Here is a 120,637-nt window from a genome sequence, read left to right as displayed (position 1 = left end):
TCACAGCTCAGACCCACTCACAGCCCAGAGCCACTCACAACCAAGACCCACTCACAGCTCAGACCCACTCTCAGCCCAAAGCCACGACTGTCTCAGACCCACTCATAGCCCAGACCCACTCATAACCCAGACCCATGATTGTCCCAGACCCACTCACAGCCCAGACCCACTCACGGCCTGGACCCACTCACAGCCCAGACCCACTCACAGCCCAAAGCCACGACTGTCCCAGACCCACTCACAGCCCAGACCCATGATTGTCCCAGACCCACTCACAGCCCAGACCCACTCACAACCAAGACCCACTCACAGCCCAGAGCCACTCACAACCGAGACCCACTCACAACCCTGAGCCACGATTGTCCCAGACCCACTCACAGCCCAGACCCACTCACAACCAAGACCCACTCACAAACCCAGAGCCACTCATGAACCCAGAGCCATTTGCAGCCTGGATCCACTCATGGCCTGGTCTTGCTCACAACCCAGACCTATAATTGTCCTGTACCCATTCACAACCCAAACCCACTCACAGACCAGGTCCACTCACAGTCAGGACCCACTCACAACCTGGACCAAATCACAATTCAGACCCACACACAGCCTGGACACAACTCACAGCCCAGATCCACTCACAGCCTGGACCTATTCACAACCCAGACCCACGATTGTCCCAGACCCACTCACGACCTGGACCCACTCACAACCCAGACCCACTCACAAACCTGGAACCATTTGCAGCCTGGACCTGTTCACATACCAAACCCACACGTGTCCTGGACCCACTCACAATCTGGACACACTGTCAACCTGGACCAAACCACAAGCCAGACCCACTCACAAGCCAGACCCACCCACAACTCAGACTCATAACCCAGACCCACTCACAAGCCAGATCCATTCACTTCCTGGACCTCTTCACATACCAGACCCACACATGTCCTGGACCCACTCACAACCCAGACCCACTCACAACCTGGACCACTCAGAACCTGGACCCACTCACAGTTTGAACCTATTCACTTACCAGACCCACACATGTCCTGGACCCACTTGCAAAGCAGACCTTCTCATGGCCCAGATCCCTTTATAGGCTGGACCCACTCACAAATCAGTCTCACACACAATCTGGACCCACTCACTAACCAGACCCACTCACAGCTTGGATCTACTCACCAGACCCACACGTGTCTCCAACTCACAACCAGACCCACTCAGCCTGGACCCACACACAGACCAGACCCACTCACAGCTTGGACCTATTCACTTATCAGACCCACACATGTTCTGAGCCCACTCACAACCCAGACCCACTCACAAACCAGACCCACTCACAGCTTGGACCTATTCACTTATCAGACCCACACATGTTCTGAGCCCACTCACAACCCAGACCCACTCACAGCCCAAATCTGCTCACAACTTGGACCCACACACAGCCTGGATCCACTCACAGCCCAGACTTATTCACGTAGCCTGGACCCACTTAGATCCACTCAGACCCACTCAGAGCCTACACCCATATATGGTGTGGACTCAGTCATAGCCCAGGCCAGCTCACAGTCCAGGCCCTCACACAGCCTGAACCCACTCAAGACCCAGACCCACTCTCAACCTGGATGGATCCATTTGCAGCCTGGACCCACTCACAGCACAGACCCACTCACAACCTGGATCTACTCACATACCAGACCCACAGCTGTCCTGGACTCACTCACATGCCAGACCCACTCACAAACCATACTCACTGACAGCCCAGACCCACCCACAATTCAGTCCCACAGACACTCACTGTCTGCACCCACTCACAGCAACCTGAACCTACTCACAACTGAGATCCACTCAAAACCTGGACTCACTCTCAGCCTAGACCCAACTGCAGTCCAGACCCACTCACAGCACAGACCCACTCACAGCACAGACCCACTCACAGTCTGCACCCACTCACAGCACAAACCCACTTGCAGCACAGACCTGCTCACAGCCCAGACCCACTCACAAACCAGACCCACTCACAGCCCAGGCCCACTTGCAGCACAGACCTGCTCACAGCACAAACCCACTTGCAGCACAGACCTGCTCACAGCCCAGACCCACTCACAAACCAGACCCACTCACAGCACAGACTCACTCACAGTCTGCACCCACTCACAGCACAAACCCACTTTCAGCACAGACCTGCTCACAGCCCAGACCCACTCACAAACCAGACCCACTCACAGCACAGACCCACTTGCAGCCCAGACCTGCTCACAGCCCAGACCCACTCACAAACCAGACCCACTCACAGCCCAGGCCCACTTGCAGCCCAGACCCACTCACAGCACAGACTCACAAACCAGACTCACTCATAAACCAGACCCACTCATAACTGAGACCCACTCACAGCCCAGACCTACTCACAATCTAGACCCGACTGCAGTCCAGACCCACTCACAAACCAGACCCACTCACAACCCAGACCCACTCACAGCCCAGACACACTCGTAACCCAGACCCACTCATAACCTAGACCCACCCACAGCCTGGACCTGCTCACAAGCCAGACCCACTCGAAGCTCAGCCTCACTCAGAACCTGGACCCATGCCCAGCCCAGACCCACTCCCAAACCAAACCCATTTACAACCTGGACCCACTCGTGGCCCACTCCCACTCACAACCCAGACCCACTCCCAAACCAAACCCATTTACAATCTGGACCCACTCGTGGCCCACTCCCACTCACAACCCAGACCCACTCCCAAACCAAACCCATTTACAACCTGGACCCACTCGTGGCCCACTCCCACTCACAACCCAGACCCACTCCCAAACCAAACCCATTTACAACCTGGACCCACTCGTGGCCCACTCCCACTCACAACCCAGACCCACTCCCAAACCAAACCCATTTACAACCTGGACCCACTCGTGGCCCACTCCCACTCACAACCCAGACCCACTCCCAAACCAAACCCATTTACAACCTGGACCCACTCGTGGCCCACTCCCACTCACAACCCAGACCCACTCCGAGCCGGGGTGCCGCTGGTGCACCTTTTAGGTCCAGCACCTGCCCTGCTGCTTTTGCCCTGTCCCCTTCCCCACGGGGGACGGGAAGCAGAAGCAGCTGGAGCGCTGCTGAGGAGGCACCTCGGGAGCGTGGGGAGCTTGCTCCTCGGTGCCAAGCAGAGCTGCTGCTGCCAACCACGGTGCCAAGCAGAGCACCATGAGGAGCCACAGCGGAGCCCAGAGCTCTGCCATCTCTCCCCAGCCTTCCCCGGTGCCCACATGGAGGACACGGCCGTGGGTTCCCCTCGCCCATCTCCGCGCCCTGCAGCGCTGGGTGAAGCAGTGCGGCAAGCCTGGGTGGCACCGGGTGGTGCTGGCTGCCGCAGGGCAATGCAAGCACAGAGGGCACTGGGTTGGAAGGGACCCTCCAAGGGCATCTTCCTTCTGAGGAGAGCCTGCGGGAGCTGGGGCTGGGAGCAGAGGAGCTGAGAGGTGCCCTCAGCAGTGGTGATCAATGTGTGCAGGTGAGTGCCAGGAGCTGCAGCCAGGCTCTGCTGGGGGATGCCAGTGCCAGCACAAGGGGCAGTGGTGGGAGCTGAGGCAGAGGAAGTTCCATGGAGACCTGAGGAGGAATTTTTGCCCTGTGAGGGTGGCAGAGCCCTGGCACAGGCTGCCCAGGGGGGCTGTGGAGTCTCCCTCTCTGGAGATCCTCAGACCCTGCCTGGATGTGTTCTGTGTGACCTGCTCTGGGTGCTGCTGCTGTGGCTGAGCTCTGGAGGTCCCTTCCAGCCCCTGACCTGGGACTCTCTGATTCTATGAGTGCAGCCAGCAGGGGCAGCTCCATCTAGATCAGGTTGCTCAGCACCCCATCGACTTTGATCTTGGATGTCTCCAGGCATGGAGCCTCAGCCACCTGTCTGGGCAACCTGTGCCAGTCTGACCACCCTCACGGTGCAGAACTTCCTCCTGATGTCCAAACTATCTCTGCCCTGGCACAGTTTCAAACCATTGCCTCTCGTCCTGGGGCTCGTCCCACAGCCCATCCTCAGCCCTCCTGTGGGTCCCCTTCAGGCACTGGAAGGCTCCTCTGGAAGTCTCCTCAGAGCCTTCTCCTCTGCAGGCTGCACAGCCCCAGCTGCCTCAGCCTGCCCACGCAGGGGAGCTTCTCCAGCCCTTCGTGGGCTCCTTTGCACCTGCTCCATCAGGTCCACGTCCTTCGTGTGCTGAGGACTCCCGAGCTGGAGGCAGCGGCGCAGGTGGAGCTTCGCCAGCGCAGAGCAGAGGGGCAGGATTCCCTCTCCTGCCCTGCCGCCCGCACTCCCGGCGCAGCCCAGCGCCGCGGCGGCCGCAGCTGTGCTCTCGCAGGGCAAACCGCGGTGGGAAGGCTGCTGCTGGTGCTTTGCGATGCTGAGCAGCACCATCCTGGCGTGAGACCACAGAATCCCTGCGTGGGGAGGGTGGGATGGGAAGAGCCTCCTGAGGAGGTTGGCCAGGATGGTGCCCAGGTGGGTCTGGAAGCTCTCCAGGGAAAGTCTCCGTTTTCCTCCCTTTCTAGGCAGCAGCAGCAGCAGCAGCAGCAGCAGCAGCAGCAGCAGCAGCAGCAGCAGCAGCAGCAGCAGCAGCAGCAGTAGCAGCAGCAGCAGCAGCAGCAGCAGCTGCTGCTCTCTGTGAAGGGATTCCTTCGGCACCAAAAAGGTGGGCTGCAGCTCCGGGGAGCAGAAGTCACACCTCCTGCTGGATGAAACCACCCAGACCTCCCCCTTCTCCCCTCCAAACCAAACTCGGGCCCCACAGCAGACGTGGGCATGGGCTGAGAGCAGCCCTTTGTGCCCAGCCTTTGTTTACCAGCGTGGCCAAGCCGAGGAGGGCAGCCGCAGACAAGGGCAGTTTATTCCTCTCGGCTGATAATGAGACATTCATCCTCCTGAGAAGGCTCCTCCTCAGCTCTGGAGAGCTCAGCAGCAGGCTCTGGAGTTGTCCTGCCTGTGACATCAGCTCTGGGGACAGAGTCTGAGTCAAAAAGGGCAGAACACAAGGGAATGGTAAAGTGTGTAGGGGGTGTGGGGGGCTCAAAGGGGGGGGTTTCATAGAATCACAATCAGTCAGGGTTGGAAGGGACCAAAAGGAGCAGCCAGTGCCAACCCCTGCCATGCCCAGGGACACCCTGCCCTAGAGCAGGCTGCACACAGCCTCAGCCAGCCTGGCCTCAAACACCTCCAGCCATGGGGCCTCAACCCCCTCCCTGGGCAACCCATTCCAGCCTCTCACCACTCTCCTGCTCAACAACTTCCTCCTCACCTCCAGCCTCACTCTCCCCACCTCCAGCTCTGCTCCATTCCCCCCACTCCTGACACTCCCTCACACCCTCAAAAGTCCCTCCCCAGCTTTTTTGGAGCCCCCTTCAGATCCTGGCAGGCTACAAGAAGGTCCCCTGGGAGCCTCCTCTGCTCCAGCCTGCACAGCCCCAACTCTTTCAGTCTGTGCTCACAGCAGAGCTGCTGCAGCCTCTCAGCATCCTCCTGGCCCTGGGTTTCAGCTGCTGCTACCACCTTTGAGTGACCCAGAAATGCTGTGGCGCAGCAGCCAAGCCAAACAAGACTCTCAGATCTCTGAGTCTGGACAGGGTGGAGGTTCTTGCTCATCCTGGACACCCTTGGAGTGGTGCTGCTGTGTTTGAGTTGGGTATGGAATCATGGAATCGTGGAAATGCATCCCGCTTTGGGCTGGAAGGGACCCCCAAAGGCTGTCCTGCCCAAGCCCCTGCAGTGAACAGGGATGGAGAAACACAGAACCAGAGAGGATGGAAGAGACCTCCCAAGATCATCGAGTCCAACCCTGAACCCAGCACCACCAGGACACCACCAACCCATGGCCCTCAGCACCACAACTCTGAGACCCCTCCAGGGATGGAGACTTCAGCACCGCCCAGGGCAGCCTGGGACAGGGATTGACAATCTCCTGGGGGAAGGAATTGTTCCTCATGGCCAACCTAAACCTCTCCTGGTAAAACCTGAGTCTGATTCCTCTCCTTCTGTCACCTGATCCCAGGGGGCAGAGCCCAACTCCCACCTGGCTCCAGCCTCCTTCTGGGGAGCTGTAGAGAGCAGTGAAGTCTCCTCTCAGCCTCCTCATCTCCAGCCTGAACACCCTTAGCTGCTCCTCCCCAGCCCTCTTCTCCAGACCCTTACCCAGCTTTGTTGCCCTTCTCAAGCCCTGCTCCAGCCCCTCAATGTCCTTCTTGGAGTAAGGGCCTCAAAACTGACCCCAGGATTTGAGCTGTGACCTCACCAGTGCCCAACACAGGAGGATGATCCCTGTCCTGCTCCTGCTGCCTATACTCTTGATGGCCCAGGCCAGGATACTGGTGGCCTTGCTGGCCCCCAGCACACCCTGATTCATCTTCAGCTGGATCTGGTTGCTCATCCAACCCGCCCTGGAGTCTTTCCAGGGATGAGTCTTCCACTATAGATGTAGTTCTGGGGTGCAACCCCCTGATTTCCTACAGGCAAGTCAAAGCCAAGCCTGGACCTGACCAAGTCCTTGTGCTGCTGGAAGCTCTTCTGGCTTCTTACAGAATCATAGAATCAGGGAGGCTGGAAGAGAGCTCCAAGCTCAGCCAGCCCAACCTAGCACCCAGCACCTTCTAACTGACTAACCCCTGGCACCAGGTGCCTCATGCAGCCTCCTCTTCAACACCTCCAGCCACACAGACTCCACCACCTCCCTGGGCAGCCCATTCCAGTGCCAATCACTCTCTCTGACAACAACTTCCTAACAACATCCAGCCTAGATCTGCCCTGCCACAGCTCCAGGCTCTGTCCCCTTCTTCTGTCCCTGGCTGCCTGGCAGCAGAGCCCAACCCCACCTGGCTACAGCCTCCCTGCAGGCAGCTGCAGGCAGCAATCAGCTCTGCCCTGAGCCTCCTCTGCTGCAGGCTGCACCCCCCCAGCTCCCTCAGCCTCTCCTCACAGGGCTGTGCTCCAGGCCCCTCCCCAGCCTTGCTGCCCTTCTCCAAACACCTTCCAGCACCTCAACATCTCTCTGCAATTGACCAGCCCAGAACTGGACACAGCACTCCAGGGGTGTCCTGAGCAGTGCTGAGCACAGGGGCAGCAGAACCTCCCTTGTCCTGCTGCCCACACTGCTCCTCAGCCAGCCCAGGATGCCATTGGCTCTGCTGCCCACCTGGGCACTGCTGCCTCCTCTGCAGCTCCTCTCTCCCACCACCCCCAGCTCCCTCTCTGCCTGGCTGCTCTCAGCCACTCTGGCCCCAGCCTGCAGTGCTGCTTGGGGTTGTTGTGGCCAAAGTGCAGAACCCTGCCCTTGGCCTTGTTCAATCTCATGCCCTTGGACTGTGCCCATGCATCCAGCCTGGCCAGGTCCCTCCACAGAGCCTCCTATTCTCTTATTAGCTCCACACTTGCTGCCAACTTCATGTCACCTGCAAACTCACTGATGCAGGACTCAATCCCCTTATCCAGATCAAGGGAGGTTCTCCTTCCTCTCTGCTCTGCCCTGCTGAGACCTCATCTTGATCACTGCCCTCAGTTTTGGGCTCCCCAGTTGAAGAGGGACAGGGATCTGCTGGAAAGGGTCCAGTGAAGGGCTATGAGGATGATGAGGGGACTGCAGCAGTGCCTGATGAGGAGAGGCTGAGGGCCCTGGGGCTGAGAGTCTGGAGAAGACTGAGAGGAGATTTAATCAATGCCTATAACTCTCTGAGGGCTGGGGACAGGAGGGGGGACAGGCTCTGCTCACTGCTCCCTGGGATAAGACAAGCAGCAGTGGATGGAAGCTGCAGCACAGGAGGTTCCAGCTCAGCACAAGGGCAACTTCTTGCCTGGAAGGGTCCCAGAGCCCTGGCACAGGCTGCCCAGAGAGGCTGTGGAGTCTCCTTCTCTGGAGCCTTTCCAGGCCTGTCTGGAACAAGGGGACACAGCCTGGAGCTGTGCCAGGGCAGGTCTAGGCTGGATGTTAGGAGGAAGTTGTTGGCAGAGAGAGTGATTGGCACTGGAATGGGCTGCCCAGGGAGGTGGTGGAGTCTGTGTGGCTGGAGGTGTTGAAGCCAAGCCTGGCTGGGGCACTTAGTGCCATGGGCTGGTTGACTGGACAGGGCTGGGTGCTAGGTTGGGCTGGCTGAGCTTGGAGCTCTCTTCCAACCTGCTTGGTTCTATGATAAGGACAACAAGGACGGGGAAGGGTCTGGAGAACAGGGCTGGGGAAGAGCAGCTGAGAGAGCCGGGGGGTGGTTTGGTCTGGAGAAGAAGAGGCTGAGGGGAGACCTCTCTTCCAGCCTGGCTGATTCTATGATTCTATGTGTTCCTGTGTGACCTGAGCTAGATTATCTGCTCCTGCTCTGGCAGGGGGCTTGGACTCAAGGAGCAATTTGGGTCCTTTCCAACCCCTGACATCCTGTGAGCCTGCGATCCTCCAGATCATCTATCAAGATATTAAACAGGACTTGGCCCAGCACTGATCAACTCCAGCTCCATCAACTCCCCCAGTGAAAACCATCCACCTCCTGCCACCCATCTGAACCATTCCCACAGCCCTCAGCAGCTACTCAGCTCATCCCAACCCCCCCACACCCCTGCAGCTCCGCTGAGCTCCGGCAGCTGCACCTCTACCCCCAGCTGATTTATGGCTGCAAAGGCAGCAGTGCTCCTCACCAGGCAGATCATCTCCTCCCCATCACAGGTCAGGAGATGACATCCATCACCCTCTAAGCTCTTCCAAGCAGCAAGCTGGGTGTAATATTATCCTGTGTGCCTCCAGCCCTGCCTCGGTGGGTTCTGAGACGGCGATTGGCAGCGCAGAGCTCTGCTGCTCGCCAGAGCTGGGTGAAGGTGGAAGGTTCTGAGGTTGGCACAGGTTGCCCAGGGAGGTTGTGGATGCTTTTCCTGCCTGGAGGTGTTCAAGGTGAGGTTAGGTGAGGCCTTGATGGAGTTTTTCCTGTCCAACCTGGTGTTGAACATCTCCAGGCAGGAGGAGATCCATAACCTCCCTGGGCAACCTTTAGGTTGCCCAGGGAGGTTATGGATCTCCTCCTGCCTGGAGATGTTCAACACCAGGTTGGATGAGGCCTTGAGCAACCTGCTCTAGTGGGAGGTGTCCCTGTCTATGGCATGGGCTTGGCACTGGCTGAGCCTTAAGGTCCCTTCCAACCCAACTCATTCTGTGACTCTGCTTTGAGCAGTTCTGGCAGTTGGAGGTTGGCTGCCCAGCACCCAGTGCCCTTCTCCCACCTCTGACTGGCACCTCCTCAGGAGATCCCAGACAGCAGCTGGGCTTGAGGAGCACCACAGAAGGAGGTGGATCTGTTCTGCAGCTGTCCCATTCCTCTGGGATTAAAGACACACCCATACTCCTCCCCCCCCACCAACACCTTCCAAGGTGCCACTTGGGTCATTCCTGCAGCCTGGAATGGATTCTTCTCCTGTTTTCTTGCCTTCCCCATTTAGTACTGCCAGCCCCTGTGCCTTCATGGGGGGAAGGTGGCAGATCCTCTGTGTGTCCTGTGTCCCACTGGCTGCTGGGCTGGAGAGGGGAAGATGTGTGGGTGAGGATGTATGGAGAGGGGAATGTATGGAGAGGAGGATATATGGGTAGGGAATGTATGGAGAGGAGGATTTATGGATAGGAGGATATATGGGTAGGGAATGTATGGTCAGGGGGGTGTATGGAGAGAGGGGAGTGCATGGAGAGGGGGGAATGTATGGAGAGGAGGATATATGGGTAGGGAATGTATGGCCAGGGGGATGCATGGAGAGGAGAGGAGTATGCATGGAGAGGAGGGAATGCATGGATAGGAGGATATATGGATAGGGAATGTATGGCCAGGGGGATGCATGGAGAGGAGAGGAGGATGCATGGAGAGGAGGGAATGCATGGATAGGAGGATATATGGGTAGGGAATGTATGTCCAGGGGGATGCATGAAGAGGAGAGGAGTATGCATGGAGAGGAGGGAACGTATGGAGAGGAGTTTATATGGGTAGGGAATGTGTGTCCAGGGGGATGCATGGAGAGGAGAGGAGTGCGCATGGAGAGGAGGGCATGCATGGATAGGAGGATATATGGATAGGGAATGTATGGCCAGGGGAGTGTATGGAGAGAGGGGAGTGCATGGAGAGGAGGGAATGTATGGAGAGGAGGATATATGGGTAGGGAATGTATGGCCAGGGGGAGGTACTAAGAGTGAGACATCTGCCTACCCTCGAGCCCCACTGCTGCGGTGGCCCCCAAGAAGGTCCTGCCTGCCCCAGAGAGCAGTTGTCCTGGTTTTGGAGCTGAGCTTGTGAAACACAAGCTGAGGAAACCTCTGGCTTCAGGGCTGCCTTCCCCACAGGCTGCAGCAAAGAGCCCTCCCTGCCTGACCCCCTGCTGGGCCACATGGCCTGGCCCTGTCACCCCAACACCTGGAGCCTCTGGCACCCTGGCCCCTTTTCCACCTTGCCCCCCAAAACCTAGAGCCCCTGGCACCCTGGCCCCTTTTCCACCTTGCCCCCAACACCTGGAGCCTCTGGCACCCTGGCCCCTTTTCCACCTTGCCCCCCAACACCTGGAGCCCCTGGCACCCTGGCCCCTTTTCCACCTTGCCCCCCAACACCTGGAGCCCCTGGCACCCTGGCCCCTTTTCCACCTTGCTGCCCCAAGCCTGCCTGTGTGATGCAGCCCAGGGGCAGGCCAAGGGCATCTCTTTACCTCCTGCACTCATCAGCAGTGCTGCCCACCCTACACCCTCCCAGCCTGCCGGGCACTGCAGCTGGAGGCTCCTGACAGCCCTGAGGAAGGACTCCACAACCAAGACCTGAGTGAGCTTGGGGCTGCATCAACTCTCCCAAAACCTCCTCGGAGCCAGGATATGCCTCAGCTGGGGCAGGAGATGATGATGGAGGGACCGTGGCTGATGGGGCAGCCAGCAACGAGCCCATCAGCCTGACGGGAGGGGAACTGCCTTCTCCCTGGCTGCACAGAGCCCCAGTGCTGCGTGCTCAGCCCTGCCCTCTCATCTCAGGCTTCCCAAGCTCTTCCCAAGCCTAGATGAATGCTGCTGCAGCAGCTTCCCCCTTCTTGTGCTGTTTAGCGCCAGCCCTGCCACGCAGCACAGCTGCCCGTGCCCCTCGGGGTGCCCGGCCGGGCTCCCGGCGTGGCTTTCCATGGCAACAGAGTAATTATCCCAGGGACCGTTACTATGATTGGGCACCATCTGGGTACCTCCCACCCTCCTCTGATCTCTAATGCCCACCCGAGCACGGAGGGGCTGAGAACTGCAGCGATGCTCATCCCACGGCACCCTCCGCTCGGGAAATCCTCCCTTCCAGCCCCTTTTCCCGGCTGCTCCCACGCAGGATCTGTGCTGACTGGAAACTGGGGTACCCTGGTTTTGCCGGGATGTCAGCCCTCTCCCCGGGTGCTGGGGTGGGGGTTGGGGCCTGGAGAAGATGCAGAGCACAGCAGGGATGCAGCGGGATGGGGCCGGGCGCCTGCCCAGGGGGCATTAATAATTAAGCAGGCGTCGGGCGGCGCAGGCGGCGGCTCCGAGTGAAGGAGCCGAGAGAGAAGCGGCCCCAGACAGCACTTCTGCGGCACCTAAATAAAGCTCTGCCCGGCCCGGGCCCGCCAGGAGCAGCCCTGAGCTGCGCGGGGCTGCTGGGTCACAGCCAGCCAGGAGCGGGCACCTTCGGCGGTCACCTCTGAGGTGCCCCCCGGCTTCGGCTCTGACAGGTGGCAGGGGCTGGGGGCAATCCTCCGGGCACCCCTGGTGCCTCAGCCTCCCTCTGCAGTGGGGATTTGCCTTGTCCCCACCCCCATCCTGTGCAGAGGCAGCGGCAGGGGTGTTTGGGGTGGGTGCACAGCTCCATGCCCTGTGGTGGTGGTGCTGGATAGGAGCTGGGGGGGATGACACTGCCTCAACCAACCCTGGCCCCCAGTGCCAGGGGAAAGCTGCCCTGAATTCAGCAGCTGCCAGCTGCCTTTTTGTGCTTGTGCTGGCAGTGAATGATCCTCCCCCAAACCCCAGGGTCCCCCCTGGTCATGGCTACCCAAGGACATCGGGTGCCAGTCTTATCAGTGCACCCTCCAGCAGCAGCTGCTGCATCCAGATGTGCTTCGACCCCTCAAAGGAGGGGACCCCCCCCTCAATGTCACCATCACCCATTGTTATGCCAAAGCCCTTCCCAGCCTGCCCCCCAGCCCCCTTCTCCCCGTGCTGGTGGGGATGCACTGGCGTCAGAGACACTCATCCTCCAAGGACACTTCAGTCCCTCCCCACTTCCTACCGAGGGGCCCCCAGGACCCCCACACCCCAGAGCTTCCCCCTCCGTCTTGGAGGGGAAGGAGGATGAGGACCAGGAGCACCGAGACAGCCACGACCTTAGGTGCATCGGGACCACTACCCCCCCCCCGCCCCATGCTGGGCATCAGCCCCACGCCAGCATCCTGGGCCCCCAGGAGCAGGTGAGGAGCCGGAGGCAGAGGCTCGGCGCTGTCGCCTCGTCCCCATGGCAGGCGGGTGGCACCAGCAGCTCGCTGCAGTCCTGCTGCTGGCTCTGCAGCGTGACTCAGCACAGCCTCACCCAGCCCCCAGCCCCACCGCTTCCCACAGCCCCGCCGTGGGGGCACAGGCTCCTCATCGTGCCGCTGCCATCCCCACGGTGCTTGTCACACCCGCAGCCACCCACCCGGACCCTTCTTCCCGCTCAGCCCCATCCATCCCCACCCCAGCACCATCGTCTGCTCCTCCAGCCACAGCGCAGACAGAACCCCCCCACTCCGGGCCAAGTCTGGGGGGGAGGGAGGCGCTGAACGATGGGGAGTGGTGGGTGCCAGACTGCCTGCACCCCAGCATCGCTGCTGGGGCCTCGGGCAGGGAACAGGCATCGCTGGCGCTGGGTCCCCCCCGTGGGGCTCCCAAAGTCCTGACTCAGGGCTCTTTGAGAAGCTGAGCACCAAACCCTGCCGTGGCAGCTCCCCAGGGTCTGGGGCGGGGGCAGGGGGAAGGTTCTTAGGGAGCGGGGCAGAAAGAGGTGCTGGTGTCACACCAACAGGGGCTCAGGGGTCCTGGAGCCCCACAGCTGGCAGCACTTCTGTGCGCAGCTCCTCTGGCCATGACTTGGAGGTTGCAGGGAGGTGAGGAGGTGGCCAGAGAAAGCCTGGGGGAGGGGGGGCTGAGCTCCTGATTGTCCCCTCTAGCTGTCCTCACGTCCCCGTTTGCAGGGCAGGGCCTCCCCGTCCGTGCCCCGGGGACGCGTGTCCCGCTGTTGTTACAGCAGCACCTGGCACTCGCCTATCCCTGGCACAGGTGACAACGGGGCTGGGAGGGGGCAGCAGCCACCCTGCACCCGAGGAGACGAAGAGATGGCACTGACCCAAAGGCGGGGCCGGAGCTCTACCCACGGGGCAGCCCCTTGCCCGCGGGTGGCATCACCACGGGACGCAGGCTGCGGGCATCGCCGCCGGCTGCTGCTTGCCTTCCCTGCTGCTCTCTGGGCACGGGGGACGGCAGCGAGGCGGCATCAGGCTGGCGTTTGCCAGTGCTGGGCAGCCCACGTAGGGTGGCTCCTGCCAGGGGAATGACAGAAAATTAAAAAGGAAAGGGAAAAGCAAAAAAAAAACCCCAAACAAACAAACAAAAAAACCCCACAAAAACAAAACAACAAAAGGGAAAAAATAAAAACTACCAAAAAAAGGAAAAATAAAAAGAAAAAAATTGGGAGAAACATAAAAAAGGAAAATTAAAAAGAAAAAAGAAAAAGAAAAAAGGAAAAATAAAATAAAAAATAAAAACAGAAAAAAAGAAAATTAAAAAGAAAAGGGGAAAAGGGGAAAAAAGGAAAAAAGAAAAAAAAATAAAAAGGGAAAATTAAAAAGAAAAGAGAAAAAGAAAAGAAGGAAAAAATAAAAGAAAAATAAAAAGCAGAAAAAAGGAAAATTAAAAAGAAAAGGGAAAAAAAGGGGAAAAAATGAAAAAAAAAAACCATAAAAAGGGAAAATTAAAAAGAAAAGAGAAAAAGAAAAAAGGAAAAAATAAAAGAAAAATAAAAAACAGAAAAAAATAAAATTAAAAAGAAAAGGGAAAAAGGAAAATAAAAAGGGAAAAAAGAAAAAATAAAAAGGGAAAATTAAAAAGAGAGAAAGAAAAAAAAGGAAAAATAAAAACAAAAAGGATAAAAACACAAAAAATGAAAATGAAAAAGAAAAGGGAAAAATAAAAGCACACACAAAAAAAGAAAATTAAAAAGAAAAGAGAAAAAGGTAAAAAACATAAAACCAAAAAATAAAAAATGAAAAGAAAAGGGAAAAAGGAAAAAAGGAAAAAAAGAAAAAATAAAAACACACCGAAAAAGGAAAATTAAGAAAAAAAAGGGGAAAAAAGGAAAGATAAATATACACAAAAAAGGAAAATTGAAAAGGGAAAAGGGAAAAATAAAAACAGAAAAAGAAAACTAAAAAGAAAAGGGAAAAATAAAAACACACAAAAAAGGGAAAATTAAAAAGAAAAGAGAAAAAGGGAAAAAAAGAAAAATAAAAACAAAAAAGGAAAAATAAAAACAAAAAGGAAAATTAAAAAAGGGAAAAAAAAGAAAAGGGAAAAAGGAAAAAAGGAAAAATAAAAACACAAAAAAAGGAAAATTAAGAAGAAAGAGAAAAAAAAAGAGGAAAGATAAATACACAAAAAAAAGAAAATTGAAAAGGGGAAAATAAAAACACAAAAAGAAAACTAAAAAGAAAAGGGAAAAATGGGGGGAAAAAAAGAGGAAAAACAAAAAAAAAGGAAAATGAAAAAGAAAAGCAAAAAAAGGAACAAAACCGAACCCGAAACCAACCCAAAACCAAAGGAAGAGAGAAAGAAGCCCAAAGCCCAACAGCAAAAGGGAGGCAGAGGCTGCGAACGCCAAAGGCAGGCAGAGGAGAGGAGAGGAGCGGAGGGATGGGAGGGTCTGGCAGCGCGGCCGCGGAGCAGGCAGCCCGCAAGAGGCAGGAGAGGGGCAGCAGGGAGGGTACCCCTGGGCTGCGGCGCGGTGTGGGCACAGGGAGGGGAGCAGCCTGCGCCCCCCTCCCCCCCCCGTCCGTCCCCCTCCCCCCTTTGGCAGAGGACTTCATCGCGGCAGTGACTTTGCACATCCCAAAATAGCTGCGGGCTCCGGCGGGTGACGTCAGCCCGAGCCCTGGCGGCCAGCCCGCGGAGGAGCGCGGAAGGAGGACGCTGCCCAGCGTGGGGTGCCAGCGGGCGGCTCCTGCCCCCCCCCCCCCCCCCCCCCCCCCCCCACACCTCTGGGTGACCTTGGCACCCTGGGCCAGGCTCCCAGGTGGGCTCCCCCGGGGGTTGCTGAGCTTCATCCATCCCATCAGAGGAGGAGAGAGGTTGTCCTTGCCCTGCATCCCCCCCACACCATGTGGGTGCCCACATATCTGCGATCCCCAGCCACAGGGGGTGCCCCAGTGGGGGTAAATCTGTCCCTCGGTGTCTGAGTGGGGGTAAAACTGCATCCTGATGGGGATAAATCTATCCCTTGGTGCCCCACTGGGGTAAATCTGCCCCTTGGTGCCCCACTGGGGGTAAATCTGTGTCCTGATGGGGATAAATCTATCCCTTGGTGCCCCACTGGGGTAAATCTGCCCCTTGGTGCCCCACTGGGGTAAATCTGTCCCTTGGTGCCCCACTGGGGTAAATCTGTGACCTGATGGGGCTAAATGTGCCCCTTGGTGCCCCACTGGGAGTAAATCTGTTACCTGATGGGGCTAAATGTGCCCCTTGGTGCCCCACTGGGAGTAAATCTGTGACCTGATGGGGCTAAATCTGCCCCTTGGTGCCCCACTGGGGGTAAATCTGCATCCTGATGGGGCTAAATCTGCCCCTTGGTGCCCCAGTGAGGGTAAATCTGTGACCTGATGGGGCTAAATGTGCCCCGTGGTGCCCCAGTGGGGGCAAATCTGTGACCTGATGGGGCTAAATGTGCCCCTTGGTGCACCACTGGGAGTAAATCTGTGACCTGATGGAGATAAATCTGCCCCTTGGTGCCCCACTGGGAGTAAATCTGCCCCTTGGTGCCCGATGAAGGGTCAGGGACACCCCAAGGCAGAGCAGCTCCCTGGGAGTGCCAGGCACTGAGCCAAGGGCAGCGTTTCTGTGCCCCTGGGGCAGCTGAGGCACAGGAAGGAGGTGCAGAGGCAATGGGAGCACAGGGAGCCAGTGCGTGGAGAGCAGCTGAAGGTCACCCAGGGGAGCTCTCCAGGCCAGGGCTGCCTCCAGCAGTGACTCACACCCTTGCAGGTGCCCAGTTCCACCAGGTCCAGGCTCAGACTGGGTGGCCTTAATGGAGTAGAGGCCAGGAGGGGCTCTACTCACAGCCCCCTCCAAGTCATCCCCAGGCAAGCAGTGGGTGCGGCACAGCACATCCCAGCCAGCAGCGCTGCGTGGTCCTACTGGTCCCAGAATGGGACTTGTGCCCTCCCAGTGCAGCTAACCAGGAGGCCTCCTCAGCTGCCCCAGTTCCTGGCGAGCAGGGCACCACTGCAGGAGGTGCTGTGAAGCAGGGAACCAGTACAGGGAATGCTCTGGAACAGGGAACCAGTATGGGGAATGCTCTGGAACAGGGAACCAGTAGAGGGGATGCTGTGGGGCAGGGCACCAGTGCAGGGGATGCTGTAGGGCAGGGCACCAGTACAGGAGATGCTGTGGGGCAGGGCACTAGTACAGGGGATGCTGTAGGGCAGGGCACCAGTACAGGAGATGCTGTGGGGCAGGGCACCAGTGCAGGGGATGCTGTGGGGCAGGGCACCAGTGCAGGGGATGCTATAGGGCAGGGCACCAGTACAGGGGATGCTGTAGGGCAGGACACCAGTACAGAGGGGATGCTGTAGGGCAGGGCACCAGTACAGAGGGGATGCTGTAGGGCAGGACACCAGTGCAGGGGATGCTGTGGGGCAGGGCACCAGTACAGGGGATGCTGTAGGGCAGGGCACCAGTACAGGGGATGCTGTAGGGCAGGGCACCAGTACAGAGGGGATGCTGTAGGGCAGGGCACCAGTGCAGGGGATGCTGTGGGGCAGGGCACCAGTACAGGGGACAGCTCTGGAGCATTATTCTGGACCGCGGTGAAACGAGAAGTGTCTCCTGCATCTTTCCTCGTTCGTGCATGCTCCCCCAGCCTGGATTAATGATCCTGCTCTCCTAGCACAGCCTCATCCCTTATTCCTAGCAGCCCATAAATCCCACCCCCAAAATAACCCCAGCTTTGGTCTGGGTCTGCTGAAATATTTATTCGTTCCCCATCAACACCCCCTCCGGGGACGGAGGAGAGGAAACAATCAATGGCATCGACTGGTGCCGAGCTGCAGCTGCTCCAGGCACTGGGAAACAGCTGACGTCGGCAGGAGAGGAGCTGGGCAGACACCTGGCATCTCCCAGCTTCTCCCAGCTCCCACACAGTCGCCGCATCCTGGCTGTGCTCCAAAGGAAAGATGCTGAATGGCACCAGCATCCCCTGCACTGGTGCCCTGCCCCACAGCATCCCCTGCACTGGTGCCCTGCCCCACAGCATCCCCTGCACTGGTGCCCTGCCCCATAGCATCCCCTGCACTGGTGCCCTGCCCCACAGCATCCCCTGCACTGGTGCCCTGCCCCACAGCATCCCCTCTGTACTGGTACTCTGCCCCACAGCATCCCCTGCACTGGTGCCCTGCCCCACAGCATCCCCTCTGTACTGGTACTCTGCCCCACAGCATCCCCTCTGTACTGGTGCCCTGCCCCACAGCATCCCCTCTACTGGTACCCTGCCCCACAGCATCCCCTCTGTACTGGTACCCTGCCCCACAGCATCCCCTCTACTGGTACCCTACCCCACAGCATCCCCTCTACTGGTGCTCTGCCCCACAGCATCCCCTGCACTGGTGCCCTGCCCTACAGCATCCCCTCTACTGGTGCCCTGCCCCACAGCATCCCCTGCACTGGTGCTCTGCCCCACAGCATCCCCTGCACTGGTGCCCTGCCCCACAGCATCCCCTCTGTACTGGTACCCTGCCCCACAGCATCCCCTCTACTGGTACCCTACCCCACAGCATCCCCTCTACTGGTGCTCTGCCCCACAGCATCCCCTGCACTGGTACCCTGCCCCACAGCATCCCCTCTGTACTGGTGCCCTGCCCCACAGCATCCCCTCTACTGGTACCCTACCCCACAGCATCCCCTCTACTGGTACCCTACCCCACAGCATCCCCTCTACTGGTTCCCTGCCCCACAGCATCCTCTGCACTGGTGCCCTGCCCCACAGCATCCCCTCTACTGGTTCCCTGCCCCACAGCATCCTCTGCACTGGTTCCCTGCCCCACAGCATCCCCTCTGTACTGATGCCCTGCCCCACAGCATCCCCCGTGCTGGCTCCCTGCTCGAACCCTGCCTGTCACTCTCTGTTGCCATGGAGGTGATGCCCAGACTGGGCATGTCCTGTTCAGGTGCTCCCAGTGCATCCCGGGCTGGCCGGGGGAGCAGAAGCTGGGGAAGGGAGGGGCTGCTCTCTCTCCCTGCTGGAAACCCTTTCCTTGCCGGACTGCAGCTGCGGAATGGAGAGGCCGGAGGAGAGCAGGATCTGCTTCTTCCCAGCTCCGAGTGACCCTAAAAAGCAGCCCTGCTTTGCCAGCTGAAGGCAGAGTCCTCAGGGAAACCGGGGAAGATCCAGGCAGCCTTCCTCCTCCTCCTCCTCCTCCTCCTCCTCCTCCTCCTCCTCCTCCTCCTCCTCCTCCTCCTCCTCCTCCTCCTCCTCCTCCTCCTCCTCCTCCTCCTCCTCCTCCTCCTCCTCCTCCTCCTCCTCCTCCTCCTCCTCCTTCTTGCTCTCCCATCTCCTCCTCCATCCTCCTCCTCCTCCTCCTCCACCTCCTCCTCCTCCTTCTCCTCCTCCTCCTCCTCCTCCTCCTCCTCCTCCTCCTCCTCCTCCTCCTCCTCCTCCTCCTCCTCCTCCTCCTCCTCCTCCTCCTCCTCCTCGAGACAGCAGTCTCCAGAGCGGCTCCTGGCCACCAGCCCCCTCCCCACCTCCCAGGGCCACGGGGAGGCAGAGCTGGTGGAGCCCACAGCCCCCTCTGACCCATCCCCAGCTGCCGGGAGCTGCCGGGGACAGCTCTGCCCCCAGCCTGCTCCCAGCAGGACTCAGCCATTGCCCAGCTGCCGAGGCAGTGGTGGCAGCAGGGGGTGAGGAGGCAGGCGGCTGAGGGAGCTGGGGACCCGGCGAAGGGGGAGGCTTTGTTCACGTCCCTGACCTCCCGGCGCTGGCAGCGAGCCCACGCCCAGCAGCATCGCTATAGCCTGCACGGAAGATTCTTCCGTGCCTCAGTTTCCCCTGTGGCAGAAATCTGGGCTGGGAGCAGCCTTGCCCGTGGGGGCACTGTCCAGGCTGGACTGATGCTGGTCACCAGGGCACAGGGCCAGGGCCACCCAAGGGGATCTGCACCAGCCTGGGGTCTGGCCAACTGCTGGGTCCTGCCCTTGGCTCACAACCACCCCAGGAGGGCTCCACTCTGGGGGCAGAGTGGCTGGAAACTGCCCCATGGAAAAGTCCCTGGGGGTGCTGGTTGGCAGCAGCTGGAGATGAGCCAGGGTGTGCCCAGGTGGGCAAGAAGGGCACCAGCAGCCTGGCCTGGCTCAGCAGTGGTGTGGCCAGCAGGAGCAGGGCAGGGGTTGTCCCTCAGTCCTTGGGTCAGTTTTGAGTCACTCAATGCAAGGAGGACATTGAGGGACTGGAGCAGGTCCAGAGAAGAGCAAGAAAGGTGGGGAAGGGTCTGGAGAGCAGGGCTGGGGAGGAGCAGCTGAGGGAGCTGGGGGGGTGCAGCCTGCAGAAGAGGAGGCTGAGAGGAGACTTCATTGCTGTCTGCAGCTCCCCCAGAGGAGGCTGCAGCCAGGTGGGGTTGGGCTCTGCTCCCAAGGAACAAGTGACAGGGCAGGAGGCAATGGCCTTAGGCTGTGCCAGGGCAGGTTTAGGTTGGCCATGAGGAACAATTTCTTCCCCTCGAGGGCTGCCAAGGCCTGGCCCAGGCAGCCCAGGGAGGTGCTGCAGTCCCCATCCCTGCAGGGGTCTCAAAGCTGTGTAGCAGTGGTGCTGAGGGCCAGGGGTCAGTGGTGCTCAGAGTCCATGGTTGGGAGCTGATGGTCTTAAAGGCCTCTTCCAACATCAACACCTCCATGAGGCCAAGGCCCCCTGCCTGGCAAAGCAGGGCACCCCTGGGTGCTGCAACTGGGAGCTGGGTGCCTGGCTTGGGCTGGAGCAGCAGCACCTCTGGCATGCCAGCAGCAGGGATGTGTGGATGAGCCTGGTCAAGGGCAAGTCCACGATGTCCTCAGAGGTCCTGCAGCTGGGATGTGCCACCTGGCACCGTGCTGCTGCCCAGGCTGGCAACCTTGGCGAGCCTGGGACCCCTCAGCCCAGGTCCCCAGCCCTGTGGCCACAGCCCGGCAGCAGCTCCCAGGGTGATCTCTTCCCACCTGCTCCTCCACCCTTAGCCAGCAGTGCCCCAAACCCAGCCACTGGCACTGGGGAGCTTGTGTGGTTGGCAAGCTCCACTGGGAGCAAACCTGGAGCCAGCCCCAACCCTCAGCACCCTGAGCCTGGGAGGAGTCAGGCTGGCACCCTGGAGTCTGCTTCCTCATGGGTGGGCATCAGGGGCTGGGTGGGGGTCAGGGAGGGAGTTTGGGCAGCAAGGGCAGAGCCCTTGGCTCTGGGCTCAGGGCACTGAGGGTGCCCAGGAGTTCAGTCCTGCCCAGGCAGAGCAGGGGTGGCCAGGGAGCAGCAGGGTGGGGCTCAGAAGGGTGGGGCTCAGAAGGGTGGGGCTCAGCAGGATGGGTCTCAGCAGGATGTATCTCAGCAGAGCAGGGCTCAGCAGGGTGGATCTTAGCAGGGTGGGACTCAGAAGGGCGGGGCTCAGCAGGGCAGGGCTCAGCAGGGTGGGGCTCAGAAGGGTGAGGCTCAGAAGGGCGGGGCTCAGCAGGGTGGGGCTCATCAGGGTTGGGCTCAGAAGGATGGGACTCAGCAGGGCGGGGCTCAGCAGGGTGGGACTCAGCAGGGTGGGGCTCAGAAGGGTGGGGCTCAGCAGGGTGAGGTTCAGCAGGGTGGAGCTCAGCAGGGTGGATCTCAGCAGGGTGGGGCTCAGCAGGGTGGGGCTCAGCAGGGTGGGGCTCAGCAGGGTGGGGCTCAGGAGACGCTCAAAGGGCTTTTATTTGTTCACAAACCAAAGCCAACCATATCAGGGTGCTCCTCAGGGGAAGCCTCCCCAGACCCAGCCCAGGCACACAGACAATCTGCTGCTAACTACAGAGCTGCAGCAGCAGAGCAGGGGGCAGCCAGGGCCTGCTCTGTGCCACTCTGCAGCCCATGCCCACCCTCACAGCCCAGCCCCCTCACCCCCACACACAAAGGTCACTTTGCTGGTGAGCCCTTAGGAACCAGAAGCAGGCAGAGGTGAAGGCTGCTGGTGCTGCAGGCTGGGTCCTTCCACCTGAGCTGGGAGGGAGGGAAAGAGCCTTTACCCCTGAGGCCCAGCATTGATCTCCTCAGTTCAGCATCACTGGGGTGGGATTTGGGATCTTCCCAATGGTTTTCCATCTGTTTGTGCCCATCTTAGAGTCACAGGACCACAGAATCAGTCAGGGCAGGAAGGGAGCACAAGGAGCAGCCAGTTCCAAGCCCCCTGCCATGCCCAGGGACACCCTACCCTAGAGCAGGCTGCACACAGCCTCAGCCAGCCTGGCCTCAAACACCTCCAGCCATGGGGCCTCAACCACCTCCCTGGGCAACCCATTCCAGCCTCTCACCACTCTCCTGCTCAACAACTTCCTCCTCAACTCCACCTTTGCTCCATTCCCCCCACTCCTGCCACTCCCTCACAGCCTCAAAAGTCCCTCCCCAGCTTTTTTGTAGCCCTCTTCAGATGCTGGCAGGCCACAGGAAGGTCACCTGGGAGCCTCCTCATGTCAGCTCCCTGCCTGCCTTGGGCACCTTGGAGCATCACTGAGCTCCTGGGAGGGAGCAGCCAGAGCTGGCTGGACCATGCAGGATGGACAAGGGTGGGGAGGCTGTGGGGTGGCTGACCCCTTCCTGCTCCCCAGGAGCTTCTTGGGGCAGAGGTGACCCTGCCAGAGCCCCTGGGTAGGGCAAGTCTGGGCTGAGCTCTCCACGAACACAGCAGTGCTGGTAGGAGAAAGAGGAGGTGAATTGCCAAGGGGAGGAAGCCGTGGGCAGGCAGGGAGCAGGACAGGATGAGGCTGGTGAGGACTTGGCGTTTCTCCTGCCAAAGTGGGAAGAAAAACCTGGTTTGGGGTCTTCTGGGGGAGTGCAAAGCCAATTGCAGTGCAGCAGCAACTCTCAGCATGGCCTCTGGTTTGGTCCCAGCCCCTTTTTACCTTTTCCAAGCTCATTGTCACAGCACCAAATCCACTTTTCTCCCTCCCTTCTCAACTGCCATGGCTGAAAACAACCTGGTTCCACACCAAAAAAAGGGATTTGGGTTTCCAAGGGGCAGTTTAGGGGTGGGAAAGCTTCAGCCAGGGTTTGAGGAGCTGAGGAGGGCCCAGCCTTAGAATTATAGAGTCACAGATTGGGCTGGGTTGGAAGGGACCTTCCCAGCCCTTCCACTGCTACCCCTTGCACTCAGCAAGGACAGCCCCAACCAGAGCAGGCTGCTCACAGCCACAGCCAACCTGACCTGCACTGCTGCCAGCCATGGGGCAGCTCCCACCTCTCTGGGCAGCCTGGGCCAGGCTCTGCCCACCCTCAGGGGCAAACATTTCTCCCTTCTCTCCACTCTCAGTCTCCCCTTCTGAGTTCAAACCACCATCCCTTGCCCTGTCCCAACAAAGCCTGCTCCAAAGTCCCAGTCTTGCCTTCACCCAACTCTTCCCACCCTCAGCACTCAAACCCCCACAGAGGGCCCATGCAGGAGGTGAGCAGGGAACTGAAACAAGCAGCATTGTGCCCCTGCCACCAGCCAGCACTCAGCCCCTCTCTGTGGGCACTGCCAGCAGCTGCTTGCCCATTACATTAAGAGGAGAGTGCCCAGCAGATCCAGGGAGCTTCTCCTCTCCCTCTGCTCTGCTCTACTGAGGCCCCACCTGTAATATTGTATTCAGTTTGGGGCTCCCCAGTGTGGGAGGGACAGGGATGTGCTGGAGAGAGCCCAAGGGAGCTCTCTTCTCTCGGGTGGCCAGCACCAGAACGAGAGGACACAGCCTCAGGCTGTGCCAGGGGAGATTTAGGCTGGAGGTGAGGAGAAAGTTCTTCCCTGAGAGAGTCATTGGGCACTGGAATGGGCTGCCCGGGGAGGTGGTGGAGTCGCCGTCCCTGGAGCTGTTCAAGGCAGGACTGGACGTGGCACTTGGTGCCATGGTCTGGCCTTGAGCTCTGTGCTAAAGGGTTGGACTTGATGATCTGTGAGGTCTCTTCCAACCCTGATGATGCTGTGATGCTGTGATACTGTGATACAAGGGAGGGCTAGGAGGATGCTGGAGGCACTGGAGCACTGCTGATGAGGAGAGGCTGAGAGCCCTGGGGGTGTTCAGCCTGCAGAGGAGAAGGCTGAGAGGGTCTGAGCAATGTCTGTCAGTAGCTGAGGGCTGGGGGCAGAAGGGAGGGGACAAACTCTGCTCTGCTGTGCCCTGGCACAGGACAGGAGGTAATGGCACAGGCTACAGCACAGGAGGTTCCACCTCAGGATGAGGAAGAACTCCTTGACTGTGAGGGTGCAGAGCCCTGGCACAGGCTGCCCAGGGGGGTTGTGGAGTCTCCTTCCCTGGAGCCCTTCCAGCCCTGCCTGGATGTGTTCCTGTGTGCCCTGGGCTGTGTTCTGCGGTCCTGCTGTGGCAGAGGGGCAGGACTGGAAGCCGCCCGGCGGTGCCCGGCAAGCCCTGCGCTGCTGTGCCGTTACCTGCGGGGCTCAGAGGCGGCGGCAGACCGCAGCGGCATCCTCCGAGTGGTCGCAGTTGTGGACGTCCCAGCGGATGTGCGAGCAGCGCAGCAGGGCAGGTTCGTGGCCCTTGCACTTGAGGTTGTCCAGGAAGATGTAGCCTCTGCCCTGGCCGTAGCGAGCCTCGCCCCAGGCCGCCAGCGCCTGCCCGCAGCCCAGCTGCCTGCACACCACCTCGGCGTCCCGCAGGTCCCAGGCGTCGTCGCACACTGTGCCCCACTGCGACAGGTAGAACATCTCCACCCGCCCCTCGCAGCGGTGGCTGCCGTTCACCAGGCGCAGGGACCCTGCGGCGGAGTGGGGAGATGCTGGTGGTGAGGCAGCCCCTCCCTGCCCATGCCCACCCCAGCGCTGAGCCCACCCCTCCCTGCCCATGCCCACCCCAGCGCTGAGCCCACCTCTCCCTGCCTGCCACCCCCCTGCCACCGCCGGACTCACAGGGGACCTCCCTAGCCGGGTGGTGCCGAAGTAAGTTGTGTAGGGCTGGGCAGAGGCTTGCTGCTGCCCATAGCTCCCCCATTGAGGCTGGACAGCAGGAGGAGCACTCGGCAGCATCTCCTGCCTGCCCCCACCCCCGCCGCAGGGGATGACCTTGGAAGGGCCATTCCAACCCACAGGAGTCTGGGAGCAGAGCTGGGGCTGACCTCCAAAGCATCGTGGTGGATGCTCAGGCTGAAGGAACAGATGGCAACCTCTGTGCCCAGCTCAGCTCCACTGGTCCATGCCCTCCTCTCACCACCGAGGTCCTTCCCTTCCTCTCACCACCGAGGTCCTTCCCTTCCTCTCACCACTGAGGTCCTTCCCTTCCTCTCACCACCGAGGTCCTTCCCTTCCTCTCACCAATGAGGTCCTTCTCCTCCTCTCACCACCAAGGTCCTTCTCCTCTTCTCACCACCAAGGTCCATCTCCCCACCAAATTCCATCTCTTCTGCCCAGTGAGGTCCATCACAGGTTCCCAGATTGCTCTGGGTTGGCAGTGACCCTCCAAGCTCATCTTGTCCCCCCCCTGCAGGCAGCAGGGACACTTCCAGGCTGCCCAGGGCCAGAGCAGGTCTGATCTTGGATGCAGGAATGTGTGCTTGGGTTGAATTGTGACCTCGAATGTCTCCAGAGATGGGGCCCTGGAGACATCACCACTCGAGGTCCATCACTTGAGGTCTGTTACCTCCCCTGCCTGAACCAGCCTTGGGGCCACTAGGAGAGACCATGGCTTGGTGGTGCCCCCAGTGCAGCTCTTCCCTCTGCTGAGGGCTCTGCCAGGTCCCCAGGAGATCCCCCAGCACCTACCTTCCTTGGGGCGAGTCCAGGCTGCTGTGGTGGTTGTGGCAGTGGCTTCCTGGAAATGCTCCTCAGCATCATCAGTGCCTGGTGGGGTGAGGAATGGATGGGGACAAGTGACTCAGGGGACACCTCTATTCCCCAGAAGCAGGTCACAGCCCCCCCCAGCAGCACTGTGGGGTGGCCCAGGGTGGATTCAGGGATGCTTGTGTGGGATGTGCAGGTAAGTGGAGACCAGAGGTGATGCCCACACCCTGCTGTGCCAGCCTGGGCAGGAGGAACCCAGGGGCCTGGGGGCTCACCTTCACCCATTACCCCAGCTTGGAGACCACATTTCCCACAGCCAGCCTGAGCATGGCCAAAAGCCTCCCTACACCCATCAGCACCTTGGGTTTCCAGGCCACCAAGCCAAGCTTTGGTGGAGCCCTGAGCAGTCACAGCATTGTTGAGGCTGGAATAGATCCCTGAGGTCACCAAGTCCAACCTGTGCCCCAACACCACCACAGCCACCAGACCATGGCCCTGAGTGCCACAGCCAAGCTGGCCTGAAACATCCCTGGGGATGGCAACCTCACCAGCTCCCTGGGCACTGCATTCCAGTGTCTGATGAGCCTTTCCATGAGGAAGGCATTCCTAATGTCCAGCCTAACCCTGGGGAAGTGCTTCCTGACATCCAGGCAGTGCCCTCTTGCCTTGGCACAAGTTGCCTGGCAGAAGAGCCTGGCCCTCATCTTCAGGTAGCTGCAGAGTGTGATAAGGTCCCCCCTGAGCCTCATCTCCTCCAGGCTAAACACCCCCAGCTCCCTCACCCTCTCCTCCCTCCATCTCCCTTCTCAGCCTCTCTTCCATCCACCCTCCTTCTCATTCTCTCCTCCATCCATCTCCTTCTAACCCTCTCCTCCATCTATCCTCCTTCTCACCCTCTTATCCATCCATCCATCCATCCATCCATCCATCCATCCATCCATCCATCCATCCATCCATCCATCTTTCCTTCCATCCCACTTCTCACCCTTTCACCCATTCATCAGCCCATCTTTCCATCCATCCATCCATCCATCACACTTCTCACCCTTTCATCCATCCATCCATCCATCCATCCATCCATCCATCCATCCATCCCACTTCTCACCCTTTCATCCATCCATCCATCCATCCATCCATCCATCCATCCCACTTCTCACCCTTTCATCCATCCATCCATCCATCCATCCATCCATCCATCCATCCCACTTCTCACCCTTTCATCCATCCATCCATCCATCCATCCATCCATCCCACTTCTCACCCTTTCATCCATCCATCCATCCATCCATCCATCCATCCATCCATCCCACTTCTCACCCTTTCATCCATCCATCCATCCATCCATCCATCCCACTTCTCACTCTTTCATCCATCCATCCATCCATCCATCCATCCATCCATCCATCCATCCCACTTCTCACCCTTTCATCCATCCATCCATCCATCCATCCATCCATCCATCCCACTTCTCACCCTTTCATCCATCCATCCATCCATCCATCCATCCATCCATCCATCCATCCCACTTCTCACCCTTTCATCCATCCATCCATCCATCCATCCATCCATCCATCCATCCATCCATCCATCCCACTTCTCACCCTTTCATCCATCCATCCATCCATCCATCCATCCATCCATCCATCCATCCATCCCACTTCTCACTCTTTCATCCATCCATCCATCCATCCATCCATCCATCCATCCATCCATCCATCCATCCATCCATCCATCCACCCCCCCCCCCCCCCATTCCTCATCCCACATCCCCATCGGGGCCCGCCGGGGCGGGCGGGGGCCGGGCGGGGCTTGCGGCGGGGCTGGCTCACCCCTGCAGATGACTCCGGCGTCCTCGTGGTGGCCGCAGTTGTGCTGCCCCCAGCCCAGGTGGAAGCAGTCCGCCAGGCGCGGCTCGGCGCCGCCGCAGCCCACGTTGTCCAGCAGCACGGGGCCGCTGCCGTAGCCGAAGGAGCCCAGGACGGTGGCGGCCAGGGCGGCGCCGCAGCCCAGCTGGCGACAGACCACCTGGGCGTCGGGGAAGTCCCAGTCGTCGTCGCAGACGGTGCCCCAGGTGCCGCCGTGCCGCACCTCCACCCGCCCGCGGCAGCTCCCGTTCCCGTTCGCCAGCCGCAAGGCGCCACCTGCGGTGCGGGGTGCGGGGCAGAGCCTGGCACGGGCAGGGTGCCGGGGAGGGGACCGGGGGCTCCCCTGGGGAGGGGACCGAGAGCTCCGCCGGGGAGGGGACCGGGGGCTCCCCTGGGGAGGGGACCGAGAGCTCCGCCGGCGAGGGGACCGAGAGCTCCGCCGGGGAGGGGACCGGGGGATCCGCCGGGGAGGGGACCGGGAGCTCCGCCGGGGAGGGGACCGAGAGCTCCGCCGGGGAGGGGACCGGGGGATCCGCCGGGGAGGGGACCGGGAGCTCCGCCGGGGAGGGGACCGGGGGCTCCGCCGGGGAGGGGACCGGGGGCTCCGCCGGGGAGGGGACCGAGAGCTCCCCTGGGGAGGGGACCGGGGGCTCCGCCGGGGAGGGGACCGGGAGCTCCGCCGGGGAGGGGACCGGGGGCTCCGCCGGGGAGGGGACCGGGGGCTCCGCCGGGGAGGGGACCGGGAGCTCCCCTGGGGAGGGGACCGGGGGCTCCGCCGAGGAGGGGACCGGGGGCTGATGCAGCCCAAGGACCAGCTATGGGGACATGGGGTGATGCGCCCTGGAGAATGAGGGGGGAGACTTGGGAGTAAGGGGGGAGCCCTGGGGGGGTGGGAGCCCTAAGGGTGTGGGGAGCCCTGGGAATGTGGGGGGAGCCCTGAGGTGTGAGACTTGGGAGCATGGGGGGAGTCCTGGGGTGTGTGGGGAGCCTTGGGGAATATGGAGAGTCCTGGGAATGTGGGAGAAGCATTGGGGATGTGAGGTGAGATCCCTGGAGGTGTGGGGTGAGCCCTGGGGGTGTGAGGTGAGATCCCTGGAGGTGTGGGGTGAGCCCTGGGGGTGTGGGGTGAGCCCTGGGGGTGTGAGGTGAGATCCCTGGAGACATAGAGTGACCTCTGGGGAGCATGGGGTGAGCCCTGAGTGTGGGGTGAGATCCCTGGAGATGTGGGGTGAGACCTCAGGGTCATAGGACGAGCCCTTAGGGGCAGGGGAGGAACATGTTAGGGACATGAGGTGAGCCCTGGGGCAGGGAGTGCCCCCCAGTAGGCATGGATTGAGGGCATGGGGGCATGGGTTGAGCCCCTGGGTTATGGGGTGGCCCTGTGGGACATGGGAGCAGCTCCCTGGGGGGCGTGGGGTGAGCCATGAGGCTATGGGGGGAGCCCTGGGAAGTGTCTCCCTGGGGACAGAGAAGGGCCCTGGGGAGGTGGGGCAGAGCTGCCCCGGGTGTGGGGTGAGTGGCAGGAGTGTGGGGTGAGCCCCGGGGCCGAGGGGTGACCCCCAGGGTCAGGCAGCCTGGGGGCCAGGCACTTACTTTCCTGCTCCACGGTGAGGAGAGCAGCAGTGGCCACCTCGGTGGCCTGGGAGGGCTGGTCCCTGCTGTCTGTCACTGCTGGGACAAGAGTGGGCACAGGTGGGCATGGGGCACCTGCTGCCCCTGCTCCGCTCGGTGCCAGCTGCCGGTAGCACCACGGTGGCCCCTGCCAGCCACAGCAAGCTCCTGCCGTGGGTTCTGGCATCCCCCCAGACTCACCTGTGAGGAGCAGGACCCCAGGCTGACCACCCTGGGGTCAGAGGGGGGGCACAAGACATGGTCCTGCCCCAGCGAGCCCCCAGCACCGGTTGTGGTGCAAGGGTGAGCCAGGTGGGTGGCTGCCAACCTCCTTCCTACCTGTGGCCGTGGCAGTGAGGGTCTCTGTGGAGTCCAGGGCCACCGAGGTGGTGAAGGAGGTGATGGTGGAGGTGTCCAGCCCTGCGGGGACACAGAGGGACAGACGTGGCACACGGGGACGAGATGCTGGCTCCGAGAGGCAGACCCGAGGTGGTCTGCAGGGTGAGGGAGGTGGGGGTGGGCTGTGCCCGGCCGCACGCCCCTGCTGCTGCCATGCCAGAGGTGGGGGCTGGACCTCCAGAGGAGCCTTCCATCCCCCCCCCCGCTCTGTGCTTCCCTGGCTCTCCAGCCTGGCACCCAGCCCCCAGCTGCAGCTCCTCTCGTCCTGTTACTGACCCCGGGGAGCTGAGCCCAACCCCCACCCGGCTGCAGCCTCCTCGCAGGGAGCTCTGCCCTCAGCCTCTGCTGCTCCACACTAACCCCCTCCAGCCCCTCAGCTGCTCCTCCCCTGCCCTCTTCTCCAGACCCTTCCCCAGCATCGTTGCCCTCCTCTGGACCTGCTCCAGCTCCTCAGTGTCCTTCTGGGAGTGAGGGTCCCAAAACTGACCCCAGGATGGCAGCTGCAGCCTCCCCAGTGCCCAGCCCAGGGGCACAATCCCTGCCCTGCTCCTGCTGGTGCCGATCCAGGCCAGGCTGCTCTGAAGCTCCCTCTCTGCCCTGCCCCACGGAGCAAGGGCTGGGTGGGGGTGGCAGTGACTGCATGCCCGGGTGGGGTGCCAGAGGGGACAGGGATCCTCAGGGGGCACAGGAGCAGGCTGTGGGAATTGCAGCCTGCTGCAGAGCACCAGGGTGGCAGGGCACAGGGTGGGTGGAGGATCCCCCAGCACACAGCCAGGGCCCTGCCTGGCCTCGGGCCCATCAGCACCCATCTGAGGACATCTGGGAGAGCAGGATGTGAGAGAATGCCCGCGGGGGGGAGTGGGGTGGGGCAGGAAGGGACCTCTGGGGCTCATCCAGTCCAACCTCCCTGCTCCAGCAGGGCACCCACAGCAGCTGGCCCAGGATAGAGCCAGAGAACCATGGAACCGTGGAGCTTGGCACAGACCTCTGAGATCATCCAGTCCAAGCACTCCACTCACAATCTCACCACTGCCACCACACCAGGTCCCTCAGCACCACATCCAGGAGGCTTTGAAACCCCTCCAGGGATGGTGACTCCAGCAGCTCCCAGGGCAGCCTGGGCCAGACCTTGAGAACCCTTTTCTGCAAGCAATTTTTCCTAACATCCAACCTGAACCTCCCCTGGCACAGTTTGGGGACCTAAATGTCCAGAGGGGGTTGCAATCTCTCTAGAGAAGGAGACTCCACAGCCTCTCTGGGCAGCCTGCTGCAGGGCTCTGGAGCCTCACACAGAACCACAGAGCACATCTGGCTGGAAGCCACCTCAGAGCTCATCCAGCCCAAGCTTCCAGCCAGCACTGCAGGCTCAGCACCACACCAAGTCCCTAAGCTCAGCTCCACAGCTGCTGAACACCCCCAGGCATGCCCTGGGCAGCCTGTGTCAACATCTGAGAACCTTCCAGTGAAGAAATACCTCCTGAGCTCCAGCCTGGAGCAGTTTGGAACCATCTCAGTGTGCCCAGGTGGGCAGCAGAGCCAATGGCATCCTGGGCTGGCTCAGGAGCAGTGTGGGCAGCAGGACAAGGGAGGTTCTTGTGCCCCTGTGCTCAGCACTGCTCAGGCCACCCCTGGAGTGCTGTGTCCAGTTCTGGGCTGGTCAATTGCAGAGAGCTGTTGAGGTGCTGGAAGGTGTTTGGAGAAGGGCAGCAAGGCTGGGGAGGGGCCTGGAGCACAGCCCTGTGAGGAGAGGCTGAGGGAGCTGGGGGGGTGCAGCCTGCAGCAGAGGAGGCTCAGGGCAGAGCTGATTGCTGCCTGCAGCTGCCTGCAGGGAGGCTGTAGCCAGGTGGGGTTGGGCTCTGCTGCCAGGCAGCCAGGGACAGAAGAAGGGGACACAGCCTGGAGCTGTGCCAGGGCAGGTCCAGGCTGGATGTTAGGAGGAAGTTGTGGTCAGAGAGAGTGATTGGCATTGGAATGGGCTGCCCAGGGAGGTGGTGGAGTCTGTGTGGCTGGAGGTGTTGCAGTCAAGCCTGGCTGGGGCACTTAGTGCCATGGTCTGGTTGATTGGGCAGGGCTGGGTGCTAGGTTGGGCTGGCTGAGCTTGGAGCTCTCTTCCAACCTGCCTGACTCTGTGTTTCTATGACTCTGTGTTTCTATGTTTCTATGATTCTATGATCCTGTCATTCCTCTGCTCCTGTCCCTTGCCACCAAGGAGCAGAGGCTGCCCCCTCCTCACTCCTGCTGTCTCTGGATGTCTCCCCCTCCACCAGAGAGCCCCGGGGCATGCTGCCGTGCCCGGGTACCTGTGCAGATGACCCCAGCGTCCTCGTGGTGCCCGCAGTTGTGGATGCCCCAGCCCAGGCTGTAGCAGGCAGCCAGGAAGGGCTCGGTGCCGTCGCAGTGGACGTTGTCCAGCAGGATGTGCCCGGTGCCGTAGCCAAAGTAGGCATTGCTCTTGTAGTCCAGGGCCTGCCCGCAGCCCACCTGCCTGCACACCACGCTGGCATCGCTCAGGCCCCAGTCGTCGTCGCAGACGGTGCCCCAGTTGCCACGGTAGAAGATCTCCACCCGGCCCTGGCAGCCGTCGGCGCCGCTCACCAGCCGGATGCTGCCATCGCCTGCGGGGCACAGCAGGGGCTGGGGACGGAGCTGGCCCCACCGGAGGCTGCCCCAGGCGGTGCCAGCCGAGCGCAGATCTGGCAGTGCCCATGGCGACCCAGAAGGCAGGAGAGAAGCAGCAGGGAAAGGGCAAGGCTCTAGCGTCGGAGGTTTGGTTGGGGTGCAGGAGACTCCCAAGTGGTGCAGGGTGAGGGAGGTGGGGGTGGGCTGTGCCCGGCCGCACGCCCCTGCTGCTGGCATGCCAGAGGTGGGGGCTGGACCTTCAGAGGAGCCTTCCATCCCCCCCCCCCCCCCCCCCCCACTCTGTGCTTCCCTGGCTCCCCAGCCTGGCACCCAGCCCCCAGCTGCAGCACCCAGGGCTGCCCTGCTCTGGCAGGGAGGGGCCTTGGAACCCTGCAAGTGCTGAGGCTAAAAGAGCCCTCGGAGATCATCACCTCCACGCCTGAAGGCAGCACTGGCAGGGCACTGCCGACCCCTGGCCCTCGGCACCACATCTGCGCGGCTGCGGAAGCCCTGCAGGGATGGGGACTGCAGCACTGCCCTGGGCAGCCTGGGCCAGGCTTTGGCAGCCCCCAAGGGGGGGACATTGTTCCTCACCTCCAACCCAGCCCTGCCCCGCCACGGTCCCAGGCCAGCTCCTCTCGTCCTGTCACTGACCCCGGGGAGCTGAGCCCAACCCCCACCTGGCTGCAGCCTCCTCGCAGGGAGCTCTGCCCTCAGCCTCTGCTGCTCCACACTAACCTCCTCCAGCCCCTCAGCTGCTCCTCCCCTGCCCTCTTCTCTAGACCCTTCCCCAGCATCGTTGCCCTCCTCTGGACCTGCTCCAGCTCCTCGGTGTCCTTCTGGGAGTGAGGGTCCCAAAACTGACCCCAGGATTGCAGCTGCAGCCTCCCCAGTGCCCAGCCCAGGGGCACAATCCCTGCCCTGCTCCTGCTGGCCACACCGTTGCTGACCCAGGCCAGGCTGCTGGTGCCCCCCTTGGCTCCCTGGGCAGAGGCTGCCCCACGTTCAGGCAGACAGCCCAGCTGGTGGGCACCTCGCTGAAGCTCTGGGGCAGGCCATTGCCATGGTCAGCACCACAGCAGGGTTCCCAGGGCTCTGCCTCTCACAGCCAGAGCTGGGCTGTGCCAGGGAGGAGCCGCAGGTGCTGCCTGCTGGATGGTGCCCTCCAGCAGCCCTCAGCCATGCCAGGCCTGTGCAGCAGGTGCCCCTGCAGCTTACTTTCCCCGTCCTGGACCGAGGCAGTCAGGGTCCTGCTTGTTGGTCCTTCGCTGGCTTGCGTGGGTGAGAACTCTGAAAGGGAAGCAGAGAGATGCCATCTGCTGCCACCCACCCAGGAGCTGACTGAGCAGTGCCCATGTGCTGCCCACCCTGCCTGGCCACAAACCAGCAACGCTGTGCTTTTCCTCCTGGTTTTACCTCTGCTCCTCTTGCCAGTGACGTTGCTTCAAGCAGCTCTACTGCCCGTCATGGCCCAGCCCAGGGGCGTGCTGCAGGGAGCAGAGCTGGGTGGTCCAGTGCCAGCCCCAAGGGCTGCAGGAAGCATGCCAGGAAAGCCCAGCAGCGTGGTGCAGAGCTGGCTGGCTCCACGCTCCCCTCCACAGCCACGGCCCACAGGAAGCTGATTGAAAGCTTCCATCTGGTGTGGGTGGGCAAGGGGGGCATGGTTCGAGCTCCTGCACCTCAGCTGAGGGCATCCCCAGAGCATCTCCTGGCCTCCTTTGCCAGCCAAGCTGCAAAAGTCTAAGAGCTCCAGTTGCCCCTGTGCCCTCGAACCCATCTCCTCCACCTGCCTCCCCCATCCTTGCCCCTCTCCTCTCTAGCAGGGCCCTGCTGTAAGGCTTTGCTGCTGCCAGCCCAGCGTGCCAGCCGGCCCAGTGCCCCTGCCTCCCCTGGCACCACTCTGGCAGGGCACAGGACACCACCCAGGAGCTGCAGCCACGGCCAAGCTCTGGCTCTCCACAGCCTCACATTTCCCACTCGTGGCTCCACGCCGGCTGAGCAAACCCTGCCCGGCCAGGCAGGGGGGAGGTGCGGGGGGCACAGGGGCCAGCGCGGAGCTGCTCCACTTTGCCTCGCCGAGTTCGAGAGCTTCTCTCAGCTCCAGAACACCTCCTGCTGAAAAGCTCAGCAGTTCCCAGCAGGGGAAGGCAAAAGGGGAAGGAGCAGTTGGGCAGCAGCTGAGTCAGAGCAGCAGTGTGGGTGGCAACCTGCTCCTGCCCCAGGGATGGCGCGGGAGAGGTTGTGAAGTCCCCGAGCTGGGAGTGACAGGGACACGAACCAGGCTGGGCACCGTATGGAGCACCAGCACCGGAGCTGGCAGCTGACCTGGATTGAGGAGGGGGTGCAGAAGAGAGGTGGAGGAGCTGTGGCTGACCTAGACTCAGAGGAGCAGGCTCTGAGATACAGCTCTCGGGCACCGACAGAGCCCAGGGCTGGCAGCAGCTGCTCTGCCTGCCTCCAGGTGCCAAGCCTCATCTCTCAGGCACCTACAGCAGCTGCCCTGCCTGCCCCCAGGAGCCAAGCCTCGTCTCTTGGGCACCTGCAGCAGCTGCCCTGCCTGCTCCCAGGTGCCAAGCCTCGTCTCTCGGGCACCTACAGCATCTGTCCTGCCTGCCCCCAGGTGCCAAGCCTCATCTCTTGGGCACCTGCAGCATCTGCCCTGCCTGTCCCCAAGTGCCAAGCCTCATCTCTTGGGCACTTGCAGCATCTGCCCTGCCTGCCCCCAGGTGCCAAGCCTCGTCTCTTGGGCACCTGCAGCAGCTGCCCTGCCTGCCCCCAGGTGCCAAACCTCGTCTCTTGGGCACCTGCAGCAGCTGCCCTGCCTGCCCCCAGGTGCCAAACCTCGTCTCTTGGGCACCTGCAGCAGCTGCCCTGCCTGCCCCCAGGTGCCAAACCTCGTCTCTTGGGCACCTGCAGCAGCTGCCCTGCCTGCCCCCAGGTGCCCAGCCTCGTCTCTCGGGCACCTGCATTACCGTTGCACACCACCGCCACGTCCTCGTAGTGGTAGCAGTTGTGGATGCCCCAGCCGTGGCTCCAGCACTCGCTCAGCGCTGCCTCCTGGCCCTTGCAGTCCACGTTGTCCAGGAGGATGGGGCCGGTGCCCTGGCCGAAGGTCATGGGGGCGGGCATGGCCACGGCGTGCCCGCAGCCCAGCTGGCGGCACACCACGTTGGCATCCACGATGTCCCAGTCGTCGTCGCAGACTGTGCCCCAGGAGCCGTTGTAGAGGATCTCCACCCGCCCCTGGCAGCGGCTGGGGCCGTTGGCCAGGCGGATCTCTGGGGGCACAGGCACAGACAGAGCCCTCAGCAGGCAGCCAGCACAGCCTGGCACCGGGGAGCTGCCGGTCAGGGGGTGCCACGGGCAGGCTGGGAGCCCTCTCTGCTCCTTGGAGAAAGTGGTGCCCCCTTGCTAGAGCACCTGATGGCAGGGCAGCAGCTTCTCTTGAGACCCCACCCGGAGCACTGTGTCCAGCTCACTGTGCCCTGAACTTCTGCCTGGTGCTGTCCTTTGCCCCCCTGCATCCACCTGGCAACTGCCACTACGGAGAGATCCAGCGAGAGCTGGGCAGGACCTGGCTCAGGGCAACCCCCAGGGTCCACACCAGGCTGGGGAAGGAGCAGCCCTGAGGAGAAGGCCTTGGGGGTGCAAAGGAGTGCTGCCAGCCCAGCCCCAGCCTGCCCTGGGCTGAGCCCCAGCAGTGTGGGCAGCAGGGGCAGGGAGGGGATTCTGCCCCTCTGCTGTGCTCTGCTCAGAGCCTCCTGCAGTGCTGGGGCAGCTCTGGAGTGCTCAGCACAGCACAGCACAGGCAGGGACCTGCTACAGCAGGCAGGAGGAGGCCACAGCAGTGCTGGCAGGGCTGGGAGGGGAGAGCAGAGAGCTGGGGACAGAGTTTTGCTCAGGGCCTGTGGTGCCAGGCCAAGGGGGGATGGTTTGGACTGGAAGAGGGGGATGAAGAGTGGAGAGAAGGGAGAAATGTTTGGCCCTGAGGGTGGGCAGAGCCTGGCCCAGGCTGCCCAGAGAGGTGGGAGCTGCCCCATGGCTGGCAGCAGTGCAGGGCAGGTTGGATGTGGCTGTGAGCAGCCTGCTCTGGCTGGGGCTGTGCCTGCTGGCTGCAGGGATGCAGTGGATGGGCTGGGAAGGTCCCTTCCAACCCATGCCATGATTCCATGATTCTCTTCATCTGCTGGAAGCTATGGACACGAAGACTCAACACAGCTCAATACACAGAGGAGAAGCTCCATCACCTCTTGCCTACTGCCAGCCTGGGCCATAACCCCCTGGGAGACGAATAAAGGGGTCAGGTGGCATCAGGAGGTGGCACAGGGAGTGACAAGATGCCAACCAGCAACTTCTTAGCAGCCTCAGTGAGCGCATCCAGAGCTGGTCCCATGTGGAAGGTGTAAGGATGGAGATGACCTCTCAAGTTCTCTAACTGCCTGTCTCATGGAGTGATTCTTTGGTCAGGCATGATGACAGGGGCAGGGATGAGGAGGTGAGGAAAGCCTCCCCTCGGGGTAAGAAGTGGAATGGCGACAGGAAAGGATCTGCAGCCCCTCCCTGTAAAGCAGTTTTGTTGTGCTGCCATGGGCAGGGACAGCTCCCACTAGAGTTGCTCAATCCTCATCCAACCTGCCCTCGAAGACCTCCAGGGAGGAGGAGATCCAAAACCAAAGGCTGCCCTGTCCACACCAGGTTGGACAGGAAAAACTTCATCACCCAACCCAGCCTTGAACACCTCCAGGGAGGGAGCATCCCTAACCTCCCTGGGCAACCTGTGCCAGTCTCTCACCATCCTCAACCTGTGCCAGTCTCTCCTCGCCCTCACTCTAAAGAATTTCTCCCTCATCTCCAGTCTCAGTCTCTCCTCTCCCAGCTCAGAGCCATTGTCCCTCATCCTAGCACTCTCAGCCCTTGCCACAAGTCCCTCCCCAGGGGACAAAAGTGACTTTAGGAGTAGAATCTCACCTGGGAATGGCAACAGCGCGGGCTCAGAGGTGGTGCCTGCAAGGGAGAAGAAATGGGATCAGGTGTCCCCCCCCCAGGATGTCCCCAAAGGGAGCAGAGAAGGGATGCAGCTTGGGGGGGATGGCAGCAGGGAGGGGGGTGTGGATGGGACCTGGAAAGCCTCCAGACCCTTCCTTTTTCTGGGGTTTGTAGGAGGAAAAGGAGCTGAGCTCTGCAGCTGGGGACGCCGAGGCAGCAGTGTGGGCAGTGGGTCTGGCTCTGGGCTCCCACTGCTGGGTTAGAGAATCACTGGTTGGGTTGGAAAAGGCCTCTAGGATCACCCAGGCCAGCAGCAACCCAGCCCCACCATGGCCACCAAACCCTGTCCCCCAGTGCCATGGCCACACCTGCCTGGAGGACCTCCAGGCATGGGCACTCCACCACCTCCCTGGGCAGCCTGTGCCAGTCCCTGAGCACTCCTGCAGCAAAGGAATTGTTCCTCATCTCCAACCTAACCCTGCCCTGGCACAATTCCAGGCCAGCTCCTCTTGTCCTATCACCTGATCCCAGGGAGCAGAGCCCAACCCCCACCTGGCTCCAGCCTCCTCGGAGGGAGCTGCAGAGAGCAATGAGCTCTGCCCTCAGCCTCCTCTCCTCCAGGCTGCACACCCCCAGCTCCCTCCACAGCCCTGTTCTCCAGACCCTTCCCCAGCTTTCTTGCCCTCCTCTGGACCTGCTCCAGCTCCTCAATGTCCTTCTGGGGATGAGGAGCCCAAAACTGACCCCAGGATTCCAGCTGTGGCCTGCCAGTGCCCAGCCCAGGGGCACAATCCCTGCCCTGATCCTGCTGACACAGGTTGGTGCTGAGCCAGGTCAGGATGCTCTGAAGCTCCATTTCTGCCCTGCCCCACGGAGCAAAAGCTGTGTGTGGGTGGCAGTGAAGTGCCCAGGTGAGGTGCTAGAGGGAACAGGGATCCTCAGGGAGGACAGGAGCAGGCTGTGGGAGTTGTCCCTTTTCTCCTGGACCTCCTGTGCCCCTCAAGGTCCTTCTAGAGGCGAGGGAACCAAAGCAGCCTCCCCCATGCCAATCACAGGGGCACAACCCTTGGTCCTGCTGGTCACACTGTTGGTGATCCAAGCCAGATTGCTGCTGTCGTTCTTGGCCACCTGAGCACACTGCTGCCGCGTGGGTGTGGGCTCAAAAGGGATCAGGAGACTGGAGGCCAGGCAGCCTCATCCCCATCTGCAGGCAGGTGGGCAGGAACAGCCTCCTGCAGCAGGACAGCTGAGGGGGGACCTGATGGGGAGCAGATGCAAGGAGAAGGAGCTGGGAGTGCTGGGGGACAGCAAGTGCCCATGGGGCAGCAATGTGCCCTGGGGGGCAGGGAAGAGAGAAGAGTGTGGGCAGCAGGGCAAGGGAGGTTCTGCTCCCACTCTACTCTGCCCCAGGGAGGCCACCCCTGGAGTGCTGGGTCCAGCTCTGGGCTTTCCAGGTGCAGAGAGCCAGGGAAGTGCTGGAGAGAGCCCAGGGGAGGCTGCAGAGCTGCTGAGGGGCCTGGAGCAGCTCTGGGAGGAGCAAAGGCTGAGAGCCCTGGGGCTGAGAGCCTGCAGAAGAGCAGCCCCAGAGGGCAGCTGAGCAATGCTCAGCAAGAGCTAAAGGAGCTGTGGGGAGCAAGAGCCTGGGGCCAGACTCTGCTCAGTGGTGCCCAGGGACAGGCCAAGGGGCAGCAAGGGGCACAAAGTGTCAGGCAGGAGGTTGGCTGTGCAGAGGAGGAGCAAGTTGTTTGTTGTGAGGGTGCTGGAGGCCTGGAGCAGGCTGCCCAGAGAGGCTGTGGAGTGTCCTTGTGTGGAGAGCTTCCAACCCCCCTGGCACTGTGCTGCTGGGCAAGCTGCTGTGGGTGCCCTGCTTTAGGAGTGGGGCTGGGCTGGATGATCTTCAGAGGTCCCTTCCAGCCCCCCCTGCTGGGGCTCTGGGCTGTTTTTCCCGGCTGGCTGCCCCGGAGCAGTGCTGGAGGCAGTTCCAGGTGGAGCTGCTGCTCTCCTGCAGCTCCAGGGCTGCTGCAAGCTGCCCAAAGCCCAGGGTGAGGCTCTTTGATCTCCGCCAGCTCAGGAGGGGCAGCAGCAGGTCTGCAATCCTCGGGCAGACCCCCGCTGGGTTCTGCCTCAGGGCTTGGATCCACATCAGCTCCCAGCCCGCACTGAGCAGCGGCTGGAGCCAGCTCAGCACTGGCAGGATGAGTCCCCACCCCTGCCAGCAGCCCCAGGGCCAGAGCTGCTCCTGGAGAACCAGAGCTAGAGCCAAATCTCCCCCATGGGCACACCCAAGGTCCTCTCAGTCAGCTGCTCCCCCCACCCCTGTCCCTCAGCCTGGGCACTATTTGGGCATGAAACCCTTCTGAACCCTAAATCAGAGCCATGTTGTGCCCTCCAAGAGGCTTCCAGCATGGGGCACTGAGGTCTGCTCCACAGCCTGGGCACTATCTGGGCATGAAATCCTTCTGAACCCTAAATCAGAGCCATGTTGTGCCCTCCAGGAGGCTTCCAGCATGGGGCACTGAGGTCTGCTCCACAGCCTGGGCACTATCTGGGCATGAAATCCTTCTGAACCCTAAATCAGAGCCATGTTGTGCCCTCCAGGAGGCTTCCAGCATGGGGCACTGAGGTCTGCTCCACAGCATGGGCACTGTTTGGGCATGAAACCTCTCTGAACCCCAAATCAGGACCATGTGGAGCCCCCCAAGAGGCTCCCAGCATGGGGCACTGAGGTCTGCTCCACAACCTGGGCACTATCTGGCCATGAAACCCTCCTGAACCCCAAATCAGGGCCATGTGGAGCCCCCCAAGAGGCTCCCAGCATAGGGCACTGAGGTCTGCAGCCTGTCCAAGGTGGGTCACAGCGTGGTGGTACCCACAGGATCGGGCATGGGGCAGGGTGGCTGCCCCCCGTGGACATCCCCACTGCTGCCCCAGGAGTTTGCAAGTCCTTGGCAGATGCTCAAGGCCAGCTCAGAGCAAGGGCAGCACAGTTCTGCTCATGCCCCTGGGGTACCCTGGCCTTGCCTTGAGGCTATGGCTCCACACTGGCACTGCCCCCTGCTTTCAGTGGCACCTCCCAAGCAGCCAAAAGCCATCCACACTGACTCCAGCCAGGCTGTGGTGGCTCTGGGGTCTCTTTTTGCCCTTCCAGGTTTGGACCAGCCCTGCTCTGCTTCATGCTCAGCTTACAGCAGTTCCATGGGTGGGGAGGGCATTTCACCACCACCACCACCAGAAGCAGCATGAGCCTGGAGGGGGTGGTCAATGAACCCATCCCCTCCTTTGTCTCGCTAGGACATAGCCTGGGAGCCCACCAGGGCTGTCAGGTAAGGACCTGGGAGCCCCCAAGAGAGATGAGAGGGAGGCACCTGTCTGGCTGTGACTGACTTAGCAGCCAGGAGAGAGGGGCTTGGAGCAAGGTGGCACCACCAGAGCTGGGTGAGCAGGATGAAGAGAGTCATAAAACGAGTGGAGTTGGAAGGGACCTTCAAGATCAGCCAGTGCCAACCCCCCCAGCCACGGGCAGGGACACCTCCCACCAGCACAGCTTGATCCAGGTCTCATCCAGCCTGGCTGAGAACACCTCCAGGGAGCAGGAGACATCCACAACCTCCCTGGGCAACCAAAGGTTGCCCAGGGAGGTTGTGGATGTCTCCTGCTCCCTGGAGGTGTTCAGCATCAGGTTGGAGAGGAAAAACTTCATCACTCTCCCCTCTCCCAGCTCAGAGCCATTCTCCCTCCTCCTGGCACTCCCAGCCCTTGTCAAAAGTCCCTCCCCAGCTCTCCTGGAGCCCCTTCAGGTAGCTCTGTGGTCTACTTGGAACCTTCTCCCCTCCAGGCTGAACAGTCCCAACTCTCCCAGCCTGTTCCCATAGCAGAAGTTCTCCAGACCCTGATCACCTTTGTGGTCTCCTCTGGACCCTCTCCAACAGCTCCAGGTCCTTCTTGTGCTGGGGGTGGGGGCAGCAGGACTGGAGGCAGTGTTGCAGGTGGGGTCTGAGCAGAGCAGAGGGGCAGAGTCCCCTCCCTGTGCTGCTGGTGACCCTGCTCTGGCTGCAGCTCAGCCTTCCTGGCTGCAAGTGGTCGTTGCTGGCTCATGGTGGGGAGGTTCAGCCCCGGGTGGCTGCTCCTGCCCTCCCCAGCCACCTCAGCTGAGGCCAGGCAGGGTGGGAAGTGATGCAGTGAGCCCAGCAAAGATGTGGGGATGGAGCAGATGGAGGGAGAGGGGAGTCTGGCTTGGCCAAGGAGAGGATGAGGAAGGACACGGCAGCCCCATGGGCTGGAGAAGAGTAGGGGCAATGCAGATCACGTCTGCACCAGCCCCATGGAGACAGGAGGCTTGTCAGGAGGAGCCTTTGAAGCCAGGCTGTGGTGGCTTTGAACGCCTCACCCGGGCCAGTGCTGTGGAGGCAGCGGATGAGAAGGAATCCTCCCTGTGAAATGCTCCATGTTCACAGCACCACAGTGTCACAGTGTCACAGTGTCAGTGTCACAGTGTCACAGTGTCACAGTGTCACAGTGTCACAGTACCACAGTGTCACAGTGTCACAGTACCACAGTGTCACAGTGTCACAGTGTCAGTGTCACAGTGTCACAGTGTCACAGTGTCACAGTGTCAGTGTCACAGTGTCACAGTGTCACAGTGTCACAGTGTCACAGTACCATAGTGTCACAGTGTCACAGTACCACAGTGTCACAGTGTCACAGTGTCACAGTGTCACAGTACCACAGTGTCACAGTGTCACAGTGTCACAGCATCACAGTACCACAGTGTCACAGTGTCACAGTGTCACAGTGTCACAGTACCATAGTGTCACAGTGTCACAGTACCACAGTGTCACAGTGTCACAGTGTCACAGTGTCACAGTACCACAGTGTCACAGTGTCACAGTGTCACAGTATCACAGTACCACAGTGTCACAGTGTCACAGTACCACAGTGTCACAGTGTCACAGTGTCAGTGTCACAGTGTCACAGTGTCACAGTGTCACAGTGTCACAGTGTCACAGTATCACAGTGTCACAGTGTCACAGTGTCACACTGTCACAGTGTCACAGCATCACAATATCACAGTGTCACAGTGTCACAGTGTCACAGTGTCACAGTACCATAGTGTCACAGTGTCACAGTACCACAGTGTCACAGTGTCACAGTGTCACAGTGTCACAGTGTCACAGTGTCACAGTACCACAGTGTCACAGTGTCACAGTGTCACAGTATCACAGTACCACAGTGTCACAGTGTCACAGTACCACAGTGTCACAGTGTCACAGTGTCACAGTGTCACAGCGTCACAGTACCACAGTGTCACAGTGTCACAGTGTCACAGCATCACAGTACCACAGTGTCACAGTGTCACAGTGTCACAGTGTCACAGTACCACAGTGTCACAGTGTCACAGTGTCACAGTACCACAGTGTCACAGCATCACAGTGTCACAGTGTCACAGTACCACAGTGTCACAGTGTCACAGTGTCACAGTGTCACAGTGTCACAGCATCACAGTGTCACAGTATCACAGTATCACAGTATCTCAGTATCATCAGGGTTGGAAGAGACCTCACAGATCATCAAGTCCAACCCTTTAGCACAGAGCTCAAGGCCAGACCATGGCACCAAGTGCCACGTCCAGTCCTGCCTTGAACAGCTCCAGGGACGGCGACTCCACCACCTCCCCGGGCAGCCCATTCCAGTGTCCAATGACTCTCTCAGGGAAGAACTTTCTCCTCACCTCCAGCCTAAATCTCCCCTGGCACAGCCTGAGGCTGTGTCCTCTTGTTCTGGTGCTGGCCACCTGAGAGAAGAGAGCAACCTCCTCCTGGCCACAACCTCCCCTCAGGTAGTTGTAGACAGCAATGAGGTCTCCCCTGAGCCTCCTCTTCTCCAGGCTAACCAATCCCAGCTCCCTCAGCCTCTCCTCGTAGGGCTGTGCTCAAGGCCTCTCCCCAGCCTCGTTGCCCTTCTCTGGACACGCTCAAGCATCTCAATGTCCCTCCTAAACTGGGGGGCCCAGAACTGAACACAGCACTCAAGGTGTGGTCTAACCAGTGCAGAGTCCAGGGGCAGAATGACCTCCCTGCTCCTGCTGGCCACACCACTGCTGATGCAGGCCAGGATGCCACTGGCTCTCTTGGCCACCTGGGCACACTGCTGGCTCATGTTCAGGTGGGTATCAATCAGCACCCCCAGAGCCCTCTCTGTCTGGCTGCTCTCAGCCACTCTGACCCCAGCTTCATCTGCCTTGAGGCCAGAACCAAAGCTCTGTGCCAGTCATCTGAGAGCATCCCGCAGCAGAGCCAAGGGAGGCTGAGCAGAGGAGGCCTGGGGAGTCTGCCTCAGCGAGGAGAGGGGACCGAGGCTCTGTGAGAGCAGAGCCAGCCCTGCCGCGCCGCGGATCGGCCCCGGCGAGCCCCCGGGGAACGGCTCCGGCAGGCACCGGCCCCAGCCCCGGGGCGCAGGGGAGAGACAGCAGAGAGAGAGCAGAAACCGCCCAGTGCCAGCACCGCCGCCGAGCCCGGGAAGGGAACGGGGAGAGCCCAGGGGACAGGGGCAGAGCTGCCACACCGAGCTGCCCACACCGAGCTACCCACACTGAGCTGCCCACACTGAGCTGCCCACACTGAGCTGCCCACCCCAAGCTGCCCACACCAAGCTGCCACACCGAGCTGCCCACACCGAGCTGCCCACACCGAGCTGCCCACACCGAGCTGCTGACACTGAGCTGCCCACACCGAGCTGCCACACCGAGCTGCCAACACCGAGCTGCCCACACCGAGCTGCCCACACTGAGCTGCTACACTGAGCTGCCCACACCGAGCTGCCACACCGAGCTCCCCACACTGAGCTGCCCACACTGAGCTGCCACACCGAGCTGCCCACACTGAGCTGCCACACTGAGCTGCCCACACTGAGCTGCCACACCGAGCTGCCCACACTGAGCTGCCACACTGAGCTGCCCACACCGAGCTGCCACACCGAGCTGCCCACACCGAGCTGCCACACCGAGCTGCCACACCAAGCTGCCACACCGAGCTGCCCACACTGAGCTGCCCACACTGAGCTGCCCACACCGAGCTGCCCACACCGAGCTGCCCACACTGAGCTGCCCACACTGAGCTGCCCACACCGAGCTGCCACACCGAGCTGCCAACACCGAGCTGCCCACACCGAGCTGCCCACACTGAGCTGCTACACTGAGCTGCCCACACCGAGCTGCCACACCGAGCTCCCCACACTGAGCTGCCACACCGAGCTGCCCACACCGAGCTGCCCACACTGAGCTGCCCACACCGAGCTGCCACACCGAGCTGCCCACACCGAGCTGCCACACCGAGCTGCCACACCAAGCTGCCACACCAAGCAGCCCACACCGAGCTGCCCACACCGAGCTGCCCACACTGAGCTGCCCACACCGAGCTGCCACACCGAGCTGCCCACACCGAGCTGCCCACACTGAGCTGCCCACACTGAGCTGCCCACACTGAGCTGCCCACCCCAAGCTGCCCACACCAAGCTGCCACACCGAGCTGCCCACACCGAGCTGCCCACACCGAGCTGCCCACACCGAGCTGCTGACACTGAGCTGCCCACACCGAGCTGCCACACCGAGCTGCCAACACCGAGCTGCCCACACCGAGCTGCCCACACTGAGCTGCTACACTGAGCTGCCCACACCGAGCTGCCACACCGAGCTCCCCACACTGAGCTGCCCACACTGAGCTGCCACACCGAGCTGCCCACACTGAGCTGCCACACTGAGCTGCCCACACCGAGCTGCCACACCGAGCTGCCCACACCGAGCTGCCACACCGAGCTGCCACACCAAGCTGCCACACCGAGCTGCCCACACCGAGCTGCCACACCGAGCTGCCACACCAAGCTGCCACACCAAGCAGCCCACACCGAGCTGCCCACACCGAGCTGCCCACACTGAGCTGCCCACACCGAGCTGCCACACCGAGCTGCCCACACCGAGCTGCCCACACTGAGCTGCCCACACCGAGCTGCCCACACCGAGCTGCCCACACTGAGCTGCCACACCGAGCTGCCACACCGAGCTGCCCACACTGAGCTGCCCACACCGAGCTGCTGACACTGAGCTGCCCACACCGAGCTGCCCACCCTGAGCTGCCCACACTGAGCTGCCCACACCGAGCTGCCCACACTGAGCTGCCACACCGAGCTGCCCACACTGAGCTGCCCACACTGAGCTGCCCACACCGAGCTGCCCACACTGAGCTGCCCACACCAAGCTGCCACACCGAGCTGCCCACACTGAGCTGCCCACACCGAGCTGCCACACCGAGCTGCCCACACTGAGCTGCCACACCGAGCTGCCCACACTGAGCTGCCCACACTGAGCTGCCACACCGAGCTGCCCACACTGAGCTGCCCACACCAAGCTGCCACACCGAGCTGCCCACACTGAGCTGCCCACACTGAGCTGCCCACACTGAGCTGCCACACCGAGCTGCCCACACTGAGCTGCCCACACCGAGCTGCTGACACTGAGCTGCCCACACTGAGCTGCCCACACCGAGCTGCCACACCGAGCTGCCCACACTGAGCTGCCCACACTGAGCTGCCACACCGAGCTGCCACACCGAGCTGCCCACACTGAGCTGCCCACACCGAGCTGCCCACACCGAGATGCCCACACCGAGCTGCCACACCGAGCTGCCCACACTGAGCTGCCCACACTGAGCTGCCCACACTGAGCTGCCACACCGAGCTGCCACACTGAGCTGCCCACACTGAGCTGCCCACACTGAGCTGCACACACTGAGCTGCCACACCGAGCTGCACACACTGAGCTGCCCACACCGAGATGCCCACACCGAGATGCCCACACTGAGCTGCCCACCCTGAGCTGCCCACACTGAGCTGCCCACACCGAGCTGCCACACCGAGCTGCCCACACTGAGCTGCCCACACCGAGCTGCCCACCCTGAGCTGCCCACACTGAGCTGCCCACACCGAGCTGCCCACACCGAGCTGCTCACACTGAGCTGCCCACACTGAGCTGCCACACCGAGCTGCCCACTCCAAGCTGCCCACACCGAGCTGCCCACACCGAGCTGCTCACACTGAGCTGCCCACACCGAGCTCCCACACCGAACTGCCCACACCGAGCTGCCCACACTGAGCTGCCCACACTGAGCTGCCCACACTGAGCTGCCCACACTGAGCTGCTGACACTGAGCTGCCCACACCAAGCTGCCACACTGAGCTGCTGACACTGAGCTGCCCACACCGAGCTACTCACACTGAGCTGCCACACCGAGCTGCCCACACCGAGCTGCCCACACCAAGCTGCCACACTGAGCTGCCCACACTGAGCTGCCCACACTGAGCTGCTGACACTGAGCTGCCCACACCGAGCTGCCCACACCAAGCTGCCACACTGAGCTGCTGACACTGAGCTGCCCACACCGAGCTGCTCACACTGAGCTGCCACACCGAGCTGCCCACACCGAGCTGCCCACACTGAGCTGCCCACACTGAGCTGCTGACACTGAGCTGCCCACACCGAGCTGCCCACACCAAGCTGCCCACACTGAGCTGCTGACACTGAGCTGCCCACACCGAGCTGCTCACACTGAGCTGCCACACCGAGCTGCCCACACCGAGCTGCCCACACTGACCTCCCCACACTGAGCTCCCCACACCAAGCTCTCCACACCAAGCTCTCCACACCAACCTCCTCACACCAAGCTCCCCACACTGACCTCCCTGCACTGAACTCCCCACACCGACCTACCCACACTGAGCTCCCCACACCGAGCTCCCCACACTGAGCTCCCCATGCTCCAGCTGTGGCACCTGCGGCTTGTTGGGGTTGGGAAGCTCCAGCTGAGGGCATAGTAAGTGGAGAACCTGATTGAATCTGTCTGCATCTTCCTTGCCAGCTGGGTGGCTTTGCCTTGGCCAGGGCAGGAAGGTGGCAACACCCTCCTGCCTGTGATCCCCCTGCTGAAGTCAGGCTGGGGTCCCTGCACTGCTGCTGCAGTCCCCAGCTGGGCAGCAGGAAAGGCTCCTCCCAGGTACATCTAAATCCCTCCCAGCCTGGGCAGACAGTGACTGTGGGCTGTTGTCCCCAGGGGCAGCTGCTCCTCCCAGCCATTGCCCCATCAGGACTTGTCTTACAGCTCCCATCCCTTGCCCATCAGTGTCCTCCCAGCCTGGGGCTCAGTCCTGCCCTGTCCCCATTGCCTGCTGCAGCTGCCAGCCCTGCACTCTGGTCACAGTGGGAGCCAAGAGCTGAACCTGCTCCCTTCATCCCTGCACACACTCAGTGCCATTGGGGACATTGTAATGTTCCTGCTCATGGCCCTCCAAGAGGAAAATCTCCTGCCCATGAATCTGAGGCCAGTGCAGATGGTGAGTGCCTTCTGGACCTGCAGTGCTGGGGCCAGCTCTGGAGTGCTCAGCACAGGCAGGGAGATTTGGGGCAGAGTTGGAGAGGAGGCCACAGCAGCACTGGCAGGGCTGGAAGAGCTCTGCTGTGAGGCCAGGCTGAGTGTTAGGGATGCTCATCCTGGAGAGGAGAAGGCTGCAGGGAGACCTTCTGGTGGCCTTGCAGGGCAGGAAGGGGAGATAGGAAAGCTGGGGACAGAGTTTTGATCAGGGCCTGTGGTGCCAGGCACAGGGGGGATGGTTTGGACTGGAAGAGGGAGATTGAGAGTGGAGAGAAGGGAGAAATGTTTGCCCCTGAGGGTAGGGAGAGCCTGGCCCAGGCTGCCCAGAGAGGTGGGAGCTGCCCCATGGCTGGCAGCAGTGCAGGTCAGGTTGGCTGTGGCTGTGAGCAGCCTGCTCTGGTTGGGGCTGTGCCTGCTGGCTGCAGGGGTTGCAGTGGATGGGCTGGGAAGGTCCTTTCCCACCCCAAGCAGGCTGTGACTCTGTGATCCCATGAAAATTCCTCCCTCCCACCGCCTCAGGCAGGAGCTCACCGGTGGGGTCGAGGAGGAGGAGGAGGAGCAGCGTGGCTGGCATCAGGGAGAGAGGCAGCAGCCCAAGCTCCAGCTTGCCGGTGCCGTGCTGGCTGGCCAGGCAGGCACCAAGTCTCATCGCTGCACCAGGGTCCTGCCGCAGATGGGGGTCCAGAGGGGGTCCTGTGTCCCTGCAGCACACAGACAGCAGCGTTGGTGGCCGTGGCCAGCAGAGCCTTTGGCCCATCAAGGGCCATGCAGGACCTGCAGAGCTGTCCCTTCTAAACACCTGTGGGAGCAGTGCCCAGGAGCAGTGCCCAGGAGCCACATGAGAGATCCCTTGCTGAGAACAAGAGATGGGTTTTGAGGGGCAGGGTGAAGCTGCAGGGCCACATCCCACCCCTGAGACCAGGCTGGAAGCAGAGAAAGCCTTGGGGCTGGGCTGCTCTGCAGGTAGAAGGGACCCAGACCCGCAGGGACGGATGAATGCTGAGCCTCAGAGCTCTCACCCAGGCTCTCCAGCCCCCAGGGTGTTCAGGGAACCACCTGTTAGCATCCACTGCTACTTCTTCGCCGTGCTGCAGGCAGAGCCCAGAGCAAGCCTGTTCCTGGCACCCCAGCCCACCCCGGGGCAAGCTGAGCCGCACCAGCCCCGGGCAGAACAGGGAAGGAGCTGCCCATCCACGCCAGCCTGACAAGCTCCCTAAAGCACAGAGTGGTCCTGCCACTCCTCCAAGCCCTTTGGAAAGGGCTGGTGCTTCACTGCACCCCCAGCCAGGCTGCCAACCCCATCCACCCCCCTGCAGAGCTGCCTCAGACCTCCTGGAGACAAACACTTTCTGGGAGCACCAGTGGAAGCTGATGGCAGGACCAAGGCTTTTGGGGTGCACCAGTGGAAGGTGATGGCAGGACCAAGGCTTTCTGGGTGCACCAGTGGAAGGTGATGGCAGGACCAAGGCTTTCTGGGTGCACCTGTGGAAGGTGATGGCAGGACCAAGGCTTTTGGGGTGCACCAGTGGAAGGTGATGGCAGGCCAAGGCTTTTTGGGTGCACCAGTGGAAGGTGATGGCAGGACCAAGGCTTTTGGGGTGCACCAGTGGAAGGTGATGGCAGGACCAAGGCTTTCTGGGTGCACCAGTGGAAGGTGATGGCAGGACCAAGGTTTTTGGGGTGCACCAGTGGAAGGTGATGGCAGGCCAAGGCTTTTTGGGTGCACCAGTGGAAGGTGATGGCAGGACCAAGGTTTTTGGGGTGCACCAGTGGAAGGTGATGGCAGGCCAAGGCTTTTTGGGTGCACCAGTGGAAGGTGATGGCAGGACCAAGGTTTTTGGGGTGCACCAGTGGAAGGTGATGGCAGGCCAAGGCTTTTTGGGTGCACCAGTGGAAGGTGATGGCAGGACCAAGGCTTTCTGGGTGCACCAGTGGAAGGTGATGGCAGGACCAAGGTTTTTGGGGTGCACCAGTGGAAGGTGATGGCAGGCCAAGGCTTTTTGGGTGCACCAGTGGAAGGTGATGGCAGGACCAAGGTTTTTGGGGTGCACCAGTGGAAGGTGATGGCAGGCCAAGGCTTTTTGGGTGCACCAGTGGAAGGTGATGGCAGGACCAAGGTTTTTGGGGTGCACCAGTGGAAGGTGATGGCAGGCCAAGGCTTTTTGGGTGCACCAGTGGAAGGTGATGGCAGGACCAAGGTTTTTGGGGTGCACCTGTGGAAGGTGATGGCAGGCCAAGGCTTTTTGGGATGAAGGTAGATCAATGCCTTGTGAATGCACCAGGAAGAAGTGATGGCAGCAGAGTGCTGGGCGCAGCCACGGCCAGCCCTCTGCTTTGCCTTGGCTCCTGGAGACCATCTCCAGCTCCTCTTGCACGTGGAGGGCATCTGCTCCGTGAGTGCCACAGTGGCTCCATCCCCAGGGAAGCCTTCCCAGTGCCCAGCCTGCTCTGAGGTGCTCATGGAGTTGCACCAGGTGCTCACAAATGGCACTTAGCCACCAGAGCACCTGGTGTGGTGCCTTGGACCTGTCTGCGTTCATCACCCTGCAATCAGTGAATGCCCCCAAGGGCTCTCCTAGCCCCAGCCCCCCGAGTCCTCCACACTAACCACCCAAGAGTGCTCAGAGAGTGATTGGCACTGGAATGGGCTGCCCAGGGAGGTGGTGGAGTGGCCGTGGCTGGAGGTGTTGAAGCCAAGCCTGGCTGGGGCACTGAGTGCCATGGTCTGGTTGGTTGGTTGGGGCTGGGTGCTAGGTTGGGCTGGCTGAGCTTGGAGCTCTCTTCCAGCCTGCTTGGTTCTATGATTCTGTTCTGTGAGTCAAGAGGAGACCTGCCCACCTTAGCTGGCACATCCTGAGGGGCTTCCCCAGGGGCTCCCACTGCCTACATCCCTGCATCATCCCCTGGGAGAAAGCAGGGGAAGGCATTCCTGCGGCAAGACTGGAGGTCCTGACAGCCTCGTTCAGCGGGGGGTGAGGAGCTGACGCCAGGAGGAGATGGCAACGCAGTGAGAATGGCAGCAGGAAAGGAGGAAGAGGAGATGTCATTTCCCCTTCCATTTCCTGCTGCGGGGGGAGGGTTTCCAGCTTTGCTTCTCCCCTTCCCGGTGGGGTTGGTCCCGGTCGCGGCTAGGGAAGCCAGCGCAGGGTGGCAGCAGGCAGCAGGGCTGGGCCAGCAGCGTGTGCTGGCTGACAGTGCCACCCTGAGGATGCTGCCACAGGCTGGCTGCGAAGCCTCGGGTAAGCAGAGCCCTGACCCTGCCGGGGGAGCAGCAACATCCCCTGAAGGGATGGGCACTGAGCCCAGCTGCTTGAGGCATCTGCCGACGGTCAGAAGATTTAAGAAGATCGAAGTCCTCTCTGCTGGAGACAAAGGAGCCCTGCGGAGATCTCTCACTCAGCCTTTTGCTGCTCCTGGCACGGAGTGGGAAGAGCTCCTGTGTGGGACCATCTGCTGATGCCACATCCACACAGCCAAGGTCCTTCATGACCACTCACTGGGTGGGCTCCTGAGCCTCCAGACCAAGCCTTTGACTGCATCAGCTGGAGCTGAGAACACACCAAGCTTCTGGGATGCACCAGTGGAAGGTGGTGGCAGGACCAAGGCTTTCTGGGGTGCATCACTAGGAAATGATGGCAGGACCAAGGCTTTCTGGGGTGCACCAGTGGAAGGTGATGGCAGGACCAAGGCTTTCTGGGGTGCACCTGTGGAAGGTGATGGCAGGACCAAGGCTTTCTGGGGTGCACCAGTGGAAGGTGATGGCAAGACCAAGGCTTTTGGGGTGCATCACTAGGAAATGATGGCAGGACCAAGGCTTTTTGGGAGCACCAGTGGAAGGTGATGGCAGGACCAAGGTTTTTGGGGTGCACCTGTGGAAGGTGATGGCAGGACCAAGGCTTTCTGGGTGCACCAGTGGAAGGTGATGGCAGGACCAAGGCTTTCTGGGTGCACCAGTGGAAGGTGATGGCAGGACCAAGGCTTTTGGGGTGCATCACTAGGAAATGATGGCAGGACCAAGGCTTTTTGGGAGCACCAGTGGAAGGTGATGGCAGGACCAAGGCTTTCTGGGGTGCACCTGTGGAAGGTGATGGCAGGACCAAGGCTTTCTGGGGTGCACCAGTGGAAGGTGATGGCAAGACCAAGGCTTTTGGGGTGCATCACTAGGAAATGATGGCAGGACCAAAGCTTTTTGGGAGCACCAGTGGAAGGTGATGGCAGGACCAAGGCTTTTGGGGTACACCAGTGGAAGGTGATGGCAGGACCAAGGCTTTTGGGGTGCACCTGTGGAAGGTGATGGCAGGACCAAGGTTTTTGGGGTGCACCTGTGGAAGGTGATGGCAAGACCAAGGCTTTCTGGGTGCACCAGTGGAAGGTGATGGCAGGACCAAGGCTTTTTGGGATGAAGGTAGATCAATGCCTTGTGAATGCACCAGGAAGAAGTGATGGCAGCAGAGTGCTGGAGGTGCAGGATGGAGCCAGCAAGGATGGGCTACGACCCCGTTACACCTCCCTCCTCTCTTCCCAGCTCCTGCTGACCAAGCCCTGGGAGGAGCCCTGCCAGCAGACACTCAGCTCGGTGGTGGGGGATGAGAAGTCCCCGAGGTGCTTCTCAATACTCCATTCATCCCTCCTGCGGCACCGAATAATGTCCCCCTTTGTCCCGCCGGCCCTCCCCCTGCGCGCCGGGGCAGGGATGACAGATGGCCCTGCCGCTGCCCTGCCCTGGCCAAACCCCTGCAGCAGGTCCTGCTCCGGGGACATTGTCATCTCCGCCACCGTTGTGCTGGAGCCAGCACGTTCCTGCTGCCGGGCAGGGCATTAACCACTGCGCTGCTGTGCCCCGGCCCGCCCTGAGCGGCTCGAACCCGCCCTGCCTCCCCTGGCCATGCCTCTTCACCTGCTCCTCCATCCTCACCTCAGCCCTCAGGCGTTGGCTGCAGACTGACACCCCCAGACAGCCCTTTCCTCACACGCAGGGGTGCTGGGACCCTTGGCAGCTGCAGCCCTTGTGGCACTGCAGCAAAGCTCAGCATCCTTCTGCAGGGCTCCTGAGCACAGGCTCCCGAGGGTGCCTCCAAACGGAGGTCTCCTGCACTGGCAGGTGAGGCAAACCCCAGCTGTGGGTCCCGTGGGAGAGGCAGCACAGCCTGCAGCGGCTCCCACCACCGGGGCTGGTGCCAGGCTACAGGGCAGGAGCAGGGCTCAGCCCTGGGGCACAGGAGGGCCTGGCTTTCCCCCCAGGTGACACAGGAGCAGCAGACATGCACTGCCCAACCTGCTTCCTGCCCTCGGGGAAACCTTCTCCCACACGGGGGAGAGGTTCCCCTTGGATGTCTTTGGCCTCTCTTTGCCTCCTTTTCATTCCCCTCTGCCCCCCCTTGATACCTCTTTGGTCTCCCTTTGATCCTTCTTGGCCTCCATTTCGTCCTCTTTGGTTCCTCTTTGCCCCCTTTTTAGCCCCACTTTGGTCCCCTTTGGTTGCCCTTTGGATCCCCTTTTGGTCTCCTTTGACCCCCTTAGTTCACTTTTGCTTCTCTTGGTTTCCCTTTGGTGCTTCTTTGGGTCCCTTCTGATCCCCTTTGGTCCCTTTTTGGGTCCCATTTTGCTCCCCTGTGGCTTCCCTTGGTCCACTTTTGCTTCCCTTCACATCCCTTTGAATCCTCTTGGCCCCATTTGGATGCATTTTGCTGTCACTTTGTGGTTCCCCTCTGTTTCCCTTTTAACCCACTTTGGCCCCTCTGGTCTCCCTCCCCCCTCTTTGGTCCCCTGTGGTCCTCCTTGACAAGCCTTTGGTCCTCCCTTGATCCATTTTGGTTCCACTTGCTCTGCCTTTGGTCTTCCTTTGATCCCCTTTGGCTCCTCTTCGGTGCTCTTAAGTTCTCCCCTTCTCCCTCTCCATCATTTCCACCACCTTCCAGCTATTCCAGCCCCTTCCCAAGCCATCACAGATTGTCCCTTGGAAGGACCTCACCAACCTAAAGCCAGCATCATAACCCACCTACCTGTCCTGGAGCTTCCTCCCAGCCTGGAGCCTGGATCCCAGAATCCACTCTTCTCTTTTGGAGTGAGGGAAAGAGCAGAAGGATCTCAGCCATCAACCGCACAGCTCCAGGCCCTCATCTCTGCCCCTCTGGGGCCGGGAGCTGGCTGCTGGGGACAGCCCTAGGGCAGGACTGCAGCCCAGCATCCCGACCTGAGGCAGAGCATCCCCACTGCCGAGAGGAAGAAACGCAGCAGGAGAGGAAGCAGAAGAAGGAGGAGAGGAGGAAGAAGAAGGAGAGGAGGAAGAAAGAGGAGAGGAAGAAGAAGGAGAAAGGGAAGACCTCTAAGGAGCCATGGTGGGGAGGGAATGGCTCGGGTTTCAGGAGGGCGGGCAGGGACACCTCCCTAAATGGGGTGCTGGCAGAGCCCGGGTGCCGCCTCGGGGGAAGGCAGAAGCAATTTCCCGGGATTTGGGCTTTTCAGCTCCTTCCCACCTCCCGCTGGCAGCGGCCAGCTGCGGAGGGAGGCAGCCGCCGGCAGCAGGCGGGCATGGGGCAGCAGGGACGGTCCCAAACCTGGCCTGGAGCATCTCCCGTCCGAGGACAGGCTGAGAGCTGGGGATGCCGAGCCTGGAGGAGAGGAGGCTGAGGGGAAGATGCTGAATGCTCACAAAGCATCTAAGGGGCGAGAGAGGCAGCAAGGTGGGGCCAGGCTCAGCGCTCCGCAGCGGCAGGACAAGAGGCAGTGGGCATGGACTTGAACAGGAGCTTCCATCTAAACACCAGGAGGAGCTGCTTTACGGAGAGGGTGGCAGAGCCCTGGCACAGGCTGCCCAGAGAGGCTGTGGAGCCTCCTTCTCTGGAGACTTCCCAAACCCACCTGGATGTGTTGCTGTGTGCCCTGCCCTGGCTGAAGCCTGCTCTGGCAGGGGGGGGTTGGATTGGATGAGCTCCAGAAGCCCCTTCCAGCCCCTAACCTTCTGTGACTTTATGAAGCCTTCAGCTCTGCCCAGGGCAGCTGTTTTGCCTGAGCCCTCTGCCCTGGCCAGCTGCCAGAGCTGGCAGGCAGGAAACCACCCAGCGAGCATCGATCCACATCCAGACACCCAACGCCAGGGATGTGAGCCTGCAGCAGAGTCAGAGCAGCACAGAGCCACAGAATCACAGAATCAGGCAGGCTGGAAGAGAGCTCCAAGCTCAGCCCAACCTAGCACCCAGCCCCAACCAACCAACCAGACCATGGCACTAAGTGCCCCAGCCAGGCTTGGCTGCAACACCTCCAGCCACACAGACTCCACCACCTCCCTGGGCAGCCCATTCCAATGCCAATCACTCTCTCTGACAACAACTTCCTAACAACATCCAGCCTAGACCTGCCCTGGCACAGCTCCAGGCTGTGTCCCCTTCTTCTGTCCCTGGCTGCCTGGCAGCAGAGCCCAACCCCAGCTGGCTACAGCCTCCCTGCAGGCAGCTGCAGGCAGCAATGAGCTCTGCCCTGAGCCTCCTCTGCTGCAGGCTGCACCCCCCCAGCTCCCTCAGCCTCTCCTCACAGGGCTGTGCTCCAGGCCCCTCCCCAGCCTTGCTGCCCTTCTCCAAACACCTTCCAGCACCTCAGCAGCTCTCTGCAATGGACCAGCCCAGAACTGGACACAGCACTCCAGGGGTGGCCTGAGCAGTGCTGAGCACAGGGGCAGAGTCACCTCCCTTGTCCTGCTGCCCACACTGCTCCTGAGCCAGCCCAGGATGCCATTGGCTCTGCTGCCCACCTGGGCACACTGTTTTGGCTTGGAAGGTGCCTTTAAAGGTCCATCTAGACCGACCTCCATGGATAGTGATGCCGTGTCCAAGCCTGACAGGAATGGTCTGGATTGGAAAAGGCTTTGAACGATCCACCTGAGGGCGGGCTGGTGCCGACACCTCCGGCGGGGGCAGCGTGCGGGCTGCCGCGGGGCGCAGCGTGCGCTAGGTGGCACCTCCTGGCACGGAGGAGCTCCGTACGCAGCTGCCACAGGGGCTGGCGCCGGGCAGGCAGCGAAGCCCTGGGTTCAAAGCCATGGAGAGGTGGTGCTGAGGACCATGGGTTAGTGTGACCTGGCAGAGCTGGGTTAATGGTCGGACTCGATGATCTTAGAGGTCTTTTCCAGCCTGCATGAGTCTGTGTCAGGACTGGTGAAACACTTCCTGATTTTGTGACATCCTGAGGGTGGTTCTGACTTAGGGCCTGCAGCCCCCATCGGAGAAGGAACCCAGCAGAGGTCTGCCCTAGCTGTAGCACTGCCTGAAGCAGCGAGGTCCCTTCCCACAAGCCCTTCCCGAGGCGCTCCCTAAAGAAACCCCAACAGCTCCGCAGGCTCTCACCCGGCTGGAGGCAGACGGGAAGGGCTGGCCCCGCCCCCTGGCCATGGCCCCGCCCCACATACACCATAACCCCGCCCTCGACGGGCGGACCACGCCCCGATCGCCCTGAGCGCGTCCAACTGACACATTAACCCCGCCCCCGGAACGCTGGCCCCGCCCCCTTGCCTTGACCCCGCCCGACAGACCCCATAACCCCGCGCCCGACGGGCGGACCACGCCCCCATCGCCATGAGCGCGTCCAACTGACACGTTAACCCCTCCCCCATACCGCTGGCCCCGCCCCCCGCCCTGGCCCCGGGCCCGCCCCCATGCCCCGGGCGGCCGCGCAGGCGCATGCGCAGTGTGCCGGCGCCGTGGCCGCGGCCGGAGGTGCAGTCCCGCAGCAGCGGCTGGGTCGCGGTGAGCGGCGCGCCGGGGCTGGGAGCGGGCAGGGCCGGGCCGGGCCGGGTTGGGTTAGATGCGGCAGAGCACAGCAAAGCACGCAGCCTCTGTGGCGAGCAGGGCAGAGCTGGGCCATCCGTCGGGGCCTCCCACGGGGCCGTTACGGTTGATAGCGAACGGCACCGACGCCCGGCGGGCCCGGCGCCAGCCCGTCAGTGCCGGAGCCGTGGCGGAGCAGGCTTGGGGCGAGCCGCCGGGAGGAAGCTGGGCCTTCCCCTGCCGTCCTGGGGCACAGGGGCGCGGTTCCCCGAGCCCCGGGCCCCGGCCCCTGCTCCGCTCCCGGGGTGAACAGGAGAGGGGCGTACGGGGGCCGCTGGAAGCGCAGGGGCCGCGATTTAGCCTGGGGGCGGTTGTCTGAGCTGCGGTGGGGCCGGGCAGCTGCGAGGGTCTGCTTGAGCTCTCCGGGGGCCAGGCGTAGGGGTCAGGTTGGCCCCAAGCCCCCGGCTGCCCTCGGCGGGACCTGGCTGCAGCGGGGGAAGAGCCCTGCGGGTGCCGGCCGAAGCTCCGGGGAGGCAGGGGGAGCCCGGCCGGGTTTGCACGCCCGGGTTTGAGGGACTCCCGAACCAGTGATTGAGCCTCAGCGGCCCTGGAGCCCGCAGGTGGGCGCCAGGCTGGATGTGAAGCCGTGTCCTGGTTGGTCTGCCTCTGCCTTCGGTTCGGTGCCCGGACCCAGCCCCGCCGGTGGGGCAGCACTCTGTGCTGCTTCGCTTGTGGTCTTCATTGCCTTCCCCGAGGGCACTCTCAAAGCCTCCTCTGAATGCGAGGAGTCCAGGTTTGGGGTGATGGGGGTTGGTTTCTTCGGTTGTCTTGTCTGTCAGGTTGCCACGAGGGTGGGTGAGGGCTGGAAGGAGGCAGGGCAGTGAGCGGAGCCACCCCCGGCACCCCCTCTGCGCTGCCCTGCGCTGTTCTCAGCCCTGGGCTGCTGCTCGCAGGGGGTCAGTCCTGCTGGGTGCTGGTGTAGGCAGAGGTGCTCGGGCAGGGGTGGCCTGGCAGCAGCAGCAAACCTCTGCCACCCCTGTCTGCATGCCTCCTGCTGTGCTGCACCCCAACACGCAGAGGGGGTGGTGAGGAGGGGACCCTGGCTGGGTGCTGTGGGGTCAGGGTGGCACAGGGCACCTGTGACACTGTTCCCTGCACAGGGTAATGGGCTCATTGCAGCCCCTCTGCCTCCTGGTGCTCTGTGCTCTCCTAACCCCTGTCTACTCCATCCCTTTGGGCCCTCTGCAGCCTTTCCAGCTCCGTGTCTCATACGGAGCCTAACAGACCCCTCCTGGGCACTTTCACTTCTGAGCAGCCTGCTGGAAAGTCTCTGTCGTACCAGTCTGTGGGTTACTGCTTTAACACAGCCCAGCTCAGGGGCTGCTGAGCCTCTGCTTCTTTCCCCCCCACACACACACAGAAGGCAGTGTGTCTCAGTGAAATTGCTATCAGCACTGGCAACTTCACTGCAGGAGCTTAAAAAGGGACTTGGCATTTTTAGAAGTCTTCTCAGCCCTGTGAATTTTCTGAGCCTGCTTTTAAAGTGAAAGAAAGCTCAGCTTCAGGAAGCAGCAGGAGGTGTGACAGTGAACCGAGGCTCTGAAATGTTTGCATTCGTAGGGCCCAAGAATCAGGCAGGCTGGAAGAGAGCTCCAAACTCAGCCCAACCTAGCACCCAGCCCTGCCCAACCAACCAGACCATGGCACTCAGTGCCCCAGCCAGGCTTGGCTGCAACACCTCCAGCCACACAGACTCCACCACCTCCCTGGGCAGCCCATTCCAGTGCCAATCACTCTCTCTGACAACAACTTCCTAACAACACCCAGCCTAGACCTGCCCTGGCACAGCTCCAGGCTGTGTCCCCTTCTTCTGTCCCTGGCTGCCTGGCAGCAGAGCCCAACCCCACCTGGCTACAGCCTCCCTGCAGGCAGCTGCAGGCAGCAATGAGCTCTGCCCTGAGCCTCCTCTGCTGCAGGCTGCACCCCCCCAGCTCCCTCAGCCTCTCCTCACAGGGCTGTGCTCCAGGCCCCTCCCCAGCCTTGCTGCCCTGCTCCAAACACCTTCCAGCACCTCAACAGCTCTCTACAGTGGAGGAGCCCAGAGCTGGACACAGCACTCCAGGGGTGGCCTGAGCAGTGCTGAGCACAGGGGCAGAGTCACCTCCCTTGTCCTGCTGCCCACACTGCTCCTCAGCCAGCCCAGGATGCCATTGGCTCTGCTGCCCACCTGGGCACTGCTGCCCACCCTTCAGCTCCTCTCTGCCAGCACCCCCAGCTCCCTCTCTGCCTGGCTGCTCTCAGCCACTCAGTCCCCAGCCTGTAGTGCTGCTTGGGGTTGTTGTGGCCAAAGTGCAGAACCCTGCCCTTGGCCTTGTTCAGTCTCATCCTATTGACCTCTGCCCACCCATGCAGCCTGGCCAGGGCTCTGCTACCATCCTACAGCTCCACAGCTGCACTGATGGCTGGAGCTGGGCAGCAGGGAGGGTTGCCCTGGGCAGCAGTAGTGCAGTGCTCCCAGGTCTCTGCCTGCCCACAGCCCTGCTTGAAGCCATGTGGGTAAACGCTTCAGAGGTGGGGCTGGGATTCACAGATTGCATCGAGTCAGAAGGGACCCTCCCAGGTCCTTGTGGCCACCCCCCCTGTAGTCAGCAGGGCCATCCCCAGCTAGATCAGGCTGCTCAGGGCCATGCTGAATGTGATCTCGAGTGTCTCCAGGGATGGGGCCTCAACCACACCTCCTGGCAACCTGTGCCAGTGTCTCACCACCCTCCCTGTGCAGAGCTTCCTCCTGATGTGCAATCTGAGTCTGCACTGCTCCAGCTTCAAACCATTGTCCCTTGTCCTGTCCTCACAGGCCCTTCTAAAAAGTCCCTCCCCAGCCTTCTGTAGGTCTCCTTCAGCTGCTGAAATGCTGCTCTGACATCTCCCTGGGGCCTTCTCCAGCCTGAATCCCAACTCTCTCAGCCTGTCCCTGTAGCAGAGGTGCTCCAGCCCTCTTCATCATCTTGGTGGCCTCTTCTGGACCCACTCCAGCATGTAAAGATCCAACCAAATCGTGGTTGAAGCTCTGAGCCCACCCAGTGGATTACCTCCTCCATGGAGGGCACTAGGGCAGGGTAATTAATGTGGCACTTAGTCAGGGCTTTGGCTTCCTCTAGGATGGAGCAGTCTGGAGGGTGTCAGACCACAGCCAGCTCTGCTGGCTGCTGAAGCACTGCTTTAGGTGTTGCTCTGACTTTTAGCTTTTCAAGGCATCTTCAAGCTCAAGGTGAGCTTAACAGTCCCTGGGATTTTAGCACTGAAGTGTGGCTGCTCCTGCCTGCATCCCAAAAGCAGTGCTGGAGAGGTGGGATGTAGAACACAGCCCAAGCTGCAGCCAGCTGCCAGGCAGCACAGTGCCCTGCTGGCCAAGAGGGTGTCCTGGGGGACGTGAGGGAGAGTCTGAGCCACAGGCTGGGGAGGTTCTCCTGCCCCCTGCTATGGCCTAGAGAGGCCACAGCTGCAGTGCTGGGTCCAGCTCTGGGCGACACAGTGGTAGGGAAGCAGAGAAGTGCTGGAGAGAGGCCAGGGCAGGCTGCAAAGCTGCTGAGGGGCCTGGAGCAGCTCTGGGAGGAGCAAAGGCTGAGAGCCCTGGGGCTGAGAGCCTGCAGAAGAGCAGCCCCAGAGGGCAGCTGAGCAATGCTCAGCAAGAGCTAAAGGAGCTGTGGGGGGCAAGAGCCTGGGGCCAGACTCTGCTCAGTGGTGCCCAGGGACAGGCCAAGGGGCAGCAAGGGGCACAAGGTGGCAGGCAGGAGGTTGGCTGTGCAGAGGAGGAGCAAGTTGTTTGTTGTGAGGGTGCTGGAGGCCTGGAGCAGGCTGCCCAGAGAGGCTGTGGAGTGTCCTTGTGTGGAGAGCTTCCAACCCCCCTGGCACTGTGCTGCTGGGCAAGCTGCTTCAGGAGTGGGGTTTGGACTGAATACTCTCCAGAGGTCTTTTCCAGCCCCCCCCATGCTGGGATCCTGGGATCTGCACACATCTCTGTCAGCTCCCCCCCTTAGCCCCCTGCCGTGGGCTGCCACTCAGCAGTGCCTGGAGTCGGTTGAAAAGCACAGAGCAGCTCTGCTGCTGAACAGCTCAACTTAGAGTACTGATGTGCTGCTGGGTTCCCAGAGAGGGGGAAGGAGCTGCCACTTTGGGCCCTTCTGTTGTTTGCCCTAGCTCAGAGACTCGTGTAATTGGGGCTTACTGCAGCCCTCCTGCATTCCTCACTGCCCAGCCCCTGCGAACAGCTGCTGCTTTGAGCAGCCAGAGCTGTCAGGAGGCTGCAGTAAGCCTCTCACCCCTCCTTTGGACCAGCAATTCCAGCACAGGAGGAGTTTTTTCATTGTGATGTGGAATCAGGATAGTTGGGATTGGAAGGGACCTCTGGAGAGCATCCAGTCCAATCCCACTGCTGCAGCAGGGCACCCACAGCAGCTTGCCCAGCAGCACAGTGCCAGGGGGGTTGGAAGCTCTCCACACAAGGACACTGCACAGCCTCTCTGGGCAGCCTGCTCCAGGCCTCCAGCACCCTCACAACAAACAACTTGCTCCTCCTCTGCACAGCCAACCTCCTGCCTGACACTTTGTGCCCTTTGCTGCCCCTTCTGTCACAGGACACCATTGAAGAGCCTGGCCCCTTTTTGACACCACCCTTCAAGTGTTTGTGAGCATGACTGAGATCTCCTCTGGGGCTGCTCTTCTGCAGGCTCTCAGCCCCAGGGCTCTCAGCCTTTGCTCCTCCCAGAGCTGCTCCAGGCCCCTCAGCAGCTCTGCAGCCTCCCCTGGGCTCTCTCCAGCCCTTCCCTGGCTCTCTGCAGCTGTGGAGCCCAGAGCTGGACCCAGCACTCCAGATGTGGCCTCCCTGGGGCAGAATAAAGGGGAGCAGAACCTCCCTTGCCCTGCTGCCCACACTCTTCTCTCCTCCATGCTCCCCAGGACACCATTTGCCTCCCTGCCCCCCAGGGCACATTGCTGCCCCATGGGCACTTGCTGTCCCCCAGCACTCCCAGCTCCTTCTCCTTGCAGCTGCTTCCCAGCAGGTCCCCCCTCAGCTGTCCTGCTGCAGGAGGTTGTTCCTGCCCAGGGCCAGGACCCTGCACTTGCCCTTGGTGAGCTTTGTGAGGTTCCCTCTGCCCAGCTCTGCAGCCTGCCCAGGTCTGGCTGATGGCAGCACAGCCTGAGGGGTGTCAGCACTGCCCCCAATTTGGTGCCATCAGCAAACTGGGAGCAAGGATCAGAGGATGCAGTGCTTGTGCCGCCAGCCCTGACCACCTTCTGCATGGGCCAGGACCCACTGCTGCCAGCCCAGGAAGGGGACCAAGGAGCTTCTGTCACCCAGCCCCTGTCCCAGTGTGTGTGTCTGAGGTGACTCTCATCTGGGATGTTCCTTTCCCATTTCCTGCTGCTCTTTGAGAAAGGAAGGGACAGGATTCACCAACTGCCTCCAAACAGCCTCCCTCAGCTCTCCTGCTCTGCAGGTGACTACTTAGTGGCAACAGCCTTGGGGTATAAAAGGTGTTGGGTCTCTTCTTGGGCTTCAGAGCCACCTGAGGGAGGGGGTGGGTGGGACAGCAAACCTTGCAGCCCTGCTTTGACTCCTGCTGGTGTGAGTGTGGGCAGGCTGCTGATGCCCGAGGAGATGTGCTGGTGTGAAACCTGCCTTTGAGGAGAACTGGCACAGGCAGGTCCCACAGAGCCACAGCATGGCTTGAGTTGGAAGGGACCTTCAAGATCAGCCAGTTCCAACCCCCCCCACTGTCATAAGCAGGGGCACCTTTCTCTAGGCCAGGTTGGTTAAGGCCTCATCCAACCTGGTGTTGAACAGCTCCAGGGAGGAGGACACCCACAGCCTCCCTGGGCAACCTTTGGTTGCCCAGGGAGGCTGTGGGTGTCCTCCTCCCTGGAGCTGTTCAACACCAGGTTGGACAGGAAAAACTTCATCATCCAGCCTGGCTTCTTGAACACCTCCAGGGAGGGAGCAGCCAAAACCTCCCTGAGCAACCTGTGCCAGTCTCTTCCCCACCCTCACTGCAAAGTATTTCTTCCTCATCTCCCCTCTCCCAGCTCTAAGCCACTCTCCTTCCTCCTGGCACTCCCAGCCCTTGTCCAAAGTCCCTCCCCAGCTCTCCTGGGAGCCCCTTCAAGTGCTGCATGGAATGGGTACCCATTGCCATTGGAATGGGCTGCCCAGGGAGGTGGTGGAGTCTGTGTGGCTGGAGGTGTTGAAGCCAAGCCTGGCTGGGGCACTGAGTGCCATGGTCTGGTTGGTTGGGCAGGGCTGGGTGCTAGGTTGGGCCTGGAGCTCTCTTCCAACCTGCTTGATTCTATAATTCAATGGTTCTAAGGCTGCTCTGAGGTCTCCTTGCAGCCTTCTCCAGGCTGATCAGCCCCAACTCTCCCAACCTGTCCTCACAGGGGAGGTTCTGCAGCCCTCTGATCATCTTTGTGGCCTCCTCTGGACCTTCTCCAACAGTTTCATGTCCTTCTTGTGCTGGGGGCACCAGAACTTGTGAGAAGTCCCTCCCCAGCTCTCCTAGATCCCCCTTTCAGGTACTGGCACCTCAGTTTCAGGTTGGACACCTCAAGGTTTAACCTGCTGCTGTTTAGAGCAGTGAAGTGACCATGCTTGGTCCCTGGAGCTGTTCAGGAAAGGTGAGGATGTGGCACTTTGGAATGTGCTTTAATGGCCATGGTGGTGTTGGGTTGATGGTTGGACTGGAGGACTGAGGGAGCTGGGGATGGGTAGTGTGAGGAAGAGGAGGCTGAGGGCAGACCTCATTGCTGTCTGCAGCTGCATGAAGGGACATTGTGCAGAGGCTGCTGCTGGGCTCTGCTCACAGGTCACTGAGACAGAACAAGGGGGAATGGCCTCAAGCTGAGCCTGGGGAGGTTTAGATTGGACATTAGGAACAAGTTATTGACAGAGAGAGTGGTCAGGCACTGGAATGAGCTGCCCAGGGAGGTGGTGGAGTCACCCAGGCTGGCTGTGTTTCAGGGTGGTTTGGATGTGGTGCTTGGGGCTGTGGTTTAAGGTGACTCTTGTAGAGCAGGGTTCTGGGCTGGGCTTGGTGCATCAGGAGCAGTGTGGGCAGCAGGACAAGGGAGGTTCTTCTTCCCCTGTACTCAGCACTGCTCAGGCCACCCCTGGAGTGCTGTGTCCAGTTCTGGGCTGGTCAATTGCAGAGAGCTGTTGAGGTGCTGGAAGGTGTTTGGAGAAGGGCAGCAAGGCTGGGGAGGGGCCTGGAGCACAGCCCTGTGAGGAGAGGCTGAGGGAGCTGGGGGGGTGCAGCCTGCAGCAGAGGAGGCTCAGGGCAGAGCTCATTGCTGCCTGCAGCTGCCTGCAGGGAGGCTGTAGCCAGGTGGGGTTGGGCTCTGCTGCCAGGCAGCCAGCAGCAGAAGAAGGGGACACAGCCTGGAGCTGTGCCAGGGCAGGTCTAGGCTGGATGTTGTTAGGAAGTTCCTGGCAGAGAGAGTGATTGGCACTGGAATGGGCTGCCCAGGGAGGTGGTGGAGTCTGTGTGGCTGGAGGTGTTGAAGCCAAGCCTGGCTGGGGCACTTAGTGCCATGGTCTGGTTGGTTGGTTGGGGCTGGGTGCTAGGTTGGGCTGAGCTTGGAGCTCTCCTCCAGCCTGCCTGATTCTGTGACTGTATGGTGCTCCTGAGGGGCTTTGTAGCCTGTGTGGTGCTGTGAGCCTGTGACCTCAGAGGGCTTTTCCAACCCAAGCAATTCTGATCCTACAATGAGAGGGGAACAAATCCCATGGCAGAGGTGGGTTGCAGGGCCAGGGTCTTCTCTTGGTGGCCTGGAGCAGTTTGCCACCAGCACCAGTGGAGGTGAAGGTGTTGTGTAAGGACTTTTTTCCCTGTGAGGGTGACAGAGGGGAAGGGAATGGAACAGCTCTGTTAGGAGGAGAGCCTGAGGGAGCTGGGGCTGGGAGCAGAGGAGCTGAGAGGTGCCCTCAGCAGTGGTGATCAATGTGTGCAGGTGAGTGCCAGGAGCTGCAGCCAGGCTCTGCTGGGGGATGCCAGTGCCAGCACAAGGGGCAGTGGTGGGAGCTGAGGCAGAGGAAGTTCCATGGAGACCTGAGGAGGAATTTTTGCCCTGTGAGGGTGGCAGAGCCCTGGCACAGGCTGCCCAGGGGGGCTGTGGAGTCTCCCTCTCTGGAGATCCTCAGACCCTGCCTGGATGTGTTCTGTGTGACCTGCTCTGGGTGCTGCTGCTGTGGCTGAGCTCTGGAGGTCCCTTCCAGCCCCTGCCCTTGTGTGTGGCTGTGATTCTGTGCAGCCTTCTGTGAGGAGCAGCCAACAGAGCAGACAGGGCAGTGAGGCTGTCCTGGTGTTCACCAGCAAGGAGAGATCTTTTTGTCCCTTGTGGTGCTCCTGCTGCCAGTGGGACACTGCTGACACTCACAGGCCAGTGGCTTCTGCAGGGCTCAGGGTGCAGCAGGATAGATCATAGAATAGAATCACTGAATCAGTCAGGGTTGGAAGGGACCACAAGGAGCAGCCAGTGCCAACCCCCCTGCCATGCCCAGGGGCACCCTACCCTAGAGCAGGCTGCACACAGCCTCAGCCAGCCTGGCCTCAAACACCTCCAGCCATGGGGCCTCAACCCCCTCCCTGGGCAACCCATTCCAGCCTCTCACCACTCTCCTGCTCAACAACTTCCTCCTCACCTCCAGCCTCACTCTCCCCACCTCCACCTTTGCTCCATTCCCCCCACTCCTGCCACTCCCTCACAGCCTCAAAAGTCCCTCCCCAGTTTTTTTGGAGCCCCCTTCAGATGCTGGCAGGCCACAAGAAGGTCCCCTGGGAGCCTCCTCTGCTCCAGCCTGCACAGCCCCAACTCTTTCAGTCTGTGCTCACAGCAGAGCTGCTGCAGCCTCTGAGCATCCTCCTGGCCCTGCTCTGGACACTCTCCAGCATCTCCACAGCCCTCTTGTCCCAGGGGCTCCAGAGCTGGATGCAGGACTCCAGGTGGGGTCTCAGCAGAGCAGAGCAGAGGGGGAGAATCCCCTCCCTGGCCCTGCTGGCCACACTGCTGCTGCTGCAGCCCAGGCTCTGCTTGGCTCTCTGGGCTGCAAGTGCACACTGCTGGCTCCTGCTGAGCTTCTCCTCCAGCAGCACCCCCAAGTCCCTCTGCTCAGGGCTGCTCTCCAGACACTCACTGCCCAGCCTGGAGTTGTGCTTGGCATTGCCTTGCCCCAGATGCAGGACCTTGCACTTGCAGCCCTCTGAGCATCCTCCTGGCCCTCGTTGTGTCTGTGTCCACTCAGCATCTGACACTGCCCGCAGGCAGCATCTGGAACAGCTTCCTCCAGCCCTAGGTGCAGCCCGGAGCTGTGATTCGCTGATCTCAGAGCAGCTCTAGCAAGGTGGCAGTGACCTGCTGGGGGTGTCCTTGCCCTGCTGGCCGCAGGGACGTGGGTGTGGAGGCAGCCTGGCATCCCCTGCAGTGCAAGCCCTGCCTGCTGCTCTGCCTCCCGCAGGTCTGCAGCTCTCCTTCGCCTGGGGAGGAGGCCCCCAGCTGCCTGCGGGCAGCTAAGCAGCAGTTGGTGGTGTGAGACCTGGGGGGGAGCAGGTAACTTGGTGTGCAAACAGGAGGAGCTCTGCTCCTTCCCACTGCGTCTCCAGGGGCTGTGTCTGGCCTCCAGGCACTGAGGCAGATGGTCTGGATGGGATTCCTTGCCACGACACAGCAAGGAACGCTGAGGCTCAGGCTTCTGGTGGCTCTTGGACAGCTTGTTGGCCATGTGGTGGCTTTGGATCTGCTTTCTTATCTCCCTTGGAGGCTCAGAGTGGTGGTGAAGCTCTGTCTGGGAGTAAAAGAGGATTTCCTCTCTGCCCTGCGTGCCTCTGGCTGGCTGAAGGTTCTGACCCCATTCTTTCCTCTTCCCCAGATCATCTCCTCACACCTTGAGCCTCCAGGGGTGCAGGTTCTCCCTTGCTTCCAGGCATTCCAAGGAGCTGCAGCTGGCTGTACCTGCTGAAGCCCTGGCACAGGCTGTCTGTCCCCCCCTGTCCTGCCCTGCTGCTTTGGTTCTCCTGCCCACCCACCCTTGGCCCACGCCGAGCCCCACGTAGCTGCCACTTGCAGGCCATGTGTGAAGCTCTCTTCTGGCTTCTCTCCTGTGGGCAGAGACTGAGGGGCTTGGGGCTGCTCAGTCTGCAGAGGGCAAGGCTCTGAGGTGACCTTACTGTGACCTGTCAGAGAAGAGGGGCAGGAGAACCTCTTTAAATGCAGCGCAGCAGCAGGTCTGCAGTGGATCTGGTGGTGTTGGTGCCCCAGGCCATAGGCAGCAGAGTCTCCAGGAAGGTTTTGCTCTGAATTAGCCTGCAGGGTTGGTGGCACTGGTGGGCAGTGGCTGCTGACACCTCCTTTGCCCTCCACCAGAGGCTTTTGAGGCCAACCACCTCCTTGGTGCTCTCCTTGCTGCTCAGTGAGCATCTTCTGCACAGGGCTGAGCCTGGTTACTGCAGTGTGGGCACTGGGGGGGTATGGCTTTGGGACACCATTGGTGTGGCTGGCAGCTGGCAGCCACTCAGGGGGGCCTTGACAGGCCAGAGAGCTGTGCCCAGGCCAACCTCATGAAGTTCAGCACGACCAAGTGCAAGGTCCTGCAGCTGGGGCAAGGCAATGCCAAGCACAACTCCAGGCTGGGCAGTGAGTGGCTGAGAGCAGCCCTGAGCAGAGGGACTTGGGGGTGCTGCTGGAGGAGAAGCTCAGCAGGAGCCAGCAGTGTGCACTTGCAGCCCAGAGAGCCAAGCAGAGCCTGGGCTGCAGCAGCAGCAGTGTGGCCAGCAGGGCCAGGGAGGGGATTCTCCCCCTCTGCTCTGCTCTGCTGAGACCCCACCTGGAATCCTGCATCCAGCTCGGGAGCCCCTGGGACAAGAGGGCTGTGGAGATGCTGGAGAGTGTCCAGAGCAGGGCCAGGAGGATGCTCAGAGGCTGCAGCAGCTCTGCTGTGAGCACAGACTGAAAGAGTTGGGGCTGTGCAGGCTGGAGCAGAGGAGGCTCCCAGGGGACCTTCCTGTGGCCTGCCAGGATCTGAAGGGGGCTCCAAAAAAGCTGGGGAGGGACTTTTGAGGCTGTGAGGGAGTGGCAGGAGTGGGGGGAATGGAGCAAAGGTGGAGGTGGGGAGAGTGAGGCTGGAGGTGAGGAGGAAGTTGCTGAGCAGGAGAGTGGTGAGAGGCTGGAATGGGTTGCCCAGGGAGGTGGTTGAGGCCCCATGGCTGGAGGTGTTTGAGGCCAGGCTGGCTGAGGCTGTGTGCAGCCTGCTCTAGGGTAGGGTGTCCCTGGGCATGGCAGGGGAGTTGGGACTGGCTGCACAGCATCATGCCCTGGGGCTGTCTCGTGGAGGGGGAGACATCCAGGGACAGCAGGAATGACGAGGTGGCAGCCTCTGCTCCTTGGTGGCAAGAGGCAGGGAGAGAGGAGTCACAGAGTCAGCCAGGCTGGAAGAGAGCTCCAAGCTCCTCCAGCCCAACCTAGCACCCAGCCCTGCCCAACCAACCAGACCATGGCACTAAGTGCCCCAGCCAGGCTTGGCTTCAACACCTCCAGCCACACAGACTCCACCACCTCCCTGGGCAGCCCATTCCAGTGCCAATCACTCTCTCTGACAACAACTTCCTAACAACATCCAGCCTAGACCTGCCCTGGCACAGCTCCAGGCTGTGTCCCCTTCTTCTGGTGCTGGCTGCCTGGCAGCAGAGCCCAACCCCACCTGGCTACAGCCTCCCTGCAGGCAGCTGCAGGCAGCAGTGAGCTCTGCCCTGAGCCTCCTCTGCTGCAGGCTGCACCCCCCCAGCTCCCTCAGCCTCTCCTCACAGGGCTGTGCTCCAGGCCCCTCCCCAGCCCTGCTGCCCTTCCCCGGGCAGGTCTCTGCAGCTCCCCTGGCACAGCTGGAGGCTGTGCCCCTGCAGCCCTCCCCGGTGGTGCGCTGGCGCTGAGCAGTGTCTGCTCTCCTCCCCGCAGGTCTCTCTGGAGGATGCTGTGACGGCAGCAGCGGTGCCCGGCTCGGGGCCATGGCAGCAGCGCAGGCAGCGGCAGGCAGCTCGGCAGGGCCGGGCAGCAGCGCGGCCGTGGCCGTGTGGGAGTGGCAGGACGAGCTGGGCCGCTGGAGACCCTACCCGGGCAGCGTCTGCGGCTACATCGAGCAGCAGTTCCAGGCCGCCCAGCAGCGGGGCCGGCGCTCGGGCACGGGGCCGGGCAGCAGCATCCCGCTGGGGCAGGCAGACCCTGCCCTGGCACCCTACGTGATCGACATCCCCAGCATGACCCAGTTCCGGCAGGACACCGGTGAGGGGAACCCGCCTGGGGCGCCGGGGACTCGGGAGGGGTGCCTGGAGAGCTTGGGGGGGCTTGGTGAGCTTGGGGGTGATTGATGAGCTTGGGGGTGCTTGGTGAGATTGGGGGTGCTTGGTGAGCTTGGGGGTGCTTGGTGAGCATGGGAGTGTTTGGTGAGCTTGGGAGTGTTTGGTGAGCATGGGAGTGCTTGGTGAGCTTGGGAGTGCTTGGTGAGCTTGGGAGTGTTTGGTGAGCATGGGAGTGCTTGGTGAGCATGGGAGTGCTTGGTGAGCATGGGGGTGCTTGGTGAGCTTGGGAGTGTTTGGTGAGCATGGGAGTGTTTGGTGAGCTTGGGAGTGTTTGGTGAGCTTGGGAGTGTTTGGTGAGCATGGGAGTGCTTGGTGAGCTTGGGGGTGCTTGGTGAGCTTGGGAGTGTTTGGTGAGCATGGGAGTGCTTGGTGAGCTTGGGAGTGCTTGGTGAGCTTGGGAGTGTTTGGTGAGCATGGGAGTGCTTGGTGAGCTTGGGGGTGCTTGGTGAGCATGGGGGTGCTTGGTGAGCATGGGGGTGCTTGGTGAGCTTGAGGGTGCTTGGTGAGCTTGGGGGTGCTTGGTGAGTTTAGGGATGCTTGGTGAGCTTGGGAGTGCTTGGTGAGCTTGGGGGTGCTTGGTGAGCATGGGGGTGCTTGGTGAGCTTGGGGGTGCTTGGTGAGCATGGGGGTGCTTGGTGAGCATGGGGGTGCTTGGTGAGCTTGAGGGTGCTTGGTGAGCTTGGGGGTGCTTGGTGAGTTTAGGGATGCTTGGTGAGCTTGGGAGTGCTTGGTGAGTTTAGGGATGCTTGGTGAGCTTGGGAGTGCTTGGTGAGCTTGGGGGTGCTTGGTGAGCATGGGGATGCTTGGTGAGCTTGGGAGTGTTTGGTGAGCATGGGAGTGCTTGGTGAGCTTGGGAGTGTTTGGTGAGCTTGGGAGTGCTTGGTGAGATTGGGGGTGCTTGGTGAGCATGGGGGTGCTTGGTGAGCTTGAGGGTGCTTGGTGAGCTTGGGGGTGCTTGGTGAGTTTAGGGATGCTTGGTGAGCTTGGGAGTGCTTGGTGAGCTTGGGGGTGCTTGGTGAGCATGGGGATGCTTGGTGAGCTTGGGGGTGCTTGGTGAGCATGGGAGTGCTTGGTGAGCTTGGGAGTGTTTGGTGAGCATGGGAGTGTTTGGTGAGCATGGGAGTGCTTGGTGAGCTTGGAAGTGTTTGGTGAGCATGGGAGTGCTTGGTGAGCTTGGGAGTGCTTGGTGAGCTTGGGAGTGTTTGGTGAGCATGGGAGTGCTTGGTGAGCTTGGGAGTGCTTGGTGAGATTGGGGGTGCTTGGTGAGCATGGGGGTGCTTGGTGAGCTTGAGGGTGCTTGGTGAGCTTGAGGGGGCTTGGTGAGCTTGGGGGTGCTTGGTGAGCATGGGGGTGCTTGGTGAGCTTGGGGGTGCTTGGTGAGCTTGGGGGTGCTTGATGAGCTTGGGAGTGTTTGTTGAGCTTGGGTGAGCTTGGTGATGCTTGGTGAGCTTGGGGGTGCTTGGTGAGCATGGGGATGCTCGGAGAGCTTGAGGATGATTGGTGAGCTTGGGGGTGCTTGGTGAGCTTGAGGGTGCTTGGTGAGCATGGGGATGCTTAGTGAGCTGGAGGGGTGCTTGGTGAGCTTGAACAAGAGCCCTCAGAGCTGCAAACTTTGTCCCCCGCTCACCTCCACTGAAGACCTCCCTTTGTTGCAATCCAGACCCTCCCAGTTTGAATCCCACATTCCCTCTGCCACCCTGCTGCCAGCTGCTTTCCCTTGGCATGTAGCTCCATGCCACCCTCACTGCCAAGCATTTCTTCCTCCTTTCCACTCTCACTCTCCCCTCTCCCAGCTCAAAGCCATTCTCCCTCCTCCTGGCACTCTCAGCCCTTGGCCAAAGTCCCTCCCCAGCTCTCCTGGAGCCCCTTCAGTTTGCTCCGAGGTCTCCCTGCAGCCTTCTCCAGGCTGAACAGCCTCAGCTCTCCAAGCCTGTGTCCACAGGGGAGCTTCTCCAGCCCTATGAGCAACCTTATGGTGTCCTCTGGATCCCCTCCAGCAGCTCCAGGTCCTCCTTGTGCTGATTCCCAGAGCTGGAGGCAGTGCTGCAGGTGAAGGCAGGGCAGAGCAGAGCAGATTGGAGGGGCAGAATCCCCTCCCTGTGCTGCTGCTCTCCCTGCTCTGGCTGCAGCCAGCACACAGCTGCCTCTGGGCTGCCAGCGACCAGTGCTGGCTCTGGGCACTTGGGCACCAACTGACATCCCCAAGGCCTTCTCCTGCAGGCTGCTCTTGAGCCACTTCTCACTCAGCCTGGATTTGTGCTTGGGATTGCCCTGACCCAGGTGCAGGAACCTTGCACTTGGCCTTGCTGATCTGCATGAGGTTGGCTTGGGCCCAGCTCTGCAGCCTGTGCAGGTCCCTCTGGATGGATCCTTCCCTCCAGTGTGCCAAGCACAGCACACAGCTTGGTGCCAGCTGCAGTCTTGCTGTGGGTGCCTGGATCCCAGTGTCCTATTGTGGCCCACAAAGGTGCTACAGGGAGGGCAGGCTGAGCTCAGGCTCAGGCTCAGACTCTCATTGTCATTCCCATCCCATCCCTGCGGGGGTCAGAGAGCTCTGAAGCTGCTGCATTCCTCCTCCCCTCCCTGCTTTGTGGCTGAGCAGCTGAGGCTTAGAAGGGGTGGAATGCAGGCTCCTCGTCCCTGGGAGATGCAGGGAGATCCCAAATTGCCGCTTTGGACAGTGCTTTCTGCAGCTCTCTGCCAGCATGCCCAAGCCAGGGCCCAGCCTCAGCCCGAGCTGGGCACCAGGCTGGCTTCCTGCCAGTCAGAGCAAGGAATGAGCCATGGCTGGATTGGGCCAGCTGCAGGAGTGGGCAGGGCTGGAGCAGGTGCAAGTGCTCCTCACAGCTGCATCCCTGTTTTGAGTCCTCACTTGGTGACCTCAGGATGAGGCTTTTCTAGCAGGGCTCTGGGTGAGGAGCTTTGGGAGCTGGCTGCTTTGGCAGCTCTGCTGTGACCTGGTGGAGCAGCTGGGAGCCCTGCTGGGGGGGTGGCTGAGAGCAGCACAGAGTGGAGCACAAGAGCTGGCACCTGTCTTGTTTCCATGGAATTGTGGAACGGTTTGGGTGGGAAAGGACTTCCCAGCCCATCCACTGCATCCCTGCAGCCAGCAGGGACAGACCCAACCAGAGCAGGCTGCTCACAGCCAACCTGCCCTGCACTGCTGCCAGCCATGGGGCAGCTCCCACCTCTCTGGGCAGCCTGGGCCAGGCTCTGCCCACCCTCAGGGGCAAACATTTCTCCCTTCTCTCCACTCTCAGTCCCTAGGCTGGATGAGACCCTGATGGAGTCCAACCCTGAGCCCAGCACTGCCAGGGCACCACTAAACCATGGCCCTCAGCACCACATCTCCATGGCCTTGAAACCCCTCCTAGGATGGGGACTCCACCGCTGCCCTGAGCAGCCTGGACCAGGCCTTGACAACCCTCAAGGGGAAGAAATTGTTCCTTATGTCCAACCTAAGCCTTCCCTGGGTCACCTTGAGGCCATTTCCTCTTGTCACTTGTTCCCTGGGAGAAGAGCCCAACCCCACCTGGCTCCAGTCCCCCTTCAGAGACAGCCATAAGGTCTATCCTCAGCCTCCTCTTCTCCAGTCTGAACAGCCCCAGTTCCTCCCCAGCCCTGTTCCCCAGACCCTTCCTCAGCTCTGCTGCTCTTCTCTGGACCTGCTCCAGCCCCTCAATGTCCTTGGAGTGAGGGGTTCAAAACTGACCCCAGGGCTCAAGCTGTGCCCTCCCCAGTGCCCAGCACAGGGGCACAATCCCTGCCCTGCTCCTGCTGGCCACACCACTGCTGAGCCAGGCCAGGCTGCTGGTGCCCTTCTTGCCCACCTGGGCACACCCTGGCTCATCTCCAGCTGCTGCCAACCAGTGCCTCCAGATCCCCTCACTGCCAAGCTATTTTCCAGCCACTTTGGCCCCATCCTGGAGCCTTCCTGGGGTTGTGGTGACCCAAGGCCAGGAGGCAGCACTTGGCCTTGTTGAACCTCATCCCTCTGGCCTCGGCTCATCAATCCAGCCTGGCCAGGTCTGTCTGTAGACCCTCCCTGCCCTCCAGCAGCTCAGAGCTCTTTGATCTTGTGCAAGTGCTGCACCTGGAGGTGTGGAAGAATCATGTGGCCGTGGTGGTGCTGGGTTGCTGGTTGGACTGGATGATCTTGGAGGTCCTTTCCAGCCCAAACAGTGCTGTGGTTCTGCCTGTGGCTGAGTCGCTGGTAACAAAAACTCTGACTCCACATCAGGCCTTCCCCTGCAGCATCACCAGCAGGTTTGCAGATGACCCCAAGCTGGGGGCAGATGTGGCTGGGTTGGAGGGCAGAAGGGCTCTGCAGCAGGACCTTGACCACCTGGACAGATGGGCAGAGTCCAAGGGGATGGCTTCAATAGCTCCAAGTGCAGGGTGCTGCACTTTGGCCACAGCAACCCCATGCAGAGATACAGGCTGGGGTCAGAGTGGCTGAGAGCAGCCAGACAGAGAGGGATCTGGGGGTGCTGATTGATACCCACCTAAACATGAGCCAGCAGTGTGCCCAGGTGGCCAAGAGAGCCAGTGGCATCCTGGCCTGCATCAGCAATGGTGTGGCCAGCAGGAGCAGGGAGGTCATTCTGCCCCTGTACTCTGCACTGCTTAGACCTCACCTTGAGTGCTGTGTTCAGTTCTGGGCCCCCCAGTTTAGGAGGGACATTGAGATGCTTGAGCGTGTCCAGAGAAGGGCAACGAGGCTGGGGAGAGGCCTTGAGCACAGCCCTACGAGGAGAGGCTGAGGGAGCTGGGATTGGTTAGCCTGGAGAAGAGGAGGCTCAGGGCAGACCTCATTGCTGTCTGCAACTACCTGAGGGGAGGTTGTGGCCAGGAGGAGGTTGCTCTCTTCTCTCAGGTGGCCAGCACCAGAATGAGAGGACACAGCCTCAGGCTGTGCCAGGGGAGATTTAGGCTGGAGGTGAGGAGAAAGTTCTTCCCTGAGAGAGTCATTGGACACTGGAATGGGCTGCCCGGGGAGGTGGTGGAGTCGCCGTCCCTGGAGCTGTTCAAGGCAGGACTGGACGTGGCACTTGGTGCCATGGTCTGGCCTTGAGCTCTGTGCTAAAGGGTTGGACTTGATGGTCTGTGAGGTCTCTTCCAACCTTGGTGATGCTGTGACACTGTGATACTGTGGTACTGTGATGCTGTGATACTGTGATCTCCCACAGGTTCAGGGGGATGCTGTCAGTGCCCAGCTCTGTGAGCCTCCCACCACAGGTACCCCCTTTCTGTAGCCCAGTTCTGGGCAGGGCTTTGTCTCCCTGCAGGGCTTTGCTTCAGCATGAACCTTGTGGAGCCAGCAGCCAGCTGACCTTTGCCACACGCTGGATGGAACAATCCCTGCAGGAAACATCCCCCTGGAAAACAGAGCAAAATAAGAGAATTGGTGGTTGTCATCTGCCCCTTGGCTGCTGCACAGACAAATGGACTCTTCCCAGGAAGCCAGGGGGAATAACAGGAAGGCAGAGTCAGTGGGAGCAGTGTCCCCAGCACGGCACAGCTGTGCTTGTGGGCAGGATTAGCCCTGACCTTCAGCTGCTGCTCCAGGCAAATTAGCTGGGAGCAGGCACAGAGCAGCAGCAGAAGTTGTCCTCTCCCCACAGCTGTTTGCCCACCCTGGAGAGGAATGTTGGGTTCCCTGCCAGCCTGGGGGAGCAGGGAATGTTTTCCAAGCTGATGGCTTCGGTCTTTGCTGTTGGCTCCTCAGAGCTCTTCTCCCTGCTGCCGTTTGAGGGTGTGAAAAACACATCTTGCCCTGCCAGCTTCTCCAGCCCTCTCTCTCTGCCTATTTTAGCTTCTCAGCTGCCAGCAGAGCAGGCCTGGGCTTGCTCAGCTCCTCCAAGGCTGCTCTGACACCTTGCTCTCCCCGTGGCAGTCCTCTGCCTGCTGGGAGTAGGTTCCCTGCACTCAGCTCTCAGTGTGGTGCATTTCTCACCACCTTGCTTCCAGCTTGGGCTCATGCCCAGCCCCTCTCCCCCGCAGGAGGTCTCCCCTGCTGCTGGCACCAGTCGAGCTTTGTGTTTCTAACCTTGCAGGACTTGCTGAGTAGGAGCAGTCGTTGCTGGTTTGCTTTTGGCTGCTGCTTCTGCCCCGTGCTGGGGTTGAGGCACCCTCAGACAGTCTGCAGATGGCACCGATCAGTGTGGCAGTGTTAACTTGCTGGAGGGCAGGGAGGCTCTAGAGAGGGACCTGGCCAGGCTGGATTGGTGAGCTGAGGCCAGTGGGATGAGGTTCAGCAAGGCCAGGTGCTGGGTTCTGACCTTGTGTCACAACAAGCCAGGAAGGCTCCAGGCTGTGGGGGCAGAGTGGCTGCAAAATAGCTTAGCAATGAGGGGATCTGGAGGCACTGGTTGAGAGCAGCTGTGCCCAGCTGGCCAAGAAGGGCACCAGCAGCCTGGCCTGGGTCGGCAGTGGTGTGGGCAACAGGAGCAGGGCAGGGATTGTGCCCCTGTGCTGGCAGTGGGGAGCTCACAGCTTGAGCCCTGGGGTCAGCTTTGGGCCTCTCACTCCAAGAAGGACACTGAGGGACTGGAGCAGGTCCAGAGAAGAGCAGCGGAGCTGGGGAAGGGTCTGGAGAGCAGGGCTGGGGAGGAGCAGCTGAGGGAGCTGGGGGGGGTTAGTCTGCAGAAGAGGAGGCTGAGGGCAGAGCTCATTGCTCTCTACAGCTCCCTGAGAGGAGGCTGAAGCCAGGTGGGAGTTGGTCTCCTCTCACATGCAGCAAGTGTCCAGGTGAGAGGAAATGGCCTGAAGCTGTGCCAGGGGAGGTTCAGGTGGGATGTTAGGAGTAATTTCATCTCAGAAGGGTCAGGCCCTGCCCAGGCTGCCCAGGGAGGTGCTGGAGTCCCCATCCCTGGAGGGGCTTCAAAGCTGCCTGAATGTGGTGCTGAGGGACCTGGTTTGGTGGCAGTGACTCAGCAGCAGCGTGGGGCTGCGAGCTCTGCGTGAGCAGCTCGACCTGATGGTCTCAAAGGTCTCTTTTAACCTTGACACTCCTGTGGTGCAGCCTGCCAGAGCCTGGCACAGGCAGCTGTTGGGTTTTGACAGCCTGGAGTCCCAGGTGGGCTCTCCTCCCTCTTCCCTGCGTGTGACACCCATCAGCAGCAGTGTGGGCAGCAGGACAAGGGAGGTTCTTCTGCCCCTGTGCTCAGCACTGCTCAGGCCACCCCTGGAGTGCTGTGTCCAGTTCTGGGCTGGTCAATTGCAGAGAGCTGTTGAGGTGCTGGAAGGTGTTTGGAGAAGGGCAGCAAGGCTGGGGAGGGGCCTGGAGCACAGCCCTGTGAGGAGAGGCTGAGGGAGCTGGGGGGGTGCAGCCTGCAGCAGAGGAGGCTCAGGGCAGAGCTCATTGCTGTCTGCAGCTGCCTGCAGGGAGGCTGTAGCCAGGTGGGGTTGGGCTCTGCTGCCAGGCAGCCAGCACCAGAAGAAGGGGACACAGCCTGGAGCTGTGCCAGGGCAGGTCTAGGCTGGATGTTGTTAGGAAGTTGTTGTCAGAGAGAGTGATTGGCACTGGAATGGGCTGCCCAGGGAGGTGGTGGAGTCTGTGTGGCTGGAGGTGTTGAAGCCAAGCCTGGCTGGGGCACTGAGTGCCATGGTCTGGTTGGTTGGGCAGGGCTGGGTGCTAGGTTAGGCCTGGAGCTCTCTTCCAGCCTGCCTGATTCTTGGGCACCACATCTGGACAGCTTTAAAGCCCTTCCAGGGATGTGGACTCCACCACTGCTGTGGGGAGCCTGGGCCAGGCTTTGACAACCCTCGAGGGGAAGAAATTGTTCCTCATGGCCAACCTAAGCCTGCCCTGGGACAACCTGAGGCCATTGCCTCTTGTCCTGTCACTTGTTCCTCGGGAGAAGAGACTAATCCCTGCCAGGCTCCAGCCTGCTCTCACAGGGCTCTGTAGAGGACTCCTCTCAGCTCCTCTTCTCCAGGCTGAACACCCTCAGCTGCTGCTCCCCAGCCCTGTTCTCCAGACCGTTCTGGGCAGCTCCCTGCAGGCTTTGGGTGAGGATCCTCCTTTCCCTGGAACTCAGGTTTGTGACTCCGTCCACCTTTTATGAGGCTTAATTGTGTCCTGTTCCCCTGGGTGCTGCTCTTCTCTCGCCTCTGGCTTGCTGCCCTCTCCCCCGCCGGCACTGCCAGCCTTGCCCCCAGGGCGTTTCCTGCTCTTTGTTCTGGGTGTGGATTGCAGCAGCAGCAGCAGCAGCAGCTCTGACCCTGCTGCAGGACCTGCTTTCTGCAGGACTTCACCCTGGAGGAGCAGGCTTCAGGGGCTGGTTCCATGTCTCCCCCCTTGAACCGCTGCTCTCTCTGCTTTCCACAGCACTTCATTGGCTTCTCCTCTCTGCTTCTGCAGTCAGCTGGCCCTGGGCATCCTCCCTCTCCCTGTAGCCAACAAGGCCAAGAGCATCCTGGGGTGCACCAGAAGGGCTGTGCTGAGCAGATCGAGAGAGGTTCTCCTGCCCCTCTGCTCGGCCCTGGGGAGGCCACGTCTGGAATGTTGTGTCCAGTTCTGGGCTCCAGAGTTCAGGGAACTGCTGGACAGAGCCCAGCCCAGAGCCCCCAAGCTGCTGCAGGCAGTGAGCATCCCTGTGAGGCCAGGCTGAGGCAGCTGGGGCTGGCAGCTGGCAGCAGAGCAGCCTGGGGGCTGCCCTCAGTGCTGTGCTGAAGCTGGACAGGGCAGTGTGGGCAGGATGCAGCCAGGCTCTGCTCAGGGGTGGCCAAGGGCAGCACAAGGGGCACTGGGGGCAAGCTGGAGCAGAGGAGGTGCCAGGGGAACAGGAGGGGAAACTTTGTCAGTGTGAGGGTGCTGGAGCCTGGAGCAGGCTGCCCAGGGGGGCTGTGGAGTCTCCTCGTGTGGAGGATGTGTTCCTGTGTGCCCTGCCCTGGGTGCCCTGCCCTGGCAGGGGGCTGGGCTGGGTCACTTCCAGAGGTCCCTTCCAGCCCCTGCCGCCCTGCGGCTGTGACCGTGTGCGGCCCCGGGGGGGCGCTGCAGCCCTCGGCGCTGGTCTCTGCGGTTACTCCGTGCCCGCAGCTGCGGGCTTGGGTTTGGTTCCAGCTCTGCCTCAGCCTGGGCAGCACAAATGCCACCCTCGGGAGGCAGCTGCCCTCCCCCTGCCTCGGTGCTGGGCCTCTCTCCTCCCTCCCTTCCCACCCTTCCTCCCTGTCCCACAGCTTTGCAGCCTGCTGCCAGCCCACAGCCAGGCCTGGCAGGGGCACGGAGAGCTGCTGGGCACTGCCTTTCCCCGGGCTGGGTGAGCAAGCCCAGCCCCGGCAGGAGAAGAAGGTCCCTGGGTGCCTCTGGTGAGGGAGAGGGGAGGCAGAGGAAGGCCACCACGAGGCAGGCGTCACAGATCTGTGCAGGAGCAACCTCCCCTGGGACAGCCTCCTCTGGGACAACCTCCCCTGGGACAACCTCCCCTGAGACAGCCTCCCCTGGGACAACCTCCCCTGGGACTACCTCCCCTGGAACAGCCTCCCCTGGGACTACCTCCCCTGGGACAGCCTCCCCTGGGACAGCCTCCCCTGGGACAACCTCCCCTGGGACAGCCTCCCCTGGGACAGCCTCCCCTGGGACAGCCTCCCCTGGGACAGCCTCCCCTGGGTGCTGCAGTGCTCTGCTCGCAGAGTGCCTCCAGCCAGGCTGGGGCAGTTGGAGGTGCTGAGTGTGGCGAGGAGGTGGCTGCAGGGAGACCTTCTGGTGGCCTTGCAGGGCTGGAAGGGGAGGTCAGAGAGCTGGGGACAGGCTTTTGCTCAGGGCCTGCTGTGCCAGGCCCAGGGGGAACAGTTTGGATTGGAAGAGAGAGAGGAGAGAAGGGAGCAATGTTTGCCCCTGAGGGTGGGGAGAGCCTGGCTCAGGCTGCCCAGAGAGGTGGGAGCTGCCCCAAGGCTGGCAGCAGTGCAGGGCAGGTTGGCTGTGGCTATGAGCAGCCTGCTCTGGCTGGGGCTGTGCCTGCTGGCTGCAGGGATGCAGTGGGTGAGCCAAACCCTTGCCGGGCAGAGCAGACTGTGGCAGTGACTGTGGCTGTGGCTGTGGCAGTGGCTGTGGCTGTGGCAGTGGCAGTGGCTGTGGCAGTGGCTGTGGCAGTGGGAGTGGCTGTGGCTGTGCCTGTAGCTGTGACTGTGGCTGTAGCTGTGGCTGTATCTATAGCTGCGGCTGTGGCTGTAGCTGTGTCTGTGGCTGTGGCAGTGGCTGCGGCAGTGGCTGCGGCAGTGGCTGCGGCAGTGGCAGTGGCTGTGGCTGTGGCAGTGGCTGTGGCTGCGGCAGTGGCAGTGGCTGTAGCTGTGGCTGTGGCTGTAGCTGTGGCAGTGGCTGCAGCTGTGGCAGTGGCAGTGGCTGCGGCAGTGGCTGCGGCAGTGGCTGTGGCTGTGGCTGTGGCAGTGGCTGTGGCTGTGGCAGTGGCTGTGGCTGTGGCTGTGGCTGTAGCTGTGGCAGTGGCTGTGGCAGTGGCTGTGGCAGTGGCAGTGGCAGTGGCTGTGGCTGTGGCAGTGGCTGTGGCAGTGGCAGTGGCTGTGGCTGCGGCAGTGGCTGTGGCTGCGGCAGTGGCTGTGGCTGCGGCAGTGGCAGTGGCTGTGGCAGTGGCAGTGGCTGTGGCTGTAGCTGTGGCAGTGGCTGTGGCAGTGGCTGTGGCTGTGGCTGCGGCTGTGGCAGTGTCAGTGGCTGTTGCAGTGGCAGTGGCTGTGGCTGTAGCTGCGGCTGCGGCAGTGGCTGTGGCTGTGGCTGCGGCAGTGGCTGTGGCAGTGGCTGTGGCTGTAGCTGTGGCAGTGGCTGTAGCTGTGGCAGTGGCTGTGGCTGTGGCTGTGGCTGTAGCTGTGGCAGTGGCTGTGGCAGTGGCTGTGGCTGTGGCTGCGGCTGTGGCAGTGTCAGTGGCTGTTGCAGTGGCAGTGGCTGTGGCTGTAGCTGCGGCTGCGGCAGTGGCAGTGGCTGTGGCAGTGGCTGTGGCTGTAGCTGTGGCAGTGGCTGTAGCTGTGGCAGTGGCTGTGGCTGTGGCTGTAGCTGTGGCAGTGGCTGTGGCAGTGGCTGTGGCTGTGGCTGCGGCTGTGGCTGTGGCAGTGGCTGTGGCAGTGGCAGTGGCTGTGGCTGTGGCAGTGGCTGTGGCTGTGGCTGTAGCTGTGGCTGTAGCTGTGGCAGTGGCTGTGGCTGTAACTGTGTCTGTGGCAGTGGCAGTGGCAGTGGCTGTGGCTGTAACTGTGGCTGTGGCTGTGGCAGTGGCAGTGGCTGTGGCTGTGGCTGTAGCTGTGGCTGTGGCTGTGGCTGTGGCTGTGGCAGTGGCTGTGGCTGTGGCTGTAACTGTGGCTGTGGCAGTGGCAGTGGCTGTGGCTGTGGCAGTGGCTGCGGCTGTAGCTGTAGCTGTAGCTGTGGCAGTGGCTGTGGCTGCGGCAGTGGCTGCGGCAGTGGCTGCGGCAGTGGCTGTGGCTGTGGCAGTGGCTGTGGCAGTGGCTGTGGCAGTGGCAGTGGCTGTGGCTGTGGCAGTGGCTGTGGCTGCGGCTGCGGCAGTGGCTGTAGCTGTGGCTGCGGCTGTGGCAGTGGCAGTGGCTGTGGCTGCGGCTGTGGCAGTGGCTGTAGCTGTGGCTGTAGCTGTGGCAGTGGCTGCGGCTGTGGCTGTGGCTGTGGCTGTAGCTGTGGCTGTTGCTGTGGCAGTGGCTGTGGCTGTTGCTGTAGCTGTGGCTGTAGCTGTTGCAGTGGCAGTGGCTGTGGCAGTGGCAGTGGCAGTGACTGTGGCTGTGGCTGCGGCTGTGGCAGTGGCTGTGGCTGTGGCTGTGGCAGTGGCTGCGGCAGTGGCTGCGGCTGTAGCTGTAGCTGCGGCTGTAGCTGTGGCAGTGGCTGCGGCTGTAGCTGTAGCTGTGGCTGTAGCTGTGGCAGTGGCTGTGGCAGTGGCAGTGGCTGTGGCAGTGGCTGTAGCTGTAGCTGTGGCTGTAGCTGCGGCTGCGGCAGTGGCAGTGACTGTGGCTGTAGCTGTGGCTGCGGCAGTGGCTGTAGCTGCGGCTGCAGCAGTGGCTGTGGCAGTGACTGTGGCTGTGGCAGTGGCTGCGGCAGTGGCTGTGGCAGTGGCAGTGACTGTGGCTGCGGCAGTGGCAGTGGCAGTGACTGTGGCTGTGGCAGTGGCTGAGGCTGTAGCTGTGGCAGTGACTGTGGCTGTGGCAGAGGCTGCGGCTGTGGCTGTGGCAGTGGCTGTGGCAGTGGCTGTGGCTGTTGCTGTAGCTGTGGCTGTAGCTGTTGCAGTGGCAGTGGCTGTGGCTGTAGCTGCGGCTGCGGCAGTGGCAGTGGCAGTGACTGTGGCTGCGGCAGTGGCAGTGACTGTGGCTGTAGCTGTGGCTGCGGCTGCGGCAGTGGCTGTGGCAGTGACTGTGGCTGTGGCAGTGGCTGCGGCAGTGGCTGTGGCAGTGGCAGTGACTGTGGCTGCGGCAGTGGCTGTGGCAGTGACTGTGGCTGTGGCTGTGGCTGTGGCAGAGGCTGCGGCTGTAGCTGTGGCAGTGGCTGCCGCTGTGGCTGCGGCTGTAGCTGTGGCAGTGGCTGTGGCTGTTGCTGTAGCTGTGGCTGTAGCTGTTGCAGTGGTAGTGGCTGTGGCTGTAGCTGCGGCTGCGGCAGTGGCAGTGACTGTGGCTGCGGCAGTGGCAGTGGCAGTGACTGTGGCTGTAGCTGTGGCTGCGGCTGCGGCAGTGGCTGTAGCTGTGGCTGCGGCAGTGGCTGTGGCAGTGACTGTGGCTGTGGCAGTGGCTGCGGCAGTGGCTGTGGCAGTGGCAGTGGCAGTGACTGTGGCTGCGGCAGTGGCAGTGGCTGTGGCTGTAGCTGTGGCAGTGGCTGTGGCAGAGGCTGCGGCTGTAGCTGTGGCAGTGGCTGCGGCTGTGGCTGTGGCAGTGGCTGCGGCTGTAGCTGTGGCAGTGGCTGTGGCAGTGGCTGTGGCAGTGGCTGCGGCTGTAGCTGTGGCTGTGGCTGTGGCTGTGGCAGTGGCTGCGGCTGTAGCTGTGGCAGTGGCTGTGGCTGTGGCTGTGGCTGTAACTGTGGCTGTGGCTGTGGCAGTGGCAGTGGCTGTGGCTGTGGCAGTGGCTGCGGCTGTAGCTGTAGCTGTAGCTGTGGCAGTGGCTGTGGCTGCGGCAGTGGCTGCGGCAGTGGCTGCGGCAGTGGCTGTGGCTGTGGCAGTGGCTGTGGCAGTGGCTGTGGCAGTGGCAGTGGCTGTGGCTGTGGCAGTGGCAGTGGCTGTGGCTGCGGCTGCGGCAGTGGCTGTAGCTGTGGCTGCGGCTGTGGCAGTGGCAGTGGCTGTAGCTGTGGCTGTGGCTGTGGCTGTGGCAGTGGCTGTAGCTGTGGCTGTAGCTGTGGCAGTGGCTGCGGCTGTGGCTGTGGCTGTAGCTGTGGCTGTTGCTGTGGCAGTGGCTGTGGCTGTTGCTGTAGCTGTGGCTGTAGCTGTTGCAGTGGCAGTGGCTGTGGCAGTGGCAGTGGCAGTGACTGTGGCTGTGGCTGCGGCTGTGGCAGTGGCTGTGGCTGTGGCAGTGGCTGCGGCAGTGGCTGCGGCTGTAGCTGTAGCTGCGGCTGTAGCTGTGGCAGTGGCTGCGGCTGTGGCTGTAGCTGTGGCAGTGGCTGCGGCTGTAGCTGTAGCTGTGGCTGTAGCTGTGGCAGTGGCTGTGGCAGTGGCAGTGGCTGTGGCAGTGGCTGTAGCTGTAGCTGTGGCTGTAGCTGCGGCTGCGGCAGTGGCAGTGACTGTGGCTGTAGCTGTGGCTGCGGCAGTGGCTGTAGCTGCGGCTGCAGCAGTGACTGTGGCAGTGACTGTGGCTGTGGCAGTGGCTGCGGCAGTGGCTGTGGCAGTGGCAGTGACTGTGGCTGCGGCAGTGGCAGTGGCAGTGACTGTGGCTGTGGCAGTGGCTGAGGCTGTAGCTGTGGCAGTGACTGTGGCTGTGGCAGAGGCTGCGGCTGTAGCTGTGGCAGTGGCTGTGGCAGTGGCTGTGGCTGTTGCTGTAGCTGTGGCTGTAGCTGTTGCAGTGGCAGTGGCTGTGGCTGTAGCTGCGGCTGCGGCAGTGGCAGTGGCAGTGACTGTGGCTGCGGCAGTGGCAGTGACTGTGGCTGTAGCTGTGGCTGCGGCTGCGGCAGTGGCTGTGGCAGTGACTGTGGCTGTGGCAGTGGCTGCGGCAGTGGCTGTGGCAGTGGCAGTGACTGTGGCTGCGGCAGTGGCAGTGGCAGTGACTGTGGCTGTGGCTGTGGCTGTGGCAGAGGCTGCGGCTGTAGCTGTGGCAGTGGCTGCGGCTGTGGCTGCGGCTGTAGCTGTGGCAGTGGCTGTGGCTGTTGCTGTAGCTGTGGCTGTAGCTGTTGCAGTGGTAGTGGCTGTGGCTGTAGCTGCGGCTGCGGCAGTGGCAGTGACTGTGGCTGCGGCAGTGGCAGTGGCAGTGACTGTGGCTGTAGCTGTGGCTGCGGCTGCGGCAGTGGCAGTGGCAGTGGCTGTGGCTGTAGCTGTGGCTGCGGCTGCGGCAGTGGCTGTAGCTGTGGCTGCGGCAGTGGCTGTGGCAGTGACTGTGGCTGTGGCAGTGGCTGCGGCAGTGGCTGTGGCAGTGGCAGTGGCAGTGACTGTGGCTGCGGCAGTGGCAGTGGCAGTGGCTGTGGCTGTAGCTGTGGCAGTGGCTGTGGCAGAGGCTGCGGCTGTAGCTGTGGCAGTGGCTGCGGCTGTGGCTGTGGCAGTGGCTGCGGCTGTAGCTGTGGCAGTGGCTGTGGCAGTGGCTGTGGCAGTGGCTGCGGCTGTAGCTGTGGCTGTGGCTGTGGCAGTGGCTGCGGCTGTAGCTGTGGCAGTGGCTGTGGCAGTGGCTGTGGCTGTTGCTGTAGCTGTGGCTGTAGCTGTTGCAGTGGCAGTGGCTGTGGCTGTAGCTGCGGCTGCGGCAGTGGCAGTGGCAGTGACTGTGGCTGTAGCTGTTGCAGTGGCAGTGGCTGTGGCTGCAGCTGTGGCAGTGGCTGTGGCTGTGGCTGTGGCTGCGGCAGTGGCTGTGGCTGCGGCAGTGACTGTGGCTGCGCCTGTTGCAGTGGCAGTGGCAGTGACTCGGCTCCCTCTCCCCACGCAGGCACCATGAGGGCTGTCCAGCGGCAGCTGTTCCCCGGGGACTCGGCGGCCGGGCAGGGCATCGTCTGGGAGTGGCAGAACGACGAGGGCGGTTGGTGCCCGTACCAGATGAGCGTCACCGTGCTGCTGGAGCAGGCGCACGCCGCCAGCCGCCCGCGGGTGGACCTGGCCCCGCTGGGCTACAGCTACGAGGTGGACCTGGCGGCGCAGGTGCAGACCAACACGGCCACGCGGTTCCGCCGCGGCGTGCGGCGCCGCCGGGACACGCCCTACCCGCCCTGCGCCCCGCCCTGCTCCTGCCAGCAGTGCGCCGCCGCCGCCGCCGGGCCCCTCACCGCCCGACACCGCCACGGCCTCGCCGGCCTCCCCAGCGCCGCCTCCGCCGCCGCCTTCCTGCCCTACAGCAAACCCTCCGCGCCCGGGGCCAGGCCCACGCCGCGGCTCGCTGCGCACAGCTCCTGGGCACCGCCGCAGCCCGCGGGACCCAGCGCGGCGCTGGCTGTGTCCAACGGAGTCAGGTACGGACCCTGAGCCGCCTCTGCCCTGGCACAGCTCCAGGCTGCGTCCCCTGCTTCTGGCCCTGGCTGCCTGGCAGCAGAGCCCAACCCCACCTGGCTGCAGCCTCCCCGGAGCAGTGGTGGAGTCCACAGCCCTGGAAGGGTTTAAAGCTGTCCAGAAGTGGTGCCCAAGAGTCAGGCAGGTTGGAAGAGAGCTCCAAGCCCAACCTAGCACCCAGCCCTGCCCAACCAACCAGACCATGGCACTCAGTGCCCCAGCCAGGCTTGGCTGCAACACCTCCAGCCACACAGACTCCACCACCTCCCTGGGCAGCCCATTCCAATGCCAATCACTCTCTCTGACAACAACTTCCTAACAACATCCAGCCTAGACCTGCCCTGGCACAGCTCCAGGCTGTGTCCCCTTCTTCTGTTGCTGGCTGCCTGGCAGCAGAGCCCAACCCCACCTGGCTACAGCCTCCCTGCAGGCAGCTGCAGGCAGCAATGAGCTCTGCCCTGAGCCTCCTCTGCTGCAGGCTGCACCCCCCCAGCTCCCTCAGCCTCTCCTCACAGGGCTGTGCTCCAGGCCCCTCCCCAGCCTTGCTGCCCTTCTCCAAACACCTTCCAGCACCTCAACAGCTCTCTGCAATTGACCAGCCCAGAGCTGGACAGAGCACTCCAGGTGTCCTGCAGTGCCCAGCTGGGGGGCCCTGGCTCTCTGGGGGCAGTGGGTACCCTGAAGGAAGGGCTGGTGGGTGCTGTGGTGTCAGCTGCAGTCTGCTTGCCTTCGGTTCCCTGAGCTGTCCCCACTGCAGTGCTCCAGCTCCATGGATGTGTCCCCCCTGCTGGCTGATCCATGCTCGCTGTGGCTCTTCTCTAGGGCCGAGGATGGTGAGGATCTGGCAGGTCCCATCCACTGGAGCTGAAGGAGAGCTGCATTTGCACCCTGCAGGTGTGGCAGGGAGCTCCTGGCTTCTGCTCAGGCTCAGCTCCTCTCCACAGCAGGGCTGTGGCCTTGGGGTCCAGTTAGCCTTTGGGTGCTGGGGCAGGTCATTGTCACCCTTAGGAAGGGGGCACCTCCCTCCCTGTTCTTGTAGGATGGACTCTGGGAAGCCTGAACACCAAACCTCAGCTCAGTCACCACTGGTTGCATTCCAGGCTCTTAACTCTTTCTGTGCTAGCAGAGGTCCTGTGGCCTGTCTGGCTTAGAGCTGCACCAAACTGGGACCAAGCAAGGGCTGAGAGCCTGCAGGAGAGCAGCCCCAGAGGGCAGCTGAGCAATGCTCAGCAAGAGCTGAAGGAGCTGTGGGGGGCAAGAGCCTGGGGCCAGACTCTGCTCAGTGGTGCCTAGGGACAGGCCAAGGGGCAGCAAGGGGCACAAAGTGTCAGGCAGGAGGTTGGCTGTGCAGAGCAGGAGCAAGTTGTTTGTTGTGAGGGTGCTGGAGGCCTGGAGCAGGCTGCCCAGAGAGGCTGTGGAGTGTCCTTGTGTGGAGAGCTTCCAACCCCCCTGGCACTGTGCTGCTGGGCAAGCTGCTGTGGGTGCCCTGCTTTAGGAGTGGGCTTGGACTGGATGCTCTCCAGAGGTCCCTTCCAGCCCCCCCATGCTGGCTCCTGCCTGCTCCCCCTGGCTGCGGTCTGCAGGGCAGTGCTTGCTGGGCACCACCAGCAGTGCAAGTGCTGAAGCACAGCGAGAGCAGCTGGGAAGCTGGAGGAGAACTTGGCAGGGCTGATTCAGCTGCCCAAGCTGCCTGCCTGAGCACGGAGAAGAGCTCCAGCAGGGGGCTGGGAGCACCTTCAGCAGAGCAGAGGAGGTGCTGAGGAGGGGAGGTGCTGGGGCTGCAGCTTCCCTTGGCGCTGCTCTGCCTTCGAAGCCAGGGGCTGAGTCTGGAGCTGTTCTCCTCAGCCCCCTCTCAGGACTTTCCCTTCTTGGGAGCACCTGAGTGAAACACCTCCCCACATCCTCCTCCTCTTTCTCACAGCCTTTTGCTGCTGTCTTCTTCCTGGTGGATGACTTCTTGTGACAGCTTCACCACCTGCAGCACTTCCCTGTCCCAGGCTCCTTCGCATGGGGCTGCAGACCCAGCCCCTGCCTTCTCCTGCCGAGGCTGCCCAGTTCCCCCCCTCTCAGGAGCCACTGCTCAGCGTGTGGGGGTTGCTAGGAGCCCTCATCCTCCTCCAGGCACCTCAGCACAGTGACTTCTGTGCTGGGGAGATGGAAAGCCAAGAGGGCAATGCTGCAGCAGGTGCCCCACAGGCCTGCTGGAGCTGCCCAAGGTCTCCCTGTGCCAGAGCAGAGCTGCACAGGCTGCCAGAGGTGGACTCTAAGAGCCCAGGGGATGCCAGCTGGGGGCACAAGATCAGTCAGGAGAACACCTGGAGGTGCCCAGCTAGGGCACTGGGGAGGGCACCGTTGTGGCAGGCTGCTGGGCCAGGACCCAGGAGCTGCTGGGGCTACTCTCAGCAGCTTGGTGCAAGCCTCCATCAGGTGAGGGCTGGGAGCAGGCATAAGGGCTGAGGATTGTCTCTGTGCTCTCCACTCACTGCTCCAGCTCTGGCCCTTCTTGGGCACTCAGCAAGGTGGCTTTTGTGGCAGGAGCATCTGGTGCCCTTCACAGTGTCCAGCATGGGGACCTCCCTGGGGCACTGGGACTGCTCTGGTACTGGTGTGGGCATGGATGAACGATGGGGACAGGGCAGGCTGCAGAGCTGGGCAGAGGGAACCTCATGGAGCTCCCCAAGGGCAAGGGCAGGGTCCTGGCCCTGGGCAGGAACAACCTCCTGCAGCAGGACAGCTGAGGGGGGACCTGCTGGGAAGCAGCTCCAAGGAGAAGGAGCTGGGAGTGCTGGGGGACAGCAAGTGCCCATGGGGCAGCAATGTGCCCTGGGGGGCAGGGAGGCAAATGGTGTCCTGGGGGGCATGAAGGAGAGAAGAGTGTGGGCAGCAGGGCAAGGGAGGTTCTGCTCCCCTTTATTCTGCCCTAGGGAGGCCACATCTGGAGTGCTGGGTCCAGCTCTGGGCTCTCCAGTTGCAGAGAGCCAGGGAAGTGCTGGAGAGAGTCCAGAGGAGGCTGCAGAGCTGCTGAGGGGCCTGGAGCAGCATTGTGTGAGCTGCCCTGGGTGACCCTGCTCTGGCAGGGGGGTTAGACTCAGTGATCTTTCAAGGTCCCTTCCAAGCTCTGCCACTCTGTGGTTTTGGGTGTAGGGTAGCAGGGTTCATCTCACAGGCTCACAGGATGTCAGGAGTTGGAAGGGATCCAAAGAGCTCATCCAGTCCAAGCCCCTGCCAGAGCAGGACCACACAATCCAGCTCAGGGCACACAGCAACACATCCAGACAGGCCTTGGGAGGCTCCAGAGAAGGAGACTCCACAGCCTCTCTGGGCAGCCTGTGCCACAGCTCTGGGACCCTTCCAGGCAAGAAGTTGCCCCTTGTGCTGAGCTGGAACCTCCTGTGCTGCAGCTTCCATCCATTGCTGCTTGTCCTGTGCCAGGCAGCAGTGAGCAGAGCCTGTCCCCACCTCCTTACCCCCAGCCCTCAGAGAGTTACAGACATTGATTCAATCCCCTCTCAGTCTTCTCTTCTCCAGACTCTCAGCCCCAGGTCCCTCAGCCTCTCCTCCTCAGGCAGAGCTGCAGTCCCCTCCTCATCCTCACAGCCCTCCACTGGACCCTCCCCAGCAGATCTGTCCCCCTGCAGCTGGGCAGCCCCAGACTGCAGGCTCTGTGTGCTCTCAGCAGGGCTGCAGCTGCTGGGACAGAGGCTGCCACTCCTGGCTCTGCTGATGAAGACAGCTGGGAAGTGACTTTGCTGCTTCCAGCCCCTGGCAGGCAGTGCTGGGGGCAGCAGAAGGAGCATGCCACAGCAGGGGACATGTTCTTCTGTGGCTGCTGTTCACCAGGGCTCACCTCACTGGGCCCCCCCAGCTACCTGCTGCCATGGCCCTGCCACCCTGCAGCTGCCCCCTGCCCCTCCTGCTGGCTGCCTGCAGAGAAGGCAGCTCCTGGAGCACGGAAAGGAGGCTCCTGCTTGGGATATTGGCAGGGAGAAATCTGGGGAGGTCTTACGGAGTGCCCATGCAGGCAGGGCCCCAGGGCAGCCCTGCTGGGCCCTTGGAGCTGACACAGCTTTGCTGCTGCCCTGGGTGGAGCCTGCAGCTAGGACAGGATGCAGGATGGGCACAGGACTCCAGCAGGCTGGGCTTGGAAGGGGCCTCTGGAGATCATCCAGTCCAGCCCCACTGTGCTCAGCACTGCTCAGGCCACCCCTGGAGTGCTGTGTCCAGTTCTGGGCTGGTCCATTGCAGAGAGATGCTGAGGTGCTGGAAGGTGTTTGGAGAAGGGCAGCAAGGCTGGGGAGGGGCCTGGAGCACAGCCCTGTGAGGAGAGGCTGAGGGAGCTGGGGGTGTGCAGCCTGCAGCAGAGGAGGCTCAGGGCAGAGCTCATTGCTGCCTGCAGCTGCCTGCAGGGAGGCTGTAGCCAGGTGGGGTTGGGCTCTGCTGCCAGGCAGCCAGCAACAGAAGAAGGGGACACAGCCTGGAGCTGTGCCAGGGGAGGTCTAGGCTGGATGTGAGGAGGAAGTTCCTGTCAGAGAGAGTGATTGGCACTGGAATGGGCTGCCCAGGGAGGTGGTGAAGTGGTTGTGGCTGGAGGTGTTGAAGCCAAGCCTGGCTGGGGCACTGAGTGCCATGGTCTGGTTGGTTGGGCAGGGCTGGGTGCTAGGTTGGGCTGGCTGAGCTTGGAGCTCTCTTCCAGCCTGCCTGATACTGTGATGTATTTTGTGCCCCTTTATTCACAGCCTGCTGACCCTGTTGCAGTTGGTCACCTCCATGCCAGAGGAGCAGGAGCTGCAGCCAAGTGCAGGGCAAAACTGAAGCAGGGAGGGATTGATGGCAGGAGGTGTTCAGAGAGCCCAGCTGCTGCCCGAGCCAGGCTGGGAGTCAGAGGTGCCAGCTGGGTGGGAATCTCCTCTGTGGGCAAGCAGGAGGAGGTGTCCTGTTGGCTCCTGCTCCTCTCTGCATGACAGAGCAGAGATTGATGGATTGGGCTGGCTGGAAGGGACCTTCCCAGCACATCCACTGCAACCCCTGCAGCCAGCAGGCACAGCCCCAGCCAGAGCAGGCTGCTCACAGCCCCAGCCAACCTGCCCTGCACTGCTGCCAGCCATGGGGCAGCTCCCACCTCTCTGGGCAGCCTGGGCCAGGCTCTCCCCACCCTCAGGGGCAAACATTTCTCCCTTCTCTCCACTCTCAATCTCCCTCTTTCACTCCAAACCATCCCTCCTTGGTCTATCCTAACAGGCCCTGAGCAAAACTCTGTCCCCAGCTCTCTGATCAACTCTTCCAGCCCTGCAAGGCCACCAGAAGGTCTCCTGCAGCCTTCTCCTCTGCAGGCTGAACACCCCCAGCTCTGCCAGCCTGGCTCACAGCAGAGCCCTTCCAGCCCTGCCAGCACTGCTGTGGCCTCCTCCTGCCTGCTGCAGCAGGTCCCTGTCTGTGCTGTGCTGTGCTGAGCACTCCAGAGCTGCCCCAGCACTGCAGGAGGCTCTGAGCAGAGCACAGCAGAGGAGCAGAATCCCCTCCCTGCCCCTGCTGCCCACAGGGTTGGGTTTCTAAGCTCAAGTCCAACCATTAGCCCAGCACTGCCAGGTCACCACTAAAGCCTGTCCCTCAGCACCACATCTCCAGCTCCTGCAGGTGCTCCTCACATCTCCCAGACCTCATTCCCTCACCACTTGCTTGCTTCAAGCCTTCTGCCATGGCCTGGCAGGAGTAAATCAGCAGGACCTCCCCTGGCCTGCCTGCAGCTCTCTCCCAAGGAGTCCCAGCACTGGTTGGGAGATCCTGGAGCAGCCCAGGTGGTGCTGATGGACTAAAAGTGTGCAGTGGTGCTGCTGTGAGCCTGCTCCTGCAGCTGAGGCACAGCCTCTGCAGCAGCAGTGCCCTCCCTTGTCACCTCTTCCTCCTCCTGCTCCAACAGCCCCACTGCACCCTGCATTTCCACACCACTTCCTTCCTGCCTGGCACCAGGACTGGCACTGCCCCTGCAGCCTGGTGCCAGAGGCACCTCAGAGCACTGTGCCTTGCCCTCGATGTCATCAGCCTGGGGCCTGGGCTTTCTGCAGGGGACACAGCAGCCACAGGGTGCAGAGGAGCTGGCACAGCACAGCCTGCCCTGGTAGGTGGTAGCTGAGATGGGTGCCAAGGGAAGGTGCCTGTGTCTGGCCCCTTTGGAAGCTCTTTGCCTTCTCCATCAGCACATCTGATCTGGCTTCAGGTCTCCAACAGTCAGAGCTGCACCAGGAGAGCAGCTGGCCAGAGGCTGCTTCCTGGCTGCTGGCTGGGAGTTGGTCTGCAGTGGATTGCTTCTGACTGCATCAGCTTCTGCTCTGCAGGGCTCAGGGGATCCTCTTTCTGGCAGCAGTTCAAACTCCTGAGTCACCTGCACTGGTCCCAGAGCCCCAGCAGGGTGGGACAGTTGGAAGTGACCTCTGGAGAGCATCCAGTCCAAGCCCACTCCTACAGCAGGGCACCCACAGCAGCTTGCCCAGCAGCACAGTGCCAGGGGGGTTGGAAGCTCTCCACACAAGGACACTCCACAGCCTCTCTGGGCAGCCTGCTCCAGGCCTCCAGCACCCTCACAACAAACAACTTGCTCCTCCTCTGCACAGCCAACCTCCTGCCTGACACTTTGTGCCCCTTCTCCTGTACCTCATTCTGGGTGCCATTGAGCAGAGTCTGGCCCCAGGCTCTTGCTCCCCCCAGCTGGTTCAGCTCTTGCTGAGCATTGCTCAGCTGCCCTCTGGGGCTGCTCTTCTGCAGGCTCTCAGCCCCAGGGCTCTCAGCCTTTGCTCCTCCCAGAGCTGCTCCAGGCCCCTCAGCATCTCTGCAACCTCCCCTGGGCTCTCTCCAGCACTTCCCTGGCTCCTGACCTGGGATCCCTGCACCCAGCACTGCAGCTGTGGCCTCCCTAGGGCAGAGTGGAGAGTGAGGAGAATCTCCCTTGCCCTGCTGCCCACCCTCCATGTCCCCCAGGACACCATTTGCCTCCCTGCCCCCCAGGACAGCAGGACAGCAAAGTGCAGCATTTCACTGCTGCCCTCTCCAGCTGTGGTTACCCACAGCAGCTCTGCCTTGGCTTTCTTCCCCTCAGCAGCAGTGACCCTGTGAGGGGATCCCTGCTCCCCTCCTGCTGTCTTGGCAGAGCAGCAGGTTCAGTTCTGGGCTCTGCTGTGTTTGTGCCTTCAGAGGGAAGTGAAAGCTCTCGAGGAGGCTTCCTGTGCTTCGTGGTGTGGTGCTGAGGCACAGTCCCCAGTCACAGGCAGGGGCACAGCGTTGAGGGGGGATGCCAGGCACTGTGTGTCCAGGCACTGCTCAGTCAGAGGTGGCATCAGAGGAGGTGCAAAGGTGGGATAGGAGGAGGTGTAAAGGTGGGATAGGAGGAGGTGCAAAGGTGGGATAGGAGGGGGTCCAAAGGTGGGATAGGAGGAGGTGCAAAGGTGGGATCTGAGGAGGTGCAAAGGTGGGATAGGAGGAGGTGCAAAGGTGGGATCTGAGGAGGTGCAAAGGTGGGGTCAGAGGAGGTGCAAAGGTGGGGTCAGAGGAGGTGCAAAGGTGGGATAGGAAGAGGTGCAAAGGTGGGATAGGAGGAGGTGCAAAGGTGGAGTCAGAGGAGGTGCAAAGCCTCTCTGGTTTTGGGCAGCAGGTCTCTCAAGCTCCCTTCCCTTTGAACCTCAAATGCTGGGTTCATTTTTGGGCCCTTCACTGCAAGGAGCACTTCGAGGGGCTGGAGCAGGGCCAGGGAAGGGCAATGAAGCTGGGCAGAGGTCTGGAGAGCAGGGCTGGGGAGGAGCAGCTGAGGGGATGGAGGTGTTGAGCCTGGAGAAGCTGGGGAAGAAGGGAGTGTGAGGAGAGACCTCTTTGCTCTCTGCAGCTCCTTGAGAGGAGGCTGCAGCCAGGTGGGGGTTGGGCTCTTTTGCCATGAAAGCAGAGACAGGACAGGAGGAAATGGTCTCAGGTTTTGCCAGGGGAGGTTTAAGTTGGACTTGAGGGAAAGTTTCTCCCCCTTGAGGGCTGTCAGGCCTGGCCCAGGCTGCCCAGGGCAGTGCTGCAGTCCCCATCCCTGGAGGGGTTTCAGAGCCATGGGTTGGTGGTGTCCTGACAGTGCTGGGCTGGTGGTTGAGCTCCATGACCTGCAAGGTCCTTTTCAACCTCAGTGTTTCTGTGACTCTCTGCTCTTCTGATCCCCTCCTTAGCTGGAGCTGGAGGCTGAGCAGCCCTGCCTGGAGCCATCAGCTGCAGAAGGTCAGGGCAGAGGAAACTCACCCAAGGGATGAGACAGAGAAAGGAAAGAGTTGGGAAAGAGCTGTGACAAAAGAGCAGCTCAGGAAGGAAGGGCCATGGAGAGAAGCCAGCACATCTGCCTGACAGCCTTTGACACTGAGGGGGGAATTCCACTGCATCTCAGGGGGCTGGGTTGGGCTGTGGTGAGAGCTTGGTTGTGTCACTGGCAGGCTGAGCTGGGGCAGGGAGGGCAAAAAGCAGCCTGAGGAAGAGGGAAGGGAAAGCTCTGCACACTGCAGAGCTCTCTGGAGGTCTGCAAGGGCTGATCCTTCTTGGCCAAGGCTGTCAGCCCTGGCTCTTGCCCAGGGAGCTCAGCACACCTTGTGGCAGGTAAGAGAGCAGGCAGGGAGAGATGCTTCCATGTCCTGAATCCTGGAATGGCTCAGGTTGGAAAGGAGCTTAGAGACCATCTGCTCCCAGCCCCCTGCCATGGGCAGGGACACCTCCCACCAGTCCAGGTTGCTTAGGGCTTCATCCAACCTCACCCTGAACACCTCCAGGGAGGAGGAGATCCACAACCTCCCTGGGCAACCAAAGGTTGCCCAGGAAGGTTGTGGATCTCCTCCTCCCTGGAGGTGTTCAAGACCAGGTTGGACAAGAGAAGCTTCATCAAGGCCTCATCCAACCTCACCCTGAACACCTCTGTGCTTGAGGACATCCAGAACCTCCCTGAGCAACCTGGACAGGCTGGAGAAGTGAAACTGTGGACCTGATGAGGTTCAGTAAGGCCAAGGGCAAGGTCCTGCACCTGGGTTAGGACAATACTCAGCATCCATCCAGGCTGGGGAAGGAGCAGCCCTGAGGAGAAGGCCTTGGGGGTGCAAAGCTGGGCAGGAGCTGGCACTGAGTGCTGCCAGCCCAGCCCCAGCCTGCCCTGGGCTGAGCCCCAGCAGGGTGGGCATCAGGGGCAGGGAGGGGATTCTGCTCCTCTGCTGTGCTCTGCTCAGAGCCTCCTGCAGTGCTGGGGCAGCTCTGGAGTGCTCAGCACAGCACAGCACAGGCAGGGACCTGCTGCAGCAGGGCCAGAGGAGGCCACAGCAGTGCTGGCAGGGCTGGCAGGGCTCTGCTGTGAGCCAGGCTGGCAGAGCTGGGGGTGTTCAGCCTGCAGAGGAGAAGGCTGCAGGAGACCTTCTGGTGGCCTTGCAGGGCTGGGAGGGGAGATCAGAGAGCTGGGGACAGAGTTTTGCTCAGGGCCTGTTGGGATAGACCAAGGGGGGATGGTTTGGAGTGAAAGAGGGAGACTGAGAGTGGAGAGAAGGGAGAAATGTTTGGCCCTGAGGGTGGGCAGAGCCTGGCCCAGGCTGCCCAGAGAGGTGGGAGCTGCCCCATGGCTGGCAGCAGTGCAGGGCAGGTTGGCTGTGGCTGTGAGCAGCCTGCTCTGGCTGGGGCTGTGCCTGCTGGCTGCAGGGGTGCAGTGGATGGGCTGGGAAGGTCCCTTCCAGCCAGCCCAGGCTGGGAGTGTGGTTAGTGAGGGCTCAGTGTGACCATTGTGGCAGTGCCTCTCCGTGCTGCAGGTCCCTGGATGCTGTGGTCTCTGGGCAGCACCACACTGTTGGTCCTGGCACACATCCTGAGGGATCAGTGCTGAGCTTGCCAGGCTGCTGCAGTTGCTGCCTGTGTGCTCAGCACCCCCAGCAGCTGGCCAGGAGAGAGGCTGGACAGGTCCTTTCCCACCCAACCCATTCCACAATTCCATGGAAACAAGGCAGGTGCCAGCTCTTGTGCCCTACTCTGTGCTGGGTCCCTTCTCCCCCATCCCAATCCACCATTCCTGGCTGGAGAGCTCTGGCAGGGCCTGGGCCCTTTGAGTGCAGCTGCCAAAGCCCTGGGCAGAGGTTGGGGAGGTGGAGATGTGTGGAGGAGGTCTCAGGTGGAGCTCACCTGAGCCATTGCTCCCTGCTGATATATCCAAGGCCCTGTCTTTGCCTTGTCAGTGCCTGCTTCGTGCTGCTGAGCTTCTCCCTTTCTCTCTCTCTCTCTCTCCAGTGTCCCAAACCTGCCAGTTAAGATGCCCAAGCCCAGCAAGGTGACCCAGGCCCTGGCAGGTAAGGATGTGGCTCTCCTCCACCTGTTCTCTGAGCAAATGCCTCACCTCTGTGACACTTAACTTCCCTTTGGGAGCTTTCAGGAAGAGGTTGGAATGTTGCTGGGTTTGAGGGAGTTTTCAGTCCTAAAAAGGTCCTTCCTCAGCAAAGCAAAGAAGGTGAAGTTGAGAGAGGAGAGGATGGGCAGAGCTGAGTCGTTGCTCTCCTCAACTGTGCTGCTCCTGAGGCTCTCAGATGGAGTTTCATGGAGTCATAGAAAGGTTTGGATGGGAAGGGACCACCTTAGAGGTCCCCCAGTTCCAGCTCTCTGCTGTGGGCAGGGACACCTCCTGCTATAGCCCAGGCTGTTGGAGGAGGCCCTGAGGGCACTGAGGGTTGAGACACTGGCACAGGTTGTGGCTGCCCTCACCCTGGAGGTGTTCAAGGCCAGCTTGGGTGATGAAGGTTTTCTTTGTCCAACCTGGTGTTGAACAGCTCCAGGGAGGAGATGGTCCAGAAGCTCCCTGGGCAACCTAAGGTTGCCCAGGGAGCTTCTGGACCATCTCCTCCCTGGAGCTGTTCATCACCAGGTTGGATGAGGCCTCAAGCATCCTGTGCTGGTAGGAGGTGTCCCTGCCTGTGGCAGTGAGGTTGGATTTGGATGAGCTTCAAGAACCCTTCCAACCCAACCCATTCTGTCCCCTTCTTGTGTAGAGTTGCTGATGTTCCAAGCTCAGCACCAGCTGCTGCCTGCTCCTGCTTTCAGCACTGAGGGAGGAAGAGCAGAGCAGAGCAGAGTGTGGATTCCACCTGAGCTGATGTTCCAAGCTCAGCACCAGCTGCTGCCTGCTCCTGCTTTCAGCACTGAGGGAGGAAGAGCAGAGCAGAGCAGAGCAGAGTGTGGGTTCCACCTGAGCCCTTCCAAGGGTGAGCTCCTCAGGTGGTCTTTAGCCTTGCTTGGGGGAAAAGGAGGAGGCAGAAGTTGCATTAGACATTGTCTGCTGTGGCAGTGGAGTAGAGGTTTGCTCATCAGAGAGGCTGGGGGGATGCAGGTGCCCATTTCCAGAGCAGATTTGCTGTTGGGCATCAGTGGCATTGCCTTGGAACCAGCAGCTGGTGGCAAAGAGATTCCAGGCCCAAAACCAGGCAGAGCTTTTGCTCTGTTTGGACACTACCAGCACCAGCCAGGAGACTCTGATGTGGTGGTGCCTGGGGGCAGGGCTGGGTGTTTGGTTGAATTGTGGCAATAAATGAGGCAGGAATTGTGTAGTTAATTTGATTTAGTTACATTTGGGTCCTAATTCAGTCAGGAAAAACTTCCTAAGGATGCTTACTGGGCAAGTGAAAGGATCAGTGCTGGACACAGTCCTGCTCAATGCCTTTAGTGATGGTCTGGAGCAGGGGATTGATTCCAGCAGCAGTGAGTTTGCAGATGACACCAAGCTAGGAGCAGCTGTGGAGCTGTTGGAGGGTAGCAGAGCCCTGCAGAGGGACCTGGCCAGGCTGCATGGGTGGGCAGAGGCCAAGGGGATGAGACTGAACAAGGCCAAGTGCAGGGTTCTACACTTTGACCACAACAACCCCAAGCAGCACTCCAGGCTGGGGCCAGAGTGGCTGAAAGCAGGCAGGCAGAGAGGGAGCTGGGGGTGCTGGCAGAGAGTAGCTGCAGAGGAGGCAGCAGTGCCCAGGTGGGCAGCAGAGCCAATGGCATCCTGGGCTGGCTCAGGAGCAGTGTGGGCAGCAGGACAAGGGAGGTTCTTGTGCCCCTGTGCTCAGCACTGCTCAGGCCACCCCTGGAGTGCTGTGTCCAGTTCTGGGCTGGTCAATTGCAGAGAGCTGTTGAGGTGCTGGAAGGTGTTTGGAGCAGGGCAGCAAGGCTGGGGAGGGGCCTGGAGCACAGCCCTGTGAGGAGAGGCTGAGGGAGCTGGGGGGGGTGCAGCCTGCAGCAGAGGAGGCTCAGGGCAGAGCTCATTGCTGCCTGCAGCTGCCTGCAGGGAGGCTGTAGCCAGGTGGGGTTGGGCTCTGCTGCCAGGCAGCCAGCAGCAGAAGAAGGGGACACAGCCTGGAGCTGTGCCAGGGCAGGTCTAGGCTGGATGTTAGGAGGAAGTTGTTGTCAGAGAGAGTGATTGGCACTGGAATGGGCTGCCCAGGGAGGTGGTGGAGTCTGTGTGGCTGGAGGTGTTGCAGCCAAGCCTGGCTGGGGCACTGAGTGCCATGGTCTGGTTGGTTGGGCAGGGCTGGGTGCTAGGCTGGGCTGGCTGAGCTTGGAGCTCTCTTCCAGTCTGCCTGATTCTGTGACTCTTGGTGCCAACACTGACTGCCCTCAAGATCCTATCACTACAAAGCTGGTGCTGGGGTGGGTACAACAGAGCTGCCAGGGGGTTCAAAGAGCATGGGTTGAGGAGAGGCTGAGAGAGCCTGAAGAAGAAGAGGCTGGGGGGAGACTTCACTGCTCTCTCCAGCTCTGACAGGAGGTTGGAGTGAGGCTGGTGTTGGCCTCTTCTCCCACCTAACTACTAGCAGTGCGAGAGGAAATGGCCTCAGGCTGCACCAGGGCAGGGTTAGGTTGGAGAGGAGGAAAAATTTGTTTGCTGCAAGAGTGGTCAGGGATTGGAAGAGGCTGCCCAGGGAGGTGGTGGAGTCCCCAGCCCTGGAGGTGTTCAGGAGAGGAGCAGATGTGGCACTTTGAGATGTGGTCTGGTGGTCACAGAGGTGCTGGGTGGAAGGTTGGAGCTGGTCTCAGAGAGCTTCTCCAGCTTCAGTGGCTCTGTGCTGATGTGGTGCCCTGGGCCACAGCAGGGATCTGCTGCCTGGGGTCTGCTGTGCCCATTTTGGACACTGCAGACCATCTGCTAACCCCTGCCTTGCTCTGGCTCTCCTCCAGCCATGCTCTGCTGGGGCTGTCAGCTTTTGGACACCAAGCTTTGCTCCTGAGCAGGTGCAGACCTGCTCTAACCACCTTGTTCCAGGAGAGCTGATGGTGTTTGGGCTGCTCTTGAGTGTCCCAAGTGAGAAATGGTCCCCAGGAGGGAAGTTTGCAGTCATCTGATGTTAGCAGCACCCCAAAGCTCTGCCTTGCACCTCTCTGTAGCCAAATGGGCCCTGCAAGGAGGCTAAATACTGAGTGTCCTCTGGCAGCATGCAGCCCTGTGGCCTCTGGAAAGACCTCAGAGCAGCCTCCCAGCACCTGAAGGGGCTCCAGGAGAGCTGGGGAGAGACTTTGGGTAAGGGCTGGGAGTGCCAGGATGAGGGACAATGGCTTTGAGCTGGGAGAGGGAAGAGAGAGAGAGTGGAGAGGAGGGAGAAATTGTTGAGAGTGAGGGAGAGGAGGCACTGGCACAGGCTGCCCAGGGAGGCTGTGGATGCCCCCTCCCTGGACTGGCACTGGAATGGGCTGCCCAGGGAGGTGGTGGAGTTGCTGTGCCTGGGGGTGTTGCAGCCAAGCCTGGCTGGGGCACTTAGTGCCATGGTCTGGTTGGCTGGGCAGGGCTGGGTGCCAGGCTGGGCTGGCTGAGCTTGGAGCTCTCTTCCAGCCTGCCTGATCCTGTGACTCTTTCCTGCACCAGGCAGTTCCAGCTCACAGCCTCGGCAGGCTCAGGCTGAGCTGTGCTGCTGAGCTCTGGCATCTTTCAGGTGTTCACAGATCACAGCAGGCTGGAAGGGACCCTGCAGGGTCACCTTGGCCACCCCCCACAGCCAGCAGGGACACCTCCAGCTGGAGCAGGCAGCACAGGGCCACAGTGAGTCTGCTTTTGAACGCCTCCAGGGATGGAGTCTCCACCACCTCCCTGGGCAGCCTGTTCCAGTACTGCAGCACCCTCCTGGTGCAGAGCTTCCTCCTGGTGTCCAACCTAACTCTGCCCTGCTGCAGCTTCCAACCATTGCCCTCACCCTGTCCCCACAGGGCCTGCAAACAGCCCCTGCCCAGCCTGCCTGGAGGTCCCCTTCAGGTGCTGAAATGCTGCTCTGAGGTCTCCCTGGAGCCTTCTCCAGGCTGCACAGCCCCAGCACTCTCAGGCTGTCCCCACAGCAGAGCTGCTGCAGCCTCTGGTCATCCTGGTGGCCTCTTCTGCCACTCCATCAGGTGCATGTCCCTCTTGTGCTGGAGTCCCCAGCTGGCCCCAGCCCTGCAGGTGAGGTCTCCCCAGGGCAGAGCAGAGGGGCAGGATCTGCCCTCTCCATCTCTGCCCACACTGCTTTGGCTACAGCCCAGGCTGCCACTGCCTTGCTGGGCTGGCAGTGCCCATTGCTGGCTGCTGTGCAGCTTCTCCCCCACCAGCAGCCCCAAATTCCTTCTCTGCAGAGCTGCTCTCAATCTTCTCATCCCCCAGCTTGGATTGGTACCAAGAATTGCCCCAACCCAGGCTGCAGGAGCTTGCCCTTGGCCTGCTTCTCAAGAGTGCTGTCCCTGCAGGCTGTGCCCAGCACGAGTTGGTGCTGCCTCCAGGTGTCCTTCATCAGCTGCAAGGGGACAGTCCCTGCCTGCTGCCTCTGCAGGGGACAGCCTTGGTGCTGCTGCTGGGCTGCAGGCTTTCAGCCCTCCTCATTCAGAACCCAAGAGCTTCTCCTGTGTCAGCTCCTCCTGAAGGCCCCCTGGGAGCAGGGAAGAGCTGCTGGCTTAGGCCAGGGCCAGCAGCATGCCAGAGGCCTGTGGCCTTCAGCTCAGGGCTTGAAGGAAGTGATCTGCTGGGCACTGCTGAGGCCACCCCATGAGCCCTGGGGTCAGTTTTCGGGCCCTCAAGAAGGACATTGAGGAGCTGGAGCAGGGCCAGAGAAGGGCAACAAAGCTGGGGAGGGGTCTGGAGAAACAGGGCTGAGGCTGGCTCAGGACCCTCTTTGTCCCCTGCTCTCCTTGTGGCAGTTCCTGGGAAGGCTCTGGTGTGCTCCTGGAGCAGGACACAGCTGTGCTGTGCTGTTCCTTGCCTTAGTGCCTGTTTCCTCCTGTTACCCCTCCCTGGCTGAGCCTCTCCAGCAGCTGAGCCTCACAGCCATGCCCTGCCCGAGCACTCAGAGGGAGCATCCCTTCAGCAGCAGCACTGCTGGGGCAATGCTGGGGGCAGTTTTGGGGTCCTCACTCTGAGGAGGACCTTGAGGGGCTGGAGAGCAGGGCTGGGGAGGAGCAGCAGCTGAGGGAGCTGGGGGGGTCCAGCCTGGAGGAGAGGAGGCTGAGAGCAGAGCTCAGTGCTCTCTGCAGCTCCCTGAGAGGAGGCTGCAGCCAGGTGGGGGTTGAACAAGTGACAGGACAAAAGGAAATAGCCTCCAGTTGCCCCAGGGGAGGTTTAGGTTGGAGATGAGGAACCATTTCTTGCCTCTGAGTGTTGTCAAGGCCTGGCCCAGGCTGCCCAGGGCAGTGGAGGCTCCATCCCTGCAGCTCTCTGCAGCTCCCTGAAAGGAGGTTGCAGTGAGCTCTGCTCCATAGTCTCAGGTGATAGACCCAGGGGCAAAGGCCTGAAATTGTGCCAGGGGAGGTTAGGTTGGAGATGAGGAAGAGTTTCTCTGCTGCAGGAGTGGTCAGGGCTTGGCAGAGGCTGCCCAGGGAGCTGGTGAAGTGCCCATGCCTGGAGGTGTTGCAGACAGCTGTGGCCATGGCACCTGGGGACAGGGTTTGGTGGCCATGGTGGGGCTGGGTTGATGTTGGATGATCCTGGAGGCCTTTTCCAACCTGTGCTGTGCTTCTGCTTGACCAGAAGTAGCTTCTGGGGAGCCACTGACCTTTGGGTGGCTGCTGCTGGTCTGCAGCTGTGAGCATCCTGGCTGAGTGCTGTGGTGGCTGCTGCAGGTGGGAAGGGACTTCTCCGGGCAGCAAATGCACTCTGCTGCTCTGCTGCAGCCCTGCAGCTCCCCCTGGGCTGCCTGTGCCCTGCACACATCCAGCTGGGATGGGAGAGGCTGGAGCTGTCCTACAGCTGGGGCTGCTGGCAGCAGCTTTGGGGGTGAGCTGCTGGGGGAGAGCTTCAGAGAGACTGGGGCAGGACTTTGGGGTGAGCTGCTGGGGGAGAGCTTCAGAGGGACTGGGGCAGGACTTTGGGGGGGAGCTTCAGAGTGAGTGGGGCAGGACTTTGGGGTGAGCAGCTGGGGGAGAGCTTCAGAAGGACTGGGGCAGGACTTTGGGGGTGAGCTGCTGGGGGAGAGCTTCAGAGTGAGTGGGGCAGGACTTTGGGGGTGAGCTGCTGGGGGAGAGCTTCAGAGTGAGTGGGGCAGGACTTTGGGGTGAGCTGCTGGGGGAGAGCTTCAGAGTGAGTGGGGCAGGACTTTGGGGGTGAGCTGCTGGGGGAGAGCTTCAGAGGGACTGGGGCAGGACTTTGGGGGGGAGCTTCAGAGTGAGTGGGGCAGGACTTTGGGGGTGAGCTGCTGGGGGAGAGCCTTAGAGGGACTGGGGCAGGACTTTGGGGTGAGCAGCTGGGGGAGAGCCTCAGAGGGACTGGGGCAGGACTTTGGGGTGAGCTGCTGGGGGAGAGCCTCAGAGGGACTGGGGCAGGACTTTGGGGTGAGCTGCTGGGGGAGAGCTTCAGAGGGACTGGGGCAGGACTTTGGGGGTGAGCTGCTGGGGGAGAGCCTCAGAGGGACTGGGGCAGGACTTTGGGGTGAGCTGCTGGGGGAGAGCTTCAGAGGGACTGGGGCAGGACTTTGGGGTGAACTGCTGGGGCAGGAGCTTTGGGGGGCTGAGCAGGAGCTTTGGGAGTGAGCAGCTGGGGGAGAGCTTCGGAGTGACTGGGGCAGGAGCCTTGGGGGTGAGCTGCTGGGCAGGAGCTTTGGGGGCTGAGGAGGAGCTTTGGGGGTGAGCTGCTTGGGGGGAGCTTTGGGGGGCTGAGGAGGAGCTTTGGGGTGAGCAGCTGGGGGAGAGCTTCAGAGTGACTGGGGCAGGAGCTTTGGGGGTGAACTTCTGGGGGTGGAGCTTTTGGGTCTGAGGAGGAGTTTTGGGTGGCCGAGGAGGAGCCCTGGGGGTGAGCTGCTGGGGGAGAGCTTTGGGTGGCCGAGGAGGAGCCCTGGGGGTGAGCTGCTGGGGGAGAGCTTTGGGTGGCTGAGGAGGAGCTTTTGGGGTGAGCTGCTGGGGGAGAGCTTTGGGTGGCTGAGGAGGAGCTTTGGGGGTGAGCTGCTGGGGGAGAGCTTTGGGTGGCTGAGGAGGAGCTTTGGGGGTGAGCTGCTGGAGCAGGAGCTTTGGGGGGGGAGCTTTGGGGGGCTGAGGAGGAGCTTTTGGGGTGAGCTTCGGGGGGGGGGAGCTTTGAGGGACTGAGGAGGGGCCTTGGGAGCCAGCAGCTGAAGGGGAGCTCTGGGCAGGTGCCCCTGTCCCTGCCCACCCCCAGGGTCAGGGCTCTGAGCGGGGCTGCGGTGCCCACTGCCCGCAGAGCCCCCGAGCCAGCAGGGCGGTCGAGTCAGGTCCCATGCCCAGCAGCAGGCAGCCCTTTGCCCACCTTGCCCTGCTTCAGCCCCCTGCCCCCCCTCCACCCCCCCACTGCCCCCCTCAGGTGCTGTGTGTCCTGGGTCAAGTCCCAGCTTGGGCTGGGGAGGGGAGAGCTTGGGCTGGGTGTGGGTTGCCTCTGCTGCCGCTGCCGCCCGGCTGTGGCTGTTGCCAGGGCTGCAGGTTTTGCTTTGCCCTTTTCAGTTGTGTTGGTTTGGGGCTGCCTTTTTTTTTGGCTGTAATGAACTTGTCTCCCCCTCCCCTCCCCCTCCCCCCACTCCCTCCCCACCCTTCCCCCTGCATGTACCCCGCTGTAGGCATCTCAGCTATACTGATGTCAGCCGCCGGACTCCCTGTGCACATCACCTCTGTGCCTGCAGCTGCCACCACCCATAGAGCCTCTAAAAAACACAGCTCAGTTAAGGAGGGGAGGAAAGTGTCCAAGAAAGGTAGTTCCTGCTCACAACTCTCCTCTTTGCTTCCTTGTTGGGTTGCTTGTGGGTTTTTCCCTCCTCCTCCCCCTCTCTCTCTCTCTCTCTCTCTCTGGGCACTTGTTTGTTTTCTTCTGCCCTCCCTTCCTTCCTCTTCCTCTCCTCGCCCTCTTGGCTCCTTTTGGTTTGGTGGAGGAGGAGGAGGAGGAAATACTTTGCTAGTGAGGGTGGGGAGATGCTGGGAGAGGTTGCTCAGGGAGGTTGTGGATGGTTCTCCTCTCTAGAGGTGTTCAAGGGGAGGTGCTTGAGATCTCACCCAGCCTGGCCTTGGTGAAGACCTCCAGGGAGGAGATCCACAACCTCCCTGAGTTGCTCAAGATCTCACCCAGCTTGGCCTTGGTGAAGACCTCCAGGGAGGAGATCCACAACCTCCCTGAGTTGCTCAAGATCTCACCCAGCCTGGCCTTGGTGAAGACCTCCAGGGAGGAGAAGATCCACAACCTCCCTGAGTTGCTCAAGATCTCACCCAGCCTGGCCTTGGTGAAGACCTCCAAGGAGGAGAAGATCCACAACCTCCCTGAGTTGCTCAAGATCTCACCCAACCTGGCCTTGAAGACCTTCAGGGAGGTTGTGGATCTTCTCCTTCTGGTTGTGGATCAACCTCCCTGCCCAGGGAGGTTGTGGATCTTCTCCTTCTGGTTGTGGATCAACCTCCCTGCCCAGGGAGGTTGTGGATCTTTTCCTTCCTGGGGGTCTTCACCAAGGCCAGGTTGGGTGAGATCTTGAGCAAGCTTCAAGTTGCCCAATGAGGCTGTGGATCTTCTCCTCCCTGGAGGTCTTCATCAAGGCCAGATTGGGTGAGATCTTGAGCAGCCTGAGCTAGTTGGAGGTGTCCCTGCTCATGGCAGGGGGGTCAGAACTGACTGATGTTGAAGGTCCCTTCCAACCCAACAGCATTCAGTGGTTCTCTGATGTTCATCCCACCAAGGGGGGAAGCAGGACATGTCCCCTCTGGCATGGTGAAGTAGCTCTGCTTGCTGCCATCACTCACTGAAGCTGGAGGAGCAGCCAGGTTGTTCCCTGTGAGTGTCAGAGGCTCTTGCAGCTTCTTTGGTGGCCCTGCTGTACCCTCTGGGGCATCCACATGCCAGGATTGCCTGGAGCAGGTCCAGAGGAGGCCCCAAGGATGATCAGAGGGTTGGAGAACCTGGAGCAGGTCCAGAGGAGGCCACAAGGATGATCAGAGGGTTGGAGAACCTGGAGCAGGTCTAGAGGAGGTCACAAGGATGATCAGAGGGTTGGAGAACCTGGAGCAGGTCCAGAGGAGGCCCCAAGGATGATCAGAGGGTTGGAGAACCTGGAGCAGGTCTAGAGGTGGCCACAAGGATATCAGAGGGTTGGAGAACCTGGAGCAGGTCTAGAGGAGGTCACAAGGATATCAGAGGGTTGGAGAACCTGGAGCAGGTCCAGAGGAGGTCACAAGGATATCAGAGGGTTGGAGAACCTGGAGCAGGTCCAGAGGAGGTCACAAGGATATCAGAGGGTTGGAGAACCTGGAGCAGGTCCAGAGGAGGCCACAAGGACGATCAGAGGGTTGGAGAACCTGGAGCAGGTTTAGAGGAGGCCACAAGGATATCAGAGGGTTGGAGAACCTGGAGCAGGTCCAGAGGAGGCCACAAGGATATCAGAGGGTTGGAGAACCTGGAGCAGGTTTAGAGGAGGCCACAAGGATGATCAGAGGGTTGGAGAACCTGGAGCAGGTTTAGAGGAGGCCACAAGGATATCAGAGGGTTGGAGAACCTGGAGCAGGTCCAGAGGAGGCCACAAGGATATCAGAGGGTTGGAGAACCTGGAGCAGGTTTAGAGGAGGCCACAAGGATATCAGAGGGTTGGAGAACCAGCAGGGGCTGGGAGGTGATCTGCTGGAGAGCAGCCCAGGGGAGAGGGACCTGGGAGTGCAGGTGGGCAGCAATGAGCCCTGCTGGGCAAGAGGCCAGTGGGGTCCTGGGGGCATTAGGAAGAGTGCCCAGCAGATCCAGGGAGCTTCTCCTCCCACTCTGCTCTGCCCTGGTGAGGCCCCACCTGGAATACTGCATCTAGCTCTGGGCTCCCCGGTGCAGGAGGGACAGGGATCTGCTGGAGAGAGCCCAAGGGAGGGCTAGCAGGATGCTGGAGGCACTGGAGCACTGCTGCTGAGGAGAGGCTGAGAGCCCTGGGGGTGTTCAGCCTGCAGAGGAGAAGGCTGAGAGGGTCTGAGCAATGTCTGTCAGTAGCTGAGGGCTGGGGGCAGAAGGGAGGGCACAAACTCTGCTCTCCTGTGCCCTGGCACAGGACAGGAGGTAATGGCACAGGCTACAGCACAGGAGGTTCCACCTCAGGATGAGGAAGAACTCCTTGACTGTGAGGGTGCAGAGCCCTGGCACAGGCTGCCCAGGGGGGTTGTGGAGTCTCCTTCCCTGGAGCCCTTCCAGCCCTGCCTGGATGTGTTCCTGTGTGCCCTGGGCTGGGTTCTGCGCTCCTGCTGTGGCAGGGGGGCAGGACTGGAAGCTCTCCGGAGGTCCCTTCCAAACCCTCACATCCTGTGAGCTGTGAAAGGGCTCCAGGAGAGCTGGGGAGGGACTTGTGGCCAGGGCTGGGAGCGCCAGGGTGAGGGACAGTGGCTGTGAGCTGGGAGAGGGCAGGGTGAGAGCGGAGGTGAGGGAGAAATGCTTTAGAGGGAGGGTGGGGAAAGATGGCACAGACTGCCCGGGGAGGTGGCTGAGGCTCTGTCCCTGGAGACCTTGAGGCTCAGACTCGATGTGGCAGCGTCCTCTGGGTGGAGATGTCCTTGCTGGCTGCAGGGGGGGTTGGACTAACCGAGCTTTGGGGGCTCCCTTCCAGCCCATTGCAGTCTGTCTCTCAGCTGTCGGGGCACAGGGTTGGCAGCTGCAGGGCACCAAGGGGAGCAGTTGGTCTCCAGGGGAGGTTGGCTGTGAGCCAGGCCTGGCAGCCTTGGGTCATGCCACGGGAAGGCTCTCCCGGAGCGCCTGCGGGGCCGAGTCGCAGGGGGCTGCAGGGTCCCAGCGCAGTGACCTCTGCCGCGGCGGGAGCGGAGTGCGGCTGGGGGCAGGGAGCCGCTGCCGGGCACAGCCCCGGGGGGGCAGGGAGCCGCTGCCGGGCACAGCCCCGGGGGGGCAGGGAGCCGCTGCCGGGCACAGCCCCGGGGTGGCAGGGAGCCGCTGCCGGGGCACAGCCCGGGGGAGCAGGGAGACGCTGCCGGGCACAGCCCCGGGGGGACAGGGAGCCGCTGCCGGGCACAGCCCCGGGGACAGGGAGCCGCTGCCGGGCACAGCCCCGGGGGGACAGGGGGAGCCGCTGCCGGGCACAGCCCCGGGGGCAGGGAGCCGCTGCCGGGGCACAGCCTGGGCACAGCCCCGGGGCACAGCCCCGGGGGCAGGGAGCCGCTGCCGGGCACAGCCTGGGCACAGCCTCGGGGGGACAGGGAGCCGCTGCCGGGCACAGCCCCGGGGATGCAGGGAGCCGCTGCCGGGCACAGCCCCAGGGGGACAGGGAGCCGCTGCCGGGCACAGCCCCGGGGGGGCAGGGAACCGCTGCCGGGCACAGCCTGGGCACAGCCCCGGGGGAGCAGGGAGCCGCTGCCGGGCACAGCCCCGGGGGAGCAGGGAGCCGCTGCCGGGGCACAGCCCCGGGCGGGGCAGGGAGCCGCTGCCGGGCACAGCCTGGGCACAGCCCCGGGCGGGGCAGGGAGCCGCTGCCGGGGCACAGCCTGGAGGTGGTTTGCTCCCGGGGCAGAGCCTGGGGTCCTATCTGTGTGAGGTAGCTGCAAATCCAGGCTGGCACAGGGCTCGTTTGCCAGCCCTGGCACAGGAGTCCTGGGGCAGTCAAGCAGCAGCAACGCTGAGCTGCTTCTGCTTCCAGATAAGGGGTGGGGGACACACAGTAGAGGTGGGGAGGTGATCCCCACGGGGATGCTTGTGCTTAGGAGAGGAGGAAGGGCCCTGAGGCGGAGGGAGGAGGCAGCTGTGTGCCTGGGGAGTTTGTTGGTGCCAGCATCTCCTGGGAGTCTGTGCCCGGTGGGGAAGTGAGGGCCAAAGCTGCCCAAAGGGTGGTATAGAAGGCACCTAAGTGTGGAGAGAGCTGGGAGGAGGAGGAGGAGATGGGAAGGCTGAGAAGGAAGGAGAGAGCAAATGTGGAGTGTAGGATGTGTGATGGAGGGGGAGGAGAAAGCAGGGGGGTGGCAGGAGAAGAGGAGCAGCAGAGGGAAACAGGACGTGAGGAAGAGCTGAGTGGGGGGTGGGTGGCAGAGGGGCTGGGTGAGGACCTCACTTCCATGCAGCCAGCTGGCACACGGTGGGGTAATGTGGCTGCTGGCATGGGCAGCATCTGCTGCTGGGCATGGGGTGGTGCAGTGCCCTGGAAATGGGCAGGGACACCTCACACCAGATCCCAGAGCAGCATCCAACCTGGTGTTGAACACCCCCAGGGAGGCTGCCCAAGGAGGTTGTAGATCTCCTTCTCCCTGGGGGTGTTCAACACCAGGTGGGACAGGAGAAACAGAGCAGCTGCCACCCTGGCAGCCGTGGGCACCTTCCTGCCAGCTGCTGAAGCCAGGACATCTCTAGGGGAACAGTGTGCCTTGGGGAAGGGGTTTCAAGCAGCTCTTCCTCCCATCTGGCATGGCAGGATGTGTCCCTTGTCCTTACCTACTCAGGAGAGGCTCACTGCCAGCTCTGCCCTCTGCAGCCCTAACCCTGTGCGTGGCTCCTGGCCTGAGCAGGGTCCTTGGTCCCTGCTGGGAACAAGCTTTGTGCAAGAGGCTCCCCCCCAGGCTGCTGCCCTGCAGCTGCCAGCAGGCAGAGGTGGGGCTCATTGTGCCCTGAACTTCTCCTTGGTGGTGCCTTTTGCCTTCCTGCACCCATCTGGGAGCTTCTATTATGGAGAGATCCATAAGGAGCTCGGCAGGACCTGGGTCAGGACAGCTCTATCCAGGCTGGGGAAGGAGCAGCCCTGAGGAGAAGGCCTTGGGGGTGCAAAGCTGGGCAGGAGCTGGCACTGAGTGCTGCCAGCCCAGCCCCAGCCTGCCCTGGGCTGAGCCCCAGCAGAGTGGGCAGCAGGGGCAGGGAGGGGATTCTGCTCCTCTGCTGTGCTCTGCTCAGAGCCTCCTGCAGTGCTGGGGCAGCTCTGGAGTGCTCAGCACAGCACAGGCAGGGACCTGCTGCAGCAGGCAGGAGGAGGCCACAGCAGTGCTGGCAGTGCTGGCAGGGCTCTGCTGTGAGCCAGGCTGGCAGAGCTGTGGGTGTTCAGCCTGCAGAGGAGAAGGCTGCAGGAGACCTTCTGGTGGCCTTGCAGGGCTGGAAGGGGAGAGCAGAGAGCTGGGGACAGAGTTTTGCTCAGGGCCTGTGGTGCCAGGCCAAGGGGGCATGGTTTGAACTCAGAGAGGGGTATCCAGACAAGAGAAGGGAGCAATGTTTGCCCCTGGGGGTGGGCAGAGCCTGGCCCAGGCTGCCCAGAGACATGGGAGCTGCCCCATGGCTGGCAGCAGTGCAGGGCAGGTTGGCTGTGGCTGTGAGCAGCCTGCTCTGGCTGGGGCTGTGCCTGCTGGCTGCAGGGGTGCAGTGGATGGGCTGGGAAGGTCCCTTCCAGCCAGCCCAGGCTGGGAGTGTGGTTAGTGAGGGCTCAGTGTGACCATTGTGGCAGTGCCTCTCCGTGCTGCAGGTCCCTGGATGCTGTGGTCTCTGGGCAGCACCACACTGTTGGTCCTGGCACACATCCTGGTGAGTCACTGCTGTCCTGGCACACATCCTGAGGGATCAGTGCTGAGCTTGCCAGGCTGCTGCAGTTGCTGCCTGTGTGCTCAGCACCCCCAGCAGCTGGCCAGGAGGGAGGCAGGTGGTGTGGAGCTGACTCCCATGGGGACTCCTCCATTCCTGGGCTGGCTCTGGTGAGCTCCTCGCTGTGCTCTCAGCTCATGGGACCAGTGCCCTTAGTGTCCTGTCTGAGCGTGGTGGTCTGGAGGGAGAGCAGCTGAGGTGCCCTCAGCAGCTGCTGCTCCTTCCCTGGCAGGATCTGGCTGGGCAGGAGGAGCCCTCCCAGCTCCCTGTGCTCCCACCTGTGCAGCTGGCTGCAGCCTGTGCCAGGGCAGGGTTAGGTTGAGCCTCTCCTCCTCTCTGGAGATGTTCACCACCAGGCTGGATGTGGCTCTGGGCAGCCTGATCTGCACCTTTGCTGGTCTCTGGGTCACATTTCAGGAGCAGAGCAAGGGAAGAGCTGGCACAGAGAGGGGAAGGAAGGGTGAGGGCCCTCCTGCTCCCTCCTGCCTGCTGCCAGGCGGTGCCACAAGGTCACCTTTGCACATGTTTCCTGCCCTAAGCTGCTGGCAGAGCCTGGAAGCCTCCACGCTGGGCTTGGTGGCCAGGAAAGAGTCCAACCCCTCTCATCAGGGCTGACTTCTGCCAAGCTTTGCTGGGCAGCTGCAGGAGGATGGGCTGGGAGTTGGTGGTGGCTGCTGGAGCTGGCAGCTGACCCTGGGGCTTGGGTAGCCTTTGTTGCTTCATCCCACAGCACCTCTGGGGGACCAACCACCTGCAGCTGGCATGGGGGGGGGCAGGTGGTGTGGAGCTGCCCCTCCTGGGGCCTCCTCCATTCCTGGGGCCTTTGGTGGGGCTGGAGGAAGGGTTGATGTGGGTCTGGTGAGCTCCTTGCTCATGGGCTCAGTGCCTGGAGAAGAGCTTGGCCTTGGTGTCCTTTCTGAGCCTGGTGGTCTGGAGGGAGAGCAGCTGAGATGCCCTCAGCAGCTGCTGCTCCTTCCCTGGCAGGCAGGGCAGGATCTGGCTGGGCAAGAGGAGCACTCCCAGCTCCCTGTGCTCCCACCTGTGCCAGGGCAGGGTTAGGTTGGAGATGAGGACAGGTTTGTTTGCTGCAGGAGTGGTCAGGGCTTGGCACAGGCTGCCCAGGGAGGTGGTGGAGTGCCCATCCCTGCAGGTGTTCCAGCAACCATGGCACCTGGGCACAGGGCTTAGTGGCCATGGTGGTGCTGGGTTGATGATCTCAGAGGCCTCTTCCAACCCAAACAACCTCAGTGTTTATGGGATGGGGGTAGCTGGGGAGCTCCTTGGAGCTGGGGCACCTCCCTATGCCCCTGGGGGAGTGGCTGCTGGAGGGCACAGGCTGCAGTGCCAGGGGTGTGCTGGGGCACAGGCAGAGCAGCCTGAGCTTGTCCTGCAGTGCTGAATGGGCACAGCCCTGGGGTGGGCTCCAGATCTGTCCCTTGGCTGGTGCCAGGGCAGCTACTGCTGGGGGCTGAGGCTGGGGAGGGGGCAGCCTTTGGCTGCAGAAGGCAGAGGTGATCAGGGCTGTGTGAGTGGGCACTGCCAGGGCCAGGCTGGCAGAGGGTGGCAGGTAAGAGCCTGCTGCCAGCCATGGGGCTGGGTGAGGGTGCAGGAGGGGGCACACTGCTGCTGCCAGGCATTTGGGGGTACAGGAGGGGGCACACTGCTGCTGCCAGGCATTTAGAGGGTGCAGGAGGGGGCACACTGCTGCTGCCAGGCATTTGGGGGTGCAGGAGGAGGGCACACTGCTGCTGCCAAGCATTTAGAGGGTGCAGGAGGGGGCACACTGCTGCTGTCAGGCATTTAGAGGGTGCAGGAGGGGGCACACTGCTGCTGTCAGGCATTTAGAGGGTGCAGGAGGGTGCACAGTGCTGCTGCCAAGCATTTGGGGGTGCAGGAGGGGGCACATTGCTGCTGCCAGGCATGTGAGGGTGCAGGGGGGGGCACATTGCTGCCTGTGCTTGACCCCCTGCCTGGGTGGGGAGCAAGGACTATAGTGAGGAGAACTGAGAAGGTCTCAGTGCCCTCTGCTGCAGAAAGCTGCCTTGGTTTGTGTTCCCTGTGCCATTGCTGAGGGCACAGACAGACAGACAGAGGCTGCTCAGCAAGTCTGCTGCTGGCACCAAGCTGGGAGGCTTGGCTGAGACAGCTGCAGGCTGTGCTGCCATCCAGAGAGCCCTGGGCACAGAGCTGGGCACAGAGGAACCAACTGAGGTCCAACAAGGCCAAGTGCAGAGTCCTGCACCTGGGCAGCAACAATGAACTGCAGCAGTCCAGGCTGGGAGGTGACTGCTGGAGAGCAGCCCCAAGGAGAGGGCCCTGGGGGTGCTGGGGGAGAGCAACCCTGGCACAGCAATGTGCCCTGGGGGCCAGGAGGCCAATGGGGTCCTGGGGGGCACTCAGCAGAGTGTGTCCAGCAGAGCCAGGGAGGTTCTCCTGCCCCTCTGCTCTGCCCTGCTGAGACCTCACCTTGAGCACTGCCTTCAGTTTGGGGCTCCCCAGCTGCAGAGGGACAGGAACTGCTGGAGAGGGTCCAGCAGAGGGCTGTGAGGATGATGAGGGGAGCGGAGCACTGCCTGAGGAGGAGAGGCTGAGGGCCCTGGGGCTGCTTAGTCTGGGGAAGAGAAGACTGAGAGGGGATTGAATCAATGTCTGTAACTCTCTGAGGGCTGGGGGTCAGGATGTGGGACAGGCTCTGCTCACTGCTCCCTGGCACAGGACAAGCAGCAGTGGATGGAAGCTGCAGCACAGGAGGCTCCAGCTCAGCACAAGGGGGAACTTCTTGCCTGGAAGGGTCCCAGAGCCCTGGCACAGGCTGCCCAGAGAGGTTGTGGAGTCTCCTTCTCTGGATCCTTTCCAGGCCTGTCTGGATGTGTTCCTGTGTGACCTGTGCTAGATCCTCTGGTCCTGCTCTGGCAGGGTCCCTTCCAACCCTGGCATCCTGTGAGCCTGGCACCTGCTGTCCCTGCTGGGCACAGGTGTGGAGGCTGAAGGAAGAGGCTTCCTTTGTGCTGGGGCTGTGGTGCTTGCTGTGCCAGGCTCCAGAGGGCCTGCAGCTGGGTGTTTGCTGGGTCTCTTGTCCTTGGGTGCTGTGGGGGTGGCTGTCCTCCTCTGGCAGCAGGGATGATGCCATCCTCTCTGTCTCCTGAGACCACAGCATCCTCGGCTTGAGTGATCCTCTGGTGTGCATGCACAGTCCAGCTGGGCCCTGGCTGGTGTCACTCAGGGCACGTGGGGAGGGCTGGAGGCCTTGAGCAGCCTGGGCTAGTGGGAGGGGTTGGAACTTTGGATGATCCTCGAGGTCCCTCCCAACCCAATCCTTGAACCTACAACCCTGGAGCAGAGCAGCTGGAGGCAGAGCCCAGGGGTGTCCCCAGGGCACACTCAAGGTCCTAGTGGTGGCCAAGCCTCTGTGGGGCTCTAGGGATGAGTTGGGGCAACTTCCTCTCCCTTCTAACCTTTCTCCTTGGCACCCTGGCCAGCACCCTGCTTGTCTCCCTTCTCTGGCTCACCCCACCCCTGCCCCTGGGCTCTCCTGGCACAGCTCAGCTCAGCTCTCTGTCTGCTCTCTCCCGGTGCAGAGAACCCAACGGAGCCAGAGGCAGTGGTGAGGAGGTACCTGGAAGAGGTGAAGGGCTCCCCTCCGGATGAGGTGAGGGCACAGGGCACAGCTCCAGCTCACCCAGTGGGCCAGATGCCCCTGGGGGCTTGCAGTGGCACCAGTGGCACCTCGACACCCGATGGAGGCCTCAGCACTGCCTGAAGACCAAGGGCAGGAGCTGGTGGCTTGTCCTCATCAGAGGTGTGGGGTGAAGAGCTAAGCCTGAGCAGTGCTCCACAGTGCTGGAGGAAGCCACAGCAGTGCTGGCAGGGCTGTGGGAGGGCTCTGCTGTGAGCCAGGCTGGCAGAGTTGGGCTCCCTGAAGCATCTCCTTGCTCAGCTCCTGGGTGGCTCAGCTGCACTGCTCAGCCTGTGCTGGTGCTGCTCAGTGGTGCTGGTGCTGCTCAGCCTGTGCTGGTGCTGCTCAGTGGTGCTGGTGCTGCTCAGCCTGTGCTGGTGCTGCTCAGCCTGTGCTGGTGCTGCTCAGTGGTGCTGGTGCTGCTCAGCCTGTGCTGGTGCTGCTCAGCCTGTGCTGGTGCTGCTCAGTGGTGCTGGTGCTGCTCAGCTGTGCTGGTGCTGCTCAGCTGTGCTGGTGCTGCTCAGCCTGTGCTGGTGCTGCTCAGTGGTGCTGGTGCTGCTCAGCCTGTGCTGGTGCTGCTCAGTGGTGCTGGTGCTGCTCAGCCTGTGCTGGTGCTGCTCAGCCTGTGCTGGTGCTGCTCAGTGGTGCTGGTGCTGCTCAGCTGTGCTGGTGCTGCTCAGCAGTGCTGGTGCTGCTCAGAGGTGCTGGTGCTGCTCAGCCTGTGCTGGTGCTGCTCAGCGGTGCTGGTGCTGCTCAGCCTGTGCTGCTGCTGCTCAGCTGTGCTGGTGCTGCTCAGTGGTGCTGGTGCTGCTCAGCCTGTGCTGGTGCTGCTCAGCCTGTGCTGGTGCTGCTCAGCAGTGCTGGTGCTGCTCAGAGGTGCTGCTGCTGCTCAGCCTGTGCTGGTGCTGCTCAGTGGTGCTGGTGCTGCTCACTCCGCACTGGTGCTGCTCAGCCTGTGCTGGTGCTGCTCAGCGGTGCTGGTGCTGCTCAGCCTGTGCTGGTGCTGCTCAGAGGTTCTGGTGCTGCTCAGCCTGTGCTGGTGCTGCTCAGCCTGTGCTGGTGCTGCTCAGCAGTGCTGGTGCTGATCAGCCTGTGCTGGTGCTGCTCAGTGATGCTGGCGCTGCTCAGTGGTGCTGGTGCTGCTCAGCAGTGCTGGTGCTGCTCAGCAGTGCTGGTGCTGCTCAGTGGTGTTGGTGCTGCTCAGCCTGTGCTGGTGCTGCTCAGTGGTGCTGGTGCTGCTCAGAGGTGCTGGTGCTGCTCAGCCTGTGCTGGTGCTGCTCAGCAGTGCTGGTGCTGCTCAGTGGTGTTGGTGCTGCTCAGTGGTGCTGGTGCTGCTCAGAGGTGCTGGTGCTGCTCAGCCTGTGCTGGTGCTGCTCAGCCTGTGCTGGTGCTGCTCAGTGGTGCTGGTGCTGCTCAGTGGTGCTGGTGCTGCTCAGTGGTGTTGGTGCTGCTCAGCCTGTGCTGGTGCTGCTCAGTGGTGCTGGTGCTGCTCAGCCTGTGCTGGTGCTGCTCAGAGGTGCTGGTGCTGCTCAGCCTGTGCTGGTGCTGCTCAGCCTGTGCTGGTGCTGCTCAGTGGTGCTGGTGCTGCTCAGCCTGTGCTGGTGCTGCTCAGCGGTGCTGGTGCTGCTCAGCTGTGCTGGTGCTGCTCAGTGGTGCTGGTGCTGCTCAGTGGTTCTGGTGCTGCTCAGCCTGTGCTGGTGCTGCTCAGTGGTGCTGGTGTTGCTCAGCTGTGCTGGTGCTGCTCAGTGGTGCTGGTGCTGCTCAGCTGTGCTGGTGCTGCTCAGCAGTGCTGGTGCTGCTCAGCTGTGCTGGTGCTGCTCAGTGGTGCTGGTGCTGCTCAGCCTGTGCTGGTGCTGCTCAGAGGTGCTGGTGCTGCTCAGTGGTGCTGGTGCTGCTCAGCCTGTGCTGGTGCTGCTCAGCCTGTGCTGGTGCTGCTCAGTGGTGCTGGTGCTGCTCAGAGGTGCTGGTGCTGCTCAGCAGTGCTGGTGCTGCTCAGCCTGTGCTGGTGCTGCTCAGTGGTGCTGCTCAGCCTGTGCTGGTGCTGCTCAGCCTGTGCTGGTGCTGCTCAGCCTGTGCTGGTGCTGCTCAGAGGTGCTGGTGCTGCTCAGTGGTGCTGGTGCTGCTCAGCGGTGCTGGTGCTGCTCAGAGGTGCTGGTGCTGCTCAGCCTGTGCTGGTGCTGCTCAGAGGTGCTGGTGCTGCTCAGCAGTGCTGGTGCTGCTCAGAGGTGCTGGTGCTGCTCAGAGGTGCTGGTGCTGCTCAGCGGTGCTGGTGCTGCTCAGAGGTGCTGGTGCTGCTCAGCAGTGTTGGCGCTGCTCAGCCCGCACTGGCGCTGCTCAGCCCGCACTGGCGCTGCTCAGCTGTGCTGGTTCTGCTCAGCCCGCACTGGCGCTGCTCAGCCTGCACTGGCGCTGCTCAGCCCGCACTGGCGCTGCTCAGCAGTGCTCTCCCCTCTTGCCTTGCTCTGCAGGACTGCATCATCTGCATGGAGAAGCTGTCCTGCCCCTCGGGCTACGGCGACGCGCCGGAGGCTGGCAGCATCAAGCCGGAGCTGGTCGGGCGCCTGCGCAGCTGCCAGCATCCCTTCCACCTGCTCTGCCTGCTGGCCATGTACTCCAACGGCAACAAGGTACCCAGCTGGCCCGGCCCCGGCCTGCCCTCGGCCCCCCGGCGGCTGCTGCCGAGCTCGCAGCCTGCCCTCTCTCTGCTCCTCGCAGGACGGCAGCCTGCAGTGCCCCTCCTGTAAGACCATCTATGGGGAGAAGACAGGCACTCAGCCCAAAGGCAGGATGGAGGTCTCCACCTTCCCCCAGTCCCTCCCCGGCCACGGGGACTGTGGCACCATCCAGATCGTGTATCACATCAGCAGGGGCATTCAGGTGGGTACCTGGGAGTGGCTCTGAGAGCCTCCCAGGCATGGCAATGGGCTGCCCAGGGAGGTGCTGGAGTCCTCATCCCTGGAGGTGGTTAAAAGGAGCCTTAGTGCCAGGGCTTAGTTAGTTAGGTCAGGTGATAGGTTGGACTTGATGGTCTCAGAGGTCTTTTCCAACCTGGTTACTTCTGTGACTCTCTGAAGGGCTGGGATCCAGGCCAGGACCTGCTGGCAGCCCATGGCTGAGCAGTGGTGGCCATGACCTGAGGTGCCTGGAGCCACCACCTCTGCTCTCCAGCACATGAGGGACTTGGGGCTCCTCCAGGGAAGACAGCAGGTGGTGGAGGCCTCACCCCTGGAGGTGTTTAAGGTCAGGCTTGATGTGGCTCTGGGCAGCCTGATCTAGTTGGGGATTTCCCTGCTTGCATGCAGGGAGGTTGGACAAGGTCACTTCTAGAGGTGCCTTCCAAGCCAGTGCACTCTGTGAGTCTGTTCTGTGATCCTCTCCCACATGGAGAGTGGCCCCAGGGTGTGCAGCAGCTTTTGCCCTGCACTGGGCACTGAGCTCTGCTCACAGGATGGGGGGGATGCCAGCACCTGGTTCCACAGCCTTCAGCTGAGGGTTTGGTGCCTGCAGGGAGCTTGCAGAGCTCTGAGCCAGGTGGCTGGAAGATCAGGCTGGCATCACTCGTGGCAGAAGATGTGGCTGAGGGCTATGTCCCACCAGAATGGAAGGGATGTGAAGAGCTGGCTTTGTGTCCAAGCACGAGGCTGCTCTTGGGGGACCTTAAGTGCTGTGTCCAGTTCTGGGCTCCTCCATTGCAGAGAGATGTTGAGGTGCTGGAAGGTGTTTGGAGAAGGGCAGCAAGGCTGGGGAGGGGCCTGGAGCACAGCCCTGTGAGGAGAGGCTGAGGGAGCTGGGGGGGTGCAGCCTGCAGCAGAGGAGGCTCAGGGCAGAGCTCATTGCTGCCTGCAGCTGCCTGCAGGGAGGCTGTAGCCAGGTGGGGTTGGGCTCTGCTGCCAGGCAAGCAGCAGCAGAAGAAGGGGACACAGCCTGGAGCTGTGCCAGGGCAGGTCTAGGCTGGATGTGAGGAGGAAGTTGTTGTCAGAGAGAGTGATTGGCATTGGAATGGGCTGCCCAGGGAGGTGGTGGAGTCTGTGTGGCTGGAGGTGTTGCAGCCAAGCCTGGCTGGGGCACTGAGTGCCATGGTCTGGTTGGTTGGGCAGGGCTGGGGGCTAGGTTGGGCTGAGCTTGGAGCTCTCTTCCAGCCTGCTTGGTTCTGTGATTCATTCATTTAGGAGAACCAGAAACACTGGAACAGTTTAGCCACAAGAAGGCTTCAGGAGGAGGCTGCCTGAGGCACCCAGTGCCAGGGTGTGCTCAGTCAGAAGGGTTAGGTGCTAGGTTGGACTCAACCCTAGAGGTCTTTCCCAGCCTGGTTCCTTCTGTGACGTGTTCCTGTGCAACCCACACCAGGCTGTGTGGTGCTGCTCTGGCAGGGGGGCTGGGCTGGAAGATCTCCAGAGCTTCCTTCCAACCCCTCACATCCTGTGAGCCTGTGAGTGCCCAGCTGTTGAAGGCAGAGATGTCCATGCCAGCTGTGTCTTCTCCCTTGCAGGGCCCTGAGCACCCCAACCCTGGGCTGCCCTACACGGCGAGAGGCTTCCCCCGCTACTGCTACCTGCCAGACAACGAGAAGGGCAGGAAGGTAGGCCCAGAGCACCACCCCTGCCTGCCTCCTGGCCCTCTGCTGCTGCACTGCCACAGGGGGCTTGCTCTCTGGAGCTGTCCCCACAGTGGTAACCAGCTGCTCTGTGGGGTTGTCCATGAGCCAGCAGTGTGCAGCCCAGAGAAGCCATCCCGAGCCTGGGCTGCAGCAGAAGTGTGGGCAGGGTGAGGGAGGGGCTTCTGCTCCACTCTGCTGAGACCCCACCCGGGGCCCTGTGTCCACTTCTGCAAAGCCTATGCCAAAAATGATCTGGAGGTGCTGGAAGGTGTCCAGAGCAGGGCCATGAGGATGAGCAGAGGGCTGGAGCTGCCCTGCTCTGTGGGGACAGGCTGAGAGAGTTGGAGCTGTTCAGCCTGGAGAGGAGAAGGCTCCAGGGAGACCTTCTGGTGGCCTTTCAATATCTGAAGGGGGCTACAGGAAAGCTGGGGAGGGACTTTGTAGGGTGCTGGGTAGTGATAGGACTGGGGGGAATGGATCCAAGCTGGAGCAGGGGAGATGTAGTTCCCATGTTAGGCAGAAGTTCTTCAGCATGAGGGTGGTGAGAGGCTGGCACAGGTTGCCCAGGGAGGTGGTGGAAGCCTCATCCCTGGAGGTCTTTAAGGCCAGGCTGGATGAGGTCTTGAGCAACCTGAACTAGTGTGAGGTGTCCCTGCCCATGGCAGGGGTTTGGAACTGGATGAGCTTTAAGGTCCCTTCCAACCCTGACAGCTGTGTGCTGTGTGTTCCTCACCTGTATGTGTGATCCCTCTGCCCAGGGAGATCTTTGCTGCTGCTTCACAGCTTGAGCTGTGGAGTCCCCAGCCCTGCAGGTGTGTAAAAGACTTTTGGCTAAGGAGCTCAGGGACATGGTCTGAGAGTTGTGTGCAAGGAGATGCTGGGTTCTGGTTGGGCTTGAAGGTCATGGAATGGTTGAGGCTGAAAAGACGTCTGGAGATCCTGACCCAGCACAACACTGGAAGGAGCCTGGCCCCTTCCTGGCACCACCCTGCAGATACTGGCAAGAGAGGCTTGGAGAAGAGCAGCCCCAGAGGGCATCTGATCAGTGCCCAGCAAGACCTAAAGGAGCTGTTGGGGGCAAGAGGCTGTGGCCAGACTCTGCTCAGTGGTGCCCAGGGACAGGCCAAGGGGCAGCAAGGGGCACAAAGTGTCAGGCAGGAGGTTGGCTGTGCAGAGCAGGAGCAAGTTGTTTGTTGTGAGGGTGCTGGAGGCCTGGAGCAGGCTGCCCAGAGAGGCTGTGGAGTGTCCTTGTGTGGAGAGCTTCCAACCCCCCTGGCACTGTGCTGCTGGGCAAGCTGCTGTGGGTGCCCTGCTTTAGGAGTGGGCTTGGACTGGATGACCTCCAGAGGTCCCTTCCAACTGTCCCCATGCTGGCTCTGAGTTCCAAAGCCTCTCACTGCACAGCAGTGCCCAAGCTCCCAGCTCTGCCACCTTCCACCTGTTGCCCACTTGCTCCCCTGCCCCAGAGGCTGAGCCCTGATGTGCCAAGGCTCTGGGGAGGTGGCTCAAGTTCTGTCAGAGGACAGGACAGGCAGAGGTGAGCTGGGTGCCCTGCCCTGAGTGCCCCTGCTATGGCAGGACCTCCAGAGGTCTTTCCAACCTCATCCATTCTGATTCTGGGCAAGCTGCTGTGAGTGCCCCTGCTTGAGCAAGGGGTTTGGACTGGCTGAGCTCCAGAGGTCCCTTCCAACCACCACCACCATGCTGGGGTCTTTTGGTTCCTGCTGCAGCAGGGGTTTGGATTGCCAAGCTTTTGCCCAGGCAGAAATTGAATGGAATGCAGCAAGGGCAGAGCCTGGCACCTGGGCAAGGACTGCCCCAGGGAGCAGCACAGGATGGGGACTGAGCTGCTGGAGAGCAGTGAAGGGGAAAAGGATCTGGGGGTGCTGGTGGGTGGGAGGGTGCCCATGAGCCAGCAATGTGCTCTGGGGGCCAGGAGGGGCAGTGCCAGTCTGGGCTGGATTGGAAGGGCTGTGGTGAGTAGGGTGAGAGAGGTTCTCCTGCCCCTCTGCTCTGCCCTGCTGAGGCCACATCTGGAGTCCTGTGTCCAGTTCTGGGCTCCCAGTTCCAGAGGGACACAGAACTGCTGGGGAGAGTCCAGCACAGAGCCACAAAGGTGCTGGAGGGAAGGGAACAGCTCTGTTAGGAGGAGAGCCTGAGGGAGCTGGGGCTGGGAGCAGAGGAGCTGAGAGGTGCCCTCAGCAGTGGTGATCAATGTGTGCAGGTGAGTGCCAGGAGCTGCAGCCAGGCTCTGCTGGGGGATGCCAGTGCCAGCACAAGGGGCAGTGGTGGGAGCTGAGGCAGAGGAAGTTCCATGGAGACCTGAGGAGGAATTTTTCCCCTGTGAGGGTGGCAGAGCCCTGGCACAGGCTGCCCAGGGGGGCTGTGGAGTCTCCCCCTCTGGAGATACTCAGACCCTGCCTGGATGAGTTCTGTGTGACCTGCTCTGGGAGCTGCTGCTGTGGCAGGGCTTGGGCTGGCTGAGCTCTGGAGGTCCCTTCCAGCCCCTGACCTTGTGTGGGGCTGTGAGTGGGTGGCTGAGTGGCTGTGTGCCTGCTCAGGTCTCCTGAAGCTGCTGAAGACCTCCTTTCTTAGCTTTCTTTCTCTCACCACCCTTGTCCCAGGTCCTGGAGCTCCTGAGGGTGGCCTGGAAGCGTCGCCTGATTTTTACCGTGGGCACCTCCAGCACCACCGGCGAGAGCAACACTGTGGTGTGGAACGAGATCCACCACAAGACAGAGATGGACACCAACCTGAGTGGCCATGGCTACCCTGACCCCAACTACCTGGACAATGTGCTGGCAGAGCTGGCTGCACAGGGGGTGACCGAGGACTGCCTCAGACACTGATGCCAGGGCCGGTGCCAGGCTGCCCGGTGGCCACGCGTGGGTTGGTTGGCAGGGCCTCCCCCACCCACCCCCACCCAACCTGCTGCTGCACTTCTTCCTGTGCCTTACCTTCTGTGTCTGTCACATACAGCAATAAGATTGATTCTGCAGGAGCCTGCTCCCCCACCACAGCCTGGTTTTTGGGGTTGGCAGAAACCAGGCTTTGGGGCTGCCAGGTAGGAGTCATCCTTGACAGGGAGGGTTGGGGTGAGGCTGGCAGAGGTTGCCCCAGGGGAGGTTGGGTGAGGCCTTGATGAGGCTTCTCCTGTCCAACTTGAACACCTCCAGGGAGGAGGAGATCCACAACCTCCCTGGGGCAACCTAAAGGTTGCCCCAGGGAGGTTGTGGATCTCCTCCTCCCTGGAGGTGTTCAGAAGCCTTGAGCTGATGGGAGGTGTCCCTGCTGCATGATCCCATTGGATGAATCCTGAGGTGCCAACCTCTGGTTGGAAGCATGGCCTTGGCCTGGTGATGCCTGAGGGACAGGATGGAGAGAGAACATCTCTCTTCTTGCTCAGCCACCCAGAGGACACAGGTGAGGAGCTCCATGTCAGAACCTCCTCCCTCCTGGCCCTGCCTGGGCACAAGAAATGGCACTTCCACAGTGCCTCTCCTCCCTGCTCTGCTTTTGGTCTACTCAGGCCAGTCAGGAGAAGGGAGGCATGAAAGGATGTGAGGTGCTGGTTCCAGAGGTCAGGGACTGCAACTGACTTGGGCTTGGTGGCTTGTGACAATGGTGCTGGCAGAGGTGACCCAGCAGTGTCCTTCCCCCTTGCTGCCTTCTCTCTGGCAGCAGCTTGGAGCTCACCGAGTAGCCCCTGCCAGGGAGGAGCTGCTCTGCTGCAGGGAGTGCTGGTGCCACCCCGTGGTGGCTGGCATCATCCTCCCTGCCTCTCCTGCCTGCTGCAGGGGTTACAGCTGTGCCAGGCTGCTGGCACAGGTGCTCTGTTACAAGGGTTGGCACCTTTTGAGGGTGACACTGCCCTGGTCCTGGTGACCTTGCTGTGTGCTGTCACCTGAAGAGCTGTTTCTGGCTGTTTCCTTCCCTCTGGCCACCAGCCCTAGCTGCAGGTCCTGGGAGCTCTGCCCACAGTGGCACAGCAGAAGCTCTGGTGCCATCTGCCATGTCACCTCCTTCCCAGGAGAGGCAAGGACATGGCTGTGGCTTGGCATCCTCTTGGGACCAACGTGTTCTGGAGCAGCAGAAGGGCAAATTTCAGACCAGTGTGAAAACAGAAGTGGTTTGCTGGAGCTGTCAAGGCCTGGAGTGTTCCCCAATGCCCATCTGGAGCCTCCAACACAAAGGACATGGAACCAGGCCAGAGGAGCTCACCAAGATGCTGAGAGGGCTGCAGCAGCTCTGCTCTGAGCACAGGCTGAGAGAGTTGGGGCTGTGCAGCCTGGAGAAGAGAAGGCTTCCAGGAGACCTTGGAGTGGCCTTGCAGGATCTGAAGGAGCCTACAGGAGGGCTGGGGAGGGACTCTTGACAAGGTCTGGGAATGAGAGGAGGAGGAGGAATGGGTTTGAAGTGGCAGAGGGGAGATTGAAAGTGGATGGTAGGAAGAAGTGAGAGTGGTGAGAGACTGGCACAGGTTGAGGGTGGTGAGACCCTGGC

At 61.5% G+C, this 120,637-nt stretch overlaps 2 protein-coding genes across 4 annotated transcripts; one reads left to right on the top strand and one right to left on the bottom strand.

Moving 5' to 3' along the window:
* Nucleotides 1–21,217: 21,217 nt before the first annotated feature.
* SSC4D (scavenger receptor cysteine rich family member with 4 domains) lies at nt 21,218–49,494 on the bottom strand. Its single transcript, XM_064166754.1, has 12 exons — nt 48,467–49,494; nt 47,669–47,838; nt 36,705–36,740; nt 34,709–35,014; nt 32,955–33,026; nt 31,418–31,732; nt 29,058–29,138; nt 28,701–28,778; nt 27,072–27,383; nt 25,225–25,302; nt 23,899–24,224; nt 21,218–21,479 (listed from the first exon to the last, which is right to left on the bottom strand). Exons 1-11 carry the CDS (start codon nt 49,492–49,494, stop codon nt 23,908–23,910), a joined length of 2,793 nt encoding a protein of 930 aa, XP_064022824.1. The 3' UTR covers nt 21,218–21,479; nt 23,899–23,907.
* Nucleotides 49,495–55,813: 6,319 nt separating this feature from the next.
* Nucleotides 55,814–119,148, top strand: DTX2 (deltex E3 ubiquitin ligase 2). 3 transcript variants are annotated; one of them, XM_064166302.1, is made up of 10 exons: nt 55,814–55,875; nt 67,894–68,217; nt 83,343–83,859; nt 94,163–94,221; nt 101,917–102,048; nt 111,440–111,510; nt 114,006–114,164; nt 114,253–114,414; nt 116,027–116,116; nt 118,759–119,148. In XM_064166302.1, the coding sequence occupies exons 2-10, from the start codon at nt 67,944–67,946 to the stop codon at nt 118,981–118,983; spliced, it is 1,689 nt and encodes a 562-aa protein (XP_064022372.1). In that variant the 5' UTR covers nt 55,814–55,875; nt 67,894–67,943; the 3' UTR covers nt 118,984–119,148. The 3 variants fall into 3 exon arrangements, with proteins under 3 accessions (XP_064022372.1, XP_064022373.1, XP_064022374.1); XM_064166303.1 differs by lacking the exon at nt 101,917–102,048; XM_064166304.1 differs by lacking the exon at nt 114,253–114,414.
* The last annotated feature ends 1,489 nt before the right edge of the window (nt 119,149–120,637 follow it).

The sequence above is a fragment of the Pogoniulus pusillus genome, chromosome 27 (assembly GCF_015220805.1).
Source record: "Pogoniulus pusillus isolate bPogPus1 chromosome 27, bPogPus1.pri, whole genome shotgun sequence".
NCBI lineage: Eukaryota > Metazoa > Chordata > Aves > Piciformes > Lybiidae > Pogoniulus > Pogoniulus pusillus.
The sequence above is the reverse complement of the archived record's forward strand: the minus strand, read 5'-3'. Positions and strand labels throughout refer to the sequence as shown.

Coding starts and splice junctions, on each gene's coding strand:
- SSC4D (XM_064166754.1), bottom strand. CDS start 49,494: ATGGTCTCCAGGAGCCAAGGCAAAGCAGAGGGCTGGCCGTGGCTGCGC. Junction 36,741..47,668: donor CCTCCTCCTCGACCCCACCG/GTGAGCTCCTGC, acceptor TCTCCCTTGCAG/GCACCACCTCTGAGCCCGCG. Junction 29,139..31,417: donor CGCTGGGGTCATCTGCACAG/GTACCCGGGCAC, acceptor GTGTCCCCGCAG/GGCTGGACACCTCCACCATC.
- DTX2 (XM_064166302.1), top strand. CDS start 67,944: ATGGCAGCAGCGCAGGCAGCGGCAGGCAGCTCGGCAGGGCCGGGCAGC. Junction 102,049..111,439: donor GAGGAAAGTGTCCAAGAAAG/GTAGTTCCTGCT, acceptor CTCCCGGTGCAG/AGAACCCAACGGAGCCAGAG. Junction 116,117..118,758: donor ACAACGAGAAGGGCAGGAAG/GTAGGCCCAGAG, acceptor CCCTTGTCCCAG/GTCCTGGAGCTCCTGAGGGT.